Genomic DNA, 144,179 nt, shown 5'->3' with positions numbered 1-144,179 from the left:
TGACAATAGACCCCCGCCAGCATCCACAATCAATAGATCCTTTATTATGCCCAACATGGCTGGACTGACTATTTGGAAACTTGGGCACTGCCCGAGGGCCCGGGGTCAGTAGGGGGCCCCATGAGATGCCCCAGGTGCCTTTTTCATAGGCTTTTTTGAGTTTGGGCAAGGACACAGGGGCCCCATGATTCCCTATTGCCCGGGGGCCCCATGAGTTGTTAGTCCGCCCCTGATGCCCAAGCACCCTTGCCAGTACATACTGTACATTCAGTGCTGAAGGTGCTGGAATTGCATACCACTCTGAAAAATGCCCTGCTATTATGTTATAACCAGGGGCGGACTGACAACTCATGGGGCCCCCGGGCAATAGGGGATCATGGGGCCCCTGTGTCCTTGCCCAAACTCAAAAAGCCTATGAAAAAGGTACCAGGGGCATCTCATGGGGCCCCCTACTGACCCCGGGCCCTCGGGCACTGCCCGAGTTTCCAAATGGTCAGTCTGCCCCTGGTTATAACTCAAGAAAATGTAATTTGGCATTTGTAGGCAATGTATCCACATTAAATGTCATTTTTAAGTCCTGAGTGGGATATACCTTTAAATTTATAAGTATTTCATACAAACAAAATGGAGAACTTTTCCACTTCATGACGGTGAACATTAAAACGCTGTAGCCAACGAGCATTTCTGAAAGCATTTCCATCCAGTGACAGTGAAGGAACATGATCTTTTGCTGCAGTCCTTGCCCTGTCATGCAGGTTATAAAATATAGATATCCAGCACGGCAGCCATGCTGTTCATGTAGCGGTATCCCTTTGTTTCGCCGTGGCGGTGACACCTGGTGTCCCAGCAGCTGATGAAAAGTCAGACTTTAACAGACTCGGGTGATTTACATGACCTTCCGAGCCCTTGTGAATACTTGACTCCAGTTCTGCTGACAACTCTGTCACTTTGAGGTTTAACTTTTTGGCTTTGAGAGTTAATTTAATTAAATGAAATTCAGAACTCCAGTTTTTTTTTGTATGGAATTTTTAATTTCTTTAAAGGTTAGCTTCCGTCAGAACAATATTCACCAGCTAAATTCCAAAAATGAAATTTAATATGCTGATATTACGCCTTTCCCCCATCATCAACATAATTAAATGTTTTAGTAAAACCTTTGCATTCCATTATTATATTACATCGGGACAATCTTAATGAATGGGCACACCTGGACAGTTCCCAGGGGCCCCAGGTACATGAGGTCCCATGATCACGACCAGGACCTGTTGACTGTGTTGGGGAGTTCACTGGCGATTTGCCCACTGATGACACTCTTCTTCGACAGCAGTGATCCAATGAGAAGTGGCCAGCTTCTGCAAGAGGATTCGGCTTACTCCTCCCTCCTGCAGGGGGCAGAAGAGAGCTGCACTGAGACTGAGAATTCATCTCAGACTCAGCACAGGAGAGAAAGGAGGAACTGACTTCATTGCAGGTGGAGGGGCACAATTCTGATGTAAGGGGACACTGTGATGGGGTACACTTGATGTATGGGGACACCTGGTGTATGGGGACACTGTGATGAGGACATCTGATGTATAGGGACATTGTGATGGGGACATTTGATGTATGGGGACATCTGATTTATGGGAATATCTGATATATGGGGACACTGTGATGGGGCATATAATGTATGGGGACATTTTGATGGGAACATCTGATATATGGGGACACTGTGATGGGGCATCTAATGTATGGGGACATTGTGATGGGAACATCTGATATATGGGGACACTGTGATGGGGCATCTAATGTATGGGGACATTGTGATGGGAACATCTGATATATGGGGACACTGTGATGAGGACATCTGATGTATGGGGACATTGTGATGGGAACATCGGATATATATAGACAGTGTGATGGGGGACATCTGATTTATGGGAACACCTGATGTATAGAGACACTGTGATGGGGCACACCTGATATATGGGGACACTATGATGGGGGACATCTGATTTATGGGGACACCTGATGTATGAGGACACTGTGATGGGGGCCATCTGATTTATGGGGACACTGTGATGGTGGGCACCTGATACATGGGGATACCTGATGTAAAGGGACATCTGATGTATGGGGACACCTGATTTATAGGGACACTGTGATGGGGGGCATCTGATGTATGAGGACACTGTGATGGGGGGCATCTGATGTATAGGGACACCTGATGTATGGGGACACTGTGATGGGGGTAATCTGATGTATGAGGACACTGTGATGGGGGGCATCTGATGTATGGGGACACTGATTGTTGGCACCTGATGTGTGGGGATACCTGATTTATGGAGACACTGTTATGGAGGACATCTGATGTACAGTATATAGGCATTGTGATGGGGTATCCTGATGAAGCCTGGTAGGGCCCCAATGCATTACTTTGCCCAGACGCCCATGATGCTTATAAGATGACATTGTATTACATGCCTTATTTTAGACCTAGTGATGTCATCACTTGGTCCCTGTGGTTGGCAGGCAGGCTTTCAGGGTGAGTATTGTGTTCACTGGGCTTCTGTGGTTCCTAATGCAATGCAGGCAGATTATGACTGGTGGGAGGGTCTGGCAGGGTGAGTGATGTCATCACTGGGTCTATGTGGTTCTTTATGCAATACAGGAAGATCAATGGTGGTGGGAAGGGCTGGCACAGGGGCATATTTACCACAAGGCAAACAAGGCATTTACCTAGGGGGGCATTTTTCAGGGGGGCAGCTCCACTCCCCCAGAAGAAGGGACAGAAGAAGGGACACGTGGCATGTGAACCAGGTGGGATCCTAGAGAGGCTACATGCTGCTTGATGGTGTATGCACAGCCCAACTCTTGTTCCTAGGTATGTCTGGGGCTGTGAAGGTGAGTGTCTTTCTCTCTCTCGATGGGGGAAGGGGGGTGGCCAATGTATTGGGGGTGGTGGTAGTGGAAGGCTCTCTCAGGTGGGGGGGCAGGGTTGTTGTTGGTCAATGTCAGGCTGTCTCTGTGAGGGGTTTGGGGTGGTGCTGGTCAGTGTCAGGGTCTCTCCGTGGGTGGGGGTGGCTGATTTTTGTGTTGCTTAGGGCAGCACAAAACCTAAATACACCACTGGTCTGGCAGGGTAAGTGATGTCATCACTGGGTCTCTGTGGTTCTTAACCTCCCTGGCAGTATGATTATTTCATATTTTTGGTGCTGAAAGCGGTACCATTATTTTGCATGGAAATATGTAGTTTTTTTATTGTAGGCTGTAATTTTTAGGAATAACTCACTGAAATCTGTCTGAACAAGATTCTAAATCATACATTTAATTCAATAATATAATCAAACCAAAAACACTGAAATTTGAAATATAGCGCCAAGTTCGCACATTGCTGAGCAAAGTCGCAGAATCGTTTTCAGTGTCTGATGATGAATTTCCCCCACAAATCATTATCACTCAATTCTGCAAGTGGTTCTGATTTACTATCGCTGTTCTCTAGCTGATCTAAACCCGCTTTTGACCTAAAGGGACACTTTTTGGACGCCATGGACATTTCTAAGTTTCCAGGCAGAAAGAACAATCAAAATGCAGACGGGACAGGACAGAGCACTCGGGACAAAATGTATGTGAAATGGGTTGAAACAGCAATGTTTTACTATGTAAAATCATTTTGAAAAAAATGACATTTTTTTTAAATTATCAAATTTCCCGCCGCCGCCCATACGTCCCGACGTCACAGAGACCGGGACACAGAAGCCGGATGCCGGCATCGGCCGGAGGAGATGGCTGGGGACGCTGCAGGGGACACATCGCGGAAGCGAAGGACAAGGTAAGTGCTGCAGGGACTCCCTATGCAGCGCCGCATGGTAAGCCCGAGTGTAGCTCGGGGTTACCGCTTTTGGTACTGAAACTTTACCCCGAGCTACACTCGGGAATACCGTTAGGGAGATTAATGCAAAACAGGCAGATCACTGCTGGTGGGAGGGCTGGCAGGGTGAGTGATGTCATCACTGGGTCTCTGTGGTTCTTAATGCAAAACAGGCAGATCATTGCTGGTAGGAGGGGCTGGCAGGGTGAATGATGTCATCACTAGGTCTCTGTGGTTGTTAACACAATACAAGCAGATTATTGCTGGGGGGGAGGACTGTAAGGTTGGCAGAGTAAGTGATGTCTTCTATGGGTCTCTGTGGTTCTTAATTAAATGCAGGCAGACTAAGATTGGTGGGAGGGGCTGGCAGGGTGAGTGATGTCATCACTGGATCTCTGTGGTTCTTAATGAAATACAGGCAGATCAATGGTGGTAGGAGGGGCTGCCAGGGTGAGTGAAGTCATCACTGGGTCTCTGTGGTTCTTAATGCAGAACGGTCAGATCATTGCTGGTGGAGGGCTGTCAGGCTGGCTGGGAGAGTGATGTCATCACTGGGTCTCTGTGGTTTTTATTGCAATACAGAAAGATCATTGCTAGTAGGAGGGCTGGCAGGATAAGTGATTTCATCACTGGGTCTCTATGGTTCTTAATGCAATGCAGGCAGATCACGGCTGGTAGGAGGGGCTTGTAGGGTGCTGCACATACCTTCCTGAACACATCAAAGCACCAAGCCTCAGTACTCCTCTCCAAAGTCTTCAGTCCTGATGCAAGTAGTAGGCTGACTCTTGGGAGGAGTTTTCTGCAAATATTAGACTGCCTTGATGGGTGGATTTCAGTCTGGGACAGTGGAGGTTCCTGGACAGACTAGATCTGCATGTAGACCCCTCTAGGTAACACCCACATGTGACGCTGAGCCTCCAGCCTGTTATTAAAGGACAGGTTCACTAAAAGTCCTTTCAAGTGAAATCTCATTGCATTCGAGAATTGAAAAAAAAACTTATGTTTGTTGTCAGGATATTAGTAAACATCTTTTACTGCTTCTTACCTGCTCCTGTTCTGTACATACTGAGACAAGGCACTGCAAAAAATGAAAATGCGCGTAATGCAAATAAATGCACAAATGGAGTGCTAAGTGGAAAGGTCTGCCTGCTTTTGTCCCAGGATCAGTCGCTGTGATGTTCCCTGTCTACTACAGCTACAGGATCACTGCAGGAAAACGAAGGACAGGACACGGGATGAAATGTTCCCCCGAGCTCTGTGCAGAGTCCAGGGAAAAGCAGCAGGAGCTCTACTGCGACCGTGTGCATGTTCTGTTGTATTGAATTGTATCAGATTACTATTGTATACACAGCACTCAGCACAGGAGAGAAAGGAGGAGCTGACATCATTGCAGGTGGGGTGGGGGGGCGCACAACTCTGATGTATGGGGACACTGTGATGGGGGACAACTGATTTATGGGGACACCTCATGTATGAGGACACTGTGATAGGTGACAAATGATATATGGGGACATTGTGATGGGGGACATCTGATGTTTGGGAACACCTCATGTATGAGGACACTGTGATAGGTGACAAATGATATATGGGGACACTGTGATGGGGGACATCTGATGTATGGGAACACCTCATGTATGAGGACACTGTGATAGGTGACAAATGATATATGGGGACATTGTGATGGGGGACAACTAATATATGGGAACACTGTGATAGGGGACAACTGATGTATGAGGACACTGTGATGGGGGACAACTGATTTATGAGGACATTGTGATGGGGGACATCTTATGTATGGGAACACCTCATGTATGAGGACACTGTGATAGGTGACAAATGATGTATGGGGGCACTGTTATAAGGGACAACTGATATATGGGAACACTGTGATGGGGGACATCTGATGTATGGGGACATTTGATGTATGAGGACACTGTGATAGGTGACAACTGATGTATGGGAACACCTCATGTATGAGGACACTGTGATAGGTGACAAATGATGTATGGGGGCACTGTGATGGGGGACATCTGATATATGGGAACACTGTGATAGGGGACAACTGATGTATGAGGACACTGTGATGGGGTACGCCATATATATGCAGACATTGTGATGGGGACATCTGATGTATGAGGACACTGTGATAGGTGACAACTGATGTATGGGGGCACTGTGATGGGGGACAGCTGATGTATGGGAACACAGGGATAGGGGACAACTGATGTATGAGGACACTGTGATGGAGGACAACTGATTTATGGGGACACCTGATGTATGGGGACACTGTGATGGGGTACACCTGATGTATGGGGACACTGTGATGGGTAAACCTGATGTATAGGGATGCCTGATGTATGATGATACTGTGATGGGGACACCTGATGTATGGGGACACTGTGATGGGTAAACCTGATGTATAGGGATGCCTGATGTATGATGATACTGTGATGGGGACACCTGATGTATGGGGACACTGTGATGGGGTACACCTGATATATGGGGACATTGTGATGGGGACATCTGATATACGGGGACACTGTGATGGGGACATCTGATGTATGGGGACACTGCGATGGGGGGCACCTGATATATGGGGAAACCAGATGCATGGGGACACTGTGATGGGTAAACCTGATGCATAGGGATGTATGATGATACTGTGATGGGGACACCTGATGTATGGGGACACTGTGATGGGGGACACCTGATATGTGGGGACACTGTGAGTCAGGCCTTGATAGAGACGGGTCTTAAACCCCATACACATGATGACAATGTTGGACGAATGATCATCTGTATTTTTTTTTTGCATGCTAGATTCATATCAAAAGTGAAGAGGTTTTAAAGTTATGAAAACTCTTGACAGAAAAAAAATTCAAAAGTGATGTAATGTATTGTATTGTATTGTATTGTATTTTGGGACAAAAATGGCACTGATTAAGCAAAAATCGTATGGTCTGCTATTGTACAAGAAAACGTTTCGTGCTTGTTTCTTCTAATAGTTTTGGATGAAAGCTAACGATGTACTAACGATCAGACTATTGCACAATCGCTTTGAAAGCGGTATTTTTTGTACGATTTTCTGAACGTGTGTACTAGGCTTTGAGAAAGTCATTATGTTCTAACACTTCAAAAGATTCAAAAGACTACAGTAACATCCTATGTACTTGGTAAAAGCAACACACAGTAAACACTTAATACATTACTAGGCACACAGTTAACCCTTTAACCGTTTCTGCGCCACCTTATAGCAGAAATACTGCTACAGGGCGGCAGGGGTGCGCAAAATCACGTAAATATACAGTTGTGTTCAGTCATGACATGCATGCTGCTGATTCTGTGTCATTGAATCACTAATTGAAAGGGGCATGTTCAACATAATAGCAGTGTGGAGTTCTATTAGTGAGGTCATTCATTCTTTGAAAAACAGGTGGCAATTATTGCCCTTATTTAAGGAAGGAAGGCAGCAAATGTTGTACATGCTGGTTACAGTGCATTTCTCTCTGAAATTCTGAGGAAAATGGGTCGTTCCAGACATTGTTCAGAAGAACAGCGTACCTTGATTAAAAAGTTGATTGGAGAGGGGAAAACATATAAAAAAGTGCAGAAAATGATAGGCTGCTCAGCTAAAATGATCGTGAATGCTTTAAAATGGCAACCTATCATCTTGGGGGGAGAGGGGGTGTGGAGGGTAGAGCTTTAAACCTCATTGGGATGGGGTTGCAGCCTGGATCTCACCAGTGCTCTATGAGATCCTATCCCTGGCCCGGCTCTACTCCCTCCCTTTCTCTTTCTTTGTGACCACAGAGAGGAAAGAGAGTAGTCCTGTGAGAAGGGGGGCAGGTGCCCTCTGGTGGTTGGAGGCTTGGAAGTTCAGGTTGTGCTGGCTTGCCAAATCCCCACTGTAAGGCCCAGTCCCCAGTAGGCCATGGACTGGCACCGGTCCATGGCCTAGGGGTTGAGGACCCCATTTGTAGTGAACTGGTGGATGATGCCATCAAGTAATGCCTCGTACACACGATAAAAAAATCATCCGAAAAATTTTGTGGAACCGCTGATCGAACAATTTTCTCTTCGTTGATGAGCTGTATGTTTTAACCGATAACGATATTGTGAACAAAAAAATCCGGTTGAACAACAGTGAAAAATGTTGTCATTTCACGGACGACCGATTTTCTATGCGGTGGTATGACGGTTGTACGAAAAAAATCTATCAAGCTCTATCACGCATGAGCGGAAACAGAAGATGACCCGGATGTTTATGTCCAGGGAATCTTCATAAACACTAACAAAAAATCCAAATGTTAAAAGTAGATTGGCCTAATGAGATAATGAAACCAGAATTCAGCAGATTATATTTTATGTATATAGGTCATGTAATAAACGATATTATACTCATTGCTGGTAATTGTTGTGTATATCGCTCGTTCTGACCGGAAGGGCGTGGCTACAAGGTCACACGCACACCGCATCACTTCCACTTGACGTCAACACTACGTATTGCCCGACGAACGATTTTTTTAGATTGGTTAATGTGGGCCACGATTTCGACCAACAAACGAACACCTCTCGGTCGTCGGATGACCGATCAGTTGATTTTATAATTGTGTATTCCCACCTTTAGGAACTTCACCAACACCCTTTGCCAAGTTGCACAGAAGCAGACATAAGTGTTAACCCCGTATAATACGATTTGTTGTGCATTGTCAGGCAGCAGCTGAACCGCAATGCAGGAGAGAACAGGGGCGGACTGACTATTTGGGAACTCGGGCAGTGCCCGAGGGCCCGGGGTCAATAGGGGGCCCCATGAGATGCTCCTAGTAACTTTCATAGGCTTTTTTTGGGTGTGGTTTGAGTGTGGGTGAGGACACAGGGGCCCCATGATCCCCTATTGCCCAGGGGCCCCATGAGTTGTCAGTCCGCCCCTGGGTGTGAACAGGGACTAAAACATGGCAAAATATGCATGCATTGCAGAGAAGTAATTTTTTTTTATATTTATTTTTCTTCTATTTATTTATTATTTCTTTCTTTTCTGTCATACACTTTACAAGTTGTAATCAAATGTTTACTTTTACAATGCACCCTATAACAGTGTGAATGGCTATGGGTCAGGGGCGGACTGACCATTTGGAAACTTGGGCGCTGCCCGAAGGCCCGGGGTCAGTAGGGGGCCCCATGAGATGCCCCTGGTACGAAACGCACATGTCTATTGAAAAATATCTGCACAGGGTTAGGTTGAGAGTGCCATTGTCACTGCTACATCTTCCGATTGCAATGGAGGCACTGCCATGAAAATCTGTGAGGTTCATTTCTCCTACCCTAGCAGAAGCTCAACCACTAGTTGTCAAAGGTGAATGTAATCTTGCAGCGTGAAAAGAAGTACACAGTACCCAGGGGCGGACTGACCATTTGGAAACTCGGGCACCTCCCGAGGGCCCGGGTCAGTAGGGGGCCCCATGAGATGCCCCTGGTACCTTTTTCATAGGCTTTTTTTGAGTTTGGGCAAGGACACAGGGGCCCCATGATCCCCTATTGCCCAGGGGCCCCATGAGTTGTCAGTCCGCCCCTGCTATGGGTGCCACGTTGTTTTCTAGAAACTTCCATTGAATACACAGAGAGGCTGTGAGATGTCATTCTCTGCAATCACAATACTTGTTTGCCTCTGGCTCAGTGATGCTGTTACCAATTTCACTATACAGTAATTTGATGTGATGGTATCTGGATAATTAGTACGTCTCCTGATCCAATTAGAGATTTTCTTTTTTTTGAAGCTGTCCATTGCCTTCTTTTTTTTTTTTCACGCATTACACTGTGCGCTGCTTTCCACCTAAATCTTTCACACCGCATTTACAGCTAAATAAACCATTAACATGTCTCTCATTGTAAAATGTTCCTCTAACTATTACCTTGGGCCATCATCTAGCTGAATGTGATAGTGAGAATACATTGACATTGTTAAGGTTAATAGCCCTATGATTAAAGTCACACATCTTCAGTCAAATTGTCTAGTTAATTGTTTTTAAAGAATGGGGGAAACAACGAAGGATGTCTGAATGAAGAAAACAGGAAAACAACTCAATATGTTATTTTTGGTGCAGGGCTTATGGCACTAAATGACAATCTGTTCCCCCAAACATCACCCATCCCTAGCACATGGTGTCACCCTGATATTTATTTATTTTTTAAATTTATTTCAAGTACTTATATAGCGCCGTCAATTTACGCAGCGCTTTACATATATATATTGTACATTCACATCAGTCCCTAACCCTCAAGGGGTGTACGATCTAAGGTCCCTAACTCACATTCATACATTCACATACCAGGGCCAATTTAGGCAGGAGCCAATTAACCTACCAGCATGTCTTTGGAGTGTGGGAGGAAACCAGAGTACCCGGGGGAAACCCACGCAGGCACAGGGAGAACATGCAAACTCCAGGCAGAAGGTGCTGTGGCTGGGATTTAAACCAACGACCCTAGTACTGCCAGGTGGAAGTGCTAACCATTTAGCCACTGTACTGCCCTCTTCTACTCCCAACCTCAAAACCCAGCTCTGGGTGAATAAGAAAAAAAAAATCTTTAGGGCCGGTTCACACTATAGAAATGCAGTCCAGATGCGTTCGGGACGTGTTTTTGTATGCACGTTTTTGGCGCTTTCCAGTGCATTTTTTTTTTAATGCATAGTTACATAGTTAGTCTGGCTGAAAAAAGACAAAAGTCCATCCAGTTCAACCCTTAAAAATAAAAAGTTATAATCCTACACCCACAGTTGATTCAGAGGAAGGCAAAAAAAAAAAGCAAAGCATGATCCAATTTGCTCCTGCAGGGGAAAGAAATTCCTTCCTGATCCCCCGAGAGGCAATCGGATATTCCCTGGACAGGGGCGGACTGACCATTTGGAAACTCGGGCACTGCCCGAGGGCCCAGGGTCAGTAGGGGGCCCCATGAGATGCATACAAAGAAAAAAGTGTTGTGAAAAAGACATTCACAGAAAAGTGGCTACATTTTTGACAGAATACGATACTCAGAATAATTTCCAAAAATTGACTTTATTGAACAAAGATATTTAGACGATAGGGTAATTACCCCGGTTCACCATCACCTCAGTATGAGATAGTACACTCAGACCTAAAACCACATATAAACCACATCAAGACCAGTCTTAATATAGATGTGCTGCATAGACAATGACAAATTACCTGTCTAATGTATTTGCAGCACCAACACATTGGTCACACCACCAGCAGGAGGTATGTCAAAAAATTGTACCATCAGGTATATACTATATAACGCTATGCAAAATTGGCTGAATTAGTCACCATATTAAAGGAATTAACCCATAATCCTGGCAGGCAATGCGGGTAAAAAATAATTATTATTAAAGGGAGACACTGAGCTCCAATAGAATCCAAGTAATGGAATCAATGCAACCCTTATAAAGGCACAAGTGAGTGATACACATATATAATGGGCATATCCAAGTAAGGCAGAATGATAAGCAGAATAATTTGACTTCAAATTAATTTTCTAATTTCCGATTCTATGAAGCAGCCTAAAAAAAAAAAATCACCATCTTATTTCTATTCTATTCCATAAAGCAGCCTAAGAAAAAAAATCATCATCTTATTTCACTTTTATACTTTTTCGTATTTATTGTAATATGTTACAATTTCAAATTTGGATACATTTTTTAATTTGAATTCAAATTAATGTTCTAATTTCTAAGTTTAATTTGTTGAAATTCATTCTATTGTGATTCGGAAATCTGGATACATCCAAATCTCTGAATAACAAAAATTTCATCCAGATTTTGATTTGTAACTAAATGCCGTGCACATGTCTACTGCAGGCCTGTGCACAGAATCAAGGTTTGATTATACTAAGGAGCATGCACATGCACTTTGAATGGACTTTTGGTGCCTAGTGGCCTGTTTAACCACTTGCCGTCTGCCTGCTGTTTATAAACGGCAGGGCGGTGGCAGTCTAGGGGCGGGTTGCCGTTCATAAACGGCACCCACCTTTTCTAGCTGTGCTCTCCCTGGGAGCGCACAGCACCGCGATCTGGTGCCCGCTGTGTCCTCCGGACACAGTGAAACACCAATCGTTGGACGGGACCTCTGAACGAGGTCCCGATCATGTGATCACTGATTGGCCAATCAGTGATCACATGCAAAGTAGTAAGCAAGATGTCACTTGTCACATCATTGCTTACTACGTGTGAAATCTGTGACTGATCACAGAGGTCACATGGTACAAGGCTATTCACAACAGCCTTGTACCATGTGACAAGCTGTGACCAATCACAGCTCACTCAGTACTTCTTAATGACTGCAAGAATGCACACAGAGAGAAAGAGAAATGATTGCTTTTACATCCTATATGGGTGTAAAAGCAATCAGTGTAAAAAAAAAAATATATATATTCATCACCCCCTACAAGTAGTACAGTGTCACCATGGTGACACTGTACTGCTAGGGTGACAGTATCTAAAAAGAAAATAAAAATAAAAACATAATAATATAAAAAAATAAAAAAAAATGTAAAAAAAAATGTTTAAAAATTATAATTTTTGGTTATAAACTAATTTGGATTTTTTTTTTTGCTAAAAAAAAATGGAATAAATTTTGACCAAGATTTATGATGAAATATTATTTATTTGCAAAATTTTATAAAAAAAAACACTTTTTTTCAAAATTTTTGGACTTTTTAATTTACATAGCAAAAAAAAATAAAAATCCCAGCGGTGAATAAATACCACCAAAATAAAGCTTTATCTGTCTCAAAAAATGGTAAAAAATTCATATGGGTACAGTATTGCATGACAATGGCAATTGTCATTCAAAGTGTGATAGCACTGAAAGCTGAAAATTGCCCTGGACAGGAAGGGGGTAAAAGTGTCCGGTCTGGAAGTGGTTAAAGCACTGCAAGACTCAAGATCATTGCTGAGTGGCCATCAGCTCTGTGACCCCTGACCAGACTATGCTAGTTGCTGTGCTATGCCTGATTTTCCCTTTTGACCACTCTTGATTTTGATCCTTTTGGTACCTGACCTTGTTTCTGCATCTTGCTATGTTTAGGCTCATTCCCTGCTCATGTCATACTGACCTTGGTCTGGCTCCGGTTTACGCCCTTATCTCCAGAACCTATACCTCCGCTGACAACTTCCGTCTGCCTGACCACGTTCCTGCCTCCTGCTTGTGCAAGCCCTGTGAAGACATCCGGCATGAGTTCCAGCTCTTCAGCTCTAGCTCACCACAAGATCCAGTTCTTCAGCTGGTCAGGACTTCCTCCCGGAGCCGACGTCACTATAGTGGCATGTCACACCCTGTCATCAATCTTGGGGAAACAACAGGACAGGTGGTGTAAGGCAGAGCCATAACCAGGTCCAAGACAATAGGTAGGCTAAACACACCTTCCTGTTTTCCCTACCCCCTAGAGCCACAAGAAATACTCAGCCATAAGGAACAAGTTATAATCCCTCCAGCCTCCAATCATTTAGCTTCAGATGCCCCAGCAACCAATCACCAAATGCAGAAGGATTGACTGATGGCAGATTTCTTAGCATGGACAAAGGAAATTACCATGTCAAATACAGCCTTGCTAAAGGACTATACCTTACAGTATATTTATTTCATATTTTGGGAGATTATTTCTAAAATTATATTCAGTCCATTACTAAACATGTCTTTACCATTTATACTTTACCATATACAGTAGGTTCCACAACGTAGATGCCAATGAGCACAGAGGTAATAATATTAATTAAAGTGTCATTAACCTCCCTGGCGGTATGATTCTTTCCGATTTTTTGTGCTGAAAGCGGTACCATTTTTTTGCATGGAAATATGTAGTTTTTTATTGTAGGCTGTAATTTTTAGGAATAACTCACTGAAATCTGTCCGAACAAGAGTCTAGTAAACATCCCGGATACGATAAAACTTGAAACACGAAATCATAAATTATAATTTAATAAATAATCATAAAAAATTATAATATAATAATAATATATTTAATTCAATAATATAATCAAACCAAAAACACTGAAATTTGAAATACACAGTCAAATTCGCACATCTCTGAGCAAAGTCGCAAAAACGTTTTCAGTGTCTGATGACGAATTTCCCCACGAATCATTATCACTCAATTCTGCAAGTGGTTCTGATTTACTATCGCTGTTCTCTAGCCGGTCTAAAACCGCTTTTGACATAAAGGGACGCTTTTTGGACGCCATGGACTTTTCTCAGTTTCCAGGCAGAAAGAACAGTCAAAATGCAGGCAGGGGACAGGACAAAGCAGTAGGGACAAAATATATGTGAAATGGTTTGAAACAGCAATGTTTTACTATATAATAATCATTTTTTAAAAAATGAAATTTTTTTAAAATTTCAAACTTGCCGCCCGTACGTCCCGACGTCACAGGGACCGGAACACAGAAGCCGGATGCCGGCATCGGCCAGAGGAGATGGCCGGGGACGCTACAGGGGACACATTGCGGGAGCGAAGGACAAGGTAAGTGCTGCAGGGACTCCCTATGCAGCGCCGCATGGTAAGCCCGAGTGTAGCTCAGGGTTACCGCTCTTGGTACTGAAATTTTACCCCGAACTACACTCGGGAATACCGCCAGGGAGGTTAAACCCACATCATAAAAACTATCAATAAATGCTGTATTACATGTTGTTCATACTCACTCATTCACTATGGGATTTGTTTTTTGTAATCTGCAAAACACCTGGTTGATCCTGCTGTTCTCTGTCTCACCCTCTTGTCCATGTCCCCACTGCAGTTGGGGATTTTGCAGAGCAGTGTTGGCAGTTAGTGCACATGCTCAGTTTTCGGTGTATTGCTATCCTGAGCATTTCCTCCCTATCACATATGAGCAGCCCATATGACTATAGAGGCACAGTGTAAGTAAAGTACACAGTGGTAAATGACAGCCCTCCTCCATGCTCACTAACTGCTAAACACAATAGGAGGGGTGAGGTTTTGCATCTTGATTGATGGAGGTTTCAGCTCCCTGTTATTCTAAGACAGCCTTTCTCAACCATGGTGCCCAGGCACCCTGGGGTTCCTTGAGGTTTCTTCAGGGGTGCCTTGGCAAAATGTCTAAAAATTGCCAATAACTTGTATAAAAGCCAGTGGGTGGAGCAAGGCTGCTTTTTAATTACACAAAGCCACAGGTGTTTATTGTGCACCATTATGACCTTCTAGCCCCCTGCATGCTGACAACCAATGACATCATCAGTTTATAAGGAGGATGTCAGCTGCCTGTACAGCATCCTAGTTTTCCCCTCCCCTGCCCCTCTCCATCAGTGCTGGGGTCACATTAGCTCAGTGATGGGGAAAAACTGAGGGAGAAGAGAAACATTGGAATACTAGTCAGTACCAGGGAGCAAAAGTGTATTTGTTTTGGAAGAATAAATCACCTCTAATGTTGGGTGTCCTACATGTGTGGATGTTGCTGCGTTATATAAAACTGTGAGAATAGTTTTTTACATTTTAGAAGGGGGTGCCTCAAGACTGTCCATGATTTTAAAGGGTGCCTTGACTAAAAAACGTTGAGAAACACTGCTCTAAGACACAGGCTGGAGGGGAGCAACAAAACTTGTGACTGGCAGAAATCCACCCACACTGTGTTTTTGCCAAAAAGAATAAATATTTGATTTCAAATATATATTTGTATGATAATTTAGAAAAGTGTATTGATATTAATTATATATTTTTGCTCTGTATTCCAAATGCTGTTTTTGTTTATATTTTGAACATATGGCCAGCGGCAGAGGACTGGAAACTCCTCCTGCCACTGTTTCCCTGCAGAGAGACTGGGAAAGAGCTGGGTCATGTGACAGCTGTATATCGATTAGGAAAAAAGGTACTTAGATTATTTTTTTATTAAAATAATTACAGTGCCATCATTCAAATACAGAAAGAGAAGGGATCATGTAAACTGAACAGTGTGTGTTTAGTATCACTCGAAGGAAATCCAGAGTTCAGTTTCATACTTTGCAATTTACACCATTATTAATCTTCACTATTATATTTTCTTCATAAAGGAAAGAAGACAAAAGTATGCTTTTGTCAAGTATACTGACATTACACCATATTCCGATTTTAATGCCTTCAGCTTCTAGAAGCCCCAAATTAATAGCACTTTCACTGAAGAAAAAATACTTAGCAAACTCTCTAATTAGAGTTCCATTTCTCACAGCTGGAATGAAGACACAGTGACATATCAGTGACATATCAGTGACATATCAGTGACATCTCTTCTCATCTGACTATGAATTTTCATTGTACACTTTTAAAACAAATGTATTCTATGTTAAACAATTCAACATAATTTATTGTGTATATTTAAACCACAATTGTTTAGGCATGTTTGCAAATTCTAGGCTATTGCAAAGGCGACATCTGTTTGGTCATATGAACAATTCCAAAGTAATGGACAACAACTGGATTTAAGATCCTTCAAAGTAGCTAGCAGCAGTTAGACTAGTAGCTGGACTTGTTCTGTAATGTTGAAGATTCTTCATAGCTTAACAAGCCACTTCTTCCGTTCCATTGCGTATTGGGAAGATACCCTAGCATTTTTTTTCACACTTTGAGACACCTTAATCCAGTGGTCTCCAGACTGTGCCCCATGCAGGGCCACATGTAGCCCTTTGATTGCCTTTATCTGGCCCTTGAGGCATTATACCTGCCACTGGCACCAACAATTGGGCATGATTCCTCCCACTGACACCAATGATGGGACACTGTTCTTCCCATTGACACCAATGATGGGGCACTGTTCCTCCCATTGACACAAATGATGGGGCACTATTCCTCTCACTGACACCAATGATGGGGCACTATTCCTCCCACTGACACCAATGATGGGGCACTATTCCTCTCACTGACACCAATGATGGGGCACTATTCCTCTCACTGGCACCAATGATGGGGCACTGTTCCTCCCACTGACACCATGATGGGACACTGTTCCCCTATTGACATAAATAATGGTGCACTGTTCCTCCCATTGACACCAATAATAGGGCACTCTTCCTCCCATTGACACCAATGATGGGGCACTGTTCCTCCCATTGACACCAATGATGGGGCACTGTTCCTCCCATTAACACCAATGATGGGGCACTGTTCCTCCCATTGACACCAATGATGGGGCACTATTCCTCCCACTGATACCAATGATGGGACACTGTTCTTCTCATTGACACCAATTATGGGGCACTGGTTCTCCTATTGACAACAATGATGGGACACTATTCCTCCCACGGATGACACCAATGATGGGGCACTGTTCTTCCCATTGACAATAATGATGGGGCACTGGTTATCCTATTGACCCCAATGATGGATTACTATTCCTCCCACTGATGACACCAATGATGGGGCAATGTTCTTCCTATTTACACCAATGATGGGCACTATTCCTCCCACTGATACAACAATGGAGCAACAGTCCTTCCTCAAACACCAAGGATGGGGTACTATTCCTCCCACTGATGACACCAATGATGGTGCACTGTTCCTCCCACTGACACTGATAATGGGGTACTATTCCTCCCACTGATGATACCAATGATGGGGCACTGTTCCTCCCACTGACACTGATAATGGGGCACTATTCCACCCACTGACACCAATGATGAGGTAATATTCCTCCCCCAATACCAAAGATGTGGCAATGTTTACTCCCACTGATCACAGTCCTATCCCTCTAAAGTCTGAAAGGCAGTAACGTTGTCCTTCCTGAAGAAAGTTTGGTGACCCCTGACTTAATCCAATCACCATGGAATGAGTTGATGTTGATTGTCCAAGAACACAATAGGAGGTGTGAAAGTTTTAGAAACATGCTGTTCTAGCTACATAATCCCATAGTTGGTGGAAGAAAGCCTGTGTTTATGACAGGGGAAGTCTTCAGAAGGATGGAGCCACCTTTGTTCAGGCATTCTCCAGGACCCAATAATGTAAATCTCTCTGCAGTCTGATCACTGGGGAAGAGGATAAAAATGCTTCCTCCTCCCTGCAAGAGACTGATGGCAACAATTAAGTCCACATGCACACTACAGCTGTCAAATGTGTGTTTTACAGGCATTTGAGTTTTAGGTGTTTACAAGCATTTAGAGTTAGGGGTGTTTAGGTGAAGAAATCTGAATGCACCAAAGTTGCATTCAGGAGAGCTTTTAGCGCTTTAGTGATCACTCATTTTAATGACCAAGATAAATCAATATTCTGGCCAATGAAATGAATGACCGCCCAATTCCTTGATATGCCTAAAAGTGTATTAACATGCCTATATGCATTTGAAAAATATGGCTTTAGGCCTGTTTTTAACTCTGCTTTTCTCCTGCCAGGAGAAAGGAGTTTAGAAGTGTCTAGTACATGAGGCTTTAAACTAAGGAAAAGTAACCAGATCGGAGATTAAGGACTCATCAGTTGATGTGAGGTTAACTCATTGGTATAAGGTGATAAACAATGACAAAAGATGGAGCTTTTTCAAGCGTTTTACCATAGTTGTATACGGTAAAAAAATCAGGAATTTATTCATGCATACTTTATTTATTTATTTCAGGTACTTACCGTATTTGCCGGCGTATAAGATGACCCCTTACTTTTCCTGTTAAAATATAGGGTTTGAGCTATACTCGCCGTATAAGACTACCCCTCTTCCAACGCACACCAAATAAAAAACCATCAGATTTGATTTCAATATGGTATGCTATTTCAGTATGGTATTCCAATGATGGAGCACTATTCCTCCCACTGACACCAATGATGGGACACTATTCCTCCCACTGACACCAATGATGAGGCAATACTCCTCCCACTGACACCAATGATGGGGCACTATTTCATCCACTGACACCAATGATGGGGCACTATTCCTCCCACTGATACCAATGATGGGACACTATTCCTCCCACTGACACCAATGATGGTGCCCCATCATTAGTGTCAGTGTGTGAGGAATAGTGTCCCATCATTAGTGTCAGTGGGAGGAATAGTGCCCCATCATTAGTCAGTGGGAGGAATAGTGCCCCATCATTGGTGTCAGTGGGAAGAATCGTGCCCCATCATTGGTGTCAGTGGGAGGAATAGTGTCCCATCATTAGTGTCAGTGGGAGGAATAGTGCTCCATCATTGGTGTCAGTGGGAGGAATAGCACCCCATCATTGGTGTCAGTGGGAGGAATAGTGCCCCATCATTGGTATCAGTGGGGAGAATAGTGCCCCATCATTGGTGTCAGTGGGAGGAATAGTGTCCCATCATTAGTGTCAGTGGGAGGAATAGTGCCCCATCATTGGTGTCAGTGGGAGGAATAGTGTCCCATCATTAGTGTCAGTGGGAGGAATAGTTCCCCATTATTGGTGTCAGTGGGAGGAATAGTGTCCCATCATTAGTGTCAGTGGGAGGAATAGTGCCCCATCATTGGTGTCAGTGGGAGGAATAGCGCCCCATCATTGGTATCAGTGGGGAGAATAGTGCCCCATCATTGGTGTCAGTGGGGAGGAGGAATAGTGCCCCATAGTTGGTGTCAGTGGGGAGGAACAGTGCCCCATCGTTGGTATCAGGGGGGGAGGAACAGTGCCTCATCGTTGGTGTCAGTGTGGAGGAGGAATAGTGCCCCATCGTTAGTGCCAGTGGGGGAGAGGAGCGGCTGCTCCTTCTTTTAGTTTGGCCGCTTGATTTTCGCGGGGCCGCTCGGCTCCGAACTCCTCGCAGGTGATTGGTCGCCTGTGTGCCTTTCCAGTGCTGGCGCCCAATCGCCGGTAAGGAGGCGGAGCCGAGCGACCATCGAGCGGCCAAACTGAAAGAAGGAGCAGCCGCGCTTCCTGGACCGGATCGTCGTGGGACCGGGACCGGAGCCAGGTAAGGTACAGCAGCCCCTCTGCCCACCCCTGTACTTAGTGTCCGTTGGAGGAGGAGGGGGGGGCGCCGCTGCCCCTCAAAAAAGTGCCACCCTGACACCAGCTCGCTGTATACCGGCGTATAAGACGACCCCCGACTTTTTAGAAGATTTTCATGGGTTGAAAAGTCGTCTTATACGCCGGAAAATACGGTATATAGCGCCGTCAATTTACGCAGTGCTTTACATATATAGATTCCTAGATTCTAAGCTCGAAAGAGCAGGGCCCTCGAACCTCTCGTATATTGTTTTGTTACTGTATTGTCTCATGTACTGTCCCCCACTATATTGTACAGCGCTGAGCAAACTTTTTGGCGCTATATAAACACTGTATAATAATAATAATATATATTTTACATTCACATCAGTCCCTAACCTTCAAGGGGCGTACAATCTAAAGTCCCTAATCTACATTCAAACACATACTAGGGCCAATTTAGACAGGATCCAATTAACCTACCTGCATGTCTTTGGAATGTGGGAGGAAACCAGTGTAGGCACAGGGAGAACATGCAAACTCCAGGCAGGTGGTGCCGTGGTTGAGATTTGAACCAGCGACCCTAGTACTGCCAGAAGGAAGTGTTAACCATTTAGCCACTGTGCTGCCACCACTCACCCTGCCAGCCCCTCGTAAAGTTGTGAATGTTAACCTTCAAGGATTGTACTTTGCCATTTACTGTCTCAACAACGATGTGGGTGTTTTTCTTATGGGCTTCCCTGAGAAGTTTTCAATTCCCTTAAACCTTAGATTTTCTCCTAGTGGGAAGGGGGATGTGGTGCTGTTCAGACCAACAGACGATCAATGGTTGAAGTATAGTACATTGTGATGATCCAGTGGCCTGTCCAAAAGGAGGGCTACAGTATAGTGAAGATTGCTGGAACTTCAGCATCTGTACTGACCTTTTGAGCAAGATAGACCTGAAGCAAAAAAGAAAAAACTAGGCAAAAGGCTGATATGACTAAGTGAACAGGGGGATCAAGAAGATGTAGAGTTAACACTAAGGATAAGGAGATATAAGGTTACTTACCAGGATTGATCAGATTGAAGGTTGAGCAGGGGCTACAAGGGTGAGCAAGGAATTATTTCAAAATCTTTAAGCAGTTTAAAAGCAGCCTACAAAGAATAAATATATACAGTATATACTATATTGCCATAAATATTGGGACGCCTGCCTTTCCATGCACATGAACTTTATGGCATCCCAGCCTTAGTCCGTAGGGTTCAATGTTGAGTTGGCCAGCCCTTTGCAGCTATAACAGCTTCAACTCTTTTGGGAAGGTTGTCCACAAGGTTTAGGAGTGTGTCTATGGGAATGGTTGACCATTCTTCCAGAAGTGCATTTGTGAGGTTAGGCACTGATGTTGGACGAGAAGGCCTGGCTCGCAGTCTCCCCTCTAATTCATCCCAAAGGTGTTCTATCGGGTTGAGGTCAGGACTCTGTGCATGCCAGTCAAATTCCTCCACCCTAAACTGCCCCCACAAAGTGGGGAGCATGAAATTGTCCAAAATGTCTTGGTATGCTGCCGTCTTAAGAGTTCCCTTCACTGGAACTAGGGGGCCAAGCCCAGCCCCTGAAAGACAACCCCACACCATAGTCCTCCCTCCACCAAACTTTACACGTGGCACAATGCAGTCAGGCAAGTACTGTTCTCCTGGCAACCACCAAGCTCAGACATATCCATTGGATTGACAGACAAAGAAGTGTGATTTGTCACTCCAGAGAAGAACACATCTCCACTGCTCTAGAGTCCAGTTGTTGCGTGCTTTACACCACGGCATCCGATGCTTTGCATTTCAATTGGTGATGTAAGGATTGGATGCAGCTGCTCGTCCATGGAAACGCATTCCATGAAGCTCTCTATGCACTGTTGTTGTGCTAATCTGAAGGCCAAAGGAAGTTTGGAGGTCTTTAGCTATTGACTCTGCAGACAGTTGGCGACTTCTGCGCGCTTCAGCATGTGCTGACCCCGCTCTGTCTTTTATGTGACCTACCACTTGGTGGCTGAGTTGCTGCTGTTCCCAGTTGCTTCCACTTTGTTATAATCCCACTAACAGTTGACTGTGGAATATTTAGTAGCAAGGAAACAATAATAATAAGATGGACCTATTGCACAGGTGGCACTTGTCATGGTACAACGTTTGAATTCACTCCTGAGAGTGACCCATACTTTTTGTCCATAGAAGCAGTCTGCATGCCTAGGTGCTTGATTTTATACACATGTGGCCATGGAGGTGATTGGAACACCTGAGTCCAATGATTTGGAGGGCTGGTCCAATACTTTTGGCAATATAGTGTGTGTGTGTATATATATATATATATATATATATTTTTTTTTCCTTTGTTCTGTTATTTGTTTTTAGTGGGTGATCTGGGTCAGGTTTTTGGAGATCTGATCTAGCTCCTATGCAACTCTTCAGCAGGAAATCACAACTAATCACTTCTAATATTGGGTTGGGATTGGAGTTAGGGGGCCCAGGTGTTCAATGTATATTTAAAACAGAGCTGGGACAAATAACTGCTGCCCCAGCACCATTTTAAAATATCACCTGGTTACATGTTTATTTTTAAGCAGCATAGGAGATTTAATAGCTTTTAGACAGCTACGGTTTCATAAATATCACGCTTTGGGTATCGTAAAAAAGTGAAAAATGCTTAATAACTTGAATTATTTTTATAAATTGATTGATACCACAGGTTAATTAAATCAAAATAAGAGATTCTACAGTTTAATTTTTATCCAGCTCAATGCAATTACACAATTCTAAGCCTAAATAATGTACAATAATTAGGAAAAAATTGCACATTAAAATTGCATTAGAGCGTTGGAAAAACATATTTTTATCCATTTGTAAAATCCTTGCTGACCTGCTTCTATGGAAACTTATGCTCACAAAATATTTTGTTTTATGCAGGAGAGCATGTGTTTGATTTCACATTTACTTTTAGTCTGGTCAGGGCCAATTTACACCTAGATGGTGTTTTGCGGTGTGTTAATGTACACATGATATGTTGTGTATTAAGGCCCATTCATTTCTATGAGCTGCCAACGCACAAAAATTGGGACAGGCAAAATTTTTGCCAATGCATAACACCACAATGTATGCTTTACTGTGCTCTGTGACAGATGGCATAGTGACATTTAAGAAATGAGCAAGAAAATAACCTGGAGACCTGGATAAAGCGTTGTCACCCAATGAGAAAGTGCCTGCACATGGACCCACATGGCAGAAATACCAGGTGAAAAAACAAGGAGACATAACCTCAAGGCAGCATAAATGGACTATCTCGGTACCCATTAATAACACACTTAAAGTAGCATAAAAAATGATAAGTTTATTGATACAAAAGCTAAAACATTTTTCATGTGCATGGGTAGACAATTAAAATCACATGGGTTGACAAAATATTATGTTGAAATACACGAGTCACAAAAAAGTAACAGCGCTAGGGTGATGAAAACTATGGGGGTGATGCTTGCTCCTCTACATGTTATGCAGATCTATCTGCTTCTTCAGGAGGAAAGAGCAAAACCTAAAGTGGTAGCAAACTCTTATTTTTAACTTTTACCTACAGGTAAGCTTATAATAAAATGAATATCTCCTAAAGGTGCACCATTTAGGAGATATTCTCTGTTCTTTAGAGCAGGCGCATGCTCTCTGAAGGAATGCCATACCCGTGCCGTTCCTTCAGAGTACTATGACATGGCTGACATCATCACGTCCCGGCCTATCAGACGGCCAGAGCTCACGAACCTTGAAGGAAGACCAGGGGAAGATGGATGCCTCTGCATCAGTGACAGCGTGCCTCTGGAGGGCTTCGTTTTAAGGTAAGTCCTACATAATGTGCTAGTATGCGATGTGAGTACTTTACTCTTCTTATTTGAGTGACTATACTGGTGTTCTTTACATTCTACTTTTAATTAGGGCAGTGCATCTAGTTGTGCGCTCGCTATTTTGCCCCATGTCTGCCGTGGGGGGAAGTTTGTTAATGCCGTTGGTTGGCCTTCTGGAAACTTCCACACTGGTAAACAACCAGTCAGCTACTTCCAGTGCATCACCATGATTATTGTATCCATTTTTTTGTTGTTTACATTATGTTTGTAGATTTGATTGTTATGTTTTGTTTCAGATTATGTTTTGGTCTTTCCTCCTGAAGAAGTGGATAGATACGTGAAACATGCAGAGCAAGCATTACCCCCATGTTTTCATTACCCTAGAGGTGTGACATTTTTTGTGACTGGTGTATTTAAACATTATTTTGTCAACCCATGTGATTTTAACTGTGTATCTATGTACATGGAAAAAACTAGTTTTTGTATCAATAAATTTATTTTTTATAACATCAAGAAATCCAAGCGCTGAAATCCCAGATTATTGGAAGCCAATTCATCCTCAACTGCTAATGCCACACTAAAGAAGTGATTACTAGAGTCCAAGGGAACAGCGCTAAGGAGATGTAGGCTTTTGGGTAATAATAACCCCACAAAGTACTCCAAAAAAGGTTATAAATTTATTCCATTAAAAGAACCATATGATGATGATGATATTCATCCATCGTGTTTGAAGAGGACCTTGACATCTAGCAGGTAGTGGACTGTCAACGGTTGCTGGAAAGGCCTATACGGGCACGAAATGTTCTGCCACATGTCGGGCAGACATATGTGGGCACCACTGTTGCAGCATTTGCAGCTCTGGCTTTGCGGAGTGCTCGCTTCTCTTGTGCTGTGGTTGTTCATATCTCCTCAAATGTCTGGCAGCCTTGGTGGATCAGCGTGCGCCATGTCGATCGATTTTGTGCTAGGCTTTCCCAGGAGGTGGTGTCAATATCCATGGACTTGGAGGAAGCTTTCAGTGTATCTTTGTATTGCTTCCTTTGTCCCCCGTACGTTCACTCTCCTTGAGACAGCTCACCATAGAAGAGCTGTTTAGGGATGCGGTGGTCTGGCATCCTTGCAACAATGCCTGCCCAGCGTGTCTGGGCTTTCATCAGCAGGGTGTGAACTGATGGCAGGCCTGCACTGGAGAGGACTTCTGTGTCTGGCACCTTGTCCTGCCAACAGATCCTCAGAAGTCTGCGGAGGTAGGTCATGTGGAAATGGTTCAATTGCCTAGCATGCCTTCTGTATAAAGTCCAAGTCTCACTGGCATACATCAAGGTAGTTAGCACTACTGCTCGATAGACTTTGAGCTTTGTGGCAAGGCTTATTCCATGGCGGTCCCACGTATTGGTCAGTCGTCTCCAAAATGCAGAGCTTACCTTGGCAATTCTGCAGGTGACCTCGATGTCAATTGTCACTGCGCGGGAGAGGGTGCTGCCAAGGTATGTAAATTGGTCCACTGCTTGCAGCTTTTGTCCTTTCATCGTGACAGTGGACTCTTGGTGTTGGGCTTCCAAAGCTGGCTGATGCACCACTATGGTCTTCTTTGTGTTGATGAAGAGGCTGAAGTTGTCGCATGTTGCTACAAATTTGTCCACACTGGCTTGCATTTCCTGCTCTGATCCAGCATTCAGGGCACAGTCGTCAGCAAAAAGGAGGTCTCGTAGCACCGTCTCCTTTACCTTGGTGACAGCCTGGAGTCTTCTAAAGCTGAACATTTTCCCATCGGTCCTGTATCTCAGGCTAACTCCCAAGGAACTGTTCTGGAAGGCGTCTGACAGCATGGCTGAAAACATTATGCTGAACAGGGTCGGTGCCAACACGCAACCTTGCTTGACACCGTTTGTAATGGGAAAGGCCTCTGAAGCTTCTCCATCATCCAAAACACAAGCCTTCATGCCATCATGGAACTGACGTACCATTACGGTGAAATTGTCAGGGCATCCAAACTTCAACATTATGCGCCACAGACCTTTGCAACTGACAGTGTCAAAAGCCTTGTTGAGATCCACGAAAGTGGTGTACAATTCACAGTTCTGCTCTTGACACTTCTCTTGGAGCTGTCAGGCTGCGAACATCATGTCCACAGTACTGTTTATTACCGGAAACTGTGTCTCCGGTAATAAACCCTGTTCCAGGTGGTCAAAGAACCATATTATAAAAGAACCATATAGTCATCCAATAAGAGCGGTAAACCCAATGTGTGACCGTGATGGAATATCCACTCACCTAAGCCCCCATGCCGGAGTGGATGGTAAAGCAAGGTGATCACTAGAATCAAGCTGGCCAGACTGGAGACCGCGGCGCACAGGAGCTGGCTGACGTCACAGGTCTCAACAGGAAGCAGAAGTCAGCCACCGTAATCAGGCTGACCAGCAAATTGAGCTGATTGCCACGACAATGCATTCATGCACATGCGCGTTGTCAAGTCATGAATACCTGTGGCAACCAGCGATCTTATATAAGGGGAACTAAACAAATGGGCAGGCGCCAACAGGGGGTGGAGCATGGGCGTGGTATTCCACCACTGCATTTGTAGAACACACTCTAAATGCAAATCAAATAACATTGAGAAATACATTACAAATCTATTGAAAAACTAGTTATTTTACACATAGTCATCTATATAGCAGAATGCATATATAAACCAACTATATACAGTTGTGTTCAAAATAATAGCAGTCAGACATCACTAACCTGATCAATCACTGTTTTTGGTAGAAATGATATTTCTACATGGCAAATAATTTACTAGCAGGTGTAGTAGAGTAATAGAAATCCAACAGACCCAACAGTCATGACATGCATGTTGCTGATTCTGTGTAATTGAATCACTAATTGAAAGGGGCATGTTCAAAATAATAACAGTGTGGAGTTCTATTAGTGAGGTCATTCATTCTTTGAAAAACAGGTGGCAATTATTGCCCTTATTTAAGGAAGGAAGGCAGCAAATGTTGTACATGCTGGTTACAGTGCATTTCTCTCTGAAATTCTGAGGAAAATGGGTCGTTCCAGACATTGTTCAGAAGAACAGCGTACCTTGATTAAAAATTTGATTGTAGAGGGGAAAACATATAAAGAAGTGCAGAAAATGATAGGCTGATCAGCTAAAATGATCACAGATGCTTTAAAATGGCAACCAAAACCTGAAAGACGTGGAAGAAAGCGAAAAACTACCATTAGTTATGGAGTGGCCAGCCCAATCCCGGATCTTAATCCAATAGAAAACTTGTGGGGTGACATCAAAAATGCAGTTTCTGAGGCAAAACCAAGAAATAGAGAAGAACTGTGGAATGTAGTCCAATCATCCTGGGCTGGAATACCTGATCACAGGGGCCAGAAGTTGGGTGACTCCATGCAACACAGATGTACAGCAGTTCTCAGAAACAGTGCTTATACAATGAAATATTCATTAAGTCATTCAAAGGAAAGCAAAATCTTCAAACATTTTTCAGTTTATATAGTGAATGTTTGAGTTTGTAAAGAAGAATACAAACACTGCTATTTTTTTTAACAGTCTAATATTCACTTTTCTTCAATTTTTTTAGAGGAACAACACAAATTTGATCTATTTTTCTTCATGTTTTGATTTGGAATAGAATGTGTAGTGTTTCCAATGCATTTGTGTGGATGGAAATAAAAGCTATTAGAAGGATTTTGAGCTTTATTCACTTTTTTCAACACACTGCTATTATTTTGAACACAACTGTATATGAAAAATATACATAGAAAAACAATAAAAATAAAATAAAAAAATAGAAAAATAAAAATAATATACACACCTAAATAATCATTCATGAAAAAATATCACTTCCTCCTGGGAGCCGTGACGTCAGTTCAGGTGTGCCGTGGTTCCAGGTCCGGCCAGCTTGCTTCTGGTGATTACATTGCTTTACCATCCACTCCAGCTTGGTGGATTAGGTATTATTATTATTATTAGGGTAAGCGGATATTCCATTAGGACCAAACATTGGGTTTACCGCTGTTATTGGATGACTATATGGTTCTTTTAATTGAAAAAATGTATACCCTTTTTTGAAGTACTTTGTGGAGTTATTATTATTAACCAAAAGCTTTAGCGCTCTTCCTTTGGACTCTTTATCATTTTTTATGTAACTTTAACCTCTTGCCGTCCGCCTGCTGTTTATAAACGGCAGGGCGGTGGCAGTCCAGGGTCGGGTTGCCGTCCATAAACGGCACCCGCCTTTTCTAGCTGTGCGCGCTCCCTGGGAGCGCGCACCACCGCGATCCGGTGCCCGCTGTGTCCTCCGGACACAGTGAAACACCGATCGTCGGACGGGACCTCTGTACGAGGTCCCGATCATGTGATCACTGATTGGCGAATCACATGCAAAGTAGTAAGCAAGATGTCACTTGTGACATCATTGCTTACTATGTGTGAAATCTGTGAATGATCACAGAGGTCACATGGTACAAGGCTATTCACAACAGCCTTGTACCATGTGACAAGCTGTGACCACTCACAGCTCACTCAGTAATTCTCAATGACTGCAGGAATGCAGACAGAGAGAAAGAGAAATGATTGCTTTTACATCCTATATGGGTGTAAAAGCAATCAGTGTAAGAAAAAAAAAAAAAATCTTCATCACCCTTCATAAGTAATACAGTGTCACCATGGTGACAGTGTACTGCTAGGGTGACAGTATGTAAAAAAATAAAAAATAAATAAAAAATAATAATATAAAAAAAATAAAATAAAATGTAAAAAAAAATGTTTAAAAATTAAAATTTTTGGTTATAAACTAATTTGGATTTTTTTTTTTACTAAAAAAAAATAACGGAATAAATTTTGGCTAAGATCTATGATGAAATATTATTTATTTGCAAAATTTTATTTTAAAAAACACTTTTTTTCAAAATTTTTGAACTTTTTCATTTACATAGTAAAAAAAATAAAAATCCCAGCGGTGAATAAATACCACCAAAATAAAGCTTTATCTGTCTCAATAAAATGGTAAAAAATTCATATGGGTACAGTATTGCATGACCGCGCAATTGTCATTCAAAGTGTGATAGCGCTGAAAGCTAAAAATTGCCCTGGACAGGAAGGGGGTAAAAGTGTCCGGACAAGTGGTTAAATGTGTTATTAATGGGTAAGGAGATAATCTATTTATCGTACCTTGGAGTTTTTCCCCTTGTTTTGTCACTTGGTACCCCTCTTTTTTGAGCGAAGTACAGTTGTTTACCTGAGGCATTCTATTCAATTCTCAGAATCACCTGTTGGTCTTTCATTGAAGCAGCAGATTTAAAAATATTAAAGGTTACTTCACAGAAAATTTTAAAGTTTATGAGATTTTTAGAGATTATATTCACATATACTTTTAGGCTGAATTCTAGGTATGGCAATTTTTGCAGTTTTATTATTCCAGCTAGGAACAATGTAAGTATGTATGTATCATACTTGTGGGATCCCTGTGAAAGCTGGAAATTACTGTAGTAGGCACCACTATTACAGTGATCTCCACTAGCTTCTGTGTCCTGTGCTGAGCTGCTTATGAACACAAGATGTTGCCACTAACAATGGGCACCATTGAGAAAGCACTTTGCATTTTCTCAATGAATGCAAAGTGTTCACTGATTGGATGAAATAGAGATTGTGATGTCACCACTTCACCTCATCCAATCATAGAATGCTTTGCATTCATTGAGAGAATGCAAAGTGTTCCTTTAAAGGCACCATTCCAAGCATGTGACTTCCTTTATTCACAATGTAGTAGGGCAGCCACTCAACACGGAACCCAGAAGCTAGTGGAGGTCAGTGGAGTAGTTGTGTCTACTGGGCTAATTTCCAGCTTCCACTGAGTTCCCACAGGTATTGCACATTCATAGTTATATTGGTCCAAGCTGTAAATATTGACTCCTACTCCTTGCTCCCCATGTATTCTCATGGCTGTGCAACCAGTTCCATGAAGCTGCTATTTTATCTCACCCCTTCAGTCCCAAGCTTTGCTGTGTCAAGATATACCAACTGCTGAGGAATAAGTCTGTATCTATTTTCATGAGTTGGAGTGGAGAAACGATGAAGGAGATGCAATAAGGAGTTTTCCAGAAAGGATATACCACTGAGGTGGAAAAAGCTGTGTGGCCCTGTGTGGGTCAAGGAAGGGAGGTGAGCAGGCATTTCTGCCATTTGGAGGATCCAAGTTTTCACTTAGAAGTAGAGAACACGTGTGGTTTTGAAGCACAGAGTCACATGCATGGATTTTTTTCACTAATGATTTTGTATCTATGTAGATACGGTTTATTGATATAGAGCACTAATGAAAGTGAACAATTAATATATCACATGTGATTTTTACTCACTGGTTAGTTTCATTTATTGTTTTGTGGAATATATGCACTGTAAGTAGGTTTCACATTGTGTGTGTCCATTCACTAATTGTATATATATTTGGTTACACTTTTCCACCTTCCCCCACTGGGGGGTGGTAGTAATATATTTGATATTAAGTTATCACATTTGGAATTGGTATATATTTTGGTACCACTTTAAGTGTATTTTCACTTTTATATAATTTAAGCGCTTCACTATTTTTTTCTTTATAAGCTGTAAATATTGCCATACCTGGAATGTATCTTCAAAGACAGATTTACAGCTCAGAAGTATGTAGAACATATGTAATACGCCCTTCTTACTCCATTAACCACTAGCTGCCCAAGCCATTTCTGACACTTCTCACACTCGTACATGTAAAAATCTGCATTTTTTTCCTAGATAATTACTTAGAACCCCCAAACATTATATATTTTCTGGAAGCAAAGGTCCAGGAAAAAAAATGTTTGTTGTTGCAATTTCTTATTTCACACGATATGTGCACAATGGCTTTTCAAACACATTTAATACATTTTAATGCACAAAAACACAATATAATACCCAATTATTTGGTAAAATATAAAGGATGAGGTTACACCAAGTAAATGCAGTAGATACCTGACATGCTTTAAAATTACGTATGCCCCTGGAATGGCGACAAACTACAGTACTTAAATATATCCATAGGTAATGCTTTAAAAGCCTTTACAGGTTACCACTTTAGAGTTACACAGGAGATCTGGTACTAGAACTATTGCTCTTGCTATGACGTTTGTGGTGATACCTCACATGTGTGGTGCGTTTACTGTTCACATGCAAGCAAGGGAGGACAGAGGCACTTAATTTGTTTTTTTTATTCTCTCTTTTTTTTACACTTTCCCTTTCTTTCTTTATTTTTTTTTTAAATTAACTTTATTGTTGTTCATCCCTTTTGATAGCATGGGTCATGATAGGTTCTTTTTACTGAGGCATCTGGGTTCTATTAGACCCCAGATTTCTTCAACCTCAAAAGCATCTGATCAAACCAACATTAGTGTGATTAGATGATTTCACCAGGGGCGGACTGACCATTTGGAAACTAGGGCACTGCCTGAGGGCCCGGGGTCAGTAAGGGGCCCCATAAGATGCCCCTGGTACCTTTTTCATAGGCTTTTTTGAGTTTGGCCAAGGACACAGAGGCCCCATGATCCCCTATTGCCCGGGGGCCCCATGAGTTGTCAGCCCACCCCTGGATTTCACAAGCTGGTAATGCATTGTTTCCAACAAACAGAAGTGACAAAATCCTCGCACTTCCAGTTTCATTGACTGTAGGGATGATCGGGGAACTTCCATTCCTCCCTCATCTCTGTGGTCAGCTTGCAGTACACAGTGGGGGGAGGGCATTTTTCACCACACGTAAAAGTGATCCAGTGGCTATATAGCCACTCGGATCACTTTTATATTAAAAAGCATCACTGGCTCTAAAAAAAATACCAGGACCATGAGAGCAGCTGCAGCCATGAACCCCCCCTTCCTGTATAACCACTGAAACCCTAGGACATGCAGGCATGTCCTAAGGGCAGTACGTGGTTGCAGTGAAGTGCAGCTGTATCTGTGATTTTGCAGTTCCAGGTAAGGGGCACCCGTGCACCCTACCCGCATCACCATTCGCTGCCTCGGCTGTCAATCACTGGGTCGCGGCCGGTGATTACTCGCCGGCACCTGGTGATCGCCAAACATCTCTAACGGGAGAGAGACCTGTGTATAAACAGCACAGATCTCTCCCGTCAGCTTCTGCACACTGCTTTGTATGGCTCTGCATAGCAGAGCCATATAAAGCAATGTGCTTACAGTGAAGCACACACACAGCCAATATAGTGAAACAGCACACAGTTAACCCCTTGATCTCCCCAGATGTTAACCCATTCCTGCCCAGTGCCATTAGAACAGCGTCAGTGCTTTTTATTAGCACTGATCACTGTATTGGTGTGACTGGGGATGTTAGTGACACCAAGTCAGGCCCCCCCCAGTGTCAGAATGCCTGCTATAAGTTGCTGATTTCCGCCATTACTATATATATATAAAAAAAAAAAATCCAGCATATATACCGCCATTTGTAAGCGCTATAACTTTCACATAAACCAATTAATTTACACGTATTGGAGTTTTTTTTAGCAAAGACATGGAGCAGAATACATGTTGGAATAAATTTATGACAAATTTGATTTTTTACATTTTTTTACTAGACATGTTTAATAGCAAAAAGTCAAAAATATTGTTTTTTTTTCAAAATTGCCGGTCTTTTTTGTTTATAGCTCAAAAGACTAAAAATGCACGGGCAATCAAATACCACCAAAAGAAAGCTCTACTTATAGGGAAAAAAAGGACATAGATTTAATTTATGTATAGCATTGCTTGACTGCGCAATTGTCAGTTAAAGTAACACAGTGCTGTATCACAAAAAAATGGACTGGTCAGCAAGGGGGATAAATCCTCTGGAGGGCAAGTGGTTAAAAACACAATGGGGTAGATTTTTTTAAAGGCAATAAACTGTGCACTTTTGCAGTTGCCCTAATTTTTAAATGTCAATACAGTGATCAGTGCAAAAAAAAAACCACTGACACTGGGCACTGCACTGGGGAGGAAGGGATTCACTTTTTTTTGCACTGAAAGGGTTAACTGTGTAAGGGGAGTGTTTTACTAGGGGGCGGGGTGTGTACTGCAGGGAGACAAGCTGATCAGGACCAGGGGCGGACTGACAACTCATGGGGCCCCCGGGCAATAGGGGATCATGGGGCCCGTGTCCTTGCCCAAACTCAAAAAAGCCTATGAAAAAGGTACCAGGGGCATCTCATGGGGCCCCCTACTGACCCCAGGCCCTCGGGCAGTGCCCGTGTTTCCAAATGGTCAGTCCGCCCCTGATCAGGACAGAGAAACTCTTTTCTCCTGGTCAGCTTGTCAGGAACTGTCAGGGAACTGACAGAAAGCACAGCTACTGCAGCCCTGCTCTCTGTCACTGATTGCCGCTAATCGTCGGGATACAGCTGACAATAACCGGCTGTGACCCGGCGACTGACACCCGCGGTTGAGATTGGCGGTGAAGGTAGGGCGGCAGCGCGCCTCGTGCACGCCCCCTACCTGTTTTGAAACAGCACGTTTTAAAACGTGCTTTTGCCCAGCCCTGCCGCCGTTTTTATACAGTGGCTGGGCGGCTAGTGGTTAAAAAAAAACATGTTCCTTGCACATCATTGGATGCTGGAAATCAGCAGAGCTTAACCATATTTACTAATCTCTGGGGAAAATGAGTGCAACTGCACTTGAAAAGTGCACAATATATTTGCCTTTGGAAATCGACCCCCAATATTCGCTACATTGTATGATGCCTATTTCTCTTCGGATCCACAGGGGGCGCTGGAGAACATGCAAATACTCTGGACGTTGAAAATAATTAGGTCAAAAGCTTTTGGAAAAAAACATTCCTAAATATAGTGTCAGCTGCTAATTTGTCAGATTCTGAAGACATTTGAAAATGTATTCTAGCAGAAAAGACTTTTGTAGGTCTCATCATTGAAACTGACACTTCTCCGAGTTATTGATAATTGGATGCACTTCTAGTGAATGACATACTGAAGTTCATATTAGGTGTCAGTTTCATAAATAATATACAACATCTTGGAAGACGTTGGCCACTTTCTCTCGGCTAATGTCGTCTTGTTATTTCTAAGAGAGTCGTCTTCCTTGAGCAGGTTCACAAATTGGTTCTTTATATGCGATCTTACAGTCTTGTCATATTAAACAGATTGTCATGTCCGGCGGAGGGCTGTCTGCTCAGGGCTTGAGGGCAATCAGAAGTTGAATGGGTCACATAACAGCAGTATGAATTCTGAGTTGACTGTAACAGAGAATTTCGGAAGCGACAGACGTCAAGGCTCATAGATGAAGGCCTGGCTTGGCGGAATGGTTGTATAACGTAGGGCCCAGAGCGGCAAATGTTTAGAGTAAAGACAACTTCTCTTTTCCTTCAATCCTACTATATTGCAACCTAAAGTGGTGGCAAATGCTCAAGGCTTTTTACTTGCTTTCTATGCCATTGACTCTGACTACTGTCAATCACAGCCAGTGAGCCAATGAGGAGAGAGCAGGAAGGGGGTAGGGCTGAGTTATTATTATTATACAGGATTTGCAGCACAGTGGCTAAATGGTTAGCACTTCCACCTGGCAGTACTAGGATCATTGGTTCAAATCCCAGCCACGGCACCACCTGCCTGGAGTTTGTATGTTCTCCCTGTGCCTGTGTGGGTTTCCTCTAGGTACTCTGGTTTCCTCCCACACTCCAAAGACATGCTGGTAGGTGAATTGGCTCCTGTCTAAATTGTCCCTAGTATGGGTATGTATGAATGTGAGTTAGGGACCTTAGATTGTACACCCCTTGAGGGTCAGGGACTGATGTGAATGTACAATATATATATATAAAGCGCTGTGCAAATTGACAGCGCTATATAAGCCCCTGAAATAAATAAATAATAATAATATAGCGCCAACAGTTTGCTCAGTGCTTTACAATATAACAGGAGACGATACAGCAACAGTTCAATACAAGAGGGTTAGGAGGGCCCTGTTCCTTGGAGCTCACAATCTAGGAGGGAGGGGCTAGTGGTACAAAATGGTAGAAGATTCCATTATTAGCTGAGGGCAGGATAGGCTTCCCTGAAGAGATAGGTTTTCAGAGATCGCCTAAAAGTGAGCAGAGTAAGCGATAGTCTGATAAATTGGGGTAGAGAGTTCCAGAGGATGGGGGAAGCTCTGGAGAAGTCCTGGAGACAAGCATGGGAGGAGAGGACAAGGGAGCTAGAGAGCAGGAGGTCTTGCGAGGAGCGGAGAGTACGGTTTGAGTGATATTTGGAGACAAGATCGGTGATGTAATTCGGGTCAGAGTTATAAATGGCTTTATACGTTATTGTTAATGTTTTGAATTTCATCCGTTGGGAAATGGGAAACCAGTGGAGGGATTTGCAGAGAGGGGTGGAAGATACAGTTGTCTCTGCTTGCTATGGGGGCACAGGAGAGCCAGCGGGGGACCTGAAAAGAGGACGACTGGGGCTACTCTGTGACAAACCACTGCACACAGCAGGTAAGTATAACATGTTTGTTAACCACTTGCCCTCCAAAGGATTTCCCCCCCTTCCTGACCAGGCCATCTTTTGCAGTACGGCGCTGCGTTACTTTAACTGACAATTGCGCAGTCATGAAACGCTGCACCCAAATTAAATGTATGTCCATTGTTTCCCATAAATAGAACTTTCTTTCGGTGGTATTTGATCGCCTCTGCGGTTTTTATTTTTTGCAATATAAAAAAAAAGAAATGAGAATTTTGATTAAAAAAAAAAAAAAAACTATATTTTTGACTTTTTGCTATTAAACATGTCCAGTAAAAAAATTAAAAAAATCTAATTTCTTCATGAATTTAGGCCAAAATGTATTCTGCTTCCATGTCTTTGCTAAAAAAAATTCCCAATACGTGTAAATTAATTGGTTTATGTGAAAGTTATAGTGTCTGCAAATGGCGGTATATATATACTGTATTTTTTTTTTTTCAAATATACTAGTAAGCGATCAGTGACTTATAGCAGGACTGCAGCAGGCATTCTGACACTGGGGAGCGAACTGACTGCCACTGATATCCCCAGTGACACCAATACAGTGATCACTGCTAATAAAAAGCACTGACAGTGTACTAACAACACTGGGCAGGAAGGAGTTAACATCTGGGGTGTGCTCTGTGCTGTTTTACTGTGTGCTGTGTGTGTGCTTTACACTGTAAGGGCACTGCTATGCAGAACCATACAAAGCAGTGTGCAGGAGCTGTCAGGGGAGAGATGTGTTTTGTTTTACATACAGGTCTCCCCCCATCCGTGATACATGGTGATCGCCGGATGATGGTGGGAAATCACTGGCCGGGACCCGGTGATCAACAGATGAGTCAGCCAATGGTGGTGCGGGTAGGTTGCGCGCACCCCCTACCCAGAAATGCAACATCACTTTTATATATATATATATATATATATGTGTGTGTGTATGATTTTGTGCACCCCCTGCCACCCTGTAGCAGTATTTCCGCTATAGGGCAGCGCTAAAAAAAGAAAATCTGCCTTTAAAGAGGAGCTCCACCTGAAAAAATAAGTAAATAAAAATCATCGGCTACAAAAACTGTAGCTGCTGACGTTTAAAATAGACACTTACTTGTCCAGCTGTGTCCTCACCACGGCCGGTTTCACTGGCTGTCTTCTCTCCCTGGGCCGGCATCTTCACTGTGGGCACTGCCGGGTGCCCACTGTGCATGTGAATGGCCTTGTAGTCTTCTGGGACCTGTCATGTGTCCCAGAAGACCATGGGGAGGGAGGGGGGGGGGAACAACTTCTGCTTCTGATCGTCTAGCTGATTGCAGCGGAAGTGGGTGAAGGCACCTGTCAAATTTGGGTGCCAATTCTTAGTGGGGAGTGGGGGACAAAGGCTTAAAGCAGAACTTTCCCTTTTGGGTGGAGCTCTGCTTTAATATCAATATCACTTTAATAGTCCTTGTATAGTGGCTGCATTCCTTTTCTTTTACACTCTCTTTATTTTCACCTGGTACTCCTGTCCCTGAGTGGATACACTCACTCCTGCATTGTATCTAGGGAGGCAGCCATGGTTGTCAACCAGGCTAGACTATGCAGAGCAATATAAAGCAGTGTGCAGTAGCTGGCAGGGGAGAGATCTGTATTGTTTACATACAGACTTCTCCCCCGTCAGTGATGCTCGGCGATCGCCAGGTACTGGTGGGGAATCACCAGCCGGGACCTGGTGATCGACAGCTGAAGCCACCAATGGCGGCACGGGTAGGGAAATGCAGAATCACGTATATATACATGATTTTGTGAAGCACAAGCCGCAGTATTTCTGCTATAGGGCAGCGGGCAAATGGTTATTATTTAGTCACAGTCACATTTTATAAAAATTCCCCCCACTAAGACCTTGGAGGATAAATGCTGGACTGGAACAAGCTGCATTGTTTAGCTTAATTAGAAACAACTGTAGTCTAAGGCTCCATACATGCCGATGTAAGAAAAAACACTATTGGCAGAAAAAAAAGCGTATATTTGTGCTAGTGTTTAGGGGCAATTAGCATATTTTTCTTCCAGAAAAACACTCTCAAAAATGCAAAAGAGAAGGGGTTTTTCTTTGCCTCCAAATGTTGAGCTGAGCTGTCTCTAGACTATGTAGCCCATGTACCGGGGTGGGCTCCCCAGGATACAGTGAAGTCGCGAACGAGGAAAGCAACCCCAACACCAGGTTTTGCCACAACAGAATTTTACTTAGATGTGGCAAATAAACACAACCACAAATGCTGGGAACATACAATAAATTTACATACACCCAGCCCAAAGGCTGAGACCCTGGTGCTGCACAGCACGGCGCCTCCTGATGGATGAAGGTAGAAAGTGACGTAATTTACCTACTGGCGGGCACAACTAAGCTGCCACACCTTACCTGTTATCACCCTAAAAGAGCAGGAATCAGTGTATGGGTGTATGGTATGGGCTAGCCTGCGGTGCAGCACAACAGCTTACAATCTTACACAAATCTACAGTATTCCCCCTCCCATAACTGGTCCTGTAGCACATGCCTGAGTATTCCTTCTGAGCAAAACGCCAGTCTGGCTTGAGTTTGTAGGATTTTATCAGCTCTTCAATGTGAAATGTCACTTTAAGTTGTGGAGTCCTTCCAATGATCAGTAACAACACTTGTGGCCTGACACAAACAGAGACCCTAACTAACTATAGGCCTGGACTCAGTCTCAAGGCGCCAACACTAAAATGAGGTGCACGATATTACCGACCCAGGTCTGCTTTGCATCCGCTGGTTACTCTGAATAGAACAAATGTCTGTCTAACAAGCATGGGGTCTCGCCGTATATGTTGCTTAGTTCCTCTGATCTCATCAGCATTCCTGGCAGCAATCTCATCAGCTTTCTGGCAGCAATCTCATCAGCTTCACTTAGCTGCAGCTCTGGTTATGGAGGGATGCTCTCACATCTGGATGTCATCAGATTCTCAGCTCATACGGCCCCCCTCATTCACCATTCTCCAGAACATGGCTGCTCTCTCTTCTTCCTGTTCTCTCTCAACTCTGTATGAAAACTCCACCTCTTCATGAATATAGAAATATCTATGCAGTCTGAGGCTGTGTTAGAAAAACAGTGACATCTTGTGACATCTTGTGGCTAAACTGCAGAATGTCAGTCAAAACATTTAATTTACTCCACACAAGCAGTATTCAAACAATGAGAGCTGTTTCCCCATCTCAGAACTACGTAGTGTACATGGACATATAGAAACACATTAGCTGCTTCTATAGGAGCAGCGTTTATTAAGCCAGTACGCATGGAGCCTAATACCTGTCTGTGTTGTCTGGCAGGCACAGGGAGAACATGCAAACTCCAGGCATCTTAAGACTAGCTAAACAGAATTTGTATTTCAGTGTTTGCTAGCAGCTCACCTGCACAAAGAAGACTATTATGCTCACTGTGCACTCCCAACACAGAGACTGTGCTGTCAATGACAGCTCTTGGTCTGTACTGATGATTGGGAATCGGCAGGACCAGCTGCCAGTCATGTGACCACTGTGATGGCCAATCACAGTTGTCACATGATCAGACCTTCCCATTCCCTGTGTGTAACAGCCCAGAAAAAGAGATCATGAGGATTAAACAAACATTTTATTACATTGCAACTCACTAGTTCTTAGACGTGGTAGCTGAATTTGTTTTCTTTTTTTAGGATAAGCACATTTTCAGCAAGTACAGAAAATGCTTCTTGTCTTTTCAGAATTCCACTGTAAACTACCAGTTGCATGAACTATCCAGTCATTTATTTATTTCAGGTACTTATATAGTGCCTTCAATTTACGCAGCACTTTACATATATATTGTACATTCACATCAGTCCCTAACCCTCAAGGGGTGTACAATCTAAGGTCCCTAACTCACATTCATACATACACATACCAGGGCCAATTTAGACAGGAGCCAATTAACCTGCCAGCATGTCTTTGGAGTGTGGGAGGAAACCAGAGTACCCGGAGGAAACCCACTCAGGCACAGGGAGAACATGCAAACTCCAGGCAGGTGGTGCCGTGGTTGGGATTATTGGAGATGAACAAAGGTAGACATATCTGAAGTCTAGCTGGTGTGACAACCATGCGTCCATCTATAGATACTTGGAGGAGTGGGTGTAGCCAACAAGGGCCAGAATTACCAAACAAAAAAGAAAATGATAGCAGCCACCACCTCTAATTACTGGTAAGATTGAATATAAATACCTCCAAATTGACCATTGTTTGCCTTCCCAAGAGACTGTGCCCAATCTTTGTACCACAAGATGGGCCCCACATTTATTAAGCTATCATTCTACCAGGGGCAGACTGACCATTTGGAAACTTGGGCACTGCCCGAGGGCCCGGGGTCAGTAGGGGGCCACATGAGATGCCCCTGGTACCTTTTTCATAGGCTTTTTTGAGTTTGGGCAAGGACACAGGGGCCCCATGATCCTCTATTGCCCGGGGGCCCCATGAGTTGTCAGTCCGCCCCTGCATTCTACTATTCTACAGACCCCCAAAGACTCTCCTACTCGCCAAATTGCCAGATCAAATCTTCCTTTAATCTAAACCCATCCACGCTTCAGGAATGATCTCCCAGCAATCCCTACAGCTCTTACCCCTTGGGTTCCTCTCAACCACTTGACCATCAACCTGTGATAAGGTAAGGCCTTTTGCACCTACACTGTCCTCTTACATCTTAAATCTCGGAGAAGAGTAAACATACTTACCCTAGTCTGGCTGGTGTGTTGTAACAGCACCACTTCATTGCACGCATGCAACACTGAATACTCCCCCTGCATTGCAAGGAACAGTTCTTTCCACTGGCTTGTACACCAGGAAAGGACTTACAAGCTGCCAAGATAAACCACAGCATGCGATGGGGTAATTCGAAATTTGACCCACCCAAAGGGTTGCATACCTGTTGCGACAAAGCTACAAACAGGCCAGCAGAAAATGAAATGTATTCACTCTTCTTTTACAGGTATGGTTTTGAACAAAAGTGACCCTGTGCCCCCATCATCCTGCCCCTGCTGCCACCGCTGCCACTGCCACTGCTTTTCCAGCAACTAGTCACCCACTTGTTAAAATGAAAAGTTGAGCGGCTCCCTCGTGGGTAATGTGGTGTACAGGGTGGGGGTGTGATGTAACAGGGGGGTTATTATGTATGTGGGAAGCTGTGATGTGAAGAGGACTGTGCTATGAGGGGGTGCTGTGATGTAAGTGTGGGACTGTGAAGGGGGAGGATTGACAACTATGTGACAAAGGGGACAGAGGACAGTTCTGAAAAGGGAGAATGTGATGTAGAGGGGTGAATGTGATGTAGAGGGGTGAATGTGATGTAAATGAGGCTAAGGCCACTGACATAGAGGGGGAACTGTGATTGGGTGGGGGGGGGGCTGAAGACACTGATGTAAAGAGAGGACTGTGATATAAAGGGGGGACTGAGGACACTGATGTAAAGAGGGGGCTGTGATGTGAATGAGGTATTGAGGACACTGATGTAAAAAGGGGACAGTAATGTGAAGGGAGAACTGAGGACACTGGTGTAAAAAGAGGACAGTGATGTGAAGGGGGGACTAAGGACACTTATGCAAAGAGAGGACTGTAATGTGAAGGGGGGACTGAGGACATTTATGTAAAGAGAAGACTGTGATGTGAACGAGGGACTGAGGACACTGATGCAAAGAGAGGACTGTGATGTGAAGGGGGGACTGAGGACACTGATGCACAGCGGGAACTGTGATGTGAAGAAGGGACTGAGGACACTGATATAAAGATGGAGACTGACATGTGAAGGGGGGACTGAGGACACTACTGTAAAGGTGGGGCTGTTGATGGAAAGAATTAAAGGGGGATGTGATGTGAAGGGGGGACTGAGGACATTGATTTAAAGAGGGGACTGTGATGTGAAGGAGGGACTGAGGACACTGATGTAAAGAGGGGACTGTGATGTGAAGGAGGAACTGAAGACACTGATATAAAGATGGAGACTGGCATGTGAAGGAGGGACTGAGGACACTACTGTAAAGGTGGGGCTGTTGATGGAAAGAATTAAAGAGGGATGTGATGTGAAGGGGGGACTGAGGACATTGATGTAAAGAGAGGACTGTGATGTAAAGGAGGGACTGAGGACACTGATGTAAAGAGGGGACTGTGATGTGAAGGAGGAACTGAAGACACTGATATAAAGATGGAGACTTGCATGTGAAGGAGGAACTAAGGACACTACTGTAAAGGTGGGGCTGTTGATGGAAATAATTAAAGGGGGATGTTATGTGAAGGGGGGACTGAGGACACTGAGGTAAAGAGGGGACTGTGATGTGAAGGGGGGACTGAGGACACTGATGTAAAGAGGGGACTGTGATGTGAAGGGGGGACTGAGGACACTGATGTAAAGAGGGGACTGTGATGTGAAGGGGGGGACTGAGGACACTGATGTAAAGAGGGGACTGTGATGTGAAGGGGGGGACTGAGGACACTGATGTAAAGAGGGGACTGTGATGTGAAGGGGGGACTGAGGACACTGATGTAAAGAGGGGACTGTGATGTGAAGGAGGGGCTGAGGATACTGCTGTAATGGTGGGACTGTTGATGGAAAGAATTAAGGGGGATGTGATGTGAAGGGGGCTCTGTGATCTGAATTTTAGCGCAAACATGAATGTGGACCTCTGCTGGAAGAAACCTTTATTGTTCAAACACAGTGTCTATATACATGGATCAAAATGTTTCTGGTCCTTGCTGAACTGGCCGCATTTCGATCCATCTATGCAACGCTTAAATCTAGTATTCTTTAGCATGCTTATCTGTTTTGTATTAGTGTTTTTCTAATGAAATTGCTATTTTGGCTCCTTGAATTAGTCAAACTTATATATGTAAATAGAACAGCCAATGAAAACGTAAATGTTCCCTTACTTCGACCCTTCATGATCATCTTCTCCGCTGCCTATTGTGTAAAGGACATTTTCTTTAATATGAGAGGTTGTAGTTCAGCAGTTGCCTTGGAAACAGATTGTTGGTATCACTCATTCTTTCTGTTTCCATACTTTAAGTTATCACTTCCCTTCATAATCTATATGATTATCTTCAAGTGAACACCTGATGAATCTTCAAACTGAAATATAATGAATATATATAATAAATAGATACTGTACATGTGAGTGATTGCAGAGTCATGGTGAGCAATGGTGGCACTTTTATTTTCGGCATTGGGCATGATGAAGGAGAGATCTTAACATATCCTAAATGATGTATACATTCATCCATTCATTTTTCTTCCTATACATCTGTAAAAATATATTTAAGCCATTGCTCTGCAACAAATACGCAGATAAGGATGTATGACTTTTTCTGCCTTGATATGCATAATTGTGAGGTTCAGAACCTTAACTATTATTGACGCTGGTGGATCTGCATATCATTCCTGTGAGTAATATTTTCAGGAGATCAACATCAAGTCAGGCTGCAATTCTCCCTTCCTCTCCAGGTCTGTCCCCTGCAGCCATTAGTTTTTGTCATAAGATGTCCTTAGTAATAAGGATGGAATGAGGTCCAAGAGGACATACTGTTAATGTAGGATGTCATGGACCCACCCATGAGGAGGTGTTGTCATGGCACCCTGAACTTACAGTGTAGTGATGCAGAGGCAATGTTGATGTCATGACCTCAGCCCCATTGAGGACCACCTGCCACCAAACCTTGTCCAATCTCTTCATTTCCCCAAGATAAGCCAATGCCAAGTGTTGTCTGTACTTCCCGCTCTCCACACTATACAGCAAACCTGCTTATTAAAGTCATTTTGCCATAATAGTATTTTCTCAAAATAAAACGTTTTGTTTTGGCTTGCAGTAGCCAGGCCGCTAGGGAACCCTTGCCAAATGCTGTTTTTTTTTAAAAAAAGGTGCAAAGTTTATTACAGTTGGATTAAGAGCGGACATATCAAAGTGAAATGGAATTATGGCCTGCCTTTAGTGGAATAAATACAGGGGCTGTATTAAATGAATAGGGACTCTCATCCCCACCATCATTTCCTAAAACATTCCACCTCCAAATGCTGACTGCTCTTCAGAGTGCAAAGCCTTTTTATTATTTTTTTTTAATTATTTTATTTGAATGTATTATTATTTTTTTTTCCATTTTTTAAAATGCCCTGTTGAGGGGCTTTGGGGAAGTATCCAGGGTCTAAACAGACCCCTGATCTCTCATTTTTGAGACAGAAAAAGGAACAGAGGACAGAGATTCCCTAGTTCCTTTCTCTGCAGCCTCAGCTGCACTGGATAATGAATGAATGGGAAGTGATCTGTGCTGAGCTGCTTCTTGTTCATTCACAAACTGAAGCATAGTAAACTCACTTTACTATGGTTCAAATATCAATGGGCACAGAAGCGATTGATACTGATTACTCACTGTGTTCATTCAGAAAAGGAAGGAGCCATTAAATTACATATTTAGCAGTCCCTTGCCCTGCTCTCCATCCTGAAACAATTCCTGTGTGTTTGCAGCAGCTGCTGGTAGGAGAGCATAGGAGGCAAGTGGGCCGAGGGGCCCGAACAGAGGGTGGAAGGGGCAGATACTAGAAATAATCCCCCTACAGCTCATCCGAAAGCAGAAAACTGGCAATGCTGCAGGGGGATAAACCAGAATCACAAGCCAGTCCAGCCAGTCCTCCTGCACGTCAGGTGCCAGGGCCCCCTTTTTGAACTGATGGGTCTCTGGCCCGGTACAGAAGGGCCAGCTGTATTGCCTTAACAGTGGCCCTGGCACTACATTTAAGCATGAAACTACCTAGAAAGACAAAGGAAATCAAAGGACATATTTCCAAAGTGAGTGGGTAAGCGTTCCCATTTGATGATTTCCCTTCACCTCCTGAATACTGTAAAATGTTGAATTTCCCATCACTTTGTGTCCCAGTGACAATGATAACCAATACAAGTAAGAAAGGTGAATCTCAAAAAGCAGGGCCAGAGATAGAAACCTGTTCCCCCCCAAAAAAGCTTTAAATTTAAAAAAACTCACAACCATAGCAGTGCCCTAAAGACGTTTTACAGTTTTGCCCATGTTCCATTCAGTCCTATGGAATAATTCAGTGCTTTACAGGCATGACAAACAGCATAGCATAACACATGAAATATGAACTGAGCAATATGATTTATTTAACACTTCCTTACATATCATGGTATCGCCCTCAATTAATAAATGCCTGAATAAATTATCATTGCTCCAGGCTGTGACTTCATTAGAGTTTGAGCACTGAACACTTACCAATTTTTTCACTAACACAGAGTGACACATTACAGCATTGTCCATGAAAACGAAGCTTTATCTTAATATTCCTTACAGTCCGCTCAATATGATTGATGTGCTCCACTTAAGACACGCTTTGCCTTTTTTTAAATAGATTAAGCCATAGCTTAATTAACAGAGTACAATGTTCTGATCCATCAGCAGATACTGCTTATATCAAAATACGTGATTGGTTTCAAACATCAGCATTGATATTAATACATTTTGCATAAGTAGCCAATATTCTGTTTTGGTTCGAAGAGTTACAATCTAATTAGTCGCAACACTTCTCTAAGTTTTTACTGTCATTTAGATTCCTAGCAAAAAAGACTTCCTTCTACCTCTCATTGTGGGTGCTGTACCATGAAGTGGGACTGGTAACTTATAATGGACCAAATGTCCACAAATCCACTCTGTTGCTGATTCAGTGGAGCAGATATTGAAATTTGATTTATCAGGTAAGTATTTGGCATGGAAGTGGTTTTAAACCCTCACATATACCCAGTGAAGTACTGGCCTCAGATGATACACAGAGGTTAAATCCTTCTACATATTTTGTACCTGAGTATCAGCAGTCTTCTCTTCTCTACATCCATTCAAAGTCCAGAATTTATAAAACTTGCCTGAGCTTTCTGAGCTACGCACTGCAGAGCTGAGAGCTGATTGGAAGAAAGAGACACACCCCCTTCACACAATACACAAGAACAGAGCTGAGGCTTTCAATCACAAGATGTGTTAAAAATTGTGGTAAGCGATTATTCAAAAGCAGCTGGCATTAAGGATGAACCTTTGTATCCTCAAAATTACATAATAAATAAATAATGCAGCTCTAAAGATCATAAAGTGACAAATACATATATTGTGAAGCGCAAAATATTAGCGCTAATGTGATCACAACATAATTAAAGTGTATTGTCATAAATTGACACGCACAAAACGCGTCAGGGAGGAGCCTTGCCGGATTGACGTTATGCCGCTGAGGCCACAAGTGTGCTGAAAGTTGATATGCATACTCTCTCTTTGCTATAACCCAATAAAAAATACTTAAGACAGGTGGATGTGAGCGCACAATAAAATGAAAGCAGCTAAGCACAAGGTAACCAAATAAACTTAAAATAGATAGTATAAAAATAATGTGTAGCGCTAAAATTAAAAAGGTATAAACAAAAGACTAGCGTATAAATAAAATACACAGTTCATAGTATCTAAAAATCATATATAAGTTCATCAGGTGACTATGGTGCTCGTTATTCCTGTGGTTTCCTGGAAACGGTGGATGTGCATACAAGTGTATAAGTAAGGCGCACTCACCAGAAAGCGCAAATTAATGCGCGTTAATAATATATCCTGATGTCATCAATTGGTCATCATGGGGTGAAACAGGAATCCTATGCCCTTCCTTTATGGGTAGATGGGTCCTGAGCAGGGGCAGACTGACAACTAATGGGGCCCCTGGGCAATAGGTGATCATGGGGCCCCTGTGTCCTTGCCCACACTCAAAAAAGCCTATGAAAAAGGTACCAGGGGCATCTCGTGGGGCCCCCTACTGACCCCGGGCCCTCGGGCAGTGCCCGAGTTTCCAAATGGTCAGTCCGCCCCTGGTCCTGAGATGTGGATTTAGTTGGTATCAGGATAATCCAGAGTTCCCTTTTATGGGATAGGTGGGTGCAGCCCTCTGGGTCTAGTGGAGGCTCCCTCTCTGGAGGTTAGGATAGCTCATTATTCAGATTCATCACAGAAGCCATGGCCCGTTCCCCTCACGGTTCGTGTGTTCTTCTATGTCAGTGCGAACCGTGAGGGGAACCAGCCATGGCTTTGGTGCTGAATCTGAATAATGAGCTATCCTAACCTCCAAAGAGGGAGCCTCCACTAGACCCAGTGGGCTGCACCCACCTATCCCATAAAAGGGAACTCTGGATTATCCTGATACCAACTAAATCCACATCTCAGTACCCATCTACCCATAAAGGAAAGGCATAGGATTCCTGTTTTACCCCATGATGACCAATTGATGACATCAAGATATATTATTAACGCACATTAATTTGCGCTTTCTGGTGAGTGCATGTCAGGAATGGACTTGCCAATAGTGGTGGGACTCACCTGCCTTGTGGGCTGCAGTACCAGGGCTGGCCAGCGGGTGCTCTCAACAACCAGAGGTTCACTTCAGGTGGTGTATTTAAGGGATGGCCAGACCTGCAGTCTGTGCCTTGGTGTGTGTTTTCCATGGGCCCCTGTATCTTGTAACCTGCATTCCTGTTCCTGTTCCTGCCTGACTTGTTGCCGACCCTGCCTGATCCTGACCTCTGCTGACTTCTCCTGTTTGATCCCTGGCTTGTGACCCTGACCATTCTCTGCCTGACGCCCTGTACCTACCTGCCCGTTAGTTGCTGTACCCGGCTCGTGACCTGACTACTCTCCGCCTGCTCCTCCTGTACCTACCTGCCCGATAGTTATCGACCCGGCCTGCCTGACTACGTTGTGCTCTATATGTGTATGTACCTGTGTATCTTTATCAGTTTAGGTTTGGGTTTGTTTCACCTTGTTGTATGTATTTGTGTTAGCTTGGGGTTTGGGGCACTGCGTTTATATTTGTATTGTTAGTCTTAATAAATTGTCTTATTTATACCATATCTGAAGCTTGCGTTTCCCTGTGTCCGTCCACACCCCTCTGGTCATACCCGGAGCCCTGACAGTGCACATTACTTATACACTTGTATGCACATGCACCGTTTCCTGGAAACCACAGGAATAACAAGCACCATAGTTACCTGATGAACTTATATATGATTTTTATATACTATGAACTGTGTACTTTGAATTTTATTTATACGCTAGTCTTTTGTTTATACCTTTTTAATTTTAGCGCTACACATTATTTTTATACAATAAAAAATACTAGACTATCAGAACTTTTGTTTTGTGTTTTTTTCTGAGCCATTCAAGCTGGAAAACATCCTCTTTTGGCAATCTATATCCTTGGTGGAGAAGTACTATTGGAGCTGTCACTGTGTACTATGAGTGTCCTGTGAGTGAGGTCTGGAGTTATTCCCTGTATGCTGTCAGTGTGCCAGAGGAGTCCTTTTCCTTGCCTGAAACTTGATGACCGTCGAGGATAAATTATATTTATGCACAATATTATTGCGCTTCTGGTGAGTGCAATCATACTACAAATCCTTATCACGGAAGTCACGTGCACGGAGATTTCACGGAACATATTGGACTGATTTTATGCATCTTCATATTTATATTTATTCATCATTATTTATTGCTATTATTTGTGAGAAATATACACCAGTGTCACTATTGAAATTCCAGTCACAATTTTTTACATCAATTTATGACGATTCACTTTATTTATGTTGTGATCACCTTAGCGCTAATATTTTGCGCTTCACGCTCTATGCATATGTCACTTTATGATCTTTAGCGCTGCATTATTTATTTATCAATTACGAGATGTGTGCTGGAGGTCCCTCCCCTGTCAACTTTTCTTCTCTTGGTGTCAGGAATGCTTGTCAGAATTGACTTATGCTGATAGCAGAGGAATGGGGCAGCAGACAGAAATAGCACTTAGTGCTCTTAATTGAGACAAGTACACACTATAAAGGGATATGCTGTGTTCATATTTCATGTCTGAGGTTTACAACCACTTTAAAAGTCCAAAAATAAATATATAAAGCTTGTGAGCTGCTATGTAAATGTAAATGATATATTATTTTTTCCAAGTGAATTATGCACGTTTGAAGAAGTATATGTATGGACTTTTTTTCTGACCTTTTTTCACATTTTTTTTTAACTTGTATATAGACTTTGTTTCTGGAAATTGATATTAATTGATTTACTTATCCCATTTATTTTATTTTATTACTTTGCTACTTATTAATAATAGCAGCACTAGGATGCACATATGATTTACATTTAGTAATTTTGAGTGAAGCACGGCACAATTTTGGCATTTAGTATCACTTTAAAAGTCCATTTTGGGAGCTCATGGTCCATCAAGCCAGGCACACCATGCTAATTCTCAACATTGGAACTTGAAGAAGAGAAAAAAATAGGAGCAGGTCAAGGTCATTTGAATTGTCAAAGCAGAGCTGTCATTAAAAATCATGAGGCCCCATGCAGCCTACCTTCACAGGGCCCCCTACAGCCTGACCCTCCCTTCCCCTATAAAGGCTGTTACCTTAGTATACACATAGACAATCCAATCACTTTAAATCTTTCTCTGCAGTAGAAAAAAAAATGTTTAGTTGAGATAGCTTTTTACAAGTGTCAACATTTTTCTAAGAAGGGAAAGGACTGTCCAAATACCACATCTACAGGTTGACCAGGTAAAAAATCAGGGGGTCTCAGAGCTTTGAAGGAGGGTACAGTAGGTACTGTATCAATCCCCATCACTCTCAGTGGGATGTCTAATCATTTTTTTGTCAGACCTCTTAGGAATGAGTTGGGGCAGAGATGCAGAGGACCAAGTAGGGATGATTTCTAATCATGGATCTGCGGCTCCAGGCAGGGGTGCCCAACAAAGATTGTTGGATGGAGGATGAAGGTAAATATTTATTTAGATCAGCTGCATGCAGGAGAGTGGCTGTATGCCGTAAAGGACAACAACTACCAACGCTACTGTTAAGTTGTTCTTTAAGTTTTAATAAGTTTTTAGTAAGCATATGAAACAATTGAGTACTGACGTGATACTTTTTTTATTTGCACTAACATACACTTTTGAGGACAAGCTTTCGGGGTATGTTCCCTTCTTCAAGGTCTTCAAGGTCCAAGCAGTACTATTACAAAGTTTTAGCAGAATGTTAGAAGAGATGTGGGGGATGAGAAAAAAAAAAGCAGAAAGAAACACAAGCCTAGGGTTAGCCTAGAGATAATACACAGCAAAGCATAAGCAAAGACTAGTGTGGGGGGGGGGGGGGGGGGGACAACACTCACAGAGGGAGTCATAAAAATGTTGGATAATGATTGAGGAATTCCATTTCCAAATTCAGGACCTTATCTCTTGTGTCAAATAGAATTATCATTCTTAGTTCAAAAGTTTTTTCTTTCCTGAATGGATTTGAAATTTCCTTTATGAACTAAAATATTGAGGTATCCCAAGGTGTGGTCTGGTTGTGCAAAATGGTGTCCCACAGGTGTGCAGAAGTCATCTTCTTTATGTTCCTTGATGGTATGTCTGTGCAAATTCATCCTTGTTTGCAACTTCTGTCCTGTTTCGCGAACATAAGATCCTTTGCTGCATTTTCTGCACTGGATAAGGTACACAACATTACTAGAGGTGCAGCTGTATGATCTGGAAATATTGAAGATCCATTTTGAGTGTCTGACATTTTTTGATGGATTGATTTGGTTGCACAGTTTGCAGCATTTTTTATTGCAGGGTTTGCTTCCATTATTTGTGCCATCTTGATCAGAAGGAAGTTTCCTACTGATTAGTTTATTTCTGAGGTTGGGGGGTTGTCTGAAGGCCAGATCTAAGAACTAAAACATTGAGGTCTTCCATAATGTGGTCTGGTTGTGTGAAATGGTATCCCACAGGTATTAAGCATATGGAAATACAATATCAAAAAGAAGACAAATGGATGCACCTGTTGATATGAAATAGCAACTTGCCCTTTTAAGCAGAGCAGGTAGAAAAAAAACATACAACATGTACACCAAAAGATAGCATTTAACAATATTGTAACATTACATTGTACATCAGTATAAAACATAGACATATCTCAGAGGCAACCAGGAAACAAAGATAAAGAATAAACCATGTGAAGCCTTGTACATTGGATGAGAATATTGGACGAATGAACCTTCGTTTTTTTTTTTTTGCATGCTAGTCTCTTATTGAAAATGAAGAGTTTACTAAGGTTATGCAAATTCTTGTATGACAGAATACAACTTTCGGAAGTGATGTAATGTATTCTAATGTATTTTTTTTGTTTCTGAGCATGTGTGGTCATGGCCTTGGTCTTCTGTTTTTTTCAAATGAATACTGTATGGATTAAATAAAAATTGTTTGTTCTGGTATCGTACGAAAAAAAAAATTGTGTTTGTTCCTTTGGATAATTTACCATGAACTGTAGTGACTCACCCTCAAAAGCTGTGTACTAACGATCAGATTATTATATGATTGCTTCAAAAGCAGTATTTGTCATCTGATTTTCTGATCATGTGTACTAGGCATAAGGGATCTGTCACGTACCTGATGGTGGAACCTGAGATGTAGAGGAGGGCCTCCCTTGCGGCTCTGGCTCAGGCACCCTGGTAAAGTGAAAGGGAGTGCCAGAGAACAGAGAGGCACAAGTGCCTGGTGGGAATTCTATGGACTGATGTGCGTCAGGAAATGAAGGAACGACTGGAGGATGGCACACTGGCAGGGATGCAGGGTACTCAGGCGACCGATGCTCAGGCAGATGTGCAGGATACTGGCAGGGTAGCAGGTAGGAAGCAGGATCAGCGTAGGCAAGGTCAGGCGTTCCAGTTCATCAACAAGCGGGCAAGGTCAGACAGAATTGGCAGGCAGAAGAATACTTGGTAGGCAGGCAGTAGTCGAGGCAGGCGGCGTTCTAGCGAGATCAATTGACAGGTCGGATCAGCAAAACAGATAGCAGGATACACAGGAACAAGGGGTAAAGACCAAATGGCATTGAAACAGAGTCCCATCTTAGTTTAAATAGCCCACCTGGTGCCAAAGTGCCGCTGCACATGCGCACCCACCAACCAGCCGCGAATGGGGCTGGCAGAAGCACCACGTCTGTGCACATCCATGCGCCTACCCTGACAGGATCCCTGTCAAGGTTAGGCAAGTGAGAGAAACTATCGTGAAGATAACTGCAGAAAGTGTGAATGGGCCTAAAGGACTTAACATAAAACAGTAGTGGTGGTTAAGCCACAAATCCCAAGATAAGTGGAATTTAGGTAAATGATCCACCAATTTTGGTTTACTTTTGTAATAATTTCTGACACCCTAATATGACAGAGAAGTTCCAGTAGCTGTGTAATATTAAGTTTAGCTGAGAGGAGAATATGAACCATATTAATTCTAGAAGATGGATGAAAAGTATCTATGCTGAGGTGAAAAATGGCTAATTCAATGGAAGGTAGGAGCTGTACAATTGCAGTTCAGATATGAGTTTGAAGATCTGATTCCAATACAAGATTAGACATTTTCAATACCACAAAATATTGTATGAGAGAACCTAAAGAGCAACAACCCCTCCAACACTGAATGAAGTTGGTGTGTAAGTATTTAGAATGTTTATAAGGTGTAATCAGGGGCGGACTGACCATTTGGAAACTCCGGCACTGCCCGAGGGCCCGAGGTCAGTAGGGGGCCCCATGATATGCCCCTGGTACCTTTTTCATAGGCTTTTTGGAGTTTGGGCAAGGACACAGGGGCCCCATGATCCCCTATTGCCAGGGGGCCCCATAAGTTGTCAGTCCGCCCCTGGGTGTAATATACCATCTACGTATTATTTTTAGCATTAATTACCAGTAGTCAGCACAAAGAGTAGAGCTATGGAACATCCTAGTAGCAGCTTGCCATGTTACATCACATTCATCATCACGTCATATTCCCACTTAAACATAGTATGGGTTTTAAAAAAATCTTAATTCTTTAAGGAAATTCCCTTAGTTGCAAGGGAAATACAGTCATAAAATGGGTACAACTTCATATCCTTTAGATATGCTAGTTGTAATGGTCGGTTCTGGTAAGATGAGATATTTGAACATATCGGAAATCTAATAGGGGTAAGTGATAGGTTTCCCATTTCTAATGAGATCTTGAAGGGTACAAACACCTAGTTTTATCCAAGAGGTCATATTCAGAGGAGGGATATGTAATCTCAGTTTTTCCAGGGGTATCAATATTGATTGAAGTTCAGTTGTCCTTTACAGTGAACATGCAAACAATGGTCACCATCACTGGAGAAGAAAAGGATGGACATATAATGTTAATATATACATCATAACCATATATATATATATACTGTATATAAATATATATATATATATACACAGTATATACACTATATTGCCAAACGTATAGGGACACTCCTCCAAATCATTGCATTCAGGTGTTCCAATCACCTCCATGGCCACAGATGTATAAAATCAAGCATCTAGGCATGTCGATTGCTTCTACAAACATTTTTTATGCCCAGAGAGCTTGATTGAATGGGTTTCCATGGCCAAGCAGCTGCATCCAAGCCTTACATCACCAAGTGCAATGAAAAGCATTGAATGCAATGGTGTAAAGCACGCCACCACTGAACTATAGAGCAGTGGAGATGTGTTCTCTGGAGTGACCAATCGCGCTTCTTTTTCTGGCAATTCTATGGATGTGTCTGGGTTTTGTGTTTGCCAGGAGAACAGTACTTGCCTGACTGCATTGTGCCAAGTGTAAAGCTTGGTGGAGGGGGGATTATAGTGTGGTGGTATTTCAGGGGTTGGGCTTGGCCCCTTAGTTCCAGTGAAGGAAACTGTTAAGGCGTTAGCATACCAAGATATTTTGGACAATTTAGTGCTCCCAACTTTGTGGGAACAGTTTGGGAATGGCCCCTTCCTGTTCCAACATGACTGTGAACTAGTGCACGAAGCAAGGTTCATAAAGACATGGATGAGCGAGTTTGGGGTGGAGGAACTTGACGGGCCTGCACAGAGTCCTGACCTCAACCCAATAGAACACCTTTGGGATGAATTAGAGTAGAGACTGCGAGCCAGGCCTTCTCGTCCAATATCAGTGCCTGACCTCACAAATGCGATTCTGGAAGAATGGTCAAACATTCCCATAGTCATACTCCTAAACCTTGTGGGCAGCCTTCCCAGAAGAGTTGAAGCGGTTATAGTTAGAAAGGGTGGGCCAACTCAATATTGAACCCTACTGACTAAGACTGGGATGTCATTAAAGGCAGGTACCCCAATACTTTTGGCAATAAAGCGTATGTTGGGTGTCAGAATATGACTGTGCAATCCAATAGGTACCATAGTTACATCCAGAACACTCAGGCATGAATTAGACTGGAAACTATGTGCCAGGCCTTCTCGTCCGACATCAGTACCTGACCTCACAAATGGGCTTCTGGAAGAATGGTGAAACATTCCCATAGACACACTCAACCCAATGGAATAAGACTGGGATGCCAGTAAAGTTAATGTGCATGTAAAAGCAGGCTTCCCAATACTTTTGGCAATATAGCGTACACACACATATATATATATATATATTTGTTCTCTCTTGTGGTAGATGCATTTGTGCAGTGAGTCACGGCAAACAGGAACTATGGTTGAGGGACTGGTAGCATATTTTTATTAAAAGGAAACAGAAAAAACGAAGTCTTTACAATGTAGGTCTCCCCACACAGGGGTTTTAGCTTCACACAAAACAAAAATGCTGAGTCCCCTAGCTCTTTAGCTTACTCAGCTTATTTTTGCAAAACTTCACTGCATGGGCCCACTACTGGCCTCCAAATATGGTTCTCCATCCCCTAGGTATAGGTTATCCTGATACCCCCGGCCCTCTTACTCATCCAAGACTCACAGATTCCTTTGCCCCTCTAGGCTCTCTCCGAGTTGTCTGAGCTCTAGTTTCCATGACTCTCACAATCTCCCAGACTCTCTCAGCTGGTCCAATTCTCTCGGTCCAATGGCCTGGAACCTATCCCACATGGAGTACTGTCTCAATGATATTGCCTTGGTCTCTGGACAGGAGCACACCTCCCTCCTGGCTGCAGCAACTGCAACAACTCCAGCTTCACCTCAACTTGCAGTAACTCTCATCAAGCTTATAGCACGACTGCACACCTGTACACTCACACTGGCTGCTGGCCATTAGCAAAGCCTGTTTCTCAGATTGAAGGTTCCATCACAATACTTTTGGAACCTTCAGGCTCCCAGCCCCAATCTAGAACTACCAAATCCAAAGAAAGCAAAGAAAATACAGCTTTCTCCATTCACAATCAACCTGCCACAATATATACAGTGTATATATATATATATATATATATATATATATATATATATATATATATAGGTGTTGCAGGGGTATGGAGGTGGAGGCTGTAGAAAAAGTTGGAGTTCTGCTTCAACCTTTAGAATTGCAAAGTTTACATTTTTTACAGTATTTTTTCCATTGTTCTGGCCCATCGCTCTAGCTGAGGCTGCAAAAACAAAATGACAGAGAAAAGCCAACTTTCAACGCAGTTGAAACATAAATTCAGAATTTACATTGATACTATACTCATAATGTGCAGAGCAAACATAAGGCAAGAAAGAAGGAAGGGGAACTTGCATATATTGCTCAGTCAGAGCAGTTACATCTTCTCTGTAACCTGCTAAACGTACAGTCATTAACTTCTAAAGAGCTTGAGAAGAACATTAAATTCTTATTGAATTAACTTAATTGGCTTGAACCAAATGTCTTTAAATGTCAAACTGGCAAGGGCACGGCCTATTTTTATCCTGATATTTCTCATGGCTGCCTCAGATGTAAATGCCTGTATTCTCACACAGAAAGCGTGTTTGTGCTGGTTTAAATTATATTTTAATTGGCACATGCGTATTTAGGAAGATCATCACTCCCAGCACAGTTAGGGTGCAGACGCCAGCTCTCCAGATATCTTACCTTTTATACCAGCATACAGGCTTATAAAATAAGGCAGTTCAAAGACCTGGGAGGATGTGCAAAATGTAATCGCTGTGTAGCAACCAATTAGAGATCGTCTAAACTGAAATTAGCTTGCTTTCGGTTACCATACATTGAACTTTTGCTTCCAACTTTCTCCATTTTAGAATTGCAGTCTGTCTTTAGGGCCAAAATTCCTCTTCTCATGCAAAACTCTTTTTTGAATAATTATGATTTTTTTTCCCCTAAATAATAAAGAAATGGACATTATTATTATTATTATACAGTATTTACAGTATATAGTGCCAATAGTTCGCTCTGCACTGTACATTACAATAGGAGACAATACATGAGACAGTAAAGTAACAATACAATGCGATACACGAGGGGTTCGAGGGCTCTGCTCCTTGGAGCTTACAATCTAAAGACAAAAGTTGAAAAGGCCAGTGGTAAATCTACATAGGTGAAAGCCACACCACAACTTGTAACTTGTAAAGGCCCCCCTTTGCTGTCTTTGTCCACCTACCTACCCTACCACCCACCCCCAAACCTTGCTGTCCTTCCTTTTTTATAGATGGTCTTCCTTTACTGCCTCCTAGGGTTGAGCTAAAGGTTCTGTCCAAACACACCCACATGGAAGAAAAATACATTTGAAATATATTTCAAACATATTCTTCCCAAATATATTGACATATATTTGAAATAATACGTCATAAAAATAAATAAAATAAAAGTTTGCCCGTATTCAATATATTTCAAAATGTATTAAAATATCTATCTATCTATCTATCTATCTATCTATATATATATATATATATATACAGTCATGGCCGAAATTGTTGGCACCCTTGATATTTCTCCAGGAAATCATGTATTTCTCACGAAACGTATTGCATTAACACATGTTTTGCTATACACATGTTTATTCCCTTTGTGTGTATTGGGACAAAACAAAAAAAGGGAGGAAAGAAAGCAAATTCGACATAATGTCACACAAACCTCCAAAAATGGGCTGGACAAAAGTATTGGCACCCTTTCACAACTGCGGATAAATAAGAATGTTACAAGCATGTGATGCTCCTGTAAACTCACCTGGGGCAAGTAACAGGTGTGGGCAATATAGAAATCACACCTGAAAGCAGATAAAAAGGAGAGACGTTCACTTAACCTTTGCATTGTGTGTCTGTCTGTGCCACACTAAGCATGGACAACAGAAAGAGGAGACGAGAACTGTCTGAGGACCTGAGAACCAAAATTGTGGCAAAATATCAACAATCTCAAGGTTACAAGTCCATCTCCAGAGAACTAGATTTGCCTTTGTCCACAGTGCGCAACATTATCAAGAAGTTTGCAACCCATGGCACTGTAGCTAATCTCCCTGGTCGTGGACGGATGAGGAAAATTGATGAAAGATTGCAACGCAGAATAGTCCGGATGGTGGATAAGCAGCCCCAAACATGTTCCAAAGACATTCAAGCTGTCCTGCAGGCTCAGGGAGCATCAGTGTCAGCGCGAACTATCCGTCGACATTTAAATGAAATGAAACGCTATGGCAGGAGACCCAGGAGGACCCCACTGCTGACACAGAGACATAAAAAAGCAAGACTACAGTTTGCCAAAATGTACTTGAGTAAGCCAAAAGCCTTCTGGGAAAACGTCTTGTGGACAGATGAGACCAAGATAGAGCTTTTCGGTAAAGCACATCATTCTACTGTTTACCGAAAACGGAATGAGGCCTACAAAGAACAAAACACAGTACCTACGGTAAAATATGGTGGAGGTTCAATGATGTTTTGGGGTTGTTTTGCTGCCTCTGGCACTGGGTGCCTTGACTGTGTGCAAGGCATCATGAAATCTGAGGATTACCAAAGGATTTTGGGTCGCACTGTAGGGCCCAGTGTCAGAAAGCTGGGTTTGCGTCCAAGATCCTGGGTCTTCCAGCAGGACAATGACCCCAAACATACGTCAAAAAGCACTCAGAAATGGATGGCAAAGAAGCGCTGGAGAGTTCTGAAGTGGCCAGCAATGAGCCCAGATCTAAATCCCATTGAACACCTGTGGAGAGATCTTAAAATTGCTGTTGGGAAAAGGTGTCCTTCCAATAAGAGAGACCTGGAGCTGTTTGCAAAGGAAGAGTGGTCCAAAATTCCGGGTGAGAGGTGTCAGAAGCTTATTGATGGTTATAGGAAGCGACTGATTTCAGTTATGTTTTCCAAAGGGTGTGCAACCAAATATTAAGTTAAGGGTGCCAATACTTTTGTCCAGCCCATTTTTGGGGTTTTGTGTGATATTATGTCATATTTGCTTTTCTGCCTCTGTTTTATATTTGTTCCAATACATACAAAGGGAATAAACATGTGTATAGCAAAACATGTGTTAATGCAATACCTTTTTTGTGTGAAATACTTGATTTTCAGGAAAAATATCAAGGGTGCCAACAATTTCGGCCATGACTGTATATATATATATATATATATATACTGCTTGTTAAATTTATATATTACAATATATATGAAAAATATTTTTAAAAATATATTTTTTCAAATATATTCTTCAGATTTTTTTTAACATTTAACATATAAAAAATTCTTTTTAACATATATTTTTTACATATAAATGCATTCCAAATATGTAGATTAAATGTATTTGTAAAGACATACAGTATATTTGAAAATGTATTTTTAAAAATATTTTTTATATACTTTGCAATAAAAATGCATTTCAACATACAGTATACAGTGTATATATATATATATATATATATATATATATATTTATATATAATGCTGCCAAAATTGTAGTATTTCAAATATATGTCAATATATTTGGGAATAATATTTTTAAAATATATTTAAAATATATTTTTCTTCCATGTAGGCAAGTTTGGATCGGACCAAGCTTTGGCTATGCTGACATTAGGACAAATGCCTAAACATTTACCAAACATCATGTATAATAGCAGTATTACTACCACTACTCTTTACGTCTGGAGGAAAAGAAATTTAATCTCCAAATACGGAAAGGTTTCTTTACAGTAAGATATACAAAACGAGTGTGCTGTACACTACAAAAATCATAAACAATAATAAATCAAATAAATACTGCTACATAAAGAATGTGTATAAATTAATTTAAATGATATAAGTCCACATTCATATATTAAATAATTAAAAGTCCCAAAATCCAATAACACAGTGCTATGTGCTAAAGAAATCCTCCAATGGAAAGTGCATAGGTGTCCACAAATGCTTGACACAAAAGAAAAAATCAGCTTCTTACCAGACACCAGGGGCGGACTGACCATTTGGAAACTTGGGCACTGCCCGAGGGCCCGGGGTCAGTAGGGAGCCCCATGAGATGCCCCTGGTACCTTTTTCATAGGCTTTTTTGAGTTTGGGCAAGGACACAGGGGCCCCATGATCCCCTATTGCCTGGGGGCCCCATGAGTTGTCAGTCCGCCCCTGCCAGATACTTTGATCTCCAATCAAGAGATCAAACGAGCAGATGGTGTTTAGATCCTCACTGACACCCTAGTTAGCCATATCAATGAGATGAATGGAAAATGAATGGATGACTGCAGATTCACTTGAACGAATCCATCACATCAGACATCATGCAAGGAAAGGTTTAAAACAGAAGAAGAAAACTTCATAGAGCGACCTGATGAACCAGCAAAAAAATATTAACGTATTGCACTTGCATAGATAAGGTGCATAAAGGCAGTGTAAATATTTAAAATTCCCGCAGTGTCAGACCACCGGCCAGAGCAAGGTGACGTCACAGAAAGCTCCGCCCGACACGCGTTTCTCCAAAACTGGCATCCTCTGGGATTAGAGAACAGTAAGAGATGTGAGAATGTGGAATAGACTCCCTAAAGAATTGGTTCTGGCCAACTCAGTCGATTGCTTTAAAAAAGTCCTGGATTCTTTCTTGGATACACAGAATATAACTGGTTAGTAACATTTATAGGCAAGTATATAAAGTGCAGCGTATACAAAAAGTCCACCGATTAGGTCCAGTGTCAAAGGTATATGTGCAAATTAGTGCAACCAATGAAATAAGACATAAACAAGTAAATCTAACAAATACAAATGTAAGCAATTTAACCAACAAATAAAGTCCTTCCACAAATAGATCTGTGTGTCAGTGATGCTGGAGAGCACAAACGTGTCCAATTCCACACGGTGCTTAAAAGATCCGGTGAATGTTCTGCCACCACTATGCACTCACCAGAATGCTTCTTGTACAGCAGCAGCAGCCGAAGATCAATGCATACAGATCCCCAGAGTCCACAGGATCGATGACCTCCTAGGAGAAAAGCTCACCACACAGAGCCCAAAAGATGGCTTGTTTTTTATTAAGTTATATTAACTACATTCCACATGGAAACATCAATGTAAAAGGGAAGCTAGCCACATACCAAAATGGCCGCCGTTCCAGAGCGCTGACACGGCGGCGTGACATCAGCACGTAGGCTCCACCAGAACACTGTGCACTTTAAACACTGTGTGGAATTGGACACGTTTGTGTTCTCCAGCATCACTGACACACAGATCTATTTGTGGAAGGACTTTAATTGTTGGTTTAATTGCTTACATTGGTTTTCATTATATTTACTTGTTTATTATTATTATTTAATATACAGGATTTATATAGCGCCAACAGTTTGCTCAGCGCTTTACAATATAATGGGAGACAATACAGCAACAATACAGTTCAGTACAAGAGGGATTTGAGGGCCTGATCCTTGGAGCTTACAATCTAGGAGGGAGGGGCTGGTGGTACAAAAGGTAGTAACTGGGCGATGGACTGGTTGGAAGAGTAGAAGATTCCAGTATTAGCTGAGGGCAGGATAGGCTTCCCTGAAGAGATAGGTTTTCAGAGATCACCTAAAAGTGAGCAGAGTAGGCAATAGTCTGATAAATTGGGGTAGAGAGTTCCAAAGGATGGGGGAAGCTCTGGAGAAGTCCTGGATACAAGCATGGGAGGAGGAGACAAGGAAGCTAGAGAGTAGGAGGTCTTGCAAGGAGCGGAGAGTACGGTTTGGGTGATATTTGGAGACAAGGTTGGTGATGTAATTTGGGGCAGAGTTATAAATGGCTTTATATGTGATTGTTTATGTTTTGAATTTTATCCGTTGGGAAATGGGAAGCCAGTGGAGAGATTGGCAGAGAGGGGTGGAGGACACTGAATGGAGACCAGTGGAGGGATTGGCAGAGAGGGGTGGCAGATATAGAACGGTTAGTAAGATGGATGAGTCTGGCAGCAACATTCATAATAGACTGAAGAGGGGATAGCCTGCAATGAGGTAGGCCATTATTTCATTGGTTGCACTAATTTGCACATATACCTTTGACACTGTACCTAATAGGTGGATCAGGAAGGAGTTTTTCCCCTTTAGGAGCAAATTGGATCATGCTTTGCTGTTTTTGTTTTGCCTTCCTCTGGATCAACTGTGGGTGTACGGTTTCTAACTTTTTTTTAATCGTTGACCCGGATGGACGTTTGTCTTTTTTCAGCCAGACTAACTATGTAACTATATGTAACTATTACACATAACAGATTTGGGCTGTTATGTGAGAATCATATAAGGATCATTGACCATATATGGACATGACCATGTATGGTCAATGGCATCACCCGAGAGACCCCCAACACCTTGTATATAACATACAAGGGGGTGGGGGCATGTGAGGACCATATAAGGACCATTGACAATATATGGACATGACAATGTATGGTTAATGGCATAATCTGAGAGGCCCCTGCCCTCTTGTATATACAGTAACAGCTGTTATCCACTTGACTTGTCATTTGGTGGGTGACAGGCAAATGCTCAGAATGTGTACCAGAAGCAGCTGTTTTTTTTTTCTCTTTCAACAGGTTCGTCCGATAGTTGGGTATTGTGACTTAGATCTGCATCACTGGACAATGTGATTGAACATAGATTTACAACAGAGGAATTTTTGGGGAATTTATTTTTTAAAAAAAGGACTTGTCAAACATTTGGGTGTCTATTTCTAGTTTACAATTTTTTTTGTGAATGAGGGGGACAGTATTTGGGTGTTTCCTTACTGTTAAAGGGGGCTTCCATATTCTGATAAACCCCCACCCACAGACCTACACAACCACTAGCAAAGGTTGTGGGGATGAGGCCCTTATCCTTATCAACTTGGAGACAAAGTGCTTTGCCACAGGAGTTCTCACTGGCAAGGCACCAGCCCATGTTGAAGGAGGGCATGTTCAGGAAGGGGGGTACATGCTCATACACCCCTTTTCTGGCCAGCCAGGCTGCATGCTTAGATTAGGTCTTGGTATTGATTTTTTCTTTGTATGCATTTTACGATGTACCGCAGCAAAAGTGATACTTCAAAAAAAAAAATGATATAGTTTAAATTCTCAGCAAATGATATCTCATTGCTGGCTTCTTCAGTGACATGTCAATTGCTAGCAAATTTAAACACTTTTTCCCTTTGTAAATGTCAGTGCTGCTGCAGCACTTTCCGCACATCACAGAGATGTGTCTCTTCACAGCTAGGATTAGGGCTCTTCCAGGCATGTTATTTAAAGAAATTGGCCATTTTTAGTGTTCCACTTTAAACATTTAAAAAACCACTGCCCCTGGCTGAATAAATCTTTAAAAAAAAATGTTATTTGCTTTTGTACAAAGTGCTCACTATTCCCCCCATTACTGTTTTGTTGACACCCTCTTGCCTATTCAACCAGAAAATAGGCATTTTTAATTTGACGACTTCACTCCCATTGATTTCATTGAGGTTCGGGTTCAGCATCCAGATTGCTTTGATGTTCGGCAAACCCTTCTCAAATTGTTCATCACTACTACCTCCCAGTGGCACCGCTTACAATCAGTTGGGGTTCATTGAGAATATAATATATGGTAAGTTGTACCAAAAGTATTGTGCAGGGAATCTGCTGAAATTTAACGCAGAACACAATGGAACTTCTGCATTCATCCCCTGCAGTTGGTTGTATGATCTCGGAGTTTACATGATCAAATACAGGGGATACAAGGGGACACTTTACTGCAGTCTGCACCTACTATTGGCCATTGGAATTAGCAAAACTAAGAGTTTCCATTTCCCTAAAAGTTCAGTAAAAATTGGGGCATACTTCCTTTTTCTAAGGTCTAAGTAGTACCAATGCATAAGGAATAGGCAAAAAAGTTAAAAATACCAATCTATGCAAAAACCCCCCCAAAAAAGCACACAACCCTCAGTAATTAGATGGAGAAAATTACCGTAGCTAAGGAGACAAGGAGAGCTTACCGAGGTAAGAATGTTCATAAAACGTTTTAGTTTTGATATAAGAAGCTAAGGCCTACATTTGGTCCGTTATCTTTGTGTCAAAAATAATTATTTGCAGATCAAAGTTTTTCCTTTCCTGAGTATTTTTAAAATTCTCTTTAAGAACAAAAACATTCATGTCTTAAATATAAAGGTCTGGTTGTTGGAAATGATGTCCCATAGGTATACAGTAATCCACCCCCTTTATGTTCTTTTATGGTTTGTCTATGAAGATTCATTATTTTCTGTAATTGATGTCCTGTCTCCCGTCATTTGTGCATATTTTTTCAATGACTGTTCTTCTTAACATTTTGCTAATGTTTTGTGTATTAGTACTGCTAGGACCTTAGAAGAAAGGGGTATACCCCACATTGAAAATAAGGAAAACTATCATGGCAACTTGTTGGCAAGGGGGTGTCTAGTGAAGGCAGGTGATGGTGGACCTTCCTCCATGTTTCCCATGAAATATTTTTCACATAAGAAGACTACCCCCGAGACGGGTTCTTCTGGGCTATGCTAGGCACCAGTAACAGGATCACTTTCAGTACACATGGGATAGTTTTATTCTGTGCCGTTTTTACCAATTCCCTGAGACAAGGCTGAGGTTGCTGTTGAAGAATACTCGACCTTAAGGTGGGCCTCTGCTATTTGAGATGAACGTTCACCATGTACACTTGCACCATAACTGTTCTCCAGTTAATTCTTAGATCCCTGTGTAAATGTATGTCTTCCCACTAAAAACGTGCAATTAAAAGGGACACATTGAGCATTGTTCACAACCACCTGTCCAGCGTTTTCCACTACCATTCACCAGTAGTGGAATGGGCCTTGCTATGCACCTTTCACGGGCTCCACACATGCATTTAACCTTGCTCTTGAACTTCTGTACCTCTGTACAGGATGGAGACCCCTGTGATATAGATCTGCTCCTGTTGCTATGGGAGACAGACCACTGATGGAAGGAGTGCACTGACTTGCACTTCACTATATGTTAACACTTGCAAAGCTGTCTTCATACCTCAATGTGTTACATGACCCAAACATTAGACCATAGGTGCTCGTTACTTGCAGAACACCCCTTTGAGCAACTTCAGACCAGGTGGGAACAAACTTTCAAGGCTTTACTTGGATTATTGCAAAATGAACATCCCAAAGTCCAACATGCAAAACAGGAATAATTCCTACATCTCTACCTTTAACTCAGGCTATGTGCTGCCCCGGCATACCTGCAGAAGGTAATGTCCATGTTCATACAGGAATCCGTTAGAGGCATTCTCCAGCACTGGTGTCTTCCTGGGCAAACCCCAGGTACAGAGGACCTTCTACATTATAGCAGCAGGAGGCAACATTCTTGTAATAGACCCGGGTGCAGCTTCCCGATCATCTCTCTTTGTCTCTTCTCTCATCTTTCAGGGGCTCTCAGGCCTGGGGCTCTCTCCGCCAGACCACATTCCCTCTTTTATATCACAGGTTCAGTGGGTTGAACCTAGAGACAACCCACCAAACCAATAAACCAGGAATGGCATTAACCCTTACTCTCTAGTCCAGGACAGCACCTAACTAGAACATGCTTCAAACATCCAACAAACTGTGTTGTTGCAAGTGCATTATTATAGCGACAATCACTTTCAGCAGAGAAATTTTGAAAATTCTGGTGAAATTGCACTTCTCTAGTGAAATGCTGGGGAGTCAATGAAGAAGATAAAAATGCCCAAAGATAAGTACAGAGTGTAAAAAAAAATATGCCACACAAAAAAAAAGGTTTTTTTGTTTTTTAGATAAAATTCACCTGTCCAGGTCCCATGTCAACAATGTCCCACAATGTCCAATGGCATATTAGAGGAAGAGGGAACAAAATCCTTTTCCTCACTGCTCAAACCTTATCGCTCTCAGGTATCTTGCACTAGGCACATCGTTTTTTTTTGTTTTGTTTTTTTTTTTGTGTTCAGAAAACTCTGAGATAGAGTTTTGTGGGATATCATTGCCTGTTTCAGTTTGGAGTCAGGCTCAGAGACCAGTAGCCATAGCAGTAGAGAGGCTTCTTCCAGGCAGCAGGATAACCCTGGTGGATGAAAAAGACTCACCTGAGGTGCGGGGTCAAGGGACTGACCGGTATTCACCAGAGCTCCTGATGGTGCAGATGGGTTTTGCTGCCTGTTAGTACCAGGTCACCGTTCTCAGGATGTCCCCACCAGGAGATGAGAAAGTTGGAATTCAGTGGCAGATATAACAGATAGGGATCAGAATTGGGGGGAGGAGCCTGAACATGGCGGCTGTGGGGAGCGAGCGGCACTAGCTCCTTGCTAGGTCCCGCTTCCCGACCCACCCAGTGACCCTCACTAGGAGCTGACCCACCGGAGTCTGGAGGGCTGGGAGTTGAACCCGGAGAGCCGGAGATGGGAGCTGGTCTGAGGCTGCAGTGACACGCCGGTTCCCCCGGCGCTACATGAGTGGGAGATCCGTGTGGCTGAGAGGAGAGGTGACGCTGCGGGACCACGTGACCAGCAGCGGAGGATCTCTGGGGGAAAGAGGAAGCCGGCCGGCTTCCTGATGTGACAGGGAGCTGCTGGCTCACTGTTGCCCGTACCCCCTGGCTGGCTGTCTGATCCTGGGTCAGGGAGACCCATGAATATCAGGAGACCCATCCTGCTTCCCTGGGACGAATCCTAAGGAGAAAGAAAAAAAGAAAGAAATACAGCACCGGAAACCCAGAGGAATCCCCCCCCAGGACTGAGCTGCAGTGAAGGCCCTCCATACAAGCCTGGAGCCACTGTCTTGAGAAGGGAAGGGTGAATGAGAGCTGCTGGGGGCTTACTGTGTTGTGGACCCCTGAGTGACATAGGAGACCAAGGGGTGAAAGAGAGGAGGGGAGGATTCCCAGGGGTTAGAAGAGAAGAAGAGAGGAGGCCCAGATGTCCTAGGAGAGTAAAACATATAGGAAAAATAGCAAGCCTGTCTGGTCCATAAATCATAAAGGAGCGGTATAATCCCATCTTGAGAATATAGAAGAAAAAAAAAAAAAGATTTACAGAGGATATGAAGAATAAAGGTCCCAAGGGAGTTGGGCTCAAAGGGTCTCAAACAGGAACAATAAAGAAATTTACATCATGTGGAAATACCACGCCAGAAAGGGCCCAAGGCACAAGTGCAAAAGGGGAAATGGACACTAGTTCAGGAAATAGTCCTAGATTATCATTGGACATGAATAGCAGCTGTAGCCAACAAATAGTGGATGGCTTGGGAAAAAAAGAATCTGACGGTGAACTACAAATACCAAATAAGAAGGAGATGATAGAAATGTTTCAAAATTTGGAAAAAATGATAAAACATGAAATGACAGCTATTCGAAATGATTTAGGGCATCTGCTATCAAGAATGGAAAAACAGAGGAGAAAGTTAAAACCCAGGCCCAAAACATAGATAATCTAAGGAAAAAAATAAACCAAAATTCTAAAACACCCAGAAAAAATTGATCTATAGGATGGAAGCTCAAGAAAATAAAGAAAGAAGGTGTAACCTTAGAGTACGAGGAATCCCAGAGACTGCAAAAGGGGAAACACTATATGAACTAGTTAAAAAAATTCTAAACTCCATAAGAGACAGACCTGAAACAGACGGGATCAAGTTAGACGGAGTGTTTAGAATAGGAAAGTTCAAACAGGCTACTGAGAAGGAAAGACCGAGAGACATAATTGTCCAGTTCCAAAAATTTTGGGTCAAAGATGAGATTTGGAAGAAGACCAAGGGAAGATCATTAATTAAGTATGGAGATTTGACTATCCAAATTTATGCGGACTTAACAGCAGAGACCCTATGGAGAAGGAGATCCCTGAGACCCCTGTTGGAGCAAATGAGAAAACAGAATGTGCAGTATAGATGGGTTACCTCAGCATCTCTAATTGGCTGGAAAAACGGGGTCACAGCTCATTTGAGATTTCCGGAGGAACTAAGGGATTTTTGTGATAGACTGGACTTGCAAAGAATGGAGATAGCTGGGTGGGAAGAAGAAGATAAAGGAGATATAGATGATACAAGAAAAGAGGACTGGCAGCGGGTCGGGGGTCGGGGGGAGGGGGAGGGAGGCCTTGGGGTTGGGGAGGGAAGGGAGGGAGAGTTAAGTAGAGAGTTAAGTAGAAAATATGTTTTTGTTTTTTTTTTCTCTCTCTTTTCCCTCTCTCGGCCCTGGTCTCTCCCCTCCGGAAGTTGAGGTCCTCCTGGAAGCTCCGGTTAAGGGAGGGAAGTAAAGATTCTTGCTGAGTCCAGATGATAGAGAGAGGGGAACTGGGGGGGTCGGAGGAGAGGTGAGCCGTACATGGGCGGAGCTTACGCCCTAAGTTTTAAATCAATGGTGGAAACAGATCCACAAATGATTTGTAGGCAGTTTATAAGCCTAAAAATGGGTAGGGGAAAAAGAAGACAGGGTGAGAGGGGTGGGGGGCGGGGGTGGGAGATGGGTGTTGGGCTGGAGGGAGTGGGGGGAGGGGAGATTGGGTTAATATGCTGCAAGATAGTAGGGCCTAATAGGAGGAGGCGTATTAGAGGAGAGATAGACAGAATTTAAGAAGGATGGAAGAAATACAGTTTATAACATATAATGTGAATGGGTTGAACTGTCCTGGGAAAAGATTTAAGTTGTTTAAAGAGTTACATCATAGGGCAACGTCAGTGGTATTTTTACAGGAAACACATTTTGAGATAGAGTCAAACGTGAAATTAAAATCCAAATATTATCCAACATGGTATTACGCTGACTCTCCAATTAAAAGAGCAAAAGGGGTGGCAATAGGGTTGGCAAAGAATATGAGATTTGAGCTGGAGGATAGAAAGACCGATCCGGAGGGGAGATTCCTGTTTTTGAAAGGTAAATTACAGGGAATCGAGTGTACGTTAGCCAATATATATTGCCCCAACAAAAAGCCGGAGATCTATTTGAAGGGTCTGTTGAAAAAATTGATAGACTTCAAAAAAGGGCGTTTGATAGTAGCAGGAGATTTAAATCTCTGTATGGACCCACAAAAGGATACAACCTCCCCTGTGCAGAGAGAAGGTGGTAGGTCTCTGAGAGCTTTTAAAAAAGCGATCCATGAGTACCAACTGGTGGACACTTGGAGAATAATGCATATGAAAGACAGAGACTATACCTTCTTCTCTAATGCACATGAGATATACTTGAGACTGGATTATATTTTAATAGATCATCAACTCATTGAACTGTTGGTTAAAATAGAAATAGAGATGAGTACATTCTCGGATCATGCCCCTGTCATAATGAAAATGGGATGGGGAAGACGGTGGACGGGAGGCCTAGGATGGAGGTTAAATGAGGCCCTTCTCCTGGATGAGGATATAGCTCAGAAGATTGGGGAAGAGATTAAGGTATATTTTAAGGAGAATGAGACAGAGGAAGTATCGACAGCCACAGTATGGGAAAGCCACAAGGTATACATAAGAGGAATCCTGATTGCGATGGGAGCAAGGAAGAAAAGAGAAAAAAGAGAGAGGATAAGTGGGCTCCTAAAAGAAATCCTGGATTTGGAGCAGATACAAAAGAAGAAAATAACAAGAGAAATAAGACAGAAGTTAATGGATAAAAAAGATGAGCTAGAGAGATTGATGGATGAGGAGAAGAGTATATAATAAAGTATTAAGTGAAAGATATAGATGGGGAGACAGACCAGGAAAATACTTAATGAGAGCTCTGAATAAAAAGAAAAATAGAAATTATATAGAAAAGATAAAAAATCCCAAGGGGGAGTTGGTTCACTCAACTAAAGAGATTATTAAAGTGTTCACGGAATACTATAGAAAGTTTTATAATATTAGTCCCCAAGGCTCTCCAAAAGAAAATAGAGAGGATATCAATGAAAAAAGGATGTTATATTTAAAAAACGCAGGACTACCAAAGTTAAGTGAAGTACAATTGAATTCCTTGGACGCGGAAATTTCCCAGGATGAAATAAAAGCAGCATTAAGAAGTACAGGGGGTGGAAAAAGTCCAGGACCAGATGGGTATACAGTTAAGTACTATAAAAAATATAGTGAAATATTGTTACCTAAGCTGAAGAAGTATATGAACGATCTGGGAGGAGGGATGGAGGGGAGAAGAGAATCTCTTCAGGCCCATGTTGTACTCATTCACAAGGAGGGAAAAGATCCTTCTCAGTGTTCCAGCTATAGACCAATTTCATTATTGAACACCGATACCAAGTTGTATGCAAAGGTTCTAGCAAATAGGCTGAAAGATCTAATGCCTGAATGGATACATGGAGATCAGGTGGGCTTTGTCCCAGGGAGAGAGGGTAGAGACAACGGGTTGAGAACTCTGATGCTTATTCAGAAAAGTAGAAAAGGGAAAGCCCCGGTGGTACTATTGTCGATTGATGCCGAAAAGGCGTTCGATAGAGTGGACTGGGGCTTCATGATGGACAACCTGGAGGTGCTGGGGATTGGATGAGAATGCGTGAGTGGATAGGTAAATTATATAGGGAGCCCACCGCAATCATTACAGTAAATGGGGAGAGGTCGGAATCCATTGGGATGTCCAATGGAACAAGACAGGGCTGCCCACTGCCCCCCCTGTTGTATGTTTTGTCACTGGAACCCCTGTTGTCAACGATAAGGAACAGTGGAGCGGTAAAGGAATTCCAGATAGAAAATATGGAACACAAAGTAGCGGCCTTTGCGGATCACCTATTGTTTTATGTAGATAACCCCCGAATAACATTATCAAATATAATGAAGATCTTGAAGGAGTATGGTGAACTATCAAATTTAAAAATTAATCCAACAAAAACAGAGATCTTGAACATCAACATACCAAAGAGTGAAAAGGAGAAGCTACAAAAAGAATTATAGATTAAACTATATTTCTTTGATAAATGAGACCAAGGAAGAATTAAAAATATTAGAAGGAGGAAACCCATCATGGATAGGACGTATAAACCTAGTTAAAATGGTAATTATACCTAAAATACTGTATAGATTCCAAATGGTTCCAATCAAACTCCCAGAGGCTTTTTTTAGATAATAAAAAAAATGTTAACAAGATATATCTGGAGGAATAAAAAACCAAGAATATCATACGAAACATTGAGTAGGACTAAAGAGAAATGGGGAATGGGACTACCTTATGTCAAGAGATACTATAAAGCAGTAATTTTAGCAAGAATCTATGATTGGACATTTAACCACAAGGGGAAGAGTTGGGTAAAAATTGAAAATGAACTGAGAGGGATTAGTTTGAGTAAGATGATATGGGCCCCAGCACATTTTAGAAGAATTAAAGAAAGCACAAGTATTTACACTTTAAACGTTTTAAGGGTATGGGATAATTTACACAAAAATATGAAATGGGAATTCAACTCTATATTAATGCCTCTTGCAAATACTGAATATTTCCCCCCAGGAAAGGATGAGATATCAGGGAGATGGTTTAAAAGGGAAGATATCCAACTAAGAGATGTACTGGTAGAGGGGGAATTGAGATCATTTAAAGAATTAAAAGAGAAGAAGGGAGACATTTTTACTGGAATAGATGAGTGGAAATATCACCAGTTAAAATGTTTTATTGGAAAACTACCAAAACCCTTGAGATTAAAAAAGGAGTGGAATATGTTTGAAAGGTTGTTAGAATCACGTAGAGATGGGAAACATGGTATTGCTAAAATTTATAGAATACTCACAGAATTAGACACAGACACAAAGTTAATTTTTATAATGAAATGGGAAAGAGATATGGAGGTGGTGTTAGACGAGGATCAACAGAACAAGATATTTAGATTGATACACGAGAATGTTAGTATGAGAGACGTGGAGATTAACTATAAGTGTTTGACACGATGGCATATTACACCGAGCATTGAGCACAAGATGAGTGGGGAGAATTCAAAAATGTGGTGGAGAGGATGTGGGGAGATGGGCACGGTGTTTCACATATGGTGGCAATATCCGAAAATTCAGGCTTTCTGGAAGACAATAGTTAAATTAATAGAAATAATAACTGGAAATGACATAAGGTTAGACCCAACGATGTGTCTCCTACATAATGTTGAGACAACAGTAAATAAATATAAAGAATCAGGCGTATGGTACTATTTAAATGCTGCAAAAGGGTTGATACCCAAGTTCTGGCAGAAAACAGAGGTGCCGAAGGAGGAAGACTGGATCAATAGAGTAAATCAGATTAGTAGAATGGAAAAATCTTACTATATGCAGGAAGATAGGTTGGGAATATACTATACGAGATGGGAAAAATGGGAAAAATCAGGATTGAAAGAGAAATATAGAAAACTATAAACTAGGAAGATATTTAAAGTTATTGGGCCTTGAGAGATTGCAGAACTTGCAGAGGGGAGGGAGGGGGAAGGGGGGTGGGAATGGGTTGGGAGGGGAGGGAAAGAAAAGAGTTTTTAGAAGGGGCAAGATAGAAATGTAACGATTATTTATATGTAATGTGTCTCTTCTTTTGGAATTTTTGTAATAATTATGAAAAACTAATAAATATTTAAATTAAAAAAAAACAAAAAAAAACAGATAGGGATCAAGCAGAAGCGTTAGTAAACAAGCCAAAGTTCAGTAACAAGTGGTTGCAGGTTGGGATCAAGCAGAGCAGTTGTCAAGGAACAAGCCAAAGGTTGGCAACAAGAGATAGCAAAGATACAGAACTCAGCAGGAGTGACAAGAGCAATATATTAGCTAGAGAGAACAATAATCTGGCAAGAAAGGAAGTGCAAAAACATGACTTAAATAGGAAGTTTTTGGGACAAGCAAAGGGTTCAAGGTTCACCAGAAACAAGTTGAAAGTTGCATCTCCAGTGGCTCAATAAGAAGAGACACTACCAGACACAGCAGAGGTTGCAGGTCCAGATCAAGGTCCTGACATTGCCTGTGGACTAGGTCTAAAAAAAGGCAATATCATCACAGGAAACTCCATACCCAGTTTTTTTTTTTACTTTTTCATTTTGCAGTAAAAAAATACATAATTAGTAAAAATGTAATTCATTATGCATGGTGCATTCATCATGAAACTGTGTGCATTGTAATGAATCTGTTTGCACATAATTTCAGCACCATGGATAGCGGTTTTCCACATATGAATACATGAACTACGGTAGTTATTTAACAAGAATTACAAAAACATTTCCACAAAAATTCACCTAAATTTAAAAAGCAACTACCATTGTACTATCAGAATTCACCATGGCAAGATTTGATCCAACAAATTAGGTGCTGCAAAGCACCTTAGAAAAAATTATGGATGAATCTCATGGAATCTTACTTGGGTGAATTGATATATTATTTTATTGGGCGACCTTCTCACTTAAATCTTTGCTGGAGGCCCATGTGACAGAGTAAAAATGCAATGGTAGAATTGGGATATAGTGACAGTGTGTTGTTAGCCTATAACAGGTGGTGTCTTAACAAGGACCTTTATTGCAGGGCCTTCATAGCTCTTGAAATGATGCTAACATGTTAAAACTTTTATATGATTTTATTGATTGAGTTTTTGTATAATTTCTGTGTTTTTGAAAGTTTGACATCTTCTCTGTAGTACTTTAATACACAATAACATTACATGTAATCCCAATTAATAGGAAAATATAATTAAAAAATTCATGATAATATTTCTGGCACTCAATCTTAATAAATGAGATCCCTTTACTAGGAATTTAATTAACAGGTTTATAAGATGAATGGAATGTGCAATTGAAGGAATGTGAATGGTACTTGCAAAGGTCCTTGTGTCTAACTCTGAAAGACAGATAGTCTTATGGAGAGTTCACTTTAACTATGGTTTAATCATTGAAAGTGTGCTACTTTTAATTAAATGTATTTTAAAGGACAAATAAATATAAAGTACAAATTGCTTTATGCAAAAGTTCTGCTGACAACGTACTAACATATATGAAAAGTTACCATAAGCATGCAGAGAGACAATCCTGTAAGTAAACTGTAGTGTTTTAAAAGTTATTAAAGGTAACCACCTAGTGCTGAAGGTCAGAGGACAGGGACATTGACTGTCATGGGACAACATATTAAAGTATGCATCAGTGCATTTTGAAAACTTTATTAAAAGAACAAAACACCTACAGCTTGCCTACAGTTTACCAACTGTTTACCAACTCGCTTCAAAAAACAACCATATCCTCTTGGGGCTTTGGATGTGGGGAAGAGGCTGTTGTCCCTCAACACTGGGGCAAGGCGCCTTGCAAGGGAATGCTTGGCTTACAAGGCATCCATTCAATGTTGAAAGGCATGTGGCCTGGTATGGTTTATAAAGGGAGGTCTTGTAGTTAGGGCCTGATTGGAATTTCAAGGAGAACCCCTTTGGTTTTTGTTTACATTTTAAAATACTACATTGCACTGTATAATGAGAAAGTTATATAAGAGATTTGTGTATTTTCAGTGTTGCCCTTAAAGCCACAAGATCTGTATTTCCATTTTTTTTTTCCATTGGTACATGTACCCCCATAACAGTGCTCATCTATCCTATTTTAACAATAGTCTAAAGGTTGGCCATGAATAATGTGGTAAATAATTACAAGATTTGCCACTCATAGACTTCAGTAGTGTTCAGCACTATGCTTGGGGCTTTGAGACCTTCTGCTAGCTTCGCCAAACCTTCCATGAACTGAACTTGGCCCAGTTCACTAATACCTACATATGATTGGGAGGTGGAAATATTGTAAGTTTTTAAGCTAGCTGTATTTAAGATTTAGGTTGTTCATGATATTTAAAAGGACCTTCTATGTAAATAATTGTGAAGTTAATGTTTTTGGTCTTTAACTTAAAATCCATCATACACTTAGGATACTGAATGTCTCTTGTCTCCCAATTATTACCAAAATCCTGGTCTCTGAGCATTTTCATGTTCTTCTCTCCTTTTTATACCTTTTTTCCATGGCTAGATTTTATTCCTCTCAGACTCTGGGCACAGGTCTCCATTTGGGCCCTTTATGTGCTTCCTAGGTCCCATGTTTTTTCCCTTTCTGTGCCTCACAATTAACCACATGGTGAACATTACACACAGACTAAGGCAGTAGCAGTCAAGTAATCATCCCTGTAAAATTGTAACAATATTAAAAAAAACAGTCTGAGATTTCAGGATTCAGTAGCAAGGGAAAAAAAGTGGTGGCCAGTCTGGAGCTACTGCATAAGCATGGACATAATGCCAAGTGTAGCCCAGGGAAAAAGGTAATAAATGTTGAAAAAAAGGAGGAAGGTGTAAATAATACAAGGCTAATGTCACATGGACAGAAAATGAATCTGTTTTGGTGCCCACCTTAGATTTGTTCACCCTTTAATTATCAGATTTGTGAAGGCCACTAGAGTTGGGAAATTTGTCATTGCCAGTTCCAGCATCACTATTAGCATGCAGGGTTCTCCACTGCTTTCTGCATCAAGGTACACCTGACAGCCATTTCCAGATGTCTATCTCTGTGCTTACTAATTTCTTATCCCACAGCTCTTAATTAGACCTTGCATATGTTCTGGTATGAATGCGGTTAACGATATAATGTCTAGGCAAGCACCCAAATGCTTAGAGGAATTATTGGGGGAATGATGACCTCCGAGCTCTAAATACTATACCTCAACACAGATCACCTATTTCCTTTTCACAAACCCCCTTTCTGTGATCCCTATCCATCCAAAGACCTGGCAATTCTACATGTCCCCCTTACCAGTCCAAAAAGGAATCTCTATTTTCTATAACCTTTTCCAAATTAATTTACACAACCCTTTTTGAAATGAGAGACAGATCTATCCAACATCTTCACTACCTACCAAAAGCTTAAAGCCTCTGTCTACTGTGCAACACATTGGAGTTGATTTACCAAAACTTGAGAGTGCAAAATCTGGTGATCTGCATAGAAACCAATCAGCTTCCAGTTTTGTTAAAGCTTAATTGAACAAACTGGAGTTAGAAGCTGATTGGCTACCATGCACAGCTGCACCAGATTTTGCACTCTCCAGTTTTAGTAAATGAATCCCATTGTGTTAATCACTGGGAGTTGGCTCAAGAGATACTGGTATGATGGTATCTAACTCCATATTGATTAGCCTAGTTCTCCTCCTCTAATTCTCCTCTATACTGGCAGGGTTGTGGACAAACAGGGAACTTAATACATATGTTATGGTACTGCGAAAACCTGACTAGTTTCTGGTGGAAGATCTTCCAGCTCATCTCAGAAATTACTGGTGTACTAGTGTCTCCTAAGCTGTCATTGTCTCTCCATAACCTGAAGATTGAAAACTTTCCGGTTAACTACCTTGGTACAGTAGTTACTCACATCTTATTAGTTGCTAGAATCACCACAACTAGACGTTTGAAATGACAATTGGCACCTAATCCGTCCAAAGCTATCATCATAGTTAGGACTCATTACTTATGTGAAAGAATGTTAGCTCTTAAGTCTGATACCATTATTACCTTTGATATCATGTGGAAATTGTGCATTGATTTGATTGATTTAGTTTGCACGATTTGATGCAAATACTGATTCCGAGAGTATTACAGATTCTATTTCTGTTTCCCCTCTGTTCAACTGTTGCTTTTCTTAGTGTTGTTTTGCTGCATTCTATACTGCCATGGGAGACCTTTTCAATGTATCTCCTTTTTATAAAATCAAATAAAAATGTACTGGCAAAACAAATGTACAGTACCAAAAGAGGAGAAGGACAATGAGAAGGTTTTAGCTAAAATAGGAAGGGGGTGCGTAGAAAGCCAAGGAATAAAAACAAGGTTGCATCTGAGAAAAAGTATAAGGATGTAGAAGGAAACGAAAAACCTTTACAAGATTGTTTCAAGAATAAATCCTTAAAAGAATGAGAGTGGTTGCTTTTGAAGTTTCAGGTGCTTTTAAAGTAGATCTAAACCCTAGCAATGGGGTATATTTACTAAAACTGGAGAGTGCAAAATCTGGTGCAATACTTCACAGAAGTCAGCTTCCAGGTTTTATTGCCAAAACGTATTTGAACAAGCTGAAGTTAGAAGCTGTTTGGCTACCATGCTCAGCTGCACCACATTCTGAGTGCAACAGTTTTAGTAAATCTACCCCAAAAATTGTCAATTTTTTTAATTTTCAAAAATACTAGTTTTTTTTTACCTTTTTCATTTTTTTTTAATCTCCGTTCTGATGATCTGTTACAACTTCTTGTCTATATGCGCTCACTCTAGCAGCGGCTGCATTCTCGCTGCTTACGGTAGGCTTTCGGATGGTGACAATGTCAGAGAGCCTTTGCAATTTGTGTCCACACAGCTTCCTATAGTCTTAATATGACAGAGTGACAAAGAAGGAAAAAAATGGGACAGAAGGCTGCCATCTCATAGCAGGAACTATCTGAACAAAAACCTTTATGGCAGGATTACCATGTATTAATAAAATCTGCAGATTTAAAATAATTGAACATAACTTTATTTTTTGTGCTATATGTCTTTTTTCTTATTTGTTTATTAATTATTTTTTTCTACTTTGTCTACTTTTATATTTCGTTTGTCCTTTACAAATCATAAAACTTTTGCCATCCCAACATTTATTTCTATTAGGAAAGCACAGTGCCTATGCCAGCTCTTTCCCTGTTGTGAGATTAAGGGTTTTTTTCACAAAAGCTTTTCTCTTTGAAGAGCAATCTGCATTTAGATCATTCTGCAAAGAGCATTTGACAAGTGGCGAGAAGGCAGAGTATTGCCTCCTCACTGCATGCTCTGACCCCAAATAGCCCTCACTAGAGTGCAGCGCTCATTGGACATGGTTGTGGGTTACTTGCAGAGCAGTCCAATTCACTTGAATTAAAGTGACAAGGGGTATCATTCCTCCAGGAAGCAAAATATCACAGCGGTGGCATGCATACACCCCCGGCTGCTGCCTTGTACGCCCTCACATCAATGCTGGGGTTGCCGTCCTGATTGGCCGTGGAACACTGGATCTGCTGTTCTTAGAGTCCTTTATAGTATAATATACATTATCTACATTTCCATGTAAGTGTCTTTTAGGTGGCATTAAAATTGTATTAATGTCTATTGTCATCTTCTGTAATGAATATCTGCAGGTTTGTGTACTTCATAGATGCGTTGCAAGCCCCTGAGGAAGCGACTTCTGTCACAAAACATGTCGGGCTCCATCTAACAGTGAAACCCTTCCCTCTACTCTGAGGAAAGTGGATTGAGTTTACCATCTTTCAATTTCCATATCATAAAATTGTATTTTTATGCCCTGTAATGGGGGGTTAACACTGTAAATATATGTGCATTGCTTAGTAGTATTTTTAATTACTAAATGTAATTTAGATATGAGATGTCAATAAAGTAACAGTTGGTTTTATATTTGTGGTACTGTGTTTATGTGCCTAAAAAGTCCATAATTATCCCAGACATATTTTGAAAGTGGTAGCAGTTGAGAGGCTTCAAAACATGGTTTAACCACAGGGTTATCACCTCCCAACCAGTGTGAACAAGCCCTTAGCATTCTGCTGACTCTGTACATATGCTCATATAACCACACATTATGTATATTTTCTATACCCTGACCTTGTCACTCGGAGTCAAAAAGAACATTGGGGAACAGGAGAAAGTACAGAGAAGGGCAACCAAACTGATAAGAGGCATGGAGGAAAGATTAGAGGAACTGAATTTATTCTCTCTTGAGAAGAGGAGATTAGGGAGATATGATCTCCATGTATAATACATAAGGGGGGATATGATCTCCATGTATAATACATAAGGGGGGATATGATCTCCATGTATAATACATAAGGAGGGATATGATCTCCATGTATAATACATAAGGGGGATATGATCTCCATGTATAATACATAAGGGGGGGGATATGATCTCCATGTATAATACATAAGGGGGGATATGATCTCCATGTATAATACATAAGGGGGATATGATCTCCATGTATAATACATAAGGGCGGATATGATCTCCATGTATAATACATAAGGGGGGATATGATCTCCATGTATAATACATAAGGGGGGATATGATCTCCATGTATAATACATAAGGGGGGATATGATCTCCATGTATAATACATAAGGGGGGATATGATCTCCATGTATAATACATAAGGAGGGATATGATCTCCATGTATAATACATAAGGGGGATATGATCTCCATGTATAATACATAAGGGGGGATATGATCTCCATGTATAATACATAAGGGGGATATGATCTCCATGTATAAATAGTTCAGTGGTTCATATAGTGAACTTGGGGTAGAGCTATTCACCCTGAGGTCATCACAGAGAACAAGGGGGCACTCTTTACATCTGGAGGAAAAGAAATGTAATCTCCAAACACTGAAAGGTTTCTTCACTGTGAAAATGTGGAATAGTTGGTTCTGGCCAGCTTGGTGGATTGCTTTAAAAAAGTCCTGGATTCTTTCTTAGATACACAGAATATAAATGGATACTAACATTTATAGGTAAAGTTGATCCAGGGAATATCCGATTGCCTCTCAGGGTATTAAGAATTAATTTTTTCCCCTGCAGGAGCAAATTGGATCATGCTTTGCTGGGTTTTTTTGCCTTCCTCTGGATCAACTGTGGGTATAGGATTATAACTTTTTTTTTTTAATGGTTGAACTGGATGGACTTTTGTCTTTTTTCAGCCAGACTAACTATGTAACTATGTGAATCTTGGCCATAATTTCCATTCCGCCCTGCTCTGGGACACAAGTGTAAAACTTTGTATATTATTACTTGTATGTTGGGTTTCTTGTGTATTTTCTCCTGAACTCCATAGTAATCCAGTATGAAACAGCTCCCATATTTACTGCTTCACTAAAGAAGTTTGCTGTAATGTAGACTGGTCAGTGCTGCTTTAAAAAAGTCCTGGATTATTTCTTAGATACACAGAATATACAGTGGGGCAAAAAAGTATTTAGTCAGCCATCAATTGTGCAAGTTCTCCCACTTAAAAAGATGAGAGAGGCCTGTAATTGGCATCATAGGTAGACCTCTAGGGAGACAAATTGAGAAACAAAATCCAGACAATCACATTGGCTGATTTGGAAAGAATTTATTTGCAAATTATGGTGGAAAATAAGTATTTGGTCAATATCTAAAGTTCATTTCAATACTTTGTTCTATATCCTTTGTTGGTAATGACAGAGGTCAAACGTTTCCTGTAAGTCTTCACAAGGTTGGCACACACTGTTGCTGGTATGTTGGCCCATTCCTCCATGTAGATCTCCTCTAGAGCAGTGATGTTTTGGGGCTGTCGCTGGGCAACACGGACTTTCAACTCCCTCCAAAGGTTTTATATGGGGTTGAGATCTGGAGACTGGCTAGGCCACTCCAGGACCTTGAAATGCTTCTTACGAAGCCACTCCTTCGTTGCCCGGGCGGTATGTTTGGGATCATTGTCATGTTGGAAGACTCAGCCACATTTCATCTTCAATGCCCTTGCTGATGGAAGGAGGTTTGCATTCAAAATCTCACGATACATGGCCCCATTCATTCTGTCCTGTACATGGATCAGTCGTCCTGGTCCCTTTGCAGAGAAACAGCCCCAAAGCATGATGTTGCCATCCCCATGCTTCACAGTAGGTATGGCGTTCTTTGGATGCAACTCAGCATTCTCTCTCCTCCAAACACGACGTGTTGTGTTTCTACCAAACAGTTCTATTTTGGTTTCATCTGACCATATGACATTCTCCCAATCCTCTTCTGGATCATCCAAATGCTCTCTAGCAAACTTCAGACAGGCCCGGACATGTACTGGCTTAAGCAGGGGGACACGTCTGGCACTGCAGGATTTGAGTCCCTGGCGGCGTAGTATTTTACTGATGGTAGCCTTTGTTACGTTGGTCCCAGCTCTCTGCAAGTCATTCACTAGTTCCCCCTGTGTGGTCCTGGGATTTTTGCTCACCGTTCTTGTGATCATTTTGACCCCACGGGGTGAGATTTTGCGTGGAGCCCAGATCGAGGGAGATTATCAGTGATCTTGTGTGTCTTCCATTTTCTTATTATTGCTCCCACAGTAGATTTGTTCACACCAAGCTGCTTGCCTATTGTAGATTCAGTCTTTCCAGCCTGGTGCAGGTCTACAATTTTGTTTCTGGTGTCCTTCGACAGCTCTTTGGTCTTCACTATAGTGGAGTTTGGAGTGTGACTGTTTGAGGTTGTGGACAGGTGTCTTTTATACTGATAACAAGTTCAAACAGGTGCCATTGATACAGGTAATGAGAGCAGGACAGAGGAGCCTCTTAAAGAAGAAGGTACAGGTCTGTGAGAGCCAGAAATCTTGCTTGTTTGTAGGTGACCAAATACTTATTTTCCACCATAATTTGCAAATAAATTCTTTCAAAATCAGCCAATGTGATTGTCTGGATTTTTTTTCTGATTTTGTCTCTCATAGTTGAGATCTACCTATGATGCCAATTGCAGGCCTCTCTCATCTTTTTAAGTGGGAGAACTTGCACAATTGGTGGCTGACTAAATACTTTTTTGCCCCACTGTAACTGGATACTAACATTTATAGGTGAAGTTGATCCAGGGAATATCCGATTGCCTCTCGGGGGATCAGGAAGGAATTTTTTCCCCTGCAGGAGCAAATTGGATTGTGCTTTGCTGGGTTTTTTTGCCTTCCTCTGGATCAACTGTGGGTGTAGGATTATAACTTTTTATTTTTTAATGGTTGTATATTATTATTTGTATGTTGGTTTTCTTGTGTATTTTCTCCTGAACTGCATAGTAATCCAGCATGAAACAGCTTCCATATTTACTGCATCACTAAAGAAGTTTGCTGTAATGCAGACTGGTCAGTGCTGCTCTCTTTTTATGTTCCGGGTAGCTGATCTTGTAGCTGCCCCATGTAGTTTCTTTGTAAACAGCCTGTAGTAGGGCGACCTCACCCACAGTTCTGCTCTCTTCACAGACCAGTGTTGATATCGCTATTATCTACTTTTACAAGGTCTGAAGGGGAGCCAGGGCACTCTATGTTTGAGGTAAATGCCTCGGTGCTCACCCGCAAAGCAATCTATACCATTCCAAAACTGGTATAGAGGCACTCATGGGTCATGCAGAGGAGATAGAACAAAACAGCAGTGTTTTTATTGTCTACATTTCGATGAAGCTCAGTCCAACTTTCTCAAGACACTACATGGTGGTGAAAAGACCAATAAACCCAAAGTCCCACCCACCAACAACACCCCCTAGTGATGACATCACACAGTGCAAGGGTAAAAAAAACACATACAGGGTGGAGGTCAAAGAAAGATCAGGAAAAGTGCAAATCGCAAAAAAAAATAAAAAAATACAAGGTGATATTAAGATTTTCAAAAACATTTGCTGCACACAGGGGATGAGCTTCAGGTTTGGTTTGAGCATGAGTTTGACTTCAGCCCAACCTGTTACCTGGCTGGGGAACAGGTAGTACAACTGACTGTTTTTGGCCAGTTTTCCCCTTTGCACTTTTGTTACCAAATAAATAAAAACAGATATTAACCACTTAACCTCCGGAAGGTTTTACTCCCTTCATGACCAGACCATTTTTTTGCTATTCATCACTGTGCTACTTTAACTGGTCAGTCATGCAATGCTCTACACAAATTAAATTTATATAATTTCTTTCACAGAAATAAAGCTTGGTGGTATTTAATCACCACTGCTTTTTTTTGCTATAAAAACAAAAAATACTGAACGTTTAAAAAAAAACACTTTATGTTATAAAATTTTACAATTAAATAATCTTTCTTCATAAATTTGTATTCTGCTACATTTCTTTGGTAAAAAATAACTTAAATCAGTGTATATTATTTAGTCTGTGTGAAATGTATAGAGTCCACAAATTATGGTATATACAGTATATTTGAAAACACTGTTCAACAAATTTTTATTTTTTGCCAGTTTTGGAAACAAAATGATCCATTTCTTAATGAATTTCACATTCTGAGTTCAAATATAACAATGAAATTTGTCAATTGGCTCTAGTTTTTCTGTAAACGGAAAGTTTTCTACTATAGGCGTAATGACTACATAATGCACAATAATTATATAGATAGATGTCTTTCCACAAATATAAAGCAAGTGATATTGACTACATAACAAAGCCTAAATGGCATAATATATTGCATAGGATTACCAAGAAAAATTATAGCCATAAGCTAAGTTGAATCATTTTAATACTTAGGATTCTCACTAGTTTTGTCTTCAGTTTGTGTCGGTTTTGCTTCTCTTGGCTTTTCTCTTGTATTCGAGGAAAGGGCTATCTCTTACAACTGCACGTGACTACACGCTTCAGGTTCTTCCTCACTTGACTCAACCACGAAGGATTCTGGTGCTTTAGGAATTGGTAGCCCCTCTCCATGAGGAACTGGACGTATTGCCGATGGAATATTTGGATAGTGCACAGATAACTTTTTCTTCTTATTTAGCCCTTTTACAATTGGAGGCACCATACAAAAGTAACAATTACTAACATGATCTGTAGGCTGTCTCCAAATCATTGGCACAGCGAAAGGCATAGATGCCTTTTTTCCATTCAACCATTGCTCCAGTGCCGTCCCACAAGAATTGCAGCATATATGTGATGCCCAGCTCTTGTCCTGGTCTCCTATCTTGCAGCCAAAATACAAGTTGTAGGCTTTCTTAATCATTCCTGTTATCCTCCTTTTTTGTGAGATAAAAGTTATTTCACCGCAGATATAGCAGAAATTATCTGCTTTATTCACACAAGTTTGAGGCATTACTGAGTAGCCTATATAAGCATAAAACGAAATGTAAAGACGCTGTCGAACTACAATCAGCTACAGATACTGCAGCTTTTATGCAGTGAAGTGATGCAATTAAAGGCTAATATTGCATCATCTCAGTATACATGCAATTTTCTATTGGTCACCAGTATCAATTGCGCAATATGCAGCTGAAGTTGCATCATAATTTTGAATGGCTTACGTCATTAGATGGGTGAATATATCATGGAAACTAGAGCCAATCAACATTTTTTAGGGTCATTTTCGTTTTCAGCACCCCAAAATTATGTAAGATTAGCTAATTTTATGCCCAAAACTTTTTACCTGTTGAACAGTGAAATCGATCAGTCCTGATCTATTGACTGCCAATCTAATTTCTTGAGGCCCTAAAATACCAGTGCAGTAAATATACCCCCAGAATGATCCCTTTTTGGAAAGTAGACAGTCCAAGGTATTTAGTTAGAGCCATGGAAAGTTTTTGGAAAATGTAATTTTTTTCACAGTTTTTTGGAAAATGACTGTGCCACCCTTCTGCAGTAAAACTACTGTGGGTGGGTGGCAAGTGGTTAAAAGTTGAATGGTGGGACCTGGCTGTTGATGAGTAAATCTAATTCTTCTCTCCCCTTTCCTCCTGTGCAACTGACTGTTGTACTGTCTCAATCTGTATATCTGTTCACATTTTTATCTTTAAAGTCTGTGATTTTGATTATTGTAGTCTGTGATTAACCTCTTCGCGCTGGCTGCACTCAAATGTGTGGCCTCCCGACATCTGGGCCTTGACGTTGAGCGGCTGCACATTTGCGTGCAGTTAAGAAAAACATATGCTGAGAGCGCACACCCTGCGTGCTCCCAGCACACATGTCATGTACTCACGGAAAGGTCCCGATCTCCTCTTTCGATCGGGACTTTTCCCGATCATGTGACCACCGTGATAGCGAATAGTGGTCACATGACCCTAAAACCCTGCCCCGCCTCTCAACTTCTGAAACCCTTAAAGGGCTGGGGGGCGCCTACACCAAGGGGTTAAACAGTCCCATGCTCTCAGTCCCCACTGCACAAAGACTAATTTAAAAACATTAATTAATTATCATATGCATTCACTTTAAATATCAACTAAATGCTCAGTTTATGTCAGCTAATTACATTCAAGGTGTATCAAAACAAAGGAGAACAAAGCTGTACTTTTTGTTCTCTAGCAAGCAGCCACAACTTTGAGTAGAAAAGTCTGCTCCCTGCCAGTATTCTGGAAAAAAAACTGGTTTCTATATGGAAGCAGCAATTCCTCTGCAGAGGTCTGACCCCCCCCCTCATGTTGAGTCAGAGTTAGAGCTTTCCAATCTGCAGGAGGCACAAAAGTTGCTGTTTGCAGAGTTATAACTAAACAGGGGCCATGTCCTACCTCTACAGAGAGACCACTGCTTTCACACACTGAGCAAGGGCCCTTCTCTGAAGCTGGTAGGGGAAAGGCTGTTCTACTCAAACTTTGGCTACTTTCGAATAAAAAACAACCGTAGGACTTTAAACATCTACTGTTTTGCACCCGAAGTGTATTTAGTTTATATAAACTGAAGGGTCAATTGGGCTTTAAGATTAAAAATTGTCAGAGGGAGAAAATAATGAATCATATACAGAGACACATTAAATTATTTTCCCTAGTTTGTAAAATATATAATGACAACACTTTGAGCAAGGGTTCTTCTCTGATGCACGCTGGCAGGGGACAGGCTGTTCTACTTAAGCTATGGCTACAACTGTAGGAATTTAAACATCTTTTGTATTGCACCTGCAAAGTATTTAGTTGATTTAACCTCCCTATCAGTATTCCTGAGTGTAGCTCGGGGTAAAATGTCAGTGCCAAAAGCGGTAACCCCGAGCTACACTCGGGCTTACCATGCGGCGCTGCATAGGGAGTCCCTGCAGAGCTTACCTTGTCCTTCGCTCCCGCGATGTGTCCCCTGCAGCGTCCCCGGCCATCTCCTCCTGCCGATGCCGGCATCCGGCTTCTGAGTCCTGGTCCCTGTGACGTCGGGACGTACAGGCGTCGCCGCCACCGCCGGCGGTAAATTTGAAAATTTTAATAAATGTCATTTTTTTCAAAACAAATTTTTCATAGTAAAACATTGCTGTTTCAACCCATTTCACATACATTTTGTCCCGAGTGCTTTGTCCTGCGCCCTGCCTGCATTTTGTCTGTTCTTTCTGCCTGGAAGCTGAGAAACGTCCATGGCGTCCTAAAAGCGTCCCTTTAGGTCAAAAGCGGGTTTAGACCAGCTAGAGAACAGCAATAGTAAATCAGAACCACTTGCAGAATTGAGTGATAATGATTCGTGGGGGAAATTCATCATCAGACACTGAAAACGATTTTGCGACTTTGCTCAGCGATGTGCGAACTTGGCGCTATATTTCAAATTTCAGTGTTTTCGGTTTGATTATATTATGGAATTAAATGTATTATTATTATATTATTATTTTTTATGATTATTTATTAAATTATAATTTATGATTTCGTGTTTCAAATTTTATCATACCCGGGATGTTTAATAGACTCTTGTTCGGACAGATTTCAGTGAGTTATTCCTAAAAATTACAGCCTACAATAAAAAACTACATATTTCCATACAAAATAATGGTACCGCTTTCAGCACCAAAAATCTGAAATAATCAGACCGCTAGGGAGGTTAAACTGAAAGTCCAATTGGGCTTTAAGATTGAATATTGTCTCAGGAAGAAAAAATTAATCATATGCACACATTACAATTAATTTTCTTAATTAAAATTATTTTCCCTAGTTAGAAAATACAGGGATATATATATTATAATTTAATATTATTGCTTACCCTAAAGTAATATTACCTGTTAGCCTGCAATGATGATTACCAGAGTAATTCTTCCACCCGTCAAATAAACAGCCAGCAGGATAGCAATGGCTTAATCGTCTGTCAAACCTTAGACGACAAATAACTATAGGTCAGTATTTTTCCTCTGGTTAATGAATATATTAAGTCACTTTTAGAAGAAAATCTTTAATAACACACTCTGGGGCTAAACACATTTGAGAGCTGCTTTAACTTGAAGGCTACATAATCTTTTTAAAGGGCTTAACGTTATTTCCATTAGTTTTGTAATTTTAATTACAGCATAGGACACAAGAATAACAATGGTGAAATTGCCAGCTTGATATGCAAGTTCTTCTTTCCTTTCAGGGGATTTTTGCATAACTATGTTCTCAGAAATGTTCATTTGTAAATCACTGAAAACACTCGTTCTGCTTCCATTAAAATACTTTTTTTTCTTTCCACATTTCTGAAATTATAATTTGTAATCCTTTTTTTCAACCCTGCTTTCCAGATCCAATTATTTGTGCCTTTTTTTCTAACATAAAAGATAAAAAGTGTGTCATTTTTGCAAGCAGTCAAACTTGTGGTAAGATATTGAGCATAAATATAGGATTTTTTATATCGTGTAACCAAAATATTATATTTAACCATGTTAAAGAGATTTAGGATTTACACATTTTTAAAAAAATGTGTCCCGTACTTGTCTATGCTTCAAAGCTGTTGTATGTTATTATCCACAAATCCTTGTTATTTCTGACATGGATGTAAAGAGATTACAAGTCCCCTTTAAAAGGCTTTGTGACAAGCAGATTTTGTAGGAAGCGTCTTTAGTATTTAAGAGTCAGTTCTGGGAGGTGATTGGTTGAGGAGCTTTGGTAGAGTTGCCTACATGTGTCCATAAGTGGCAAAAATCATTTATAGCTTTAGACATTCTAGATTCCTGAAGGAAAGAAGTCACTACATGGTGGAGAAAGGGGTGCCTTGAACTAGATTAAGGGAGCAAGTTCCTTTTGGTGCCTGTTTTTTTAGCTGACCTTATCTCTTCTGGTCTGGGATTCTATCGCGAGTGTTGGCTCTGGGGGTCAATAACAAGCATAAGCTGGAGCCAGGTTAGGAATTAGCCACCTCTGGTAGTTAGAGTTCTGGTGTCATGACAGATTAGAAACTACTAGGAACTAAGACAAAGAGTAGATAGGCTGACTCTGAGTTCCAGTACCACATCACAGATTCTGCTGGTGGGAACCGGCATTCCATACTGGTTGGACAATGATTGTAGGATATCCCCATTACCACTGATCTTGTCTTCAGGTCACCAAGATGGATGCCACATTGTGATCATCTTTAGGGTCCCCTGCAACTGAACTTTGCTGCAGCATTTATCTGGAGGCATCTTTATTAATAACCATGTATACATGGGTATGTGTGCACAATTCTATCAGAATATGCTGATTGGATGTATGTACTATTATTGATCTTTTCTTATATGAAAAGCCCATTATTTTCATACTGCTGTACATTTATAAACTTATGGTTAATGTTATTTGGGGTTGACAGGAATGGAACTGCCAACTTTATCAAACCCCCTCTTCCACTTAGTGAACGCTTTGATAATTACCTACAGGTTTAGCGCAACATCGTGTTCGGGGAAGGTTATTTCTCATAACACCCCCCCCACACACACACACACAAAGGAAAGCTACACATATATATATATATGCAGCTAGGACATCAAGAGAACACCGGGACAGTTTGATATAAAATAGCCATTTTAAGGGGGAATTGCAATGGATCGTGATAGACAATTTGTGGTCTGTCAAACAATCAGTAAAATGACAATTTTATAGCCTCGCTTCTCTACGCCTCTTGCTCTTTAAATTCCTTACTCTCTTAAGTAAACAATCAGATATAGGTTAACAGAACAATGATAATTAAGATGGCGCCTTCATCCACAGTCTCACCCGAGATGACTCATTAGAAGGAAAAGCACCTTTTAATGTAAACAACCCCATAAAAGGGAATGAGTCACATTTTCAAAGATGATTGGAAGATATCAACGCGGATGGAAGAACACATAGAAAACGTTTCACCCAATCACCACACATGCTTCGCTTACGTCATAAGACCTATAAATGCTATGATTAGTTCCTCAATAAAGTAGAACTTGGGAAGTTGGCAAACTGCAAACAGTGTCAGTGTCTTACTTCCGCGTGCACGTATTTCTATACCAATTAGGCTCACTGGTAGATCACAGTAAATGGTCTGTAAGTGACCCAATCCAAAACAGTAAGCCATTCAAAATCTATATGAAAAAGGTGTTAAGATGACTTACCTGTCTACTTATACTACTTTGTTGACACTTGTCTTTAGAAGTTAGGTCTAATTTGCCTATTTCTATTCAAAAATAATGCTTACAGTCTGCCCCCTATTATTTTTATTTTTTTTTAATTTACAGAGGATCTTCACTCTTAAAAAAAAAGTACTGTAGCTGCTGTCTTTTAAGAAAAGGACACTTACCTGTCCAGGGATCCAGTGCTGTTCTCACCTGGGCTGGTTCTTCGCCGACCTTTGCGTCCATAGTTTACTAAGGGAAGCATACTGACTCCTTGCGGCTGCACAGCTTTCACAGCTGGATTCCCACTGTACATTTGTGAGCAGCGGTACACTGTATGCAAGGTCATACAGTCTCCTGGGACCTGTGATGTGTCCTAGAAGGTTGTGGGTGGAGGGGGGGACGGAAGAACTTCCACTCCAAACACATAGGGGGTTGGAGCAGAAGTGGGAGTGGGTGCCTGTTAAACTAGGTACCTGCTCCCCTCCAAATAATCAAACCTCCAAACGTTGAAGAGGAGGGGGGAAGGTGGTGTTAAAGCAGAACTTCCCTTTAAAGTCAATTTCCACTTCTTTAAACAGGCAAAGACTATACAATGTATGTCCCTTTCCACTATGATTTATTTCTAAAATCTATGTGTAAATCAGAATATATAGTGAGTTTCCATCTTTTTCTGGGGACTTAAAATGTAAGCAGACTACCCAAATACTATAAAATGTATCATATCGGTCCCAAAGCTGACATGTCAGCTTTTCATTTTCCATTAACTCATTATTATTAGTAAACTATTCCCCCCGCAGTGGAAGCTCAGTTGGTTCTCCATAAATGTGAGATCAGGCATAGTTACATTCAGAGGATGAGGCACTAGGGAATTTCAGAATGGTTTGATAGAGGTAGTCACCTCATGAAATAGCATTTCCAAAGCATTATTAGATATGCAATTGTCTATCCAAGATACAGGATACAGATGTCCAAAAGACTTTTCTTACTGGACATTCCAACCACAGAAGGAGAAATGTTTCCTGCATCTCATCGGCTCCAATGACCTTCGGAAATGTCAGGACACCTGACTACTAAACAAGCTGGTACCTGTACCAACTACAATACAAGTTATAACGAGTCTGCTGTAATTTAATTTCAATAGTTTTTACTGAAGGATTTTATGACATAACATAGTAGGCATGTACGGTTCATCATCAAATATAAAAAAAAAAATACAACTTAGTATTAATTATGTTCCCCACCAGTTGGCTGGGGCTAAAAGTGGTGTATAAAGCGTTAACATAGAAGGTATGCTCAGCATGTTTTGAACCATGTTGAGATGTGTAGGTGATCTGGAAGGGATGAAGAACAAGGATAGGGAGGTGGTGAGGGAGAGGAAAGGGAGGGGAAGGGTGGGTGTGACCAGTCTAGACTTAGGGGTTATGGTAGTTTACAATTAGGTTATCAGTTTTTTACAGCGAAATTTGGATTTTGTAGCCAGCGAGACCAATGGAACTTAAATGTGTGGTGGGTAGAGTTGTTGAGGGTAGATCTTCTTTCCATGTCACATTGAAAATTGAGGTCTGTTATCAATGAAGTGAGGGAAGGGGTTTTAGTAGTATTCCACAGCTTAGTGGTGTTGATTTTAGCGGCAGATAATGTGTGGATAATGATGGTACGGGAGTCGCAAGGGAGTCTGCTGTAATTTAGAGCTCAAAGAAGATACATGTACCAACTTTGTTATTTTAGCTTTTTCGGCCTCTATCAAGGTAATAACCTTCTATAAGAAAGCAATGATCATTCTGCGACCCTAAACCTAGAAGCATTTTATAAGAGACAAAAATGAGCATTTAACACTTGCAGCATGGGGGAGCCCCACTACAAGGGTAACTTTAGATTTTCTCTAGGTCAGAGTGTGAAACAGTCATGCATGGCCTCCATAACTCCATGGGGCTTCCAGACTTTTCTATCCATACTGGAGAGTGAAGTTGTGAGTGGCCCACTGTGCCTGACACAGTACACACTGGAATAGTGGATCATTCCTGTAATTCAATGCAAGGAGAACATTATTCTTATCTCTCCCCAATATTCCTGGAGGACATTCACTGTGACTTTGATTCCATAGCCCATCTCACCCGACCACCCTTCCCTTACCAACAACTTTACTCAGGGCACTTTTATGAAATTGTATATTATATAGGGCGCTCTTGTTGGAGCCCAACCTCTGTAGCTGTAAGATAAAGGTGCCAGATGGATATCAGGGATGGATGGATGGGAGCAGTAACACTGAGGCAGCTCTTCTCAGAGTGGAAGCAAGGCTCTAATGCAGTAACAAGAAAAAGAGAGGAAGGCGCCTCTAAGTGCAGTATTAACAATTTATTAGTAGACAATGGAAAATTTGCACTTACAAGATAAACGGTTAAAAAGACTCATCGTCTGGTAATTGGATCCAGGTGGGACATCCAGCCGTCCAGCAGCAAGCTATGCCTATAGGATCAGGAAGTAGAGTCCAGGATGTGTCTGTGCATCAAAAATGAAGCTTGGAGAGCAGAGTCAGATGTAGCAGGTGAAAGGGGCGGTAATGCATTTCGGAGCATGCTCAATAGGCTCCTTCTTCAGACCTCTTTCATGAAATTATCCAGGCTCCACTTGAGTTCAGGTGGGTCATGCTCACCAGGAGAGGGGCCTTTATGGTGATTCTGGAGTAGCTATAACTCCACCAGAAAAGGTCACTCATCCTCTTCACACTATTAGAACGACATGATAACCTTTTACCGTCTTAAACTTCATTTGCAAATACCTACATACATCAGTTTCCTACAGACCTTCATCAATCATCACCATTCATACCTTTTGTAACTTTTTAGGGGTTTTGATCTGTCTTTTGATTGTAAATAGATGAAAGTGCTGTAAAATACTAACAATATTCATACATTTTGTGTTTTAATACATTCTATTAAAAAAAACAAAAAACATTTATTTTCCTTGATGCTTTCTCTGGAGCAGTATGAACAGGTGAAATAGTTGGCTTTAAAGATAAATGTATATTGTGGCTGGTGCACTTTCTTTTATTATGGTATGTTCTTTTCCAACATAAATTTGCTATAAATACAAAACGTCACTTCTACTTTACATTGTAAGATTGTGCAGAAGAACAGCATAAAGATTACCTCCTTGCTGGAAATGTGAATACCAAGTAGGTTGGTTGTTGTGCAAAACTTTCATAGAATAAAACGGCTCATTTGAAAAGGCATAAAAGCTTTTTTGCCTAAGTCACAGACCTGTGCAGTTTTCTTGTAGGTGAGCTGACATCAAAGCCCCATAACTGTAATTGGTGCTTTATCAGAATAGAAGTTGATGGAAGGATAAAATATGAATACTACCTGAAAGGTATTAAAAAAGCAAGCCTAAAATGAAAGTCAATGAGTAGATTTATAGTTTCTAAATGTATCTTTGGGGTACTCTAGTAAACCAAAACTGCACTGAAATATGAAAACAAATCATTAAAATGATAATGCTAGCATAATTTACTAAGATCTAATTTAAAGTGACAGTGAATGCTCAAGGTTTTTTTTTACCTTCATGCATTCTACGCATGAAGGTAAATAAACTACTGTGTGCAGTAGCCCCACAGATACTTACCCGAGCCCCATTGGGATCCAATGATATGCATGAGAGTCTTGGCTCTCCAGGGACTCTCTCTCCTCATTGGCTGAGACAGCAGTAGAATCATTCATTCAAGTTTAAAACAATGTGGGCAGGACCAAAAGGTGCTAAGATGGGTCTTCCAGCAAGCCTGATGAGGGGGTGTGAGGGCAAAAGATAGCCAGTGCCTTGTAGCCTGCCACTGAGAGGGGTGTGATCAGACTGGCTCTGCCAGGCACCAGCATGTTTTCCCATTACTGCATTAGCCGCAGGGGTTTAGGCAACCTCACCATTTCAGCCTTAACAGAGTCTATATGGAACTTAGCAGGCTCTTACAAAGCGGTGGCAGATGGAGTCCTTCTTTGTGGATATAAAGAAAAATGCTCACAGTCATGGGATCCATTTTCAGCCTTGGAAGAGTATTTGAAGCAATCTTGGTCACGTCTTGAATTGCTCATGTTAGCTCTTGGGATCCTATTTACAGGAGTTAATGAGCAAAACAAGAACCTCAAAAATGTATAGCAGTGCTCATTCATAGCCCAATGAGGAGGCTGGAGATGGGAAAGTGGTCCCATGGTTTGAAGATGTCACTTTCTCCATATTGTTTGGCATGTAAGGCAATCTACATGTACTGTATGTACATCAACTGTTTTGCATTCTCTGGGCAAATATAACTACAGCTAAAAATTAATCAAGTTATTTAATAAAAAATAATTGCATTCATTTTACATAAAGCTGCCATAGGTACGTTAACCTTGAATTTGATATCAGCCTGCTGTATTCCCTTGGGAGTGGGAAGAGACAATTAAATTACTGCATTGCACAAAGCTGTCAGTTTGCCTTACTGAACATGATTAAAGAAGTGAAAAACAGGGGGATGATTTTATTAGCGTGCTACTACAGTACTTCTTATTGTTCTGGCTGTTGGTGATCAAACTGTATTTCTTGTCTGGAGAAAAATAAAGTTACCAGTATAGATTTCCTGTCTAGAAGGGGTGTCCGGGCTAGATCACAAAAGAAGATGAGTTGAGTCACAAACCTAATGGCAGACAAGACATGTTATACAGTACATATTGTATATATATTCTCCAACTGTGTGTTTAACTGTTGCTTAGAGTTCATCTCTGAAGAAAAAGTTGTATTACTGTCTCACCACATCATCAAACGGAATGGTGTCCATCAGGTGTTGTTTCACTAGGTACAGTCTATTTTATTTAACCACTTGCACTCATGAGGCTTTCCCCCCTTCCTGACCAGGCCATTTTTTGCATTACGGCACTGCGTTACTTTAACTGACAATCACGTCCTTTTTTTTCCCACTAATAGAGCTTTCTTTATGTGGTATTTGACTGCCTGTGCGTTTTTTTTGTGTTATAAAAAAAAAAGACCACCAATTTTGAGAAAACAACTATATGTTTGACTTTATTAAACATTAAACATGTCTAGTAAAAACATTTAAAAAATCTAATTTCATCATAAATTTATGCCAAAATGTATTCTGCTACATGTCTTTGCTATAACAAACCCCAATACATGTTACATTGTTAGTCTGGCTTAAAAAAGACAAATGTCCATCCAGTTCAACCATTAAAACAAAAGTTATAATCCTATACCCACAGTTGATCCAGAGGAAGGTAAAAAAAAACCCCCAGCAAAGTATGATCCAATTTGCTCCTTCAGGGAAAACAATTCCTTCTTAATCCCCTGAGAGGCAATCGGATATTCCCTGGATCAACTTTACCTATAAATGTTATATCCAGTTATATTCTGTGTATCTAAGAATGAATACAGGATCATATCCCCCCTTATGTATTATACATAGAGCTCATATCCCCCCCTTATGTATTATACATGGTGATCATATCCCCCCCTTATGTATTATACATGGTGATCATATCCCCCCTTATGTATTATACATGGAGATCATATCCCCCCTATGTATTATACATGGAGATCATATCCCCCTTATGTATTATACATGGAGATCATATACCCCCCTTATGTATTATACATGGAGATCATATCCCCCCTTATGTATTATACATGGTGATCATATCCCCCCCTTATGTATTATACATGGTGATCATATCCCCCCTTATGTATTATACATGGAGATCATATCCCCCCCTTATGTATTATACATGGAGATCATATCCCCCCTTATGTATTATACATGGTGATCATATCCCCCCTTATGTATTATACATGGTGATCATATCCCCCCTTATGTATTATACATGGAGATCATATCCCCCCTTATGTATTATACATGGAGATCATATCCCCCCTTATGTATTATACATGGAGATCATATCCCCCCTCATGTATTATACATGGTGATCATATCCCCCCCCTAATCTCCTCTTCTCAAGAGAGAATAAATTCAGTTCCTCTAATCTTTCCTCATAGCTGAGCTCCTCCATGCCTCTTATGAGTTTGGTTGCCCTTCTCTGTACTTTCTCCAGTTCCCCAATGTTCTTTTCTGAATTGATGCCCAAAACTGAACTGCATACTCCAGATGAGGTGTTACTAATGATTTGTACCGGGGGAAATGATATCTCTCTCTCTGGAGTCTATACCTCTTTTAAATTAATTTGTTTGCATAAAAGTTATAGCGTTTACAAATGGCGGTATATATACTGGGATTTTTTAAATTTTATTTTTACTAGTAATGGCGGTGATCAGTGATTTATAGCGGGATTGTGGCGGACATTCTGATACTGGGGGGGGGGCTGAGTTGGTGCCACTTATATCCCCAGTGACACCAATACAGTGATCAGTGCTAAAAAAAGCACTGACACTGTACTAATGACACTGAGCATGAAGGGGTTAACATGGGGGGCAATCAAAGGGTTATCTGTCGCTGGGAGTGTTTTATTAGGGGGTGTGGGTGTGTGTGCTTCACTGTAATCACACTGCTGTGGATGGCTGTGCTAAGCCCGAGCTGACAGGGAGGAGGACTTTTAGTAAACAGAACAGTCCTCCTCCCCAATGAAAATCCTCGGAAATCACTGGAAAGTAATTATCAGGCGGGGCCTGGTTATTGACAGCAGTGGCCACGAATGGTGGCACAAGTAGGGCGCACGCGCGACTCTTGCGTGCCCTCTACCTGGAGATGCAAAATCACGTATATATACTTGATTTTGCGCACCGCTGCCGCTCTGTAGCAGTATTTCTGCTATAGGGCGGTCAGCAAGTGGTTAAAGCAGTAGTAAAGTCCTTAAAGAACAAATAAAACTCCACCTGCAAGTTAATATTATGTGTTAGTATGCACTGCATTATGGTATACTTACCTTAAAACAAAGCCCTCCAATGGCACGCTGTCATCGTTGCCAGGGCTTTCATCTTCACCCGCTCCTTCCAGGTTCGTGGGCCCCAGCTATAATAATGGCTGAGCCAAGATGATATCATGTCACAGCCACGGCACAGAGCTCTAAAGGTACAGAATGGGTATGCCGTCAGTTCACAGAGCATGTGCTGGTGACACCACCGGGTGCATCCTGTGTGAATATTTCCTAAACAGTGCAAGTTTAGGAGATATTCAGTGTACCTACAGGTACGCCTTATTATAGGCTTACCTGTAGGTACAAGTTAAAAAGTGAATAATAAAATTCTATGGCACAACCCTGGTCCACATGGGACATAGGAGCCAATTAGTAACAAATATATGAGACCATAAAGTTCAAATTTCTAAAATAGTTCATAAAATAATTGTGCACCATTTAGGCAGCTCCACCAAGAAGACTGGAATGGATGCCTTCTGTATTAACAAGAAAAAGCACATGGGGGCGCCTCTAAGTGCAGCATAAAAAACACTATTAAAAACATCAGTATTGCACACACATATGAAGATGAATGGTGCGCTTGTAGCATGAAGCAGGCCTCAATGATGGATCCACAAATCCATAGATGGCAGTGTGGGACATGGAAGCCAGGCTGCAGTGGAAACAGACCGTAGTAAACCACCACTATGGGAAATCTTGACATACGTGGGACCGGAAGTGATGCAGGAACCACCATGGAAAGCATGACCAGACGTGATGTCAGGAGAAGGAGGATCCAGGACCTCAGTTGCCTTGTTGACGTGTTTTGGAGCACCAATCAGCTCCTTTCTCAAACCTAATTGGCAGAGGAGGTTGTATTCTAATTTATCGTTATTGGATCAGGTATAGGCGTGGCCATAGGATGCTCCCAAATGTCATTAACAATCCAGATGCAATTTCTTCCCCGGACCCAGCCCATATGAAAGCAATATACATGGAAAATACTTGCACCTGAAAGACAGCCGATACATTAATATAATAATAAAACATAAAACACAATGTTTGCTTTACATAGTCACCTGGAGCATTAGTAAATGTACAATGATGAAAATTATCATTTTAAAAACAGCACAAGAGAGGTATCAGTTATCAATAATTACTAAAGAGTACTATTTACAACATATAATAAAAGAAGTTAAAAAAAATATATATATATATGTATATATATATATAATGTAAATGATAGCCATTATCCATGGGAAATATCACCATATAATGGCAATGATTTCCATAGGAGATATTGTTATTTACATAATGATACTGATATCTATGTCCTCATTGAGGCCCCTGGGGGCCCATGTATCCAAAATATAAATCCAATAAGTTTCCTGTTCACACAATTTTTTTATCCATTCAGCCGGGGGATGATAATTTGGGATCCCCTCGATGACCCATACTTTAAGACCCTTGGAACTTTTGCCATGATGCTCTTTAAAGTTTCTCGGAAGCTGTGTTTCTTGACAAATTGGTGGTGTTCGCCAAAAACATTTCCTCAAGGTCCGTGTGGTTCTACCATCGTAAAATAGACCACACGGACACATGAGCTAATAAATGGCAAACTCTGATGAACTGTTGTAAAATGACTTGTTATCATATGTTTTCCCTTTAATTGTGAATTGGCGTGAAATAGAAATGTTAATAGTTTATTTTTATCGCTTAACAAAATAGAAAGTAAATGAACAGAAGTGAAATCCAAATTAAATCAATATTTGGTGTGGCCACCCTTTGCCTTCAAAGCAGCATCAATTCTTCAATTTTTCCAGGTATACTTGCACACAGTTTTTTAAGGAAGTCCAAAGATAGGTTGTTTCAAATAACTCGTAGAACTAACCACATTTCTTCTGTGGATGTAGGCTGCCTCTTCATGTAACCCCAGGCAGACTCCATGATGTTGAGATCAGGACTCTGTGGGAACCAAACCATCACTTTCAGGATTCCTTGTTCTGCTTTACACTGAAGATACTGTAGTTCTTAATGACATTGGTTGTATGTTTGAGGTTGTTGTCTTAATGCAGAATACATTTGAGGCCAATCACACACCTCCCTGATAATATGGCATGATGGATAAGTATCTACCTGTATTTCTCAGCATTGAGGACACAGTTGATCCTGACCAAATCTCCAACTCCATTTGCAGAAATGCAGCCTCAGACTCCATGTACATTTGGAAAACACTTCTGAACCTTGGAAACTGACTGCTGCAAAATGTAGGTAAAAAAACATCTGTTTAGCCGCGTTTGCATACCGCGTTTATGTGCATTTGCGTTTAGAAGCATTTTTTAAAGATAACATCAGGAGACCTTCCAAAATTCCCAGAATGCACTGAAAACAGTAAAAAATTAACTATTTCAGACATTTTGAGAGAAATAGAGAGAGCAGAAGCAGAGAGAGCAGTATGTGTTGCGATTACCTATCTTTTCTGGTTGTATTCACTATGGATCCCATCATGAGCATAATGCGGCACGCTCTACCATTTTTTCCTTCACGTAAAACCTGGAACTGACTGCGCTGGTGTACCGGGTCCATTTGAATACAAGGAAAATGCTTTGCATGCATTTCTGATGATGAAAAAAGGCTCTGGACAGCATTTGGATATGGAACAGTTAAAAACGCTTATAAACGTGGTTATCTGCATTTACACATGTTTACAAGCATTTGGCGTTTGAAACACTGATAAAATCTCCTGAACGCAAGTTTGGTGTGTTCAAAAAAACGACTGTAAACTCAACTGACTGTAAACGACAATGTACATGAACACATAGGAAAACATTAGGGAGCGTTCAGGGGCTGCTGAAAAAAATGCAGAAAAGCTCCTAAACGTGAGTTTATCAGTTGCAGTGTACATGAACCTCCACCATGCTTCACTGTTGTCTGCAGGCACTCATTATTGTCCCGTTCTGCAGCCCTTCACAAAAAAACTGCCTTTTGCTACAGCCTAATATTTCAAATTTGACTCATCAATCCAGAGCACCTGATGCCATTTTTCTGCACCCCAGTTTCTATGCTTTTATGCATAGGACATAGAAACAAGGCTAAGGGACTCATATGTGTAAGACTTTTTTCTGCCTAGACTCATAGAGGGACCAAAAGTCCAAAGAGCACCTTTAGGCTTTTAATGGGGATGTATTAGGCACTGATTTCCTAACTGCTTATCACATAATTGGAAGCCCAGGAGAGCCATACAATAGAAAATCCTACAAAATAACAACATTTTGGAAAGCAGACACCCTAAGGTATGTGATCAGTTGTGATTGAACACAGCTGATTACATGGTAAAGGGCTGCTGTGATTGGCCCTTTACTGCAAAGTGTGATCAGAAATATCCAAAAGACTCAGTGGTCACAGAGAGCACCCAATGCTGCCCAAGGGGGTACGCAGGGGGTGGGGTTCTGGGGGATGTCTATTTGACACACTCCCAGAAAAAGAGAGCTGTGCTAGCCGTCTTTCAGCTACAGTGCGGTACTAAAGTGGTAAAACTATGCTTGGAACACTGTTCAAAGCCAGGGATACTGTATCCATGATGCACAGGTGAAGGGGTGCAGGCTGTATATGCCCATCCAGAGCAATTTGTGCAGTAAACAGAACATTGCCGCTCTCCCAGCCTGTCACCATTGCATGTGAGTAAGGATTGGCTTCAGCCTACATGTCTCCGCCAAGAGTGGCACCTTTTAAAGCACACAATTTCATACTCTGTTAGAAATTTGTACATTTCATCAAAATTTCCTATCCTGTGCCTTCAAATTTTTTTGTCATTTCAGCAAAAAGTGGACGTCGATTTGACTCCTATGTTCATTAGAAAATTGAATGAACTTTGTTAAAATTAAACATTTCAATGAAATTCTACTAGTGTTTGTCCAGTTTTATGGCTCCTTTAAATTAATGGGCTGCAGTAACTCAATGCGCCTCAATGCACAATAAAGCACTTTGCGGCACAGCGTGAACATACCCTTCGCAAACCCTGTTTGCCCTTTTGTACTAAGTGTCATATTATTTTTATTTTAATAACTATATCTATTTATTTTTATTTTAGTGTCACTTGTCATGGAGTGTACATTCTTTATACCGCACGTTTCATTAAGCATGTGATAATATTGAATTCCCAGCTTAGCAGCAGCTGCCTATTCATTGCCGAGAAGTTACAAATGAGGACACTATGCTCATAGATGCTGAATGAAAAACAAGAATTAAACCAGTAAATCGGTACAGAAATGGAGGGAAACACATTATAATGCATCTAATTTGCTATTTCCATAAGTTAATGGAGCAGCCCAGTCCCTTGTGTCATCTTCCCTTCCCCAGCTTTAAATCACTGGAGCACAAGAAGCTCTCACAATTAAATTTGCCCAAAAACTATAATTGTCTTGCAAAATTGAAAGGACATATTAGCTAATGAAAGGCAACGGCTCAGTGGAAGAAAATCAGGAAGATAATAGCAACGTATAAATCAAAATAGAGGATTCTGTGAACTTGCTGCACAATTTGTTAATTGTATTTTTGTCGGGTTATGAACCAGTTTTGAGTGGTTTCTGCTGCAATTTAGAAAAATCTGCATTAATACAAGGGCTGGACCGAAAGTAATGCAAAAACGGGCATAACTTTTTTTTTGGCTAGGTCGTTCAGATTTCACGTTAGTTTAGTAATTCTCTCTCTATTAGAGTGGTCTCCATACTATGTTCCACAAGCCAGATGGAGCCCCTTACTCACCTTTATCCAGCCCTTAACCACTTGAGCTCCAGAGGATTTACCCCCCTTAATGACCAGGCCTCTTTTTGCTACTCGGCGCTGCACTAATTCAACTGATAACTGCGCGGTCATGCAATGCTGCACTCAAACGAAATTTACGTCCTTTTTTTCACACAAATAGAGCTTTCTTTCCGTGGTATTTGATCATCTGTGCGCTTTTTATTTTTCACGCTATAAACAAAAAAAGGCCAAAAATTTTGAAGAAAAACAATATTTTTTACTTTCAGCTATAAAAAATATATAGTAAACTCAAAGTTGGTTATAAATTTAGGCCAAAATGTATTCTGCTACATGTTTTTGGTAAAAAAAATCCCAATGAGTGCATATTGATTGCTTTGTGTGGAAGTTATAGCGTCTACAAACTATGGTATAAATACTGCAATTTACGCCATTTTTCTGCTATACAGCGCTGCGCTAGTTTAACGGACAATTGCGCGGTCATGCAATACGGTACATAAATGAAATTTACATCCTTTTTCCCCAAAAATTGAGCTTTCTTTTGGTGGTATTTGATTGCCTGTGCGGTTTTTATTTTTTGCGCTATAAAAAAAAAGGCTGACAATTTTGAGGAAAAAAAACAATATTTTGGACTTTTTGCTTTAAAACATGTCCTGTAAAAAAAAAATGCAAAAATCAAATTTAGTCAGAAATTTCTGCCAAAATGTATTCTGCGACATGTCTTTGCTAAAAAAAAAAAAACAATACGTGTAAATTAATTGGTTTACGTGAAAGTTATAGCGTTTACAAATGGCGGGAAAGATACTGGGATTTTTTTTTTTTTTTATACTAATAATAGCTGCAAATAAAATCAGCGAATTATGGCGGCGATCAGTGACTTATGGCAGCGACCAGCGACTTATGGCGGGACTGCGGGACTGCGGAGGACATTCTGACATTGGGGGGTACTGACTTGGGGTCACTGACATCCCCAAGAACACTAATACAGTGATCAGTGCAAAAAAAAAAAACACTGACACTGTACTAATGGCACTGGGGAGGAAGGGGTTAACTTTATTATTCAGTGAAAGGGTTATCTGTGTGAGGGGGAGTGTTTTACTAGGGGGCGGGGGTGTGTGCTGGACGGGACATCGCTGATCGAGAGAGAAACTCTTCTTTCTCGATCAGCTTGTCCTCGAGCTGTCAGGGAAGTGACAGAGAGCACAGCTACTGCAGCTGTGCTGTCTGTCACTGTTTGCCGCCGATCGCCGGGAAACAGCTGGTAAGGACCAGCTGTGACCCGGCGACTGACCTCCGCGGAGGTGATCGGCGGGACAGATAGGGCGGCGGCGCGCCTCGCGCGTGCCCCCTATCTGTTTACAAAACACACATTTTAAAATGTGGTTTTGCCTGCCCGTGCCGCCCTGCCGCCGTATTTCTTCAGTGGCAGGGCGGCAAGTGGTTAAGGTACTGTTCCTACTGATGTGAGGCACTATTACTTACATTGATACAAGTCACTATTCCTCTCACTGACACCAACAATGAGGCACCAATCCGTCCACTGACACCAACAGTGGGGAACAATTCCTATCGCTGACACCAATGGTGGGGCATTTTTCTTTCCACTGACAACATTAATGGAGAACTATTCCTTCAACTAATACCAGTGTGGGGTACTATTCCTCCTTCTACTGACTAAAGGCATTTTTTTTACTTTTGCTGACCACTACATCTAAGATATTGCTAACTCACACTGTTGCTGGGACATTTTAAACTCTCATTGACCACAATCAGCCCTCCTAGAGTTTAAGAACAGTAAACTGGCCTTTTGTTTAGAATGTTTGAAGATGCCTGCTCTATAGTAAATGTTCTTCTTCTTCCAAATGAAAAACAATGTGCTGTCATAGTTCTTGACCAAGAAGGGGTTCTGGTTGTCTGATATCCACAGAAGGCTCCAGAATTTTTGTGGAGATGACACCATTGACAAGAGCAATGTTTTGTCATTGGTAACTCATGTCAATGGTGGCATCTTCATAAGCATTCTGTAGCCGTATGTGGATGTTGGACAGCTTGCACCCCTCTTTGGTCAAGCACAATGATGGCACATAGCTTCTGATTGGAATTCATTATATACCTACAATGAAAAAGCAGAAGTGGAAGAAGAAGAGGAAGATCACAATATTCTCATGCACTGCTATAAATGAAGGCTAAACAGATGCGTGTGTGGACTTGCTGTAACCACCAATACTGTAAATGTGCGCCTACACTTTTTAACATAAATCAAAATATGTGACAATTATAATGTGCTATCCTTTTAAACTGAACCTCAACATTAATAAAGCAAAATATTATCTCCTACTATCTCCTAATGTCCATAGCAAATCTAAATATGTGCAAACAAATACCACTTATGTGTATAGCACGTAAGATCAAATAATTAAAATCCACCCTTAAATTTGTGAAAATAATTTAAAGTCTTAAAGTGTCAAATCATTTGTTCACATTCCATCAGTTGATTGCGTGAAGTGAAAGACGTTAAATCTTCAATCGTGATCACTCCAGCGTCAATAATCCGCTGTGCCACCATTCCACTACTATGTGTAGTGTCTGCTCACCTACATAGGTCAAATGCACTTTAATGCATGCTGGTCGCAGATGCACACTCCAGGTTTTAGTGCTATATAGGATATACAGTATTTTTCTATCTTCTTGACATTTATTAAGGGTTTACATATAATTTATTTACTTTTAATGCCTACAGGTTTTACACTAATCTCTCTCTATGCAGTTTATTAGCAGCGATCCCTTTGCTTCCCCTATCACATATACTGTAAAGTACATTGTTGATATGGCTGCTGTGACCTCGCCTTTTTATTGTGATGGGGGTTGGCATATCCAAAAGCCCCCTTGTTGGTCCTTTTCAGCCAGCTAACCTAGTTCAATGGCCAAACTTTGCATTATGGTTACAAAGAACTTGATCTGGACTTTTACCCTATGACCCGCCAATGTATCTTTTAACATGCCAGCACAGTGCATTGAATTGAACTGCACACCATATTGATCTGAGGAAGCAAAAATGAGGAAACAATTTCTACTGGCTACAGAAAACTGATTAAATCAGCATTTCTTAAAGAGGGTTCAGTAGAACCCTAAGGTTCCTCCAAAGGTTGCTAGGAGTTCCTTGAGCAATGAGCAAATTTACCCTCTTAGTAAACTGTAACAACAATGATCTTTTTAGCTCTGGAAGGACCAGGTTCTTCCCAAAGACCACCAAAGTGGGACTCATTCTTCCCAATGACCATCATACTAATGTACAGGTAACTGTACATATATAGTTAATATTGGTAGGGGTTCCCTAGGACCAGAAAGTTATTATGTTAAAAATGTCATTATGTTAAAAAGATTGAAAAAGGCTGAATTAAGTTATTTTCAGGATTTTCTTTTCAGGAAGACCTAGAGAGGCTATGGCTATGCTTCAAAATCACTTTAACAAAGTTCAAGGACTGCCTTTTAGACCAGGGTGATTAGCTACATGCTCCATGCAGGGCTGTTTTTTACTGACACAGGTGTAACACTACCCCCAAAGGAGCCACTGTAGTATTTGGGTCTCCTGTTGCTTTGCCCCAACCCCAAGAACAACCTGTACACCTCTGGCACACCCAGTTAGATGAGTCACTGCAGACACCAACACAGATATTAAAATTTTAGAAAATACTTTACTGGATATATTAGGTCAATAAGGAAAAAGATTGGTCCTGACGAAGCTGAGTGAGATACGCCCATCGGCAAAACGCGTCGACGTCATATGTCAGATATGTCACTTCCGGTCATGCGCATTGGCGTTATGCATGCCGACCTACAGGGAGGCGGCCATCTTCACATGCCATGAGTCATGCAAGGCTGTACAGGCGCCATGGAGAGAACGGAACCCGTGAGATGTCGGCTAATGTAAGCGGTTGTTCCTTGGATCAATACGGCAGTACATGTGAAGGACATTTCCATTATTTACTACCCATGGCACAGGTGGTGAGTGGACTGTTACAAGAGTAACGAAGAAGGTTTCTTGTTACCTATTATATACATCGGCGTGGGAGTACCCAGATTGACTGTCCTTATATTATTTGTCTTATTTCAGGATGGGGACATTATGATGCATTACCTAGATGCAAGGCATACAGCATATTTTGCAACAAACGGAAGACCCATTGGGCCTCACTTCATCACGTATGTTAAAGTGGTAAGAGGTCCACACGTTGTGGTGCAGAAACCATATAAACAGGGCTCTGCTATCTACATCTATTATTCCATCAAGGACATCAACAGGGACTCCTCCATTCATAAGAATTTTTGCAACTAATTGCATCTACCAAGGGTAGATGGGCCCCAATCACATGTGCCTTAATAGGGTTGTACTGCATGTATTTATATTCATAATATTGGGGTATATCCCCCCCTTTTGCATAATTTTTTACCCACATTGCCTTGGATAAGCTAAGGGTTATATCTCTCTCAATATGGCAACTGTATTATCTATTATGCATAGCATGTGATAATTATATATTATATATACCTATGGTACAATTTTTTGAAATACCTCCTACTATGTGCAGTGCTGCAAATACTTTAGACAAGGTTTGTCATCGTCTCTGCAGCACATATATATCCAGACCGGTCTTGATGTGGTTTTAAATGGTTTTAGGTCTGTGTGTATTGTCTCATACTGAGGTGATGGTAAACCAGGGTGATTGCCCTATTGTCTATCATTGATGTTTAATAAAGCATAATTTTTTGGAAATTTTTCCGAGTATCGCATTCTGTCCATTATGTAGCTGCTTTCTTGTGAATCTCTTTTCACAATTTCTTTGTTGGTATGCAATAAGGAAAAAGACCCTGAACCAACAAATATACTCCCTTACTACGGAGATCAGTCTCTCACAGATTTAGAACAATATATATCGAGACACTGTCAATCCTTCAATAGATCTATGATCTCAGGGGTAAGAGGGGGAAGAGGGGACCCTTAATCAGTTAGCTCCCTCTAGGCCCTGATGTCACAGGCAATGAACAACACAATATATTGACTCTGAGTAAGAATTTCTCCTTTAAATGACTAAGCAGTAATTCAGCAAATTAATATGCAGTCATCATCAGCCTCCCCACAGATGGAGTCCCTTTGCATAGGGGAGTCCCAATAGTGAGTTTGTCCCTTTAATTCCAGCCTGCTTGGGATGGAGCACAGATTTCTTACAGTGCAACAACAACCAACCATAGAAAGGGACTTTCTGACATACAGTGCTCCTCTACAGTGGATCCCAATTTTATGTAGAACAAGTAAACGGTGTCTGCACACAGTGCCTATATGAGCAGGATTGTTGGGTATACGCCTGCTCACCAAACCTCTGGGGAGTGGCACAACCGAACTACGCTGTGTGGTGTCTGGCTCTTGGCAATAGAGGATTCCACTTGATGGCCTCTGGGCAACCGGTCAACCCACTGGTGAAGAGGATTGTGCAATGCCCAATGATGCATGGTCCAATCTTCAAATAATGCCACAGTCCCTAGAACGCTGAGGGTCACTCCGCACTGTGATGTGGTACAGAACAACTGAACAGGACTCACTTGGTGCACCTCTGAACCATGGCTTGGAACTCCTGGAAAGAATTCACACTCCCCTCTATCAATCTCCAAATCCCCGTGCCAAGAGACCTAACATGGCTGTAGCAATGAAATTTATGTGTTTGCCCAGAATTCCTTCGGGTTTCCTTACTTCTGGTAGTTGTAGTCCAGATAATGCTGAGGAATACAGTATACCTAGGCTGTAAGACTGCAAGTCCCAAGATCCTCTGCTTTCAGTCACACATCCCACTCTGTCAGTAGGAAATGACATGATTACTCTGCACTGGACATTAGAGGGAAAGAAAGGGAGTCTCAGTCTGTGCAGCAAATGTCTTTGAATTGCAGAACAACCTGACCAAGCTACATGGGGATGCACAGGTATTGTGTGCAGAACCTTGCTGGCAGTCTTATAGGTGTCTATTGGAACATGTGGCTGCATGTACACAGTTGTATCCTAATGTGACATTCCTGGTGCATGTCCCCAAACTCACCTTGGGTGCCTTTGGGACCATGGGCCCGCACCCATGTCACATTGGGAACACACAGCTGTTTTCCTGCAGCCGTGTTTCCCAATACACATTTATGGGACTGCCAGCATGGGGATGCTTCCCACACCTGTGCATCCCCATGCTGGTAACATACAGGCATTATGTGCATAAGGCACTAAGCTTAGTGGTGGAGTCTACAAATTTGATTTCCTTAGTATGGCTGTTGTCCAGGCACTCGATCATAAACTTATTATGGGTAGGAGCTGATATGAATTACTTGTAGACTTCAATGTCACACATCAATCAATGTCCTTTGTGTCATCAGCTGTGTCCCAAGAAACCCTGAGGACATGGAATAACCTCTCATTTCAACAGGGACGCGTGGAAGGAGGATAAGATTTTCCTATGTGACAATCCCAATAAAAGGTCCCAGGTATCATGCACTGATGGTAGAAAATAAAAACAAACATACTTGTTGAACAAGCAAGAACATATTTCATTATCAGGCATATATCAGGATAGGTAATTTTTAGTAAGAATCATATTACTAGCTGAAGATGAAGGCAGGAAGATGAACCACAGCAATCAGAGTAGCAACTAGGAGTCCATGATAATTACTAAAAGCTCAAAAGGACCAACATGAAGCTTTGGCTAAGGCACTGAAGAGTTTGTATATACCATGCCAATGCCAAATTTCCGAATTTCATCAAGCATATGGAGTGGCTGATTGCTGACTAACAGGGTACTATAGAAAAAGAGGACAAATGAGCATACAGAATTGGTTACAATTATAATAAATCATTAAAACTCATAGATAAAAAACAGAAACATAATTCAAATAATGGTTTTCCTGGTGTTTAACTAGCAAGTTTTCAAGGTTATTCATGTAAAGAACTGTTAGCAAAGTTTAACCTAGCATTCACTTACAGCTCAGAGCAAGTAAGGACACGGGGCATACAACTTCAAGTTAAATAGAATAATTAAGGATTGAAGTTATAATCATGATATAATGCAAATGTATTTTTTACTTTCTGTTTATAGCCATAATGAGGAAAATTATTTATTCTAATGGCTTCATGAACGGGAGAATTTATTTATATGTGATCATTCTAAACGAGTTGAGATGTTACATATTCAGACAACTGCAAAATAAAACAAATTGCCTCATCGCACTTGCATTAGTGCTGCTAAATCGGAATCAATAGCCTTGACACGAAAGCTCTTCATGGGACAGAGAGATCACATCTCAATGAATGCGCCATCATGAAGACACTCAATGAATGTGCTTCATTTTTAAATGCTTAATGACAAGTTAACAATAGCTCAAAAACATTTTCATTTGATGAAATGGAAAATCAAACCTATTTAGCATGCATCAGACCTCTCCAGTAAACAAGGTATGAATTGTGGCGATGAAGAGGGTACCATCATAAATCTGAGGGATGAAAAGTGGACAGAGATTAAGAAAAACAAATTAAAGCTCAAGGATGTGTTTGGGCAAATGGCATTTAGCATTATACACTGTAACATATTAGTATGTAACTTAATCAATAAGGCCCATATAGAGAGCAGGCAGCATTTCTGAAAGATTTGGCTTTTTAAAAGTGAAATCTAATTTTGATTAATATAAAGACCACTTTATGGCCAACATTTTATGGACACCGCTCCAAATGTTGATGAGTTTCAGTGTTTTAGTGCTTTTTTTAATGCCATGGCATACAAAGACATTTTAGATGTTTGAATGCCATGCTCCTGTGCACAAAACCAGCTCAATAAAGACATGGTTTGATAAGTTTGGTGTGGAAGAACCAAGAACTCAATGCTATTGACCACCTTAAAAAAAGAATTGGAACAGCTACTGTGAGCCAGGTTTTCTCATCAATGTCTGAGCTTACAAATACACATTTGGCTAAATAGGAGTTTTCATGCACATTCCAAAAGAATGGAAGTTGTTACAGCCACAAAGGGTGATAATTAGGTGAAGACCAATAGATGATCATATAGCATTCAGATGATTTGGCAATAACTACTCATGGGTCTCTCCTTTCTCACTGTCTATCACAGCCAGTGAGCCAATGAGGAGAGAGTGGGGGCTGGGCTGAGCTGAGTGTGAATGGATACACAGAGCAGTGGCTTGGGAGGGGTATAGGAACTCCGGCAGGGGACTCAAGAAGAGGATTATCGGGGCTGCTCTGCAAAACCACTGCACAGAGTAGATAAGTATGACATGTTTGTTATTTTAAAAAAAAACTGCCTTTAATATCACTTTAAAGAGAAGCTTCAGTCAGTTCTGCAAAAATTAAAAGTCAGCAGTTACAAAAACTGGGGTCAAAAGGGGTCCAAAAGGGGTCCAATACCGTCCTCACCCAGGTTGGGTCTTCACGAGACTTCATTTCCCGATGCTGGCATGTTAACTGTAAGCAGCCAACTGTGACTCCTTGTGGGTTTACAGCTGGCTACCCACTGCGCATGCACGATCTTGGCTTTGTGAATGGTTCCACGGTCTTGTAGGACCTGTGCCATGTCCCAGAACGTTGCAGGCAGGGAGGGAAGGAAGAGAACTTCCGGTGGAATTGCAGTGGTTTTCCAAGTTGAAGTTGGGAATCAGGTACTCGCTCCTCCCCCCAAAAAAAAATTACAAATATAGCAGAGGAGGAGGAGAAGGAAGAGCAGAGCTTCCCCAATGGGTGAAGTTCCACTTTAAAGTATATCTGTAGAAATATGTTTTTTGCAGTTTTGGGTAGAATAGGAATGAGTTATAACCTCTTTCTATGTCCTGTTAGGGGGATTTCCCTTCTCTTCCTGTCCTGAAGTCTCAATAGAAAGTGAGAGGAAATCTATACAATATTAGAAGAACTATCCTCATAGACAGTTGTCACCGAAACAGGTATTCTCATTGGAAGATTTACTCTCACCTCTTGTTCTGGTGACAACAGATTTTAGTTTCACCATTACTTTTTTGTTGTGGTGCCAATGGTCACCAGGAGTAAGGCTAGGTTCACATATGTGCGGGTGGTGCTGCTGCAGATCTGCACCACCCACACAGAAGAATGCAGACCGCCCACACTGGAAATCACGAGCGTACTGGGAACCGAGATTCCCGTGCGGGCTGCGGTTTCCAAAGAAGTGCAGGGACTTCTTCCCTGCATGTCACAGGGCACGGGAGCCCATTCAAATGAATGGGCTCTCGTGCCCATGCAAAATATGGCCCACACGGCCACATATATATGTAAACCAGGGCTAATAGAGGGGTGAATCTCCACAGTAGTGGGGACACAGACCACAATAAAAACTTGACATGGAATCTGTCACTACTCTATCCAAAAGTGAAACATAATGTTTTGGCTATGCATACGTTTAAATGTACAGTGCCAGACTCATGGCACCAAACACTAGCATGCCCTCTAGGCTGGATCACTCACCAGGGATGTCTTTACCCATCGTTAATCACAGTACCACACCTCTGAGACACAGTGGGGCTTATTTGCTAAAACTGGTTCACTCAGAATCTTCTGCTCTTCTGCATATAAACCAATCAGCTTCCAGGTGTTATTGCTAAAGCTTAAAGTGTTACTAAACCCACAACAGTAAAATCAGTCTGTAGATGCAGTAAAGCATGCTTGTTATACTCACTGTGGATCCCAAGGGGTTAATCCTCTGCATTGTGTAAAAAGGCCTTTTGATCCTTTCTTCTCTGCTCCTCCTCTTCTTCAAATGTCCACTGCTTATCTCCTGATAAGACAGACTAAACCTGTAACTCTTCTGCACATGCTCAGTTTAGTGTGTATTGCTAGAGAGTTTTTTTTTCCTTGGGAGAGTGCATGTGATCATTACAGGGCCAATCTGCACTGTCCAGACAGAGGTCAGGGGTTCTGCATCCTCCTAGAGCAGAAAGAAAACTCCTCCTACAAGCTTTAACCAGTGCTCAGCTGAAGTCACAAGACTGCTCTAACTGCTGATGAGAAAAGGTATTTAACAGTTTATATTTACTAAAATAATTGCATTTCCAAGTTCTGTACTGTGGGAAACTGGATATAGTGAATGCAGGGTCCTGGGTTTAGTAACACTTTAATTTAACAAGCTGAGGTTAAAAGCTGATTAGCTACCATGCACAGCTGCACCAGATTCTGAGTGAACCAGCTTTAGTAAATAGTTCCCAATGTTCTCCCCAATTCCATGGAAAATTTGGTACTTAGCGACATATTGTTTTTATGTCTATAGATAAAACAATTCCGCGTGCAATAGTAACCATATTGAGGAATTCTATCAACACAATTTAATTTTCTTCAGTATTTAATTATTCATTTTCAAACCTTTTCACTATAAAGCTTTATTTTGTTATTCCGTCCTAGGACCTAACGCAACAATTACATACAATATGCTGTATGCTAGTTTACTATCATGAAATATTCCCTAAATAAAGTATAAGTGGCCCCAAACGCTGCAACAAACTGTTCAGTTTTAAATAGAAATGCAAGGCAAAAATGTATATATATATATATATATATATATATATATATATATATCTCGTATTTTCCGGCGTATAAGACGACCCCCTACTTTTCCTGTTAAAATATAGTGTTTGGGCTATACTCGCCGTATAAGACTACCCCTCTTCCAAAGCACACCAGTGGGAAGAATCGTGCCCCATCATTGGTGTCAGTGGGAGGAATAGTGTCCCATCATTGGTATTAGTGGAAGGAATAGTGCCCCATCATTTGTGTCAGTGGGAGGAATAGTGTCCCATCATTGGTATTAGTGGGAGGAATAGTGCCCCATCATTGGTGTCAGAACAATGAATCGTGCCCCATCATTGGTGTCAGTGGGAGGAATAGCACCCCATCATTGGTGTCAGTGGGAGGAATAGCGCCCCATCATTGGTGTCAGTGGGAGGAATCGTGCCCCATCATTGGTATCAGTGGGAGGAATAGTGCCCCATGATTAGTATCAGTGGGGGGGAATAGTGCCCCATCTTTGGTGTCAGAGGGAGGAATCGTGCCCCGTCATTGGTGTCAGTGGGAGGAATAGTGTCCCAACATTGGTGTCAGTGGGAGGAATAGTATCCCATCATTGGTGTCAGTGGGGGGTGGAATAGTGCCCCATCGTTGTTGTCAGCGGGGGGGGGGGAGAAATAGTGCCCCATCATTGGTGTCAGTGGGGGGGAGGAAAAGTGCCCCATCGTTGGTGTCAGTGGGAGGAATAACGCCCCATCATTGGTATCAGTGACACCAATGATGGGGCACTATTCCTCCCACTGACACCAATTATACTTGCTGACCCCTGTTCCAGTATGGTGCTGCTGCAGGCAGCATATGTGGTTGCAGCAGCACCTCTGCATGGCACACTTACCGGCTGTTCCTTCACTTGATTTTTGCAGGGCCGCTCGGCTCCGCCTCCTCACCAGTGATTGGCCGCCTGTGTGTCTTTCCTGAGATACAGTTCTGGCGGCCAATCACCGGTGAGGAGGCGGAGCCGAGCAGCCGCGCGAACATCCAGTGGCCGAACTGAATGAAGGAGCAGCCGCGCTTCCTAGACTGGATTGTCGTGGGACTGGGACCGGAGCCAGGTAAGAAACAGCAGCCCCTGCCCACCCCTGTACTTAGTGTCCCTTCCGTTGGAAGGGGGGGGCGGCGGCAGTACCGCGCTGCCCCCCTAAAAAGTGCCGCCCTGACACCAAGGGGTTTATTTGCTAAAGCTGGAGAGTCCAAAATCAGACTCCCTTCTGCATAGAAACCAATCAGCTTTGGCAATGAAACCTGGAAGCTGATTGGTTTCTATGCAGAAGGGAATCTGATTTTGGACTCTCCAGCTTTAGTAAATAAACCCCCAAGTGTCAGCATGCCGTATACCGGCGTATAAGACGACCCCCGACTTTTGAGAAGATTTTCAAGGGGTAAAAAGTCGTCTTATACGCAGGAAAATACGGTATATGTGTATATATATACATATATGCTTTTTTTATGTGTGATCACATTACCTCTGCTCTCAGAAACATAAGGGGTGTCAGCAGGATGCAGAGAATCCCTTGGAGTACAGACAGGCTGTGCTCCCAAGCAGAATGCAAAGAAGCAAACTGACCATGCTGGCATGGATGTGCTTAAAATAGGAAAGCAGGTGGAATGGCAGGATCACCAGATATTTCACACAAAAGAAGCAATTCAAAGAGAACAGGATACTTTTAAATACAAGTGCATGGTAACATACACATATTAGGAATCTTAAATGTTGAGGTGACATCAGTGGCGTCCCAAAGCAGGTGCGGGGCGTGCACGCTGCACCGGGTGACACCGACGACCGCACGAGGTGACACCGGACTCGCTCCACAAAAAGGTAAGTTGCAAAGCAAGCGGACGATCCGATCCATCCTGCGGGGATCATTGGCTTTCTTTCCAACTTACCTTTTCGTGGAGTGGGTCCAGTGTCACCCCGTATAGGTTGCATGCCGACGATCCCCGCAGGATGGATGGGATCTGCAGATTGAGCATAATGGATCGGACTCCGATGCATTATGCTTCCAAATCCGCAGATCTAAACCATCCTGTGGGGATCGTTGGCATGCAACCTATACGGGGTGACACTGGACCCGCTCCACGAAAAGGTAAGTTGGATAGAAAGCCGACAATCCCCGCAGGATGGAACGGATCTGCGGATTGACAATAATGGATCGGAGTCCGATCCATTGTGCTCAGTCCGCAGATCCGATCCATTCTGCGGGGATCATCGGAGTGGGTGTCACCAAGTGTTACTGCACTGGGTGACACCAACCCTAGGGACGCCTCTGGGTGACATACACTTTAAAGCTCATGTGATTCACTGAGGATCAATTGACCATATTATTATCCTATATATTACTAGTCCCTTTAAGTGCATAAAAACTTTGCATGGTATTTAAACTTCTTTTTAACAGTAAAGCCCTTCTATTAATAAAATACAACCAGGGGCGGCCTGACCATTTGGAAACTCGGGCAGTGCCCAAGGGCCCGGGGTCAGTAGGGGGCCCCATGAGATGCCCCTGGTACCTTTTTCATAGGCTTTTTTGAGTTTTTGCAAGGACACAGGGGCCCCATGATCCCTTATTGCCCGGGGGCCCCATGAGTTGTCAGTCCACCCCTGAATACAACAGTTTTATTAAATGAATGTACATTAAAAATGAAGCTAGAAAAGCATATGCTGGCACTCCCACATACTGTAGTTGTAGGTACTTGATCTCAGAGTGTAATGATCAGATTTTGAAGAGATTTACCATCGCCTAGTACTGTTAATCTTACATTTATTTGCAATGGCTCCAACAAAACTAATTATATATTTAATTTCAGTCTTTTGACATGGTACTAGTGAAACAACACACACATGGTCATGATGGAAATTTTCTCATCATATAGCAATACTCACCAGAACGGGTGTGAATTGATTAAAGCGGAGCTCCACCCAAAAGGGGAAGTTCCACTTTAAGCCTTTGTCCCCCGCTCCCCATTAAGGATTGGCACCTTTGGGGAGTGGGTAATGGAATTTGACAGGTACCCGCTCCCACTTCCGCTGTGATCGCCTAGGCGATCGGAAGCGAAAGTTGTCCTCCCCCCCCCTCTCCCTGTAGTCTTGTGGGACACGTGACAGTTCCCAGAAGACTACGGGAAATTTTCTCATCATATAGCAATACTCACCAGAACGGGTGTGAATTGATTAAAGCGGAGCTCCACCCAAAAGGGGAAGTTCCACTTTAAGCCTTTGTCCCCCGCTCCCCATTAAGGATTGGCACCTTTGGGGAGTGGGTAATGGAATTTGACAGGTACCCGCTCCCACTTCCGCTGTGATCGCCTAGGCGATCGGAAGCGAAAGTTGTCCTCCCCCCCCCTCTCCCTGTAGTCTTGTGGGACACGTGACAGTTCCCAGAAGACTACGGGAAATTTTCTCATCATATAGCAATACTCACCAGAACGGGTGTGAATTGATTAAAGCGGAGCTCCACCCAAAAGGGGAAGTTCCACTTTAAGCCTTTGTCCCCCGCTCCCCATTAAGGATTGGCACCTTTGGGGAGTGGGTAATGGAATTTGACAGGTACCCGCTCCCACTTCCGCTGTGATCGCCTAGGCGATCGGAAGCGAAAGTTGTCCTCCCCCCCTCTCTCCCTGTAGTCTTGTGGGACACGTGATAGTTCCCAGAAGACTACGGGGCCATTCACAAAATGCATTGCTTCTTGCACATGCGCAGTGGGCACTTGGCTGTGAAGCCGCAAGCTGTCACAGCCGGGTGCCCACACTGAAGATGCGCCAGGGAAAGAAGACGGCCGGTCAAACCATTGGATGTGAGGACACCGCTGGACCGAGGGACAGGTAAGTGTCTAATTTTAAAAGTCAGCAGCTACAGTTTTTGTAGCTGCTTCCTTTTTTTTTTTTCAGGTGGAACTCCACTTTAAAGTGATTGCACAGTTTTTTTTTTATGTATGCCATACTTACCTGCTCTGTGTAATGGTTTTGCACTGAGCAGTTCCAATCCTCTTCTCAGTTCCCCCGCCGGCACTCCTAGAACCTCCCCCCAGCCGAATACCCCCATAGAAAGCCATTTGCCATGGGGGCACTCATGCTCACTCCCAAGCCATGTCTCTGTGTCCATAAGAAACACACAGCATGGTTCAGCCCATCCCCCGTTCACTCCTCAATGGCCGTGATTGGCAGCAGCACCTCCCACTGTGTCTGAGCTAATGAGAAGGGAGAGAGTCAGGAAAGCCACTGCTCTTGTACACATCGCAGGTTCAAGATCGGTTTGGAAGGTTTTTTACCTTCATGCATAGAATGCATAGAATCCATATTTGAGAGGCAGTAACACTCAAGGCTAGTTTACACTTGCAGTTGAGGGGAGGGGGTAAAGAATGTGTTTGAGCCATGGCAGGGGCGTACTGACAACTCATGGGGCCCCCGGGCAATAGGGGATCATGGGGCCCCTGTGTCCTTGCCCAAACTCAAAAAAGCCTATGAAAAAGGTACCAGGGGCATCTCATGGGGCCCCCTACTGACCACGGGCCCTCGGGCAGTGCCCGAGTTTCCAAATGGTCAGTCCACCCCTGAGCCATGGTCTTACCTGACTGTTCCCATTGAAGCTGCAAAGTCAGCGGTGTACACATGCTGTGACCACAATACTCTGCAGGCCGCAGCAGGAGTTAAATACCCTGTCGTGTTTGGTGGGTATTACAACCTGATGAATGTGACACATTCAAATGAATGAGGCCATCCTGCAACTGCCCCACAACTGCATTCAATGTCTGTGGTTGTGGTCCAGTAGTGCTGCTTTCAGAACAGGTGATGAGAAGGCGTCAAACACCTCAGAAAAGCAATGTGAATGCAGATTTTTCAGAGGAGCGGCAGTCCTTGCCACAAATGTAAGTGAGCCCTTACTGTGTCATGTAGAAGATGGTGAAACCTTAGTGCATGTGGGAAACAGTTAAATACCAACAGCACACACAGCTAGTAGATTGGTAAGTACTCAGGGGCAGACTGACCATTTGGAAACTCGGGCACTGCCGAGGGCCTGGGGTCAGTAGGGGGCCCCATGAGATGCCCCTGGTACCTTTTTCATAGGCTTTTTTGAGTTTGGACAAGGACACAGAGGCCCCACGATCCCCTATTGCCCGGGGGCCCCATGAGTTGTCAGTCCACCCTTGTAAGTACTACTAATCTTTTTTTTAGGCTGCTTATAGTTTAGTCTATTTTTATCTTGCAACAGGGTCATTAAAACATATAATCCATTGGATAGCCTTTCAATATTTTGTGTATGAACACCAACTGATTGCTTTCCTCCTCAGTGCAGTAATTTGTATGATAATATGCAGTTTGTATTCCAGTTGATTACAAGTCCCAAGCCTTATTCTAATCGAGGCCATGTAATGCTCACGTCTGTCATATCTTTTGCAAAAATCAAGCTGTCAGTGGCCAGACTTATTTTCTTTCTTCATTATGCCTTTCAACACCACTAGGAAACATCTACCCATTCATTAAATGGGGTGAATGTGTCCCAGGGTTACACGTAACAACAATCAATTAATACACCATTAGTGTGATGATGGGGGGAATACAATACATGCACAATTATTGAGTAAATGGTATTCCTCAGGATACATTTTATTGTTGAATAAATGTTCTCAGCAAATCCAAAATGTTATTTTACATCAAACCTAAATGTCTAAAGAACTAAAATGAGTTTTATCTTTCTCAGGGATAAATAGTGCATGCAATTATTAGACAGTGTGTGCAATTATTAGCTAAATTACAAAGAACACTTGGTATTCTCACGTTTTTTAGTAACTGTAGCAACAAAAAGTGTAGTAACATAAAATTGCATATTGTATAACAATTAGCAACATTTTTCACCTTTCAAAAACAGCTCAAAAATCCCCTTTTTTCAATAACTGCTATTAGTTCCCTATCCATAAAGTCTCTGAGTTTTATTAATCTTTGACCAAGGAACAACCACAGCTCCCCAAATGCTGTTTCAAATGGTGAATTGTCTTTCCTCACTATACAATATAACATAGGATTAGGCATGTGCACGCCGGAAATTTCCGTTTCAGAAGCATTCAGTCATTAAAGAATTTTATTTGATCATATTCGTTATGTTGGACTGATTCGTTTTCGGAATTCGTTTTGTATCATCGGCTTTTGTTTCATGTATTTGTTGGTCCACGTGGATTAAAAAAATTTTGCAATTTTTGCAGAGGATTGCTATACATTTGATATATTATCAAATTAAACAGATTCAAATGAAAGGATTCAATATTTTTAGATGCTAGTCCAACCCACCAAGAAAAATGGCATGAGTTGATTGGACAACATTGACTGGCGTCATGTGCATCCAAATTAACAAATTGAATGAAATTCGGATCCATTCATTATCCAGATCCAAATTATAGAACAAATTCAAAAATGTAAATTAATTTTCCCATGAGTCTGAACTACCATTGCATCACGTGACGTCATCCGAATGAAAAAAATGCATTTGTTTATTTCGTTATAACTTTGATTTTATTTAAATTTTTCATTTGATGTCCATTTGGAGATTGTAAAATTTTATCTGAAAAATGAATTGTAAAAAAAGAAAACGCACAAGTCTACACTGGACACAGCATTGACAGTTGAGCGGTGTGGCGTAGGAATAGGTACCAACTGGAGCACTGTTGAGTATGTTCCATACAGCAAAGAAAAGACACCCCAGCACATCTCCACTAGAAACCCTTTAGAGTCATCCTTTCCAGCATCATTCATTTCACAGCTGAAAGACTAATAACAGCCAGTGACTTTACGTGGGTGAGGCCTGAAAGGGAAGCTGAGACACTCGTTGTTCATCAGTACGACTATAACCCTTTGAGGACCATAAGATTACGGAACGCCAAAAGAATCTATTTTTTGTTTTTAAAGTTGCTGTAACTAAGCCATTTCATGAAATAATTGGCAAAAAACTAGATCCATTTGTTGATAAGAACTAATATTTTGACTGAAACCAAAAAAAAAAAAAGTATTTTAAGTTCTTAATCAGATGATACAGGCAATTAAAAACATGGGACAAATATGTCTCTTGGTCCTCAAAGGGATAAACAAAACATGTAGTCATGGACTTTGTACCATAAAAACAACATTATTATGTACCATTACAAATCTTTTACATAACATCAAAATTACTCTCCACATCGGGGTTTGCAACATGCAAAGATTTCGATTAATGCTCACATGTAGACTTGACGAGTTTCAGGAATCCTTCTTCAGGAGTATATGTGACAAAATCAGTACACTGGAACCCAATTCTAATCTTTAATATAGTAATATCAGCAAGTATGGTAGACTGGAATTCATAGCATGTGTGTTGCCTATAGAGGTGCAAATGAGTAAGCCAAGGTGAAGCCACTGCCTCTCGGGTGGGAAATTCAGGTACATTCAGTAAATAGCCAATAGTATTGTACACATAATCTTAAAATTGAGGGACCAACTTCCAAATGGGGACCCAATATAAGTAAGTCACCATAAAGACAACATGGTAGTCAAAGTAGTCAAGATACATATATTCCAAAGACGGGGCTCTTGATAAGTATCTTAGAAACAAACTCAGTTCACATTGGTCCAGCCTGTATACATATACATATATACAAACTGAGTTTGTTCCCATATGGAAGAAAAATATATTTGAAATATATTTTAAAAATATTCTTCCCAAATATATTGACATATATTTGAAATACTACAATTTTGGCCATATTCAATACATTTCAAAATATATTTATATATATATATATATATATATATATATATATATATATATCAATACACTGTATGTTGAAATGTGTTTTTATTACAAAATATATGAAAAATGTTTTTAAAAATACATTTCAAATATACTGTATGTCTTTAAAAATACAAATCTACATTTTTGGAATGCATTTACAAATATATGTAAAAATATATGTTAAGGTGAATGTTTTAAATGTAAAAAAAAAATCTGAAGAATATGTTTAAAAAAAAATATATTCTTAAAAATATGTTTCATATATTTTGTAATATATTTCAAATGTATTTTTGTTCCATGTGGGTTTCTAAGATACTTATTGAGAGCCCCCCCTCCCCTTTGGTATATATATATGTGCTTTGACTACTTTGACTACCTCTAAACGTGTCACCTCCATGTAAACTTTAATTGGAACATTTGCGTGTTGTGAACCCCTATGTGCAAAGTAATTTTTAATGTTGTGTAATATATTTTTAATGGTACTGTACATAATAAAGCTATTTTTATGGTACTCAGTTTCTCTTCTATATGTCCACAAAAAGTCCATGACTACATATTTTGTTTATAGTTATACATGATTTCCTGGAATATGGGCCTATAGCACACACACCCTGTCCCGCTATAGTTCTCCATCAGGTCCACTCTCTTGCTATGATTGATAGCAGACACTGGGCAGATTCTATAGCCAATAGCAGGCTGTCTGACTATAGATCTGTCCCATGCCCAGGGGCGGACTGACCATTTGGAAACTCGGGCACTGCCCGAGGGCCCGGGGTCAGTAGGGGGCCCCATGAGATGTCCCTGGTACCTTTTTCATAGACTTTTTTGAGTTTGGGCAAGGACACAGGGGCCCCATGATCCCCTATTGCCCGTGGGCCCCATGAGTTGTCAGTCCGCCCCTGCCCATGCCTGCTATCAGTAACAAGGGGAGCAGACCCAATGGGGAACTTACAGCTGTGAAACTCCATCAGGTTTTGCTACCAAACTTCAAAACTCTGTCTGTGTGACAGCTGCAGCATTAGGAAAGGGTAATTGAATTGAGGTCTGAGTGTTTCTCTAGACATTCTGGTATCAGTGTGTGTCCACATACGGTGCATGCCCCAGATTTTTGTACCCATTTCCAACAAGTATACGGATCTGTGAACATAACACAGACAACAAGCACAACAATACAGCAACCCAGTGACTTGAATGCTGCTAGGTGCTGGAATCCGACAAGGGTTTTCTAGCCTGCCAAAAATGACTATTAAGAATCAAAGGAGTTTCACACATACATGGCGATTTGGCTGGTAACTGGTGTGCGACTTCTCTTGCTTTTTCATAGTTAAGTACATGGATCTGTCACCCTCACAGACATTTGCTGTATGAAGGCATGTTGGAATCCTAAGTCCTCATGCACACAGAACGTTTTTACAGCGGCTGTTGACTTTTTTTTCTACAGCCAGTAAACTCCCCAGCTATTATCCTTTGTGTCCATGCACATATAGACTGTAATCAACGTTTTTGGCTGGGATGTTTTTTGGCTGGAAAAAAAACCCAGGGCTAGTGGGAGTTTTTTAGCTGTAAAAACTCTCTAACGCTGAACAATGCGACAAAACAAAGTAAAACGCAGTAAACTGCCACAAAGTGGCATTTTTGAACTTTTTTTGACCCCCCCAAATTTTTTTGGGGAAATAACCACTAAAAACTGCTAAATAACGCAAACACGGAAAAACTCCACTAAACGCTAATGCAAAAATGCTTAAAAAAGCTGAAAAAGTCATGTTTTTATGTGACTTTACACATCTAATGTTACCAGCGTTATCAAAACACCCCGTGTGCATGGAGCCTAAACCATCTGTCAGGACCTGCATCTGAACCTGTGACCTCTGCTACTTCTGGCAATGTCTTGTCTTGCTGAGCTACCTGAGATGCTGGACAGCAACCTGTCTGATTCATTGGACAATCCTGCCCTGTGCCCTGTTTCTGCTGAACTCCCTCCTCCCATGAATGTCCATTTTAAGCCTTTAGATTCCCTATTTGCCAGTTTATTATGCTCTCTCCAGACAAAATCTTGTTCCTGTCGCTTCTGCTGCCATTCATATCTGAGCTACCGAAATGAAAAAATTCAAGCGAGTGCTCATACAACCAGCAGCTAGAACACTCAAAGGAATCACAATAATCTTGCAAGACAAACTATAAATTATAGTGCAGCGCTGAAAATGAATTTTGTGTTAATAAACGTTCATAAGAAGTTCATCAAAAATCTTGTGCAGGTTCATAGAAAGCTTCCTCTTTCAAGATACACTGATGTCTATGAATCATATAGCAGAAATGCGCACTCACCGACCGCACATAAAAATGCGCATATCTGTGAACATCAACCGGAATAGCTGGCAGCCTCTGAGGGATGTACCACTTGCTGCCAGCTATTCCGGTTGATGGTCACAGATATGCGCATTTTTATGTGCGGTCGGTGAGTGCGCATTTCTGCTATATGATTCATAGACATCAGTGTATCTTGAAAGAGGAAGCTTTCTATGAACCTGCACAAGATTTTTGATGAACATCTTATGAACGTTTATTAATTAACACAAAATTCATTTTCAGCGCTGCACTACAATTTATATCTGAGCTACCACTTGATACCGACCTTTGGCTTGTTCCAAAACTACGCTTCAGCTTGATCCCAACGTGCGACCACGTTACTAACTTTCGGCTTGTTTACTTACTGCTTATGATTGTTCCCTATCTGCTACTGGACTGGACACCACCTCCTCGCAACCAGTACTAACACATTAAAGAACCCATCTCCAGCATGAGGTGAACATTGGTTAGTGCTTTGACTCTGATCAAGCATCTGCTTGAGTCCAACCTGCGGCCACGTGTTACTGACCTATTTCTTGTTTACTGACTACACTTATGCTTGTTCCTTACAAACTATTTCTGCTACTAACACATTGTAAAACCCATCTCCACCATAAGGAGCTCTGGTGAACACCGGTTAGTACTTAGACTACGCACCTCAGGTGATCCTCCATGTCATCCGCCAGGATGAGCAAGCCAGGGTCCAGTAGCAGATATAGCAGGTAGGGAACAAACAGAAGCATAGTCAGTAAACAAGCAAAGGTCGGTAACACATGGTCACAGGTTGGGATTAAGCAGAAGTGTAGCTGAGGAACAAGCCAATGTTTGGTAACAAGCAGTAGCGGAGATACTGACAAGAACAAAAGTGACAAGAGCAAGGTATTGGGTGGAGAGAGCACAACATTCTGGCAAACAGGAAGTGCAAAGGCATGGCCTAAATAGGAAGTTCATGGGAGGAGCAAATGGTTCAAAGTTCAGCAGAAATAAGGCACAAGGCAGGATAGTACAATGGATCAGACAGGGTCCTGTCTCAGGTGGCTCAGCAAGAGAGACATCACCAACCACAGCAGAGGTTGCAGGTTCAGATCCAGGCTCTGACACTTTATGAATTATGCCTATTGACAACAGAGGTAAAGAGAAGGTACTTCTAATGATCAAACACACATTTTCTATCATCTGCAAATATAGTAATCTAATATAAGAGGATTTATACATTTTCTGAAAATTATGGGCTAGGCTAGGACCTGTCCCCACTGTACATAAGGTAATCCCAGCAGAATGGTGTTGCGTTGCCCACCAAAATTTGTTCCAGTGATAGAAAATGGCATTACCAGGTTTTATTTTTGCATCTGAAGAGCAAAATCACACCTATCTAATCATAGCTGTAGAAGGACAGTATATATTTGCTAGCATGTCAATTGCTTCCAGCTAAACACATTTTGGATTGCAACCAAGTAATTGTGTTTAGCCGGCCCGCCAGACGCCAGCATGTATCTATCGTGCATCTACAAGTGAAAGAGGTATATTAATGAAAGCAAAGAGCTATTAATCAGTATGAGTGGGATGGCTGCTTATCTGGAGAGTAAGTAATCATTGAAAAGACATTTTTCTAACTCATTTTTCTCCCAGGGCTTTATCAAACAGACTTCAAGGTTTCCTGACACTTTAAGTAGAACACTCAGGAATTTATTTTAATCTCTGTCTCTTTAAGTTAGTTTCAAAGATTTCAAGTTTTGGACTATTTTCAAGAATGATTAATTTACTGTGCCCTCAGAAAATCCTTTACTGTTGACTAAGGAGAGATAAAATAAGCAAAACTGCTATCTGTTCAGCCATGGACAAGGGCAATCAAATAATCATTGAAGGCGTCCAGTGCCAGGAAGTAGGAAATTGTAAAGCATTTTAGTAATCAAAGGCTACAATCCAGCAGGAATAAGATAACAAAACTGCTGAGCCACATCTCAGTCTGAGTTACTCTATTTCAACAATGTTTTGTTAGCCCTGAAAAAGAGAAAACTTCCAGATTCTATACACTGTAAATTATTAGGGACTTTTGAGTTTAAGAACATATTTATTGAAAGATTAGCAAATTGTCAATTCTTTTGACTATGAGTGTGCATAGATGAGATCTATGGCTAAGACCAACGTGTGGAAGAATCTGCCTATCCTTGTTTAAATCAGTGTATCATTAGAATTTTCTATGAGGTGATTGTAGCCGTTTTAGTGCATTTGCGACAGAAACAATTGAGTACTGTCCGTGATACTTTTTTTATTTGCAATAACATACAATTTTGAGGACAAGCTTTCGGGGTATGTCCCCTTCTTCAAGGTCCAAGCAGTACTATACAAATCACAAAGTTTTAGCAGAATGTTAGAAGAGATGAAAAAAAAAAAATAGGCTAGAGATAAGACACAGCAAAATCAAAGGGGGGGGGGGGGGACAACACACACAGAGGAAGTCAAGCTTGAGCTGATAGTCTTAAAACTGTTGGATAATGATTGAGGAATCCCATGTCCAAGTTAAGGCCATTATCTCTTGTGTCAAATAGAATTATCATTCTTAGTTCAAAAGTTTTTCTTTCCTGAATGGATTTGAAATTTCCTTTAAGAACTAAAATATTGAGGTCTCCCATTGTGTGGTCTGGTTGTGTGAAATGGTGTCCCACAGGTGTGCAGAAGTCATCTTCTTTATGTTCCTTGATGGTATGTCTGTGCAAATTCATCCTTGTTTGCAACTTCTGTCCTGTTTCGCCAAGATCCTTTGCTGCATTTTCTGCACTGGATAAGGTACACAACATTACTAGAGGTGCAGCTGTATGATCCGGAGATATTGAAGATCCCTTTTGAGTGTCTGACACTTTTTGATGGATTGATTTGGTTGCACAGTTTTATATTGCAGGGTTTGCTTCCATTATTTCTGCCATCTTGATCAGAAGGAAGTTTCCTACTGATTAGTTTATTTCTGAGGTTGGGGGGTTGTCTGAAGGCCAGTATTGGTGGTTGCTGGAATATTTCTTTCAGAGTTCCATCCTCTGTTATGATGGGTTGTAAATTTTCTACATTCGTATTTTTGTTATAGAAATTGAATCATTCTGTGTTTAGTTCTGAAGAAATTTCCCAACAATAGAGCAAAATATTGAGATTTCCGTATGCATCATTGTGTTCAGTATTATTTTTCTTTGCGTCTCTTAAGGTCATTTTGCAAGAAAGCTTAGAAACCTCTGTAGTCTATTAATGTGCTTTTGCTAAACAGCAAATGCTGTACATACAAACTATTACAATTATAAGAATACAAGACTGGCAGATATACATGCAACAAGCAAAATGCTACCTTCTTCCTAAAGAAAAAGCATGAACTATCGTTTGTATACAATAGGAATATGCTAAAAGTTACTTAGCTCAGGTTATACGATTGCTATGGGCAATCAGGACTAATTTGAGCGAATGCAGAAATCAGATGCTATTGTCATCCAGGTGAAGTGTCTTCTAGCACAAACCTTCCTTGTTAGGTTATCACGGAGTCCCCCAGCTCAGAGCTTGTTCAAGTCTTTTTTCCCCTCCCCCCCCCCCCCAACATGTAGCATAATTTCCTGTCCGGAGCTCATGAAACAGTCCAACAGGTTAGTTAACACATAAATAGGGAAGGCCTAGCTTCTAAAATATATGGTCATCATTCTATATTTACGCTATGAAAATAAATCACTAAAATAGCCATAGCAACACACACTGACATCCTTGTAGCGTAGAAGTTATTTTGAAAGTAAGCAGCAGAAATCATTTTTAGACCAGCTGAATAATTACAAGACTAGAAACATACATTGATTTATCAGCTGTGTAATGTCAATCTTTTGGAATGCTTCCAGACTTGATCTAAACTAATTTTGCATATTAGTTCATCCATTTTGGGTCATAAGAGATTGGAAAATATCGCTATAAAAGCTACTATTATGATTCATTAGTAGTAGTACAATATTATGGCTTATTTTTTTAAGTATAAAGGCACAAAATGCTAACTTTTGCTGGTTAGACTCACCATTGGACTCAACACAGACAATTATTTAAAACAAAAGTACAGGATTTAAATGAAGAAAAAGACTATACTCGCCTATGTAGATGGAGCATCGATCCCGTGAATTGAGCCTTCAAAGACCACTGATTGCTTTCTCCCCACTGCGCTGAGCAGAGGCCATTGGCTGTCAGTCACCATCTCTCTGCTCTGCCTCTCAAGCTCTCACTGGAGCGCTGGACTGAGGAGGGGATGGGATTGGCTGGTTCAGACTCTCAGCAGCATGCTAAAAAGGTGAGCCAGCTGCCAGTTCAGGCATCTGGGTGGATCCCAACATTAAAGTTGGGATCTTTCCAGAGCCTGGACTGGCTGAGTGATATAAGCCAACAGCAGGTTTTAGCGCACTGTTGACTGAAAACGGGTCACAGGAGTGCACTGTGATCCATAGGAGAAGTATGGCCAAAATAGCTTTGCCCATAGTTCTCCTTTTAAGTAATGATTCTCGGAAAGCTTTTTAAAACCAGGGTGCTGTTCTGGGTTATTCTGTCACGTACCTGGTTAGTGAGCCTGACGTGCAGAGAAAGTCCTCTCATACAGCTCCTGCTCAGGGGCCACTGGAGATGGAATAGCAACCCTGAGAGCACAGTGAGGTATGGGTGCCTCAACAGTCTGCAGAAGTAGCCGACACCTCACTGGATAGACGACTGGTGTGGAGCAGCTGGCAGATGTCACAGCAGAGCATGCTGGCAGTTTATTGGCACAGCAGAGCAGGCGGGTGGCAGGCAGGCTGGCAGCAGACAGGAAGTACAGCAGAGCAGGTTGGCAGTAGGTGGCACAGCAGAGCAAGTTGGTGGCAGGCAGGCTGGCAGCAGACTGGTGGCACAGCAGAGCAGGCTGGCAGCAGACATGTGGCACAGAAGAGCAAGCTGGTGGCAGGAAGTCTGGCAGCAGACAGGTGGCACAGCAGAGCAGGCTTTCAGTAGGTGGCACAGCAGAGCAGACTGGTGGCAGGCAGGTTGGCAGCAGAGAGGCAGTACAGCAGAGCAGGTTGGTGGCAGGCAGGCTGGCAGCAGACTGGTGGCACAGCAGAGCAGGCTGGCAGTGACAGGTGGCACAGCAGAGCAGGCTGGCAGCAGACATGTGCACAGAAGAGCAAGCTGGTGGCAGGAAGTCTGGCAGCAGACAGGTGGCACAGCAGAGCAGGCTTTCAGTAGGTGGCACAGCAGAGCAAGCTGGTGGCAGGCAGGCTGGCAGCAGACAGGCAGCACAGTAGAGCAGACTGGTAAAGCAGGATGCAGATGGGCAGATCAGGTACAAACAGCAGGCAGAAGAAAACATAAGGCCTAAACAGCAGGCAGACGTCAGGTCACAGGCCAAGATCAGCAACAACAGAGACAGATCAGGCAAAGACAGCAGGCAGAGGCAGAATCCAGGAAGCAAGCCAAGGTTAAGGCAGGATGAGATCAAGTCAGAACAAGCTGGGTCGATCAGAGGTAACAGTACAGGAACAGACGCAAGGATACAAGGAGAGCTGCAAAACAGACAGCAATCTCCTAGTGCAGCTGCTGCACTTATATAGGCCAATTGGTGCCGTAAATTAGCAGTGAATGTGTGCACACCTTCTGCTGCGCATATGAATTTGCATTGTGTGCTGCCAGACGGGCACCTATAGGATCGCACATGCACATCTGTATGTGGCTCCGGTTGTGGCATGGAGAGTGTGTTCCTGACATCTTCAGTGGTGCCTTGGAAAAATGCCTAAAAACTGCTCCAAATTGTTAACAAGCCAGCCAGTGGATCAATCCTGTTATTTTGTTACACAAAGCCACGGGTTTTTAATGTGCAGCATTACAACCTCGGCACTGTGAAGGCCAGCGTTCGGCATTCTAAGAACTGATGATGTTATCAGTTAATAAGTAGGATGCCAGGCACCTGCATAGCATCTTTGTGTGCCCCTCCTTAACCCCTTTTAGGACACTGGGGTCACATTATTGGAGAAAGAGAGAAACGGAGAGAGAAAAGAAATACTAGAATACTAATCAGTTCCAGTGTGCAAAGATATATTTGCTTTGTAACCTAAATGTTGTGATTTATGCCCTACATGTGTGGATGCTGCTGTGATATTTAAAACTACATGTTTAGTTTTCTACATTTTAGAATGGGGTGTCTTGAGATTGAGAATAATTTTAAAGGGTTGTAGGCAGGTGCAGTCAGTACTCCCCGTCTGTAGGTGGTGCTCGACTGAAGCAGCAATGCAGAAGGGGAATTACATAATTAGAAACTTGGTTCCTAGATGACTTCCTGCAGTCATCAGGGAGGATAGCTGTCCGATTGGATGCTGGCACCCCACGTGACTGCATCTTGAGTCAGGGCAAAGTCTATTTTAGATCCTGCCTCTCGGATTTGGCTTTGTGCATGTGGCTAGTGTTGGGACAGGTTACCTGTCTGGCAGTGACAGAGAAAGGTTTCTGAGGAGAAGGAAAAGTGAAAGGACTATGCTATCTCCACTTAGAAAGCTTCCCCATTTGGGTGTAGACTGGCCGGGGCTCATTCCTGCTCCTTGCTGAAGAAGCTGTTGGCATAATTTCAAGATTATGATCATCTGCTACTGTTTGTAAGTGGTTCTGGTCTGCTGTTTCTACTCTTAGGGACTGATTGTACATTGTCAGAGCTTTCTTAATATACTGTTCTTACCTACCTTGTCCTCTGAATGTATTCTTTGCTGCTGGCACACCACACTACATCATACCCACAGGCAGGCAGGGGCGTATTTACCATGAGGCAAACAAGGCATTTGCCTAGGGCGGCATTTTCAGGGGGACGGTGCCGCCTCCCCCCCCCCTTGCAGAAGTGACACAGGATGTGGCAGTGCACACAGGAGCCGTTATCTGCAGGGTACACACAGTCAGGTCAGAGGTGATAGAGAGGAGGAGCTGAATGGCCGGATGAGGAAGGAGCCTCTGCTGATCAGAGAAATCTGAGTGCTGGGACTGGGAGCGTCCGGTGCTCAGCTCTGCTCATTGCCTGTGTGTGCAGTGACATTGCTATGGGGTGGGCAGACCAAAGCAGGGTCCATCAGCAGGGACATATGAGCTGACACCGCACCAGTGACACTGATCCGCAGCTCTGTCCCCGGCTGGCTCCCAGCAGAGCGCACCAAAGCCGCCTCCTTCTCCTCCGCTGTCTATATGTACATGGGAGGAGGAGGGGGGAGGAGGAGAGGCACCACTGTGCATGTCTGTGCTGATCTGAGGTCTGTACCAAGTTTCTTATATTGGTCCTGGGCAGAGGAGGGGGACAGAGTGACTAGGAAGGCGGGGGTTAAAAAAATGAGCGATTGGGGGGGTTAAGAGGATATGTGCTGGGGGGGGGGGCACCTTTGGAGGAGAGAAGATCTATGCTAGAAGATGGTTTTGAAATCCATCCTGACACAAGAGCACAAGCCTTCTCCCCTCCCAAAGCGCCCCCCCTGCACATATCCGACCACCCCACCTCCCTACTAGCACAAGTAGAAGGGGGGGTCTGTACTGAGAAGGGGGGGTCTATAATGATGAAGAAGGGTCTGTACTGAGGTATCTATATTTAGTAGGGAATGAGGTCTGTACTGAGGGAGTGGGGGGGTCTGTACTGAGCGGGGACTATACTTGGTGGAGAGCAGGGGTGTATTTACAGCGAGGCGGCATTTTTCATGGGGCGGTACCACTGGGGCAAGGAATTGGGGGGGGTGGGCAGCGGTTGATTTTTGTGTTGCCTAGGGCAGCACAAAACCTAAATACACCACTGCCCACAGGGTGCCTTGACTGAGAAAAAGTTATAAAGTTTATTTATAATTATTTATATTTTATTTTTATTTAATTTATCTTATCACCTGTGGGATATTCACTGGAGTGACTTCACAAATTGACGTTAAGATTTATTAAAGGATAATGCACTATGGATTGTTTCTTTTTCTTTTGAGGTAATACTGGTCGTGGAAGCCGTTGGGAGGCTCTATCTATTTGGATTTTCCAATATATCACTTTATTACACAAGAGAGACATTTTTGTATATATATGTGTGGTTTTTGATTTTTGAATCTGTGATTTTGGACTTTATTTGGACTTTATAAATTTTTGTGATCTGTGGTAGGGAGTTATTTTATCAACTTATTTATTTTGGCATATTCACTATTATTATTGTTTGCATCTTCAGGGGTGGAGGTGGAGATTATGCTACAAGGGGATCTGACATTTTATTAATTTTGGAAGTGGTATTATACTTTAATGTTTTCATGATGGTGTATTAGATTAATTTGTCCTTCTTCTAAAATCTTCTATATGTCTACCACTTTTTAAAATGAACCTGTGCTATCTTTCTTGAAAATGGCCAACTTTATTTATTGCCCTCTGCTCATCATATTAAAATGGCTTAAAAGCCATTTAAAAAAATGAAATTTTGCACAAAAAAAGTAGAAAATAATACCTTGTGACAGCCTATGATGCTTCCAGGAGATGCTGATGACTTTGGCTCACATCTGCCTCCTGGGAGATCTGGGCACATGAAATCCAACTAGAATGTGCTCTAACCCAATGACATCACCCATACCTCCCGAAAGCATTGGAAGTTGGGCAGCTGAGTTTTTGTTTCTGTACAAACCTTGTTTTACAATGGCTTTTGTCAAGTCTAAGTCATCAGCCTGCTGCAGGCAGGAGGAAGCATTTCCTCATTTTTCTATCCCATAGTGATCAAATGGCAATATTGTAACTCTGTAGCAAGCCATTTGGTAAAAGGCTGTAGGAGGGACTGATTAGTGTGAGATATTGGTGAACACAGCCACTAACTGGCCAGGATTTATATGATGGTGACCCTGGATGATAGCTTAGAAAAGATGTCTCAGTTCTTCTAGAGCAGGGGTCTCCAAACTTTAAAAAGCAAATAGCCAGTTTACTGTTCTTCAGACTTTAGGGGGCTGGACTGTGGTCAGTGGCAGTAGAAAATGCCCAATGATTATCAATTCCTAAGGCTTAGTGATCATTGGGAGTAAAATAAAAAATGCACAGTGCATGTGGTTAGCAGGAAGAGGGATAATGCACCATCATTGGCATTGGTAGGAGGAATAATTCCCAATCCTAGGTGTCAGTGGGAGGAAAAGTGCCACATTGCTGGTGTAAGTAGAAGGAATTGTGGCCCATCATTGGTGTCATAATGAGAAATTATGCCCCACTACTGGTGAAAGTGGAAGGAATGGTGCCTCAACCTTGTTGACAGTGAGAGGAATAATGCCTCATGGAGGAAAAGTGACTCAAGTGCCAGATAAAGGAAAGCAAAGGGCCACATCCAGCCCGTGGGCCGCAGTTTTGAGACTACTGTTCTACAGGGACAGGCAAATGATGGCATTGTCATATGGAGTATTGTGATCTCAGTGAGAAACAATACATACCTAAGAGTGGCACACTTACGTATCACTTAACAATCATGAACTTAAAAAAATATCTGATACTACTGTATGTCCACTTTAAGAGATCCTCATAATTAACAGCAATAACATGTGAGAATTACTCACCATAAACTAAAGTGACCAGCTGTGTAATCTATGCATTTGGTAACCAGCTGTCCTTTACTTTGAGCCAAATTTAACAGTAATTACCAAACAGCATGGATATGCCTTTTCTTTTTATCCCATCAAAAGTGCCAGATTTTACTTGAATAAAAATCAACTGGGGACATTTGACACAAAACATCTGTTTCCATAAGTGCTTACCGAAAAAAGAAATGTGATTCCGGCTTTTCTAAAACAAACTGCCGCTGAAATGTTATTCTTTTTACTGGGGATTATCTTTCAAAGCAAAAAGAAAAGAAAAATATACATCGGTCATTTTGCTATATTGTATACTTGGGTTTAAAAATTCAAAAATTGTATATTAATAAATCGTAATTAATACATAGTATTACAAAAATATATTTAAAAAGGTTACAAAATACATATAAATTTAAATTTTGCCAAGTTGATATTATTACATGCATTATTATTTTTAATGTTTGTCTAATATCATGTCTTAGTTTAGAATATTCAGGCAACATGGAATATTTAATATACTTTTTAAAACATAATACTTAAAGCCCTATTTCTAGCCTGCTTTTTTTTTCTTTAAGTGTTGACCAGAATGGGGAAGGGCTAGAATCTGTGCATGGTACTTACTGCTCAAGAACTGTGAGAGGGAGGCTCAGGAAACTTCCAATATATTCAGATCCATCTATCCTGCATAAAGCCAGTTGATCTCCTGCACATGCATATGCACAGCAGTCATCCCAATTTTGTACCTTTTGCCTAAAATTCATAAGAAAACCGAACATTAACTGGCTATATGAATTTGGCCAGTATAACATCTTCAGGTCTTTAAGTGAGGGACTGGATGGGTATATTATTAAACTTTCGGTGGATTGTCCTCCTATCTTAGAGATATGAAATATGTTATACAAAAGCTTGAACAACTAGAATGACATGAGGATATAAAATGGATTTCTTGAGATACTTCTGTCCTTTAGTCTTCAATCCCACATGAGTTAGCCTTGGAAGCACTAAAGTACAATTTAGATTACAGTTGTGAATACAACCAATATTTGCTATATTAAGAATTATTGAAGGTACTTATTTTCAGTTGACACATAACCTTTTTGTTTAATGATGCACTCTACCTCCAGAGATGTATGTAGCACTCCTATGACGGCAAGGTTTTCACCCTATTATGGCAATCTATATATATATATATACAGTATAAAATATAAGAATGGTATTTTGATCTTAGTGGAAAAATATTAAAATATATAATGAAGGTGCAGCAACCAATTGGTTTGAATACTAAACCATACACTATGTTATTCTATATATAGATGCACTACCAGAATTATACAACAGATGCAAAAATTCTCAACAAAACCATAGCAACCAGTAAACAAATACATTTGAAATGTTGAAACTTTGGGCAGCACAGTGGCTAAATGGTTAGCACTTCCGCCTGGCAGTACTAGGGTCGTTGGTTCAAATCTCAGCCACGGCACTTTCTGCCTGAAGTTTGCATGTTCTCCCTGTGCCTGTGTGGGTTTCCTCCAGGTGCTCCAGTTTTCTCCCACACTCCAAGACATGCTGGTAGGTTAATTGGCTCCTGTCTAAATTGGCCCTAGTATATGCATGTATGAATTTGAGTTAGGGACCTTAGATTGTACACCCCTTGAGGGTTAGGGACTGATGTGAACGTACAATATATATGTGTAAAGCGCTGCATAAATGGATGGCGCTATATAAGTACCTGAAATAAATAAAATAAGTTGTTTACTGATTGCTATGGTTTACTTGTTGAGAATTTGTGTACCTGATTAATAATTCTGGTAGCACACCTATATATAGAATAACAAAATCTATAGACAGTAAGTTGGTGAAAGGAGCACCACATCTTATGGATGGGAATCCATTTGGATTGTCTGTTAGATGATAGTGTAGACATAGAAGCAAGGATACAATTAATTATTTAAATCTAACTATTCATGGTGACAGTAAGGGAAGGATTCTCATGAGGACCTTTAGGAAACCGATCTCAAACAATTAATTGTTGCATGCAGATAGTTGCCATCCTCACAATATTATTGGGGTCAGTTCTAGGGGACAATACAAAGAATAGGGGGCAAAGAATACAAAGAATAAGGGACAATAACAAAGAAATTGTTCTGCTATATCTAATTTTGATACTGAATCTAGGGGCATGACTATCAAATTTGGGAATGGGGTTATAGTGAAAAAGTGATTACAGCAACATAGAAACATGGAAAGAGTAAAGATAGAAATGAATTGATGAGAGATAACAATCTCTGTGATCCTCAACAAAATTTTTTTTTTCAACAAGATATAGTTCTGAATTTAAACAAATCCAAAACATTTAGTATAAGGATATAACAGGACAAAGAATCAGTAGCTTAGTGGCATCATATTTTGGAAATGTTACAAAGGTGAAGGTGGCAAAATTTGGACAGTGTTTGGACATGGGGCTGAAAGGAGAAGTTGCAGTTCAGGATTAGACCTTGAACCTTTGTATGAAAGGAGAGAACACGCAATCTGGAAAGAGGGCATGGAGAAGGAGAAGGTGGTGGTGGTGGTGGTGGTGGTAGGGAGGGGGTATCTTTTTTGAAAGTTACTATAAGGGTTTTGTTGTTCTATAATACAGATGTATATTATTAAATAATTTTTTTAACCTTTGGTTCCTATTTTTCTTAGAAATCTTTCAATTATGGTGAATTTAATTTTATTTTAATTGTTTTAGCTCATGAGTATTAATTTCAGGTATACTGTTTGTACAATGGTACAATACTATATATGGACAATGTAGCATCTGAAAATAATAATTCCAAATCTGACCTATCACTTAACAACTGATATGCCTTTATTTTTATTTCTATTGCATGTGTACATATATGTATTTGTATCTGTATGTATTTATGCATACATACTTATACTGTGTGTCTGTGTGTGCATGTGTGTTTGTGTTATCCATGATTTTCAATTTTGTTAGACTTATAATTAAATCAGTAGCATTCACATTTCTATTATTTTTTGTTTTGTTGTAGTCCTGATGAAGAGGGAGTTTTTTATGGCCCCCATGTTGTCTATTTTTTTGTGTAAATCAATAAATCAATTTGGTCTCTCTTATCATTTGGTCTGGCATTTCTTCGATTGGTGCATGTTTTGTTTTCTGGTAACCTGCTGTCTGTTTTGAGCAACCAACTCAAGCAACTGAGCTCTCTGAATGTTTTTGTCCTCTCACTGCTTTGTAAGAACTCACATCAAAGTCCCAGAACTTCTTGGATACTTTTTTCTTCTTGCAAATCCATACTGATATGTAATTCAATAGATTAGTGATGCACAAGAAGACTGAAGGGGTGAGCTAAGAATTAGAGAGATACATCAGAGTGTCATCAGCATAGAAATGGTATTGGAAGCCATTCAAGGTTATCAACTGAGCAAAGAAAAAGGTGTAGAAAGGGAACAAAGGGGATCCAAGGACAGAGCCTTGGGACTTCCTACTAAAAGAGGAAGCGGAGAGGAGGAGGTAAGGTTGTAGGTGGTGATAAAAGGAGTGCTTAGATAAGTCGGAGGAGAACCAAAAAGAAGAAGAGTCCTGGAGACCAGGTATTGAAGTTTTCTGAGTGGATGGTCAACTTTATTGAAGTAGCAGAAAGATTTAACTGAAAGGTTACTGATTACTGGCCATTGGTTTTAGCAGATAAGTCAATAATGATTTTTAGAAGGGCAGTTTTGATGGAGTGTTAAGAAAGATCAAGAAGGTTATTATTAGAGATGAGCGAAGTATTCAAAAATTCGATTCGACTGATTCGGCGAATTCGTGGACAATATTCGATTCGAGTCGAATATATTCGCTGTGAATTTAACTTAAAAAAGGGTGTTTCTAGGCTTCAGAGAGACTTAATATTAGTGCAGAACACTGTACCTTTAATTTAAATGCCCTTGGAGTCTGCTGGGGAAGAGAAATAATACTGTCAGTCAGTATGACATGCTGATGAGTGCCGTCGATCTTAGAATCACCGCACACTTCACTCATTTGGCCAGTCACAGGGCCAAAACCAGTGTTTGGAACCACAGTGTGGCGGTGGAGGCAGCAGCAATGGGAGGCCATACAGCAACCTATGACAAAATGGAAACCAGCAGGAGTGTGAGGAGACCTCAAAGTGGCACATGGCAGAGTGGGAGCAATGGGAGGCGGTACAGGGACCCATGTCACACTGTGGACCCAGCAGCAGCGTGACCAGGCGGTACGGAGGCCCATGGCAGATTACAGGCCTGGCAGCAGCAATGGGAGGCCCGTAATCTGTCAGCACCCTATGACAAAATGGAACCCACCAGCAGTGTGAGGAGACCTGAAAGTGGCACATGGCAGAGTGTGGCGAAGGAGACAGCAGCAATGGGAGGCCGTACAGGGACCCATGAGAGACTCTGGACCTGGCAGCAGCATGAGGAGGCGGTATAGGGGCCCATGGCAGATTAGGGGCCTGGCAGCAGCTATGGGAGGCCCGTAATCTGCCAGCACCCTATGTCAAAAAATTCAACACACCAGCAGTGTGTGAGGAGACCTGAAAGTGGCACATGGCAGAGTGTGGCGATGGAGACAGCAGCAATGGGAGGCCGTACAGGGACCCATGAGAGACTCTGGACCTGGCAGCAGCATGAGGAGGCGGTATATAGGGGCCTATGGCAGATTAGGGGCCTGGCAGCAGCTATGGGAGGCCCGTAATCTGCCAGCACCCTATGTCAAAAAATTCAACACACCAGCAGTGTGAGGAGACCTGAAAGTGGCACATGGCAGAGTGTGGCGATGGAGACAGCAGCAATGGGAGGCCGTACAGGGACCCATGACAGACTCTGGACTTGGCAGCAGCATGAGGAGGCGGTATAGGGGCCCATGGCAGATTAGGGGCCTGGCAGCAGCTATGGGAGGCCCGTAATCTGCCAGCACCCTATGACAAAAAATGGAACACACCAGCAGTGTGAGGAGACCTGAAAGTGGCACATGTTTGGGGCATGATTCATGGCGGATTTAGTCAGTTGTGTCAGGAACTGGTGGTTTGAAATCCAGACTAATCCACGCCTGATTCATTTTCACAAACGTGAGTCTCTCCACACTTTGGGTGGACAGTCGTGTCCTCCGCGGAGTTGCAATACCTCCTGCCGCACTAAACACGCGCTCCGATGCCACGCTACTGGCCGCGCATGACAGCCTTTCAAGGGCAAATTTATCTAGTTGGGGCCAAAGGTCAAGTTTCGTTGCCCAGTAGTCAAGGGGATTGTCTACCTCGGTTGGCAGGGTGCTGTCCAAGTAGGCCTAAGTCTGTTGTTTGAGCTCCTGCTCCAGGTCCACCTGATGCTGCTGCTGCTGCTGCTGCGGCTGGTTATTAGTTTCCTCACTGCGCTGGTGAAGAAAGCTACTCATCATCGACTGCAGACTGAGGCAGCTGCTGCTGGTGGAGCTGCCACTGCTCCTACCACCCCACCCCTCCCCTGCTGCCATGGCAGCGTAACGCGAGCGCACGGGGCCCACAGTGTCTGAGGATGGACGTTGGCGCAGACAGGCAGAGACCAGCTGACTACATAGGTAGTTTTTATAGTACGTTATTTTGGCCTCCCTCTCAGCAGGTGTGAAAAAGGCCACCATTTTGGAACGGTTGCGAGGGTCCAACAAGGTGGACAGCCAAAAGTCATCCCTCTGTCTGATGGTTATTATTCGGCTGTCGCTACGCAAGCAAGCGAGCATGCTATGGGCCATTTGTGCCAAGGAATGCGAGGGACTCCCTGCCTCCATCTCCACAGCATACTGCCACGGTGCGTCTGGGTCCTCTGTCTCCTCTTCCTCCTTCTCTACCAGATGCTCCTGCTCCTCCACTCCTGTCCGCTGAGTGGAAAAACCACCCATTTCACTCAATAATTCCTGAGCACCAATGTCCTCCTCTACCTCCTCCTCTTCTTCCTGTCCTGCCCCCACATGGGTCATGTGGCGTTGAGATCTGTGCGCCACGTCTACCGCACCCTGACCAGCCATTATTAACAGCATTTGTTCCAGGACGTGCAACAGAGGAATGACGTCGTTCATCCCATAGTCCTGCCGACTCACGAATAGCGTGGCCTCCTCAAAGGGCCTGAGCAAGCGCAGGTGTCACGCATGAGCTGCCAATGGTTGACATCTAAGTTACACAGGGAGTACCTTTATCCGCTTTTAACATCAGGAAATCTGTGATGGCCTTTTGCTGTTCGTAAAGGCGGTCTAACATATGTAGGGTTGAATTCCACCTTGTTGCAACGTCACAGCATGAGGAGGCGGTACGGGGGCCCATGGCAGATTACGGGCCTGGCAGCAGCAATGGGAAGCCCGTAATCTGCCAGCACCCTATGTCAAAAAATTCAACACACCAGCAGTGTGTGAGGAGACCTGAAAGTGGCACATGGCAGAGTGTGGCGATGGAGACAGCAGCAATGGGAGGCCGTACAGGGACCCATGAGAGACTCTGGACCTGGCAGCAGCATGAGGAGGCGGTATATAGGGGCCTATGGCAGATTAGGGGCCTGGCAGCAGCTATGGGAGGCCCGTAATCTGCCAGCACCCTATGTCAAAAAATTCAACACACCAGCAGTGTGAGGAGACCTGAAAGTGGCACATGGCATGAGAGACTGTGGACCTGGCAGCAGCATGAGGAGGCGGTATAGGGGCCCATGGCAGATTAGGGGCCTGGCAGCAGCTATGGGAGGCCCGTAATCTGCCAGCACCCTATGTCAAAAAATTCAACACACCAGCAGTGTGTGAGGAGACCTGAAAGTGGCACATGGCAGAGTGTGGCGATGGAGACAGCAGCAATGGGAGGCCGTACAGGGACCCATGACAGACTCTGGACCTGGCAGCAGCATGAGGAGGCGGTACAGGGGCCCATGGCAGATTAAGGCCTGGCAGCAGCAATGGGATGCCCGTAATCTGCCAGCACCCTATGACAAAATGGAACCCTGGGCTGGGGCAGGCAGAACCGCCGTATCTTTATCACGGTTTTCCCAGGCCACCGAATGGCGACGCTGCATATGCTGATGCAACGCTGTAGTCCCAACATGGACCCCCTGGCCACGCTTGACTTTCTGGCCACATAGTCGACATACGGCTACATTTACTTCCTCGGGCGGCTTGACGAAAAATTGCCACACCGCCGAGTAGGAAACTTTGCCCCCGCTACTCCTCGCTGGCTCACTGCTACTTCCTCCGTGCACACCGGCACCACTACTGGCCGTGGTGGTAGGCTGCAGTGGAGCTGGTGCTCTACTCCGTGGCCGTTTGCCTCCACTGACACTGCTGCGACCCTGCTGCCTCCTGGCAGCAGCAATGGGAGGCCGTACAGGGACCCATGACAGACTCTGGACTTGGCAGCAGCATGAGGAGGCGGTATATAGGGGCCCATGGCAGATTAGGGGCCTGGCAGCAGCTATGGGAGGCCCGTAATCTGCCAGCACCCTATGTCAAAAAATTCAACACACCAGCAGTGTGAGGAGACCTGAAAGTGGCACATGGCAGAGTGTGGCGATGGAGACAGCAGCAATGGGAGGCCGTACAGGGACCCATGAGAGACTCTGGACCTGGAAGCAGCATGAGGAGGCGGTATATAGGGGCCTATGGCAGATTAGGGGCCTGGCAGCAGCTGTAGGAGGCCCGTAATCTGCCAGCACCCTATGTCAAAAAATTCAACACACCAGCAGTGTGAGGAGACCTGAAAGTGGCACATGGCAGAGTGTGGTGATGGAGACAGCAGCAATGGGAGGCCGTACAGGGACCCATGACAGGCTCTGGACTTGGCAACAGCATGAGGAGGCGGTATATAGGGGCCCATGGCAGATTAGGGGCCTGGCAGCAGCTATGGGAGGCCCGTAATCTGCCAGCACCCTATGTCAAAAAATTCAACACACCAGCAGTGTGTGAGGAGACCTGAAAGTGGCACATGTCAGAGTGTGGTGATGGAGACAGCAGCAATGGGAGGCCGTACAGGGACCCATGAGAGACTCTGGACCTGGCAGCAGCATGAGGAGGCGGTATATAGGGGCCTATGGCAGATTAGGGGCCTGGCAGCAGCTATAGGAGGCCCGTAATCTGCCAGCACCCTATGTCAAAAAATTCAACACACCAGCAGTGTGTGAGGAGACCTGAAAGTGGCACATGGCAGAGTGTGGCGATGGAGACAGCAGCAATGGGAGGCCGTACAGGGACCCATGACAGACTCTGGACTTGGCAGCAGCATGAGGAGGCGGTATATAGGGGCCCATGGCAGATTAGGGGCCTGGCAGCAGCTATGGGAGGCCCGTAATCTGCCAGCACCCTATGTCAAAAAATTCAACACACCAGCAGTGTGAGGAGACCTGAAAGTGGCACATGTTTGGGGCATGATTCATGGCGGATTTAGTCAGTTGTGTCAGGAACTGGTGGTTTGAAATCCAGACTAATCCACGCCTGATTCATTTTCACAAACGTGAGTCTCTCCACACTTTGGGTGGACAGTCGTGTCCTCCGCGGAGTTACAATACCTCCTGCCGCACTAAACACGTGCTCCGATGCCGGGCATGACAGCCTTTCAAGGGCAAATTCATCTAGTTGGGGCCAAAGGTCAAGTTTCGTTGCCCAGTAGTCAAGGGGATTGTCTACCTCGGTTGGCAGGGTGCTGTCCAAGTAGGCCCAAGCCTGTTGTTTGAGCTCCTGCTCCAGGTCCACCTGATGCTGCTGCTGCTGCGGCTGGTTAGTAGTTTCCTCACTGCGTTGGTGAAGAAAGCTACTCATCATCGACTGCAGACTGAGGCAGCCGCTGCTGGTGGAGCTGCCACTGCTCCTAACACCCCACCCCTCCCCTGCTGCCATGGCAGCGGAACGCGAGCGCACAGGGCCCACAGTGTCTGAGGATGGACATTGGCGCAGAAAGGCAGAGACCAACTGACTACATAGGTGGTTTTTATAGTACGTTATTTTGGCCTCCCTCTCAGCAGGTGTGAAAAAGGCCACCATTTTTGAACGGTAGCGAGGGTCCAACAAGGTGGACAGCCAAAAGTCATCCCTCTGTCTGATGGTTATTATTCGGCTGTCGCTACGCAAGCAACCGAGCATGCTATGGGCCATTTGTGCCAAGGAATGCGAGGGACTCCCTGCCTCCATCTCCACAGCATACTGCCACGGTGCGTCTGGGTCCTCTACCAGATGCTCCTGCTCCTCCACTCCTGTCCGCTGAGTGGAAAAACCACCCATTTCACTCAATAATTCCTGAGCACAAATGTCCTCCTCTAACTCCTCCTCTTCTTCCTGTCCTGCCCCCACAGGGGTCATGTGGCGTTGAGATCTGTGCGCCACGTCTACCGCACCCTGACCAGCCATTGTTAACAGCATTTGTTCCAGGACGTGCAACAGAGGAATGACGTCGTTCATCCCATAGTCCTGCCGACTCACGAATAGCGTGGCCTCCTCAAAGGGCCTGAGCAAGCGGCAGGTGTCACGCATGAGCTGCCAATGGCTGTCATCGAAGTTACACAGGGGAGTACCTTTATCCGCTTGTAACATCAGGAAATCGGTGATGGCCTTTCGCTGTTCGTAAAGGCGGTCTAACATGTGTAGGGTTGAATTCCACCTTGTTGCAACGTCGCAGATCAGGCGATGCTGTGCAATTCCGTTCTGCCGCTGCAGCTCAAGGAGGGTGTGCTTTGCGGTGTAGGAATGGCTGAAATGCATGCAAAGTTTACGTGACATTTTAAGGATGTCTTGCAGTGGGATGGTGGATTTTAGGAACCGCTTGACAACCAGATTGAACACGTGAGCCATGCATGGCGCATGGCACAACCTTCCTTTACGCAGAGCAGACACCATGTTCTTTCCGTTGTCGGTCAACATGGTTCCGATTTTCAGTTTGCGCGGAGACAGCCATCTGTCGATTTCTCTGTTCATTACACTGAGAAGTTCCTCCCCTGTGTGACTACGTTCACCTGGACCTGGCAGCAGCATGAGGAGGCGGTATAGGGGCCTATGGCAGATTAGGGGCCTGGCAGCAGCTATGGGAGGCCCGTAATCTGCCAGCACCCTATGTCAAAAAATTCAACACACCAGCAGTGTGTGAGGAGACCTGAAAGTGGCACATGGCAGAGTGTGGCGATGGAGACAGCAGCAATGGGAGGCCGTACAGGGACCCATGACAGACTCTGGACTTGGCAGCAGCATGAGGAGGCGGTATATAGGGGCCCATGGCAGATTAGGGGCCTGGCAGCAGCTATGGGAGGCCCGTAATCTGCCAGCACCCTATGTCAAAAAATTGAACACAACAGCAGTGTGTGAGGAGACCTGAAAGTGGCACATGGCAGAGTGTGGCGATGGAGACAGCAGCAATGGGAGGCCGTACAGGGACCCATGAGAGACTCTGGACTTGGCAGCAGCCTGAGGAGGCGGTATATAGGGGCCTATGGCAGATTAGGGGCCTGGCAGCAGCTATGGGAGGCCCGTAATCTGCCAGCACCCTATGTCAAAAAATTCAACACACCAGCAGTGTGTGAGGAGACCTGAAAGTGGCACATGGCAGAGTGTGGCGATGGAGACAGCAGCAATGGGAGGCCGTACAGGGACCCATGAGAGACTCTGGACCTGGCAGCAGCATGAGGAGGCGGTATATAGGGGCCTATGGCAGATTAGGGGCCTGGCAGCAGCTATAGGAGGCCCGTAATCTGCCAGCACCCTATGTCAAAAAATTCAACACACCAGCAGTGTGTGAGGAGACCTGAAAGTGGCACATGGCAGAGTGTGGCGATGGAGACAGCAGCAATGGGAGGCCGTACAGGGACCCATGACAGACTCTGGACTTGGCAGCAGCATGAGGAGGCGGTATATAGGGGCCTATGGCAGATTAGGGGCCTGGCAGCAGCTATGGGAGGCCCGTAATCTGCCAGCACCCTATGTCAAAAAATTCAACACACCAGCAGTGTGTGAGGAGACCTGAAAGTGGCACATGGCATAGTGTGGCGATGGAGACAGCAGCAATGGGAGGCCGTACAGGGACCCATGACAGACTCTGGACTTGGCAGCAGCATGAGGAGGCGGTATATAGGGGCCCATGGCAGATTAGGGGCCTGGCAGCAGCTATGGGAGGCCCGTAATCTGCCAGCACCCTATGTCAAAAAATTGAACACAACAGCAGTGTGTGAGGAGACCTGAAAGTGGCACATGGCAGAGTGTGGCGATGGAGACAGCAGCAATGGGAGGCCGTACAGGGACCCATGACAGACTCTGGACCTGGCAGCAGCATGAGGAGGCGGTATATAGGGGCCCATGGCAGATTAGGGGCCTGGCAGCAGCTATGGGAGGCCCGTAATCTGCCAGCACCCTATGTCAAAAAATTCAACACACCAGCAGTGTGAGGAGACCTGAAAGTGGCACATGGCATGAGAGACTGTGGACCTGGCAGCAGCATGAGGAGGCGGTATAGGGGCCCATGGCAGATTAGGGGCCTGGCAGCAGCTATGGGAGGCCCGTAATCTGCCAGCACCCTATGTCAAAAAATTCAACACACCAGCAGTGTGTGAGGAGATCTGAAAGTGGCACATGGCAGAGTGTGGCGATGGAGACAACCCACCGACTGTTTTGCTCGCTGCCAAGCTGCCACCCTCTTCTCCTGATGATGCGGAAGCAATAGCCTGATGACGACGAGGCTGCCAAGTGCGATCAGCCTCATCATCATCAATTAGGGTCTCCGCCTCACTACTAGCCCCCTCGGCTGCGTATGGGTCAGGAGACAGACCTGTCTCTACACCGGCTACCGAGCCACTCTCCTCGCCACTACTTCTTCGCCTGGCTGCTGAAGAGGCGGATGTCTCCCCCCGTTCCTGACCGCCCTCTGTTAGCTCTTCCTCACTGTACTGGATGACACCGGGAGCACTAGCCTCTGGCTGCGAATAGTGCTGCCTCGACCCCTTCCTCTGCTGCCACGTCTGCTCGCTCCTAAAACATTGCCTCCTCTGCCACTCCTCTGCATTTTGTCTGACATACTCTTTAATTAAACGATTCTGTGTCCCTGAGTAACAATTCTGTGTCCCTGAGTAACGTTTCTGTGGCCCTAAGTAACAGTTCTGTGGCCCTAAGTAACAGTTCTGTGGCCCTCAGTAACAATTCTGTGTCTGTCCCTGAGTAACAATTCTGTGTCCCTCAGTAACAATTCTGTGTCCCTCAGTAACAATTCTGTGTCCCTCAGTAACAATTCTGTGTCCCTGAGTAACAATTCTGTGGCCCTAAGTAACAGTTCTGTGGCCCTCAGTAACAATTCTGTGTCTGTCCCTGAGTAACAATTCTGTGTCCCTCAGTAACAATTCTGTGTCCCTGAGTAACAATTCTGTGTCCCTGAGTAACAATTCTGTGGCCCTCAGTAACAATTCTGTGTCCCTCAGTAACAATTCTGTGTCTGTCCCTGAGTAACAATTCTGTGTCTGTCCCTGAGTAACAATTCTGTGGCCCTAAGTAACGGTTCTGTGGCCCTCAGTAACAATTCTGTGTCCCTGAGTAACAATTCTGTGTCTGTCCCTGAGTAACAATTCTGTGGCCCTAAGTAACGGTTCTGTGGCCCTCAGTAACAATTCTGTGTCCCTGAGTAACAATTCTGTGTCCCTCAGTAACAATTCTGTGTCCCTCAGTAAAAATTCTGTGTCCCTCAGTAACAATTCTGTGTCTGTCCCTGAGTAACAATTCTGTGTCTGTCCCTGAGTAACGTTTCTGTGGCCCTAAGTAACGGTTCTGTGGCCCTCAGTAACAATTCTGTGTCCCTCAGTAACAATTCTGTGTCTGTCCCTGAGTAACAATTCTGTGGCCCTAAGTAACGGTTCTGTGGCCCTCAGTAACAATTCTGTGTCCCTGAGTAACGTTTCTGTGGCCCTAACTAACGGTTCTGTGGCCCTCAGTAACAATTCTGTGTCCCTGAGTAACAATTCTGTGTCTGTCCCTGAGTAACAATTCTGTGGCCCTAAGTAACGGTTCTGTGGCCCTCAGTAACAATTCTGTGTCCCTGAGTAATGTTTCTGTGGCCCTAAGTAACAATTCTGTGTCCCTGAGTAACAATTCTGTTGCCCTAAGTAACGGTTCTGTGGCCCTCAGTAACAATTCTGTGTCCCTGAGTAACAATTCTGTGGCCCTAAGTAATGGTTCTGTGGCCCTCAGTAACAATTCTGTGTCCCTGAGTAACAATTCTGTGTCTGTCCCTGAGTAACAATTCTGTGGCGCTAAGTAACGGTTCTGTGGCCCTCAGTAACAATTCTGTGTCCCTGAGTAACAATTCTGTGGCCCTAAGTAACGGTTCTGTGGCCCTCAGTAACAATTCTGTGGCCCTCAGTAACAATTCTGTGTCTGTCCGAGTAACAATTCTGTGGCCCTAACTAACGTTTCTGTGGCCCTAAGTAACAGTTCTGTGGCCCTCAGTAACAATTCTGTCTGTCCCTGAGTAACAATTCTGTGGCCCTAAGTAACGGTTTTGTGGCCCTCAGTAACAATTCTGTGTCCCTGAGTAACAATTCTGTGGCCCTAAGTAACGGTTCTGTGGCCCTCAGTAACAATTCTGTGTCCCTGAGTAACAATTCTGTGTCTGTCCCTGAGTAACAATTCTGTGGCGCTAAGTAACGGTTCTGTGGCCCTCAGTAACAATTCTGTGTCCCTGAGTAACAATTCTGTGGCCCTAAGTAACGGTTCTGTGGCCCTCAGTAACAATTCTGTGGCCCTCAGTAACAATTCTGTGTCTGTCCGAGTAACAATTCTGTGGCCCTAACTAACGTTTCTGTGGCCCTAAGTAACAGTTCTGTGGCCCTCAGTAACAATTCTGTCTGTCCCTGAGTAACAATTCTGTGGCCCTAACTAACGTTTCTGTGGCCCTAAGTAACAGTTCTGTGGCCCTCAGTAACAATTCTGTGTCTGTCCCTGAGTAACAATTCTGTGGCCCTAACTAACGTTTCTGTGTCCCTAAGTAACAATTCTCTGGCACTCAGTAACAATTCTGTCTGTCCCTGAGTAACAATTCTGTCTGTCCCTGAGTAACAATTCTGTGGCCCTAACTAGCGTTTCTTTGGCCCTAAGTAACGATTCTGTGGCCCTCATTAACAATTCTGTCTCCCTGAGTAATGCTTCTCTGTCCCTAAGTAACGTTTCTCTGTCCCCAAGTAACGTTTCTGTGGCCATAACTCTGTCCCTAATACAGAGCGGTCTGCCTCTCTTGAATGACTGGAGGCAAATGAAGAATTCTAAAATGGCTGCTATTTATAGCTCGACCATTACACAGTGCTGGCTGGCTGGCTGCTGATTGGCTAATGCGATCACATGTCATTAAGGAATGCATTATGGGTCAGCGCGCCTTGTCTGCGCGCCTTCCCAGACATCCCCGCTCCGTCGCCGCACATGTCCGCCGCCATTTTAGGAAAAATTTCGATTCCGAAGTAGGCTATTTTTCGGATTCAGCGCGAATCGAAAATTTTCCAATATTCGACTCGAATTCCACTTCGCCTACTTCGATTCGCTCATCTCTAGTTATTATCAGAGATGTAGCAACATCAATGGTTGAAGACTAGGTGTTCTATGAATTAGGAAGTAAATGGGAACAGGATGGGTCTTTGGATATTCATACTGGTGGGGTCCAACAAGGTCTTTTATGATGGGGTGGCCAGTGCATTTTTTACAGGAGAGAGGATTATGAAAGTAGAGAGGTAGAGGTTAAAGATGTGACCAAGAGATAGTGTAGAACAGAGCAAGAGGGTGAACAGTAGTTGTGAGGGAATGGGGTCAAGGGAGCAGGTAGTGAGCTGGACAAAAAAGAAAAGTTTAGCAACCTCTTAGTGACAGAGTTAAAAGAGGTGAGCATTAAATGTGGTGGTAGAGATTGTATGTTATTTGGGGGAGAAAATTGGACAGTGGCAATCTCATCACAAATTGCTTCTATGTTTGAAATGAGTTAGTGGGTGGTACAAGTGGAGAGTGAACTAGAGTTAAGGGTAGAAAGGACAAACTATATAAAAAAAAATTGTGCAAACTTATAAAAGTCTAAATTGCTGTAGCTTGTCTAGTGAAGCCCAAGTGTAACACACATGTGCTTCAGCACAATACAGGCT

Source organism: Staurois parvus, unplaced genomic scaffold, assembly GCF_062004578.1.
Source record: "Staurois parvus isolate SC_StPar_1 unplaced genomic scaffold, SC_StPar_1.0 ptg000708l, whole genome shotgun sequence".
NCBI classification, from domain to species: domain Eukaryota; kingdom Metazoa; phylum Chordata; class Amphibia; order Anura; family Ranidae; genus Staurois; species Staurois parvus.
Note: the sequence above shows the minus strand (reverse complement) of the source record.